General features: G+C 40.9%; 1 protein-coding gene across 1 annotated transcript; it reads left to right on the forward strand.

Moving 5' to 3' along the window:
• Positions 1-31286: 31286 nt before the first annotated feature.
• Positions 31287-100145, forward strand: Sec63 (SEC63 protein translocation regulator). Its single transcript, XM_090338334.1, has 21 exons — positions 31287-31436; positions 56301-56400; positions 61031-61145; positions 63182-63294; positions 66668-66729; positions 67231-67289; positions 69354-69404; positions 71596-71704; positions 72713-72807; positions 72904-73036; positions 74535-74627; positions 76241-76395; positions 79018-79165; positions 80196-80278; positions 83567-83626; positions 83810-83983; positions 84425-84583; positions 86510-86611; positions 89745-89843; positions 94420-94524; positions 96390-100145. The coding sequence occupies exons 1-21, from the start codon at positions 31313-31315 to the stop codon at positions 96531-96533; spliced, it is 2283 nt and encodes a 760-aa protein (XP_090194460.1). The 5' UTR covers positions 31287-31312; the 3' UTR covers positions 96534-100145.
• Positions 100146-144179: the final 44034 nt, after the last annotated feature.

The raw sequence follows: 144179 nt of genomic DNA on the forward strand, positions 1-144179 counted from the left end.
AAGCTCTGGAGACAGAGTGATACTGTTCACCTAGAGCAGAATCTTGCTTTAATTAGAATTCTCAGCAGTCTACATGGGCCAAATCAAAGCTTTTATAAGCAGCTACCATGCCAGATTCTGCTGAGCTATATTCTTAGGAGATCTTCTCTCTCTCTCTCTCTCTCTCTCTCTCTCTCTCTCTCTCTCTCTCTCTCTCTCTCTCTCACACACACACACACACACACACACACACACACACACACTTATATTGTAAATACTAAAGGCACTGAAAATTATACCAGTAAATAACATTTATTGGCATAACTTTTATTTTCTTGTACAAACCTTACTTGGCCCCCGTAAGTTATTTTTTTTTTTAAATTAAAAGCATTCTGCAGGGAATATGGCAGCCTTGAACCAACATTCCTTTATGTACAGGCTAACTATTGTAAAGATATTTGTGGTCACGTTGTTTTGTAATCCCATCCGAGGAGAGATATGATTTCAAGAAAGGACCTATAAGGACCAATTAATCTGAAGACCTGCCTCTACTTACACGACCAGCATCAGGAAGCATGATTCTCGAGATCCTTCTTTTGTTCAGAATCTATCCATCACTTCTCAGAAGTTCCTGAGAAGTTCGTGAGAAGTTTGGATCCTCCTCTGCCACTTTTCTCTAATTTGGCTTCATAATATTGCCTCAGTAGGAACAAAAACTAAAACAGCAAGGCTGATACTCTTCTGATGTTGGCTCTTTTCCTCTGCTTTCGTTCACATTAATCCCTTACATTCTACCTCCACTCCAGAAATAATATGGCCAAATTCAGTTTATCCAAAGCCCTGGAGCTGGACTGTGTCCACTCATTCATTTCTTCAAGATGTATCACTGGTCCCCTAAGATGAAGCAGGCTGTACACCAATCACGGGATCGTAGCAGTAAGCAGAAGGAAGTAAACAAGACTTAAACCTTGGGATCTTAATGCCAATGCCAATGGCTGAATACCAGGGGTTACCAATTATTAATAAAAAGGGAGCTTAAGTGTATGTAGGCCATTTAATTCGAAAATATAAATTTGCATAGCCTTTTAAATACAGTGATCATTGGTTATTTGGTCATTTTAGTGAAGAATTCTAATATTTGGGTCCAGTATATAGAGTACATCTAAAATCTCACTACTGGAGTGGAGACAGGATGATCCTAGTCTGAAAGCCTATATGAAAAACAAACTAAAAGAAGTACTGGGATGGGGCTGGGGGCTGGGCACATGGCTTTGTAGTAGAGTGCTTACCTAGCATGCATGAAGCCCTGGGTTTGGTTCCTCAGCAACACATACACAGAAAAAGGCCAGAAGTGGTGCTGTGACTCAAGTGGTGGAGTGCTAGCCTTGAGCCCAGAGAGGCTCAGGGACAGTGTCCACATCCTCAGTTAAATCCTCACTACGGCTGTACCTCCACCAAGAAACAGAATAGTCCATAAAAAGGCAGGTTGACTATAAAACTGCAATGATTTAACAAATTGTATAAGTAAAATAATCATATCCAAGTTTACTGGGTTCTTTGTGTTGTAATTGCAGTACAAAAGAGGCTAAGATAAGACTTCATTTAGATAGCCAGGTGTGGTAACTCACACCTGTAATCCTGGCTACTCAGGAGGCTGAGATCTGAGGATCAAGGTTCAAAGCCAGCCCGGGCACAAAAGGACCTGAGACTCTTATCTCCAATTAATCTCTAGAAAACCAGAAGTGGGGCTTGGCTCAAGGGTAGGGTGGTAGTCTTCAGCTGAAGAGCTCAGGGACAGAACCCAGGCTGAGTTCAAGTCCCATGACCCCACCCCCCGCCAAAAAAAAACTTCATTAGGCTGTTGTAACTCAAAATCTTTTGTTCAAACTTATGTATCATTTATTTAATAGTATTAGAATTTGAATTCAGGGCCTCTCACTTGTAAGGCAGGCACTCTACCACTTGAACCATATTCTAGATCTTTTATATTTTTCACATAGGGTCTTAGTGTTGCCAAAGGTCAGTTTTGGATAGCAAGTCTCCTATCTATTGTTCCAACATAGGTGGGATTACACATATATGCCATTAATTCCAGTTCCTTGGTTTCAATGGGGCCAAGAATAATGCAAGAGTAGGAACTTGGGCATGGGGTGAAGGAAGAGTGAAAGAGAAAGTGAGGTTGCTCGGGGTACATAGTATGCACATATGGAAATGTCACAGTGAACCCCCCCAACTAATGTATGCTAATAAAATTATCTTAAAAAGCATCTTAACTTATAATGTGATTTGTAGAACAAAGGGATTTCTGGGGAAAATTTTTTTTGTTGTCACGGGACTTGAACTCTGGGCCTGGGCGTTGTCCCTGAGGTCTTCAGCTTAAGACTACCGGCCTAAGCCCTGAGCCACAGCACCATTTCCAATTTTCTGGGGATTACTTGGAGATAAGAGTCTCACAGACTTTGTGCCAGGTTGACTTTGAACCTCCATCTTCAGATCTCAGTCTCCTGAGATTACAGGCATGAGCCACTTTACCCAGCTAAAATTTTATTGTTGTTAATATTGTGTTCTATAGAAGGGATGCCATGTGAAGTAATGAGGGCATTTCTTTTCTTTCTTTTTTTTCCTTTTGGACAGTGCTTTTTTCCAGTTTCCCCTCCCATCCCTATCCACAAGTTATATAGGTCATTTTCCACATAATGTATACTGTGATTGCATCTGCTCACCCTTCCTCCTTCCCTGGAATCTTTTGTTTTACTTGTACAATGGAGTGATAATTTTCCATCACTGGATACTGAGGAGCACATTTCCATCTCTCCCCATCTGACAACCCTTCTGGTATCTTACAGAATGACCAGAGTACACACAAATCAGGAAATGGCGCTGTGGCTCAAAGTGGTAGAGCATTAGCCTTGAGCGAAAGAGTTCAAGGACAGTGCCCCAACCCTGAGTTCAAGCCCCACAACCAGCAAAACAAAGCAAAGAAAAACCTGGTGGCAGAGTGTACACAAATGGAAAGTATCCACAGTGCACAATGGCAGTGCACGCTAAGCACCTTGAGGCCAGCCTGCGCCTCTCCCTCTGTGTAGCCTACATGGCCAAATGAGCTGACCCGGCCTCATTCTCCATGCTCATCCCAATGTGACTTCTGCTGTCTTCAGTCACTATGCTCCAGCCAAGATGTTTTCTTGTCCTCAATTTCTACCTGTTGCTCCCAGCCCCTAGGCTTTTTTTTTTTCTTTTTTGTCAGTCATGGGCTTTCAACTCTGGGCCTGGGTGCTGTCCTTGAGCTCTTCAACTCAAGGCTAGTGCTCTACCACTTTGAGCCATAGTGCCACTTCCACTTTTCTGGTGGTTGATTGGAGATAAGAGTCTCATGGATTTTCCTGCCTGAGCTGGCTTTGAACTGAAATCCTCAGATCTCAGCCTCCTGAGTAGCTAGTATTACATGGGTGAGCTACCAGCATCTGGCTACCCGGGAGATTTTATACCACCTAAGCTGGAGAAATTCCTGTCTCTAAATAATAGATCCCCTGGCAACTTTCAACTATATTGCTGAATTCCTATTTTGATGTTCTCATCCCCGCATGGAGACAATAGGTTTAGGGTGGTTTTACTATCAAAGGAGTTTTGGCTTGGCTGACTGTGTCTTGTGACCTTGCACATTCCTTTCTGGTCAAAGGATTTCTGAATCAGGACTCATGTAATAAAATTGAAATTCAACATCTGGAAGAAAAATGTGTAGATTATCTTTAGAGATTTCTGAATCTGGACTCATCTAATAAAATTGGAGCTCACTTAATATCTGGAAGGAAAGGGTGTGGACTATCTTTAGCATTTATAATGCTGGATGTAGGAAGCAGAAGCAAAAGTCATTCTTCCAAAGACACCTCCTAAGGCAATGACCATTATTATAAACATGACATTTTAATCATATGAAATATTTGAGTCCGGGCGTGGTGGCTCACAACTGTAATCCTAGCTACTCAGGAGGCTGAGATCTGAAGATCAAGGTTCAAATCAGCTTGGGCACAAAAGGACCTGAGACTCTTATCTCCAATTAACCACTAGAAAATGGGAAGTGGGGCTATGGTTCAGGGGTAGGGCGGTAGCCTTGAGCTGAAGAGCTCAGGGACAGCACCCAGGCCAAATTTAAACCCCATGACCCACCAAAAAAAAAAAAAAGCCAGAAATAGTGCTGTGGCTCAAGTGGTAGAATGCTAGCCTTGAGGAAAAACCCAAGGACAGTGTTCAGGCCCTGAGTTCAAGGTACAGGACTGGACAAAAAAAAAAAAAGGGCAAGAGATTCTCAGAAGGATTGAAATATTCTACATCTTTTTTTTTCTTTCTCTAGCAAAAATAGTAGGCCTTCCAAAGATTTCAGATTCATTCGTAGGCATTAGTATGGCCTGAGGCATACGCTAACACTTCTAGAAGAGCTAGGCCACATGAGAGGCAGAAGTCAGAAAGAAAAGCTTTGACTGATATGTGAGCTTCAAGTGATATCAGCAAGAGCTGACCCACCATGAGATCTTAGGACCAAAAAAACCAAAAACCTTACACACACACAAACCAATGAGAAGACCGTTTCTGAGCTTCTAGTGCTCAGTCAGTTCCCTGCTAGGTGCTTGGAAACAGATTGACTAACATAATAGAATGATTTTGTAATCTGTCATAATACCATAAGCCACAGATCCACAGACTTTGACCCCACACAGGTATAATAAGCTCCTTCATTCAGTTCCACATGTTCTCTCTATGGGGAGGAAAAGAGGGGGTATACCTCTAATTACATAACCTAAGCATATGTTTTGCTGGTGGAGCACAAAGCATTATATTCATTAGCAACAATCTCCTAAGCCGGGTTCTTTTTACTAGCCTGTTAACTAATTGACAGTTAAGAATTTGTATTATTAATATACTGCAGCTAGGCATTGCTTAATCTGACAGTTTTATTAAAAATGTAGGCTAGCTCTGCAAGCCAGCATGGCTATCAGTCTTTGTGTGGAAATCCTGCTTATCAAGAGTCTTAACTTGCCTGTAAAACAATATGGCTCTGCAGAAAATTGCTCTCCTAGGTCAAAGTCCAGGAGTCAGTGGAGTTACTTGAGTGGAGGACTTTTGTTGTTGTTCCCCTTGGGGCAATCTGAATCAGGAAGTGATTGCAGCTTGTGTTTTCTGAAAATCTTATTGGCATGGTTCACTTGTTCTGGATAAAATTTCTTCAGTGCTAGATTTTCCTAACTCTTCTGCTTTGCTCTCTCATTCTTTTTTTTTTTTTTTTGCCAGTCCCAGGGCTTGAACTCAGGGCCTGAGCACTCTCCTTGGGCTGTTTCCTCAAGTCTAGCGCTCTACCACTTGAGCCACAGCACTACTTCTGGCTTTTGTATGCCTGTGGTACTGAGGAATCGAACCCAGGCCTTCGTGTATGTTAGGCAAACACTTTACCACTAGGCCAAACTCCCGGCCTTTTCTCTCTCATTCTTAAAAAAAAAAAAAATCCTAAAATATATTTTTATTATGTCTAGTTGTACCAAATACAAATTTTCCTTTTATTTTATTTATTTTTGTGTGCACGTGCCAGTCCTGGAGCTTGAACTCAGGGTCTCAGCACTGTCCTTGGGTTTTTTCCTCAAAGCTAGCAGTCTGCCACTTGAGCCACAGCACCACTTCTGGCTTTTTCTATTTCTGTGGTACAGAGGAATCAAACCCAGGTCTTTGTGCATGCTAGGCAAGCACTCTACCCCTAGGCCAAACTTCTGGCCCCTTCATTTTATTTTATAAGGAGTAGAAAGAACTATTTCTCAAATTATCAGCAACTCTGTCAAGAGATGTTGGCCTTTTGGGGTGGGGCTAGCGGAAAGTCCTAGAAGTACCCCAGCCTTTCTTTCCTATGAAGACACAGCTTGCATATGTGCCCAGAACTAACACTGCCAACTAGTTTACTTTTATCTGCATTTCTAAGACAGCCATATGTAGAGCCCTGTGGGCCAATAGAGAAACTCGGGAGAGGCTGATGGAGGGCTGCGGTAACCATCAGCCTGGAGGTGGCAACATCCCTGTGCCATGATGTAATCCCCTTTCATCTTTGTCACCAGCCAGGTAGGGAGTCTTGGGATTTGGTGTCTCAATCTAATAAAAATTGGAGGAAATGTTAGGGTAAGAAATTGAAAGCTGGCTGGGAGTTTGGCCTAGTGGTAGGGTGCTTGCCTAGCATGCATGAAGACCGGACTTCCATTCCTTGGTATCATATACATAGAAAAAGCTGAAATGGTGTTGTGATAGAGCTCTGAGGAAAGCTAAGGACACTGCTCAGGCACTGAGTTCAAGCCCCAGGACTGGCAAAAAGGAAAAAAAAAATTGCAAGCTTTATTATAGGAGCCCAAGTAGTTGAATGTAAAAGGAACAGACAAAAGAGAAGTTCCATCAGATAGAGAATTATGAGGCAGGAAAAGTGACAGTGGAGGAAAAGTTTACTGGGACTAAAGCTTCCAGGGGAAACTGAGAAAATGCCTTTTAGCTATTGGAGGGTTGGGATGAGCCTACCATTCAGACTCCTGATTGGTAAGGCCACCTTATGCTGTATGAGGCCTTATCCAACTGTTTCTCAAGTAGGGAGGAGGAGAGGAGGAGTTGGGGGAAGGGAAGGAAAGGTTAAGGAAGAGCAAGAAGTGGAACGCAGCCGTGGGAAGGCTTGAGGAGGTTCACTGCCCTCTTTCATAGTCCTTTTGTTCACCTGAGCTACTCGGGCATCTGGTGAGTTGCCATCTACACCACACCCCAGGTAGAACAGTGCCCCCAAAAAACATTTAAAAAATTAAGACAAAAAAGGGGGAGAGAGTGCAATTAAAAAAAATCAATGTCACTTCTGGTTGTCTGGTGGTTAATTGAGATTTTACAGACTTTCCTGTCTTGGCTGCCTTTGAACCTCCATCCTCAGATCTTAGCCTCCTGAGTAGCTAGGGTTACAGACATGAGTCATGGGGTACCCAGCTTAGTCCCACCTCTCAAAGGTCACCTCCCAACAGTGCTACAGGTTGGTCTTGAACACATGAGCCTTGGGTATTCCAGGACCAAGTTGTAGCAGATGAAAAAAAAAGGCATGATGAGAAATGAAAAGATGTTGGCAGTACTGTGGTTGAACGCAGGAGCTCATATTCCCAGGCTGGTGCCCTGCCACTTGAGCCTCATCTCCATCTCTGTTTGGTGTTTTTTGTTGTTGTCATTTTGTTTTTTGCTGGTTACTTTTTTTTTTCTCTTTACGAGTCCTGAGCCTTGAACTCAGAGCCTTGGCACTGTCCTTTAGATTTCTCAAGGCTAGATCTCTACCACTTGAGCCACAGCATCATTTCTGGCCTTTTTTTCTATGTATGTGGTACCGAGGAATCAGTATCACAGGAAACCTGGATTTTCATGTATGCTAGGCAAGCACTCTACCACTAGGCTAAACTCCTGGCCCTGCTTGCTACTTTTGAGACTGGATTTCATGAACATCTCTCACTGGGGTAGTGTCTCTCTCTTTGTCTCTGTCTCTCTGTCTCTCCCTCCCTCCTTCCCTCCCTCCCTCTTTCTCTTCTTCCTCTTCTTCTTCTTCTTCTTCTTCTTCTTCTTCTTCTTCTTCTTCTTCTTCTTCTTCTCCTTCTCCTTCTCCTTCTCCTTCTCCTTCTCCTTCTCCTTCTTCTTCTTCTTCTTCTTCTTCTTCTTCTTCTTCTTCTTCTTCTTCTTCTCCTTCTTCTTCTTCTTCTTCCTCTTCTTCTTCTTCCTCTCTCTCCCTCTCTCTCTCTCTCTCCCTCTCTCCCTCCCTCCCTCTCCCTCTCCCTCTCCCTCTCCCTCTCCCTCTCCCTCTCCCTCTCCCTCTCCCTCTCCCTCTCCCTCTCCCTCTCCCTCTCCCTCTCTCTCTCTCTCTCTCTCTCTCTCTCTCTCTCTCTCTCTCTCTCTCTCTCTCTCTCCCACTCTCCCAACCTGGGGATTGAACGCAGGGCCTGAGCACTGTCCTTAGGCTTTCTCAAAGTGAGAGCTCTACCATTTGAACCCCCAGCACCACTTCTGGCCTTTTCTGTGTACATGATACTGAGGAATCGACCTCTGGTCTTTGTGCATGCTAGGCAAGCATTCTACCACCAGGCCAAACTCCTGGGCCATCTGGGGTAGTCCTAAACCATGATTCTGCTTCCAGTCTTCCAAAGGACTAAGATTATAGGCACAAGATGTAGAAATATGTTTTCTAGTATTGGTACTGCCATATGTTTGGCAGTCTCTGGGCTGACGAAACCTTTCAAACTTTCTCCTCCTTTCCTTCACTCTCTTTCTTGTCCTGTAAATTCTATAACCTAAATATTTTTTGCCTTTGTCTGTAAATATTTTTTAATCCATTCACACGTCTTCATGTCTCCCCTAGACTATGGAGAAGTCTCCCTGATTCCCTTTCTAACCACCACCACCTATAATTAATTTCTTCTACAGCATAGCTGGAGAGATATTTTCTTTTCGATTTTTGCCAGTCCTGGGGCTTGAACTCAGGGCCTGGGCACTCTCCCTGAGCTTCTTTTGCTAGCACTCTATCACTTGAGCCATAGTGTCACTTCTGGTTTTTTCTATGTATGTGGTAGTGAGGAATTGAACTCAGGGTTTCATGCATGCTAGGTGAGTCCTCTACACTAAGACACATTCCTAGCCTGATAGCCTGATATTTTCTTCCTCTCTCTCTCTCTCTCTCTATCTCTCTTTCTCCTTCCTTCCTTCCTTCTTTCCTCCTCCTCCCCCTCCTCCTCCTCCTCCTCCACTTCCTCCTCCTCCTCCTCCTCCTCCTCCTCCTCCTCCTCCTCCTTCAGGTCCTGGTGCTTGAACTCAGAGCCTGGGCACTGTCCTTGGGCTTTCTCAAGGCTAGCACTCTACTATTTGAGCCACAGCACCACTTCTGGCTTTTTCTATGTATGTGGTACTGAGGAATCAAACTCAGGGCTTCATGTATGCTAAGTGAGTCCTCTACACTAAAACACATTCCTAGCCTGATACTTTCTTTTTATAATGAAATCAAAATCATGTGTCTCTTCTGATCTTTCACTGACCTATGATGAAGTCCATATTGCAGGTGAGAGGCCCTTCACGCTCTTTTCCGGAAGAATTCTTTTTCCTCATGACTCCATTCCTGTCCTTCGGTTTTTGAAGCTTCCTGCCTGAAGCTCCTAATGACTTCATTCCAGGATTATCTGTTCCTTCACTAATTTCCCAGCTGAAAACCCATTGTTGGGGGAAACTTCCTTGACTACCTGTGTCCCTTCCCTAACCACAGGGGCACGTCCTGCCAAGCATTCTTAAATTCCTCTGATCTGATAGTCATGGCACTTATCTCACAGTATTAGAGTTGCTTCATTGCCTCTCTGCCCTACTCTGTGCTTGTTCTTGGCATCCTGCTGCCTAACCCAGGGCCTGATTCTGAAAAGCAGGGATGAATGTTATCCTCCATGTCTCCCAGCTATGCTCTTTACACCTCAGAGTCTTGTCCTATGCTCTGCCCCTCTTCCACCTGGGTTCAATTTCTGGGTACCACATATAGAAAAAAAGCTGGAAGTGGTGTTGAGGCTCCAGTGGTAGAGCTCTAGCCTTGAGAAAGTCCAAGGACAGGGCTCAGGCTCTGAGCTCAAGCCCAGGACTGGAAAAAGAAAATCTCTTAATCTAGCCTGGACTATAGTCCAGTCTTGAGTCCGAGCAGGAAGTGAGACTTCATCTCAAAAATTAACTAGGAAGGGCTGGGAGTTTGGCCTGGTGGCAGAGTGCTTGCCTAGCATGCACAAAGACCCAGGTTTGATTCCTCAGTACTACATATACAGAAAAAAGCTGGAAATGGTGCTGTGGCTCAAGTAGTAGTAGCCCTAGCCTTGAGAAAGCCCAAGGACAGTGCTCAGGCACTGAACTCAAGCCCCAGGAGTGGCAATAAAAAAAATTGGGACAGGTGCGGTGGCTCATGCCTGCAATCCTAGCTACTTGGGAGGCTGAGATCTGAGGATTGAGGTTCAAAGCAAGCCTGGGCACAAAAGGACCTGAGACTCTTATCTCCAATTAACCTCTAGGAAATGGGAAGTGGGGCTTAGCTCAAGGGTAGGGCGGTAGCCTTGAGCTGAAGGGCTCAGGGACAACACCCAGTTCAAGCCCCACGACCTACCCCCAAAAAACTCTTAATCTGGTCTTTACTCTTTAATCACAACTGTTTAATATACCTCCAGATTCACTTTCATGATGATTATATATGAAACTGTTTATTCTGTCCCAACTTAAGAGTGTGTGTGTGTGTGTGTGTGTGTGTGTTGGTACCAGGGTTTGAACTTAGTGCCTAGCACGTTTTTTTTCCAGCTTTTTTTGTTCTTGGCTGACAGTACCACTACCTCTAGTTGGGCAAATTTCTGGTTAATTGGAGATGGAGTCTTATGGACTTTTATTGCCTGGCTGGCTTTCAACCACAATCTTCAGCTATTAGTTTCCTAAGTAGCTAAGACATAGGTATGAGCCACCAGTGTCTAATTTACAAGAAAGGTGGCATCTTATTTCAAGCCCATTTTCCTGGGAAATTCTCTTTGTGGCTAAGAAAAAAGAATCTGGTATTTGGGGCAATTTGAGGTTAAAGAGCGACATCTCTTGGAGGGGAAAGGAAGGAGCTGGTCTTAAATGGGGCGGAGACACCACGCACCTAGTGTAAGTGTTCGTCAGCCTTCTAAAGTTGTATAAAAATTGGGGGGCTGATTTTATTTTTAATTTGATATATTTTAATTAAGTAATTAACTTTGTACTGATACTTGGGTCTGAACTCAAGGCCTGAGCACTATCCCTTAGCTTTTCTTGTGCTCAAGGCTAGTGCTCTACCACTTTGAGCCACAGCTCCACCTCAGGCTTTTTGGCAGTTAATTGGAGATAAAGGTCTCATGGACTTTCCTGCTTGAGCTGGCTTCCAACTGAGCTCCTTAGATCTCAGCTTGCTGAGTTGCTAAGATTATGAAGTAGACAAAAGCCCTTCCTGGACTTTCCAGCGTCCAGTTGCCAGAATGTGGCCAGCTGGGCTGGCTGTTGCTGGAATGTGGGGTGGGGGCATACTAAATGGGGCATTTTTTAATAATAATCCAATAGAGGTAGTAACCTGATGTCATAATTTCTGTACAACTGAAAGGAATTGCCCACCTAGTGAGAAGGTGACTTTAGCCCCCTGACCTTTCACATAGTTGATTAATGCCTATTTTTGTGTGTAACCAGCTAGTATAAAACCCAAAGTCTCCCCTACCTTGCCATCCAAACTTCTTTCTGGTACTAGCCTGGTTTAGGATGTTGGCAATAACCCTTTTTATCCTCTCTAAAAAGTTGTCTTGGCCGGGAGTGTGGCCTAGTGGTAGAGTGCTTGTCTAGCATGCACGAAGCCCTGGGTTCCATTCCTTGGTGCCATATAAACAGAAAAAGCCGGAAGTGATGCTGTGGGCTCAAGTGTTAGAGTACTAGTCTTGAGAAGGTTCAAGGACAGTGCCCAGGCCCTGAGTTCAAACTCCAGGAATGGCGAATGAGGGCAAAAAAGTTGTCTTGATCTGTGCTAGTCTGTTGCTGTAACAATTACAGTACAGGTGTAAATCTCTTGTGCCCAAGTTGGGGGTTATAACATATGTTTTGTTGTTGTTGCTGTTGTTTTGTTGTGTTCCCCCCTCCCCGAGAAAGTGGTCTAGACTTTAATTATGTTCTTATGAGAGATTAAAGTCATTGGGTTGGGCTTGCATTTTGTCAATGTAGTTGACATTGATAATGAAACTCAGATTCCTGGACCCTATAGGATATTTCAATCTCTAGAGACATGGAAGGGGCCTCTATATTTTAAACAACTTCTCCCAGATGATTTTGTGAAATTTCTGAATGAGCTAGAAATCTTGCAATGTTTAACATTATTTGTTTAAAAAAATCAGCAATTATACAGTTACCCAATAGACCTGGATGAAAATTCCAGCTCAACTTCTTTCTGCTCAATAGCCTTGACAACTAATGAATCTTACTGATCCACCTCTCATCTGAAAATTTGGGGCTTAATATTTTATCTGATTCCAGAAGTGTTGCACAATACAGAGTGGGAATCCAAGAAAAAATATTATTTACTATTTATAGTGTTTGTTAAGCAGTGACCATTCCCCTGAACGTTTCAGATCCCGTGTGTGTATGTGTGTGTACTGGAATTTGAATTCAAGGCCTTATGCTTGTTAGGTGGTCACTCTGCTTGACACATATCCTCAGCCCCTGAGATTGATTGATATTTTGGTGCCAGTCCTGGGGCTTAAACTCATAGTCTGGGTACTATACTGTCCTTGAGCTTTTTGTTCAAGACCAGTACTCTATCACTGGAGCCACAGCTCCACTTCTAGTATTTTGATGACTATTAGAGACAAGAGTTTCATTGATTTTCCTGCCTGGCCTGACTTTGCACCATGATCTTCAGGTCTCAGCCCCCAGTATAGCTATGATTACAAACATAAGCCACTTGTGCTTGACAAGCTTTATTTTTAAAGCACTGTATAAGATTTTTCGGTAGAAATATCGTCCAAAAATAAAAAGATAGGTTAATTACTTCCTACAATGACTTATCAGAATCTGGGGTCTCTCTCGCCCTCTCTCCCTTTTCCTCTCTCCTTTTTCTTTTTCTTTTTTGACAGTCCTGGGGCTAGAATTCAGGGCCTGGGCACTGTCCTCGAGCTTCTTTTGCTCAAGGCTAGCACTCTAACACTTGAGCCACAGAGCTACTTCTGATTATTTTCTGTTTATGTGGTTCTATGGAATCAAACCCAGGGCTTTATGCATACTGGGCAAGCACTCTACCACTAAGCCACATTCCCAACCTCAAAGAGTTTTTATTATGCCAACAAACATACTTGAACTGTAAACTGTGAACTAAAATTCTCTGCCTCAGGGGGGGAGGGAAATGGGTACCAAGACATGTGAAAGGGTATCAATGTATGTGAATTAATGCACCTTCTATCTGGCAAACACCATGTAACCCTTTTACTAATTACTATAAAAAAAATAAAAAAAATTCTCTGCCTCAACTTCACAAAAATATGAACAAATATTAATTTGGGGCCATGTCTGCCACACTGAAACTCTTTGTGAACACCATAATTCTGGCAAATGGAGGGATTACAGGCAAGAGCCACCAGCACCAGGCTAACTTTTTTTGCCAGTCCTGGAGCTTGAACTCGGGGCCTGAGTGCTGTCCTTGGGCTTTCTCAAGGCTAGAACTCTACCACTTGAGCCACAGCGCCACTTCCAGCGTTTTCTATATATGTGGTATGGAGGAATCAAACCAGGGTCTACTACTAGGCCAAACTCCCAGTCAATTTTTTTTTTTTTTTTTTTTTTGGTCATGGGGCTTGAACTTGGGGCCTGGGAGCATTTCAACTCAAGGCCATCGTCCTACCCCTTCAGCCATAGCCCCACTTCTGGTCTTCTAGTGGTTAATTGGAGATAAGAGTCTCACAGTTTTTAGTACCTGGGCTGGCATTAAATCGCAATCCTCAGATTTCAGCCTCCTGAGTAGCTAGGATTACAGGCATGAGCCACTGCACCTGTCCCAATTTTTTTTCTGCCAGTCCTGGGGCTTGAGCTCAGGGCCTGAGCAGTGTCCTTGGACTTTCTCAAGGCTAGAGCTCTACTACTTGAGTCTCAGCACCACTTCCGGCTTTTTTCTATGTATATGGTACTCAGGAATTGAACCCAGGTCTTTGTGCATGCTAGGCAAGCACTCTACCACTAGTCCAAACTCCCAGCCCCTAATTTTTTTTTTAATAGTACTGGGATTTAAACTTAGGACCTTGTGCTTGGTAGGAAGGAACTTTATCATTGAGCCATGCCTCCTACCTTTTTGTACACTTCCTGATTTATTTTTGAGATAAAGTCTCACTTCCTGCCTGGACTCAAGACTGGACTGTAGTCCTCCTGTTTCTCTCTTTCTGTTGTAGCTGGGATGACAGGACACCATGTCCTCCTTCTTCCATTGAATGGAGTCTCCTGATCTTTTTTTTTACCAGGCTGGTCTACAATCTTGATCTTTCCAGTTTTAGCCTCCCATGTAGCTAGGGTGGCAGGCATGTACCACCACACCCTGCTATGTGTTGAGAAGGGAGGGACAAGCATGCCTAGGTTGGCCTTGAGCCACATCCTTCTGAGCTCAAGCTTCCCAGGATTCCCTGTAACTAGGATTATAGGAATGAGCTGGGTGCAGGTAGAAAAATACATATTTGTCTGTATCATTTTTAAAAATTACAGCTTTGTGTGTGATACAGTGTTTTGTGCATCTTAAACTTATCACTTTAAGTAGGATGAGGTAGCTTACGCCTGTAATCCTAGCTACTCAGGAGGATGAGATCTGAGGATGGCAGTTCAAAGCCAGCCCCCGCACTAAAAAGTCTGTGAGACTCATCTCCAATTAACCACTAGAAAACCGGAAGTGGCACTGTGGCTCAAGGGGTAGGGTGGTAGTCTTGAGCTGAAGCCCTCAGGGACAGCACCTAGGTTCAGAGTTCAAGTCCCACAACCGACCAAAAAAAAAAAAACAAACAAACAAAAAAACTTGGACCGGGAGTTTGGCCTAGTGGTTAAAGTGCTTGCCTAGCATGCATGAAGACCTGGGTTCGATTCCTTGGTACCACATACATAGAAAAAAGCTGGAAGTGGTGCTGAGGCTCAAGTGGTAGAGCTCTAGCCTTGAGAAAGTCCAAGGACAGTGCTCAGGCCCTGAGCTCAAGCCCAGGACTGGCAAAAAAAAAAAAAAAAAAAAAAAAACTTAACCACCTGTCGCTGCCCGCCCCAACGACACGTCACTTTGGAGGCGGACTGGGAATGATCACAGACTCAAATCGCTGCAAGCAGAGGTCTTTTATTTCTCTCTCCTCTCTTCTCTGCCTCTCTCCTTTTTCCTTCTCTTTTCTCCTTTCTCCCTCTTTTCTCCCTTCTCCCTTCTCTCTTCCTTTCTCCTTTCTCCTCCCTTCCCTGGAAATCTCACACTGTTTATATTCTTAAGCAGCCAATCACAGTAAAGGTCATCTGCAAAGCAGCAAACAAACCTGGAAGAAATCTAGCGATCCACTCTATCCACAAGCATGGGAGAAACAAACCAACAAATGCAAGGAAACTTCCTGGTCAGCAAGTACTGACTCATTGGTGAGCTGCCAGGTGCCATCTTATAATTTTACTTTCTCAGGAGGCTGAAAGCAATGGTCTCCAACATCTCCCCCTTTTTTACTTTAGAAAAGAAAAGAAAGGAAAAAAAAGGAGAAGACCTAGGATATGTGGGGCTACCATCATATCAGATCGACTGTGCCTGTCTTAGGTGTCTGCAAGCTCGTTAGTCTTCTTACCTGTCATGGGATCACCAAGTACTCTTGGCTCCTGTCTTAGGTTGATAGGCTAACAACTGGGACTTACCCGTCTCTGACTACCAGCCGTCCATTTAAGCAAGCCAGACCTGAGGGAAGGCACCTGTTTCCATGGCTGCAAACATCTGTCGTATCAGCATTTGCTGTCTACATTGACTTTGCATTATTTTACACAAGCAGTATAGACATATTACAATTATAACACATAAAAAACAAACCCAAGCCAATCAATCCTGTCCACCTTTGACCAAATCCCAAAACAGTCTCAAATAAACATGTCCAATCACCCAAGGTTGGAATATCAACATGTGTCTGATTATTTGTGTACGTAGAGAGGCTGCCAAGTTATCAACCTGAGCATTCCATGTTACGTCCAAGTACTTTAGACAGATTAACCGCTCGACTGAAATTGTTATATGGTACTCCCATCAAGCAGAATCCGGAATAGGCACCTACACAAGAGGTGCTCATTACCTGCTCCAGAATATCCAATTGTTCTTGCAATAAATCAACTTGTTGATTAAGCATAACAATTCCAGTCCTCAGTTGCATTTTGATAAAAGATGACTGAGCCACAAAATTAGCTCTTGAGGATCCTTGACATCCAGTCCAGCAGCGTGGTCCTCAGCGACGTTGATAGGGTCATGCATCATTGCCGCACTCGTGCTAAGTAGAAGAGCCTTCATCTTGACTGACATGCTTCTGAGGAGCCTCCACCGTCTGATGTATCAGTCTCTCCAGCACCCAAATGGGACTATCAGAATCCTGTGAAAAAACACACACACTTCCTCTCCCCCACATGAGGACAGGGTCTGGTCCAGAAAAACTATCTTTCCACAATACTAAAGGTTAAAAGCAACAATTTTAATGTCTGATGTGCACGCTCTACTATCCCTTGTCCTTGAGGATTATAAGGAATACCTGTTTTATGAACAATATCTAAAGTTGCACAAAATTGAACAAAGGAAGCAGATGTATATGCCACACCATTGTCTGTTTTTATAATTTTTGGCATCCCCTAAGAGATGTTGAAAAATCATTTAAAGTAATGTTTATCTTTAGCAATTTGAATTTTTGTGGCTTAATACATGTATCCATAATTTGATATTCCAAATACAGAATGGAAGAACCTGATTGTACATTTTCCTCAGCTATATGAAGTCCATGACTCTTTAACATATCTAACATCAAGCCAAAAAGTTGTAAAAGTAAATTTAAATTGGGGTGTGCTAATAAGACATCATCCATATAATGTATTACCGTTATGTCAGGATAGCTTTCTCTAAGGGGCTTAATGGCTGCATCAACATATCCCTGACAGATTGTGGGGCAGTTAGCCATACCCTGAGGTAGGACTTTTCATTGAACTCTTTGACAAATCTCGCCTGACTTTGATCCTCCAACACTGGAAAACCCCACTCATCCCCCATTTCTATCGCTTCTACTCTTAGCTAACTTGTGGATAGCTAACTTGTCTCTATGCTTCTTTCCACCCGTCGTTTAACTCTTTGGACGAAAGCAAGCACTCCCGGAGAAGTTGCCACATAGGAAATGTTCCTCACGGAGGTCTCCCTGTCTTAATGCTTTTCCAAATCTAACTTATGTAAATCCCACAGTGGTACATTAAGAAGTCCTTCATCCAAAAACCAGGGACTTACTTTTGCTATCATATCCACATAAGCCTTAACCATGGAATCTTTTATTTCAGTACCATTAGCTTTAAGTGAATCTTTTACTCTAAACATGCAGTTCTTCTGAACTCATTATTCACATTTAACAACTGCAAAAACCTTTTCTTTGGCTACAATATCCGGTTTTTGGAATCTCCTGAACCCACTATTCCTGGTTCTTTACCAAACCCACTATTCCCTGTTCTTTCTGAACCCATTAATCTCGGTTCTTTCTGAACCCATTAATCCCGGTTCTTTACCGAACCCATTAACCACCTTAGGCATACATTTATTTACCAAAATCTTGATAAGTATAAGGTCCAATTTTGTATTCCTTGATTGCCATCTGCTGGTAGGCCTCCATACTAGAGGCTCTATTTAAATACTGAGAGCAGTCTTTTTTTTTATTGAGAACTTATAACTTTCATACTTATCAAGAAACAAATCTTTATGAAGTAGGAAAAGGTATTCTCATCTTATAGATGAATTCCCCGGAAGATTGGAAGAACCTGTTTTAAGTACTTCTTGCAACTGTTACTGTTTTCTTTACTTTTCTTCCCTCCCTCCCTCCCTCCCTCCCTTCCTTCCCCTTTCTTCTCTTTTCTATCTCTCTCTCCCTCCCTCTCCTCCCCCTTTTCCCTCATTCTTCTTTTCTTTCTCTCTCTCTTTTCTTTTCTATATCTTTCAAGACAAGGTCTTGCTATGTTACCCAGGCTAGCCCCAAACTCTTGAGTTTGAAGGATCCTCTTACCTCTGCTTCCTGAGTTGCTGAGACTATACATGTGTTTTACCTTGCTGGGGTGAGAATATTTTTAACACCCAAGGTGATGTAGAAGGTCATGTGTGTATGGAACCTTAGATAATGAAGACAACTATTCTAACAGATAGGTGCATTCATTCAACAAATATTTGTAGAGCATTTACTATGGCCTAGGTGCTAGGGATGCAGAGATAACCAGGTCAGACAAATTCTGTCTTCACAAATATTTGATTCTAATGCAGTAGGCAGAAAGCAAATAAGTCAATATGATCTCCAAAAATGGTGATACCCAGCAAAATGAAGCAGGAAGGAAAAGTGATGGCAGAGGGAGCGTGTTATTTTTGAGAGATAACCTTGTATATACATCTGAACAAGTTGAATTTTGCTGACAAAATGTAGGCACTGAGCAAACAACTTTCCTGCAGCATATTGTGCGCAAGCGTTTATACAAGGTTTGAATGCAAGGCTAGTGCTAGGCTGGCATTCTATCCTGAACGACATCCCCAACCCTTTTTCTTTTTTATATTTCATATTTTATTCAATTTTAATATGGTTTTCATTATTAACTCTTAAAACAAAATGATTTCCAGTCTAAAAAACAATGCACTGACTACATAATTCCCCCAACTCTTTTTCTTTTTAGCTGGTGTCTCTGATTTTTGCCTATCAGTTTTCCTTGGGTAGCTTTTTGAGTAGCTGAGATTACAAATATAAATTGTTCTGCTCGGTCTTTATGCAATCTTTTCAACATGTATGAGGTATGTGCTGGAAATGCCCTTCATTTTGCTAGTAAGCATTCAGAAACAGAGAGAAATGGAACTGGTGTCCAAAAGCCACAAGTGGTGTACTTTCATACCACTTTATAACTTTTCAAAGTTCTTTTGTGTAAATGGAATAATATATGCAGAAATGCTTTTGTATGATGCTTTGTGGTTACAAATATGTAATTGGATAAATTATAGCTACTTTAATTTTCTTTTGCCAGTTCTAGGGCTTGAACTCAGGGCCTGGGCACTGTCCCTGGGCTTTCTCAAGGCTAGGCTCTACCACTTAAGCCATATCACCACTTCTGGCTTTTTCTGGGTATGTGGTACCCAGGAATTGAACCCAGGGCTAGGCAAGATTCTACCACTAGGCCACGTTTTTGGCCCCTAGCTACTTTAATTTTAATGTAATTTGATTTGACCTTCATGGCTTCTTTATAAGGAAACAAAGACTATTAATCTCTCTAAACCCTCTTTTTGTCACGTGGAAACTGGATGTGGTTAGAGTTCCTAGTTTTTAAACCTGATTGAGGATGGCATGAGCTGGGCTGCTATATTTACAGTATGACAAGTGTTTGTGTCACTAACAGCATGGTTTTGTTTCAGTAGGAGGTAATGAGCAGCTCTCCATAGAAAGTTTAAGCCAGGCGAGGTAGCTCATGCCTCTAATCCTAGCTACTCAGAAGGCTGAGAGCTGAGGATCTCAGTCGAAAGGACACTGAAGTCCATGAGATTCATATCTCCGATTAACTACCAGAAAACCAGAAATGACTCTGTATTCAAGGGCAGGGAGGTAGCCTTGAGCCAAGAGCTCAGGGACAGCTCCCAGCCCCAGAGTTCAAGCCCCATGACCGACGAGAGAGAGAGAGAGAGAGAGAGAGAGAGAGAGAGAGAGAGAGAGAGAGAGAGAGAGAGAGAGAGAGAGAGAGAGAGAGAAAGTTGACCCTGGGGAGAAAATGCCTATGTGTGTGAGCTGAATATTCTACTACCTGATGATACTCAAGACTTTTGTTCTTTTTTGTGTGTGCTGGGAATGGAGTCAGAACCTTGTGCCAGTTAAGCAAGCATTCTACCACTAAGCTACATTCCTAGCTAAGAATCTTTTCTGTGGATTTTCTTATTTGTTCCTTTGTTCCAACACCTGAGAAGAAGACCCTACTGTCATTACCAACTTCTAAACTAATAACATAGGTAATATTCAAGTATATTGCTGTTGCTATTGAACAAGGACATGCATTTCAGCAATCAAGATGCAAAGGCTCCAGGGCCAGGAGTTTAGCCTAGTGGTAGAGTGCTTGCCAAAGACCTGGGTTCAAGGGTTTGATTCCATATACATAAAAAAAAGCTGGAAGTGGCGCTGTGACTCAAGTGGTAGAGCTCTAGCCTTTAGAAAGTCCAAGGACAGTGTTCAAGCCCTGAGTTCAAGCCCAGGACTGGCAAAAAAATAAAAAGATGCAAAGGCTCCAGCATTTCTATAGTGGCAATAGTGATTACGAGGACACAAGCAATGGTCGCTCCACATACTCCTGAGTGTGATTCTCAGGGTTACAACAGAATCAGCCAGCAATAGTCAACTTTCCGTTACCTTGACAAAATTCCTAAGAAAAACAGCTTAAAAGAGTAAAGATTTATTTTGACTCTTGGCATCATGGCCAGGATACATGTGGTAGAGGAGAGCAGCTCACCATAGGGGGGAGAAAGGGGAAAAGGCAGGGAGAGATGGGAGAGAGCTAAAACAGGGCATACCTTTCAAGGTCATGACTTCAGTGACCTACTTCCTCCAACTAGGTTCACTCCTATAGTTTTCTACCACCTCCCAATAGTCCATTCAATTATGAACCTATCAGTGGACAAATCAAGTGATGAGATCAGAATCATTATGATCTATTCAATTCTTCAAAGTCCTATTCTTCCACACATGGGCCTTTCAGAGACATTCTAGATCCAAACTGTATCACAGCCGTGGCAGAAAGCAATAAGAAAATTCAATAACAACACATAAGTTTGGATGAATAAAAGTACGTTTGGTGGTGCCAGGAGTTTGGCCTAGTGGTAGAGTGCTTTGCGTAGCATGCACGAAGACCCGGGTTCAATTCCTTGGTACCACATACATAGAAAAAAGCCAGAAGTGGTGCTGAGGCTCAAGTGGTAGAGCTCTAGCCCTGAGAAAGTCCAAGCACAGTGCTCAGACCCTGAGCTCAAGCCCAGGACTGGCAAAAAAAAAGTACATTTGGTGAAGCATTATACACTTGGGCTATATTTAAATTAGTAGCAGTCTTTTACTGAGAACCTTCATATGTTAACTCACTTATCAAGGAACAAAACTTTATGAAGTAGGAAAAGGGATTCTCAGCTTACAGCTGAAATTAAATCATTTGGCAAAGGTCACATAAGTAGAAAAAAATCAGGCTTAATTTTTAAAAATATTTTTATTCATTGTCCAAAAAGAGATGTATTCTTTACCTGACTTATGAAACTGTTACCCCTCTGTACAATGTAAACAATAAAAATTTATAATAACAATATAGCAACCCTTTATAATAATAATAAAACATTTTTTGCCAGTCCTGGGTCTTGAACTCAGGGCCTGAGTCACAGCACCACTCCAGTGTTTTTCTGTGTATATGGTACCAAGGAATCGAATCCAGGGCTTCATGCATGATATACAAGCACTCTACAACTAGGCTACACTCACGGCCGAACAATAAAACATTTTAAATGTATTTTATTAACTTTAAGTAGTTGTATAAAGGAGTTGCCATTTGACAAAGCAGTTTGTGAAATCAGTGCATCTTGACCAATATTACCTCTTTCAACATTCTTACCCAACCCAATCCTACCCTTTCCTCACTTTTGAAAATTTTGTAGGGTATATATTGAACTATTTAGCGATTTAGCAAAGCAGTATGTGTGCATAATACATCTTGATTTTTGTTACTCCTTTCAAAATTTTTGTCTCCCTTTCACCCATCCCTTCTCTTTTTTTCCTTAATCTTGTGGTATATACAATAAATTCTTGACTGCATTCTCCTCCCTCTCACCCCTTCATTTTGAAGTTTTAATGTGTGTTGGAAGTCCATTCTCTTTCCTTTGTACCACTCTATTTTTCTTTTATTAGCCTAGTTAGATCTTTCCATATTATCATTACACACTCAAGAGTTTAACCTTTACTATCACAAACCTATTTTATCAATATGATTTCTAATTCTTTCCATTCTTGTTTTTCCAGATAGTATATTTTAGATACAATTTAGAGCATCTAAATAGTATTTAGAACATCCCGATTACATGACAGTCACTGTCTCCCCCTACCCTTTTTATTTTTGTGGGTCATGGGGCTTGAACTCTGGTCCTGGACACTGTTCCTGAGCTCTTCAGCTCAAGGCTACCACCCTACCCTTGAGCCAAGCCCCACTTCCCGTTTTTTAGAGGTTAATTGGAGATAAGAGTCTCCTGGTCTTTAGTGCCCAGGCTGGCTTTGAGCCAGGATCCTCAGATTTCAATCTCCTGAGTAGCTAGGATTACAGGCGTGAGCCACCCCAACCTGCTCATTGTCCCTTTTTATCTTAGCATATTTCCTGGCAGTACATTTGCTGCTTTTATTCATTAACACTCAGTTTTGGGGAGCTAGAGCCCATAGCTTTGCTACACTAAAGGGAGGTCCTGGTTCACCAGCCTCACTATCCCCTGATATTTGTTGGAAATGCAGAAATTACAGAATTCCATTCCAGATCTGAATCAGAACCTATCTTAATAAGCCCTCAGGCGATTCATATATACATATTAAAATTTGAAAAGTGCTGGCTATGGCTTGGAGGAGAATCCCTGAAGCCAACCGACTTCAGGTTATTAGGGGAGAATTCCTGATCTGTTAGTCTTTAAAAGCTGATTAGCTCCTGTTCGAGTAGATTCAGAGCCCTGAGGTGGATTTAATTGAACTTCTATCTCCCCAACACTTAAGCCCTCAACCCTCTCCAGCACTCCCCAAGAAACAGGTTGCCATGGTTATGGGAGTTGGTTGCAAGAGGAAGAAACTGAAATGTGTTTCAACATGAAGAGAAGCTTCCCTTATATAAGTGATTGTACTGGCCCTAAAACTTGGCTACTAAATCACCCTCTACAGCAATCATATCAATTCTGATATAATTGGTATATTGATTCTGAAATAGTATATCAATTCTGACATAATTTGCATAGAGGGTGGCTTCTGAATTTTAAAAAAATCTTTTGAGTTATTTAAGTGATTGAGCGGGCAGGAAAGCAGGTAGTAATATTTGAATTCAAGATATTACACTTGTTAGACAAGAACTCTTCCATTTGAGCCATTCCAATAGAGCTCACCTTTTGCCTGGCTTGGCTTGGACCATGTCTGACTGTAAGTGTGGGGTGTGTGTGTGTGTGTGTGTGTGTGTGTGTGTGTGTGTGTGTGTGGTGCTGGCATTGTTTTCTCAGAAGGGGTCTGAACCCAGAGGGCTTGTACTTGCTAGGCAAGTGCTCTAACCCTAAGCCATGTCTCCAGCTCTGTGTTTTGCTGGTTATTTTTAAGATACAGTCTTGTTTTGTTGCACTGATGACAAGTACACACTACCACATTTATCTTCTGTTGAGAAATCTCTCAGACGTTTCTTCCTTCGGACACAAAAGTAAAAGTTAAATACATATATCTAATGTCTCTAGGAAGTGAGTAGCTATAACCTGGAATTTTGATTTTCCCATTCTCAATCTACCATGAAGCTAGGATGACAAGTATATGCCACTGCACCCACATTTCGACTGAGAATGGGTCTCAAACCCTATTGAGCTGAGCTGGTGTCAAATTGCATCCCATGTAACTAGGATTGTATATAGATGTGCCAGTGGTAGCTGGCACAGCTGGGTTTTAAGGAGTCTCCTAGTTAATTTTCTTTCTCTTCTTTTTTTTTGGTCATAGAGCTTTAACTCTGGGTCTAGACACTGGCTCTGAGTTCTTCAGCTCAAGGCTATCGCTCTACCCCTTGAGCCACAGCACCACTTCCAGTTTTCTGGTGGTTAATTGGACATAAAAGTCTTATGGACTTTAGTGCCGGGACTGGCTTTGAACTGAGATCCTCAGATCTCAGCCTCCTGAGTAGCTAGAATTATAGGTGCGAAGCCACTCTGCCTGGCTTCCCAGTTGATTTTCATTCAACCAGAGCTTGAGAACTGTGTTAGAAGATTCTCACCTTGTAATCCAAAGAATGTTTGATTAAATACTTATTAAGATGCTTTTTTTGAAGGTTAAATATTTTTTAAAATCACACTTTTCAATAATATACTAAACCATAATGTAAAATAAACTTTTTGCTATGAATCATGACAAAAAAGGAAAAAAATTGAGAAGTATTACTTATGAGACAGATTTGGTAGTTATTTCTCACCCATGTGAACAGGGCATGCCATATGAATAGAAATACAAAAGGTTAGTTGTAAGGATCCAGTTAGTAATCTTTGATGGAGAAGAACAGTTTTTAGATCCTGAATTAAAAAAAAAAATCTATAGAGCAGTCTCAGGTTAGTTATGTTTTTATTCCCCTAAATACTTCAGGGTTTTTTTTGGGGGGGGGGCTTGAATTCAATCTGGGTGCTGTCCCTGAGCTCTTCAGCTCAAGGCTACTTCTCTACTTCTCTATCCTGGAGCCAAGCCCCACTTCCTCTTTTCTAGAGGATAACTGGAGATAAGAGTCTCAGGTCCTTTTGTGCCTGGGCTGGCTTTGAACCTTGATCCTCAGATCTCAGGCTCTTGAGTAGCTAGGATTATAGGCATGAGCTACTGCACCTGGCTAATGCTTCAGGTTTTAATGAGATGTAGGCGCTGGCATACCATTTTAACATTCATGTAGATTATATAATAGTCTATAGAGTACTTAGCAATTGTTAAGAGTAATTCATAAGGCCCGATATGTAGTGGTTTATACCTTCAAGCCCAGCCAACACTTGGGAGGTTGAGGCATTATGAGTTAAAGGCTAGCCTGAGCTATATAGCATCTTCTTATGCAAGAAATAAATGATAAACACCCAAATAGGAACAAAGAGATGCTGTTGATTCACAGCTTTCCATACCAAGGGATTCGCTTTGCTTTTCCCAGAGATGCAAAGCCAGGCAAGAAAGTAGAGAAAAGAGGCAAGGCTTTAGGTATGCTCTAAATGTAGGTTGTTGGCATGGAGAAGCTGGAGGCAAGCTAATAAAAAGTGGGGCATGCTCTGTCATTGGTTTAGGGAGCACATGTGGCTGGCGGATCCTGATTTAGAAGTGGGGGTGGGGAGTGGAGGGAGGGCTGATAGTCCTTGACTAAGTCTTGATGTTGCAGGAATGGCAGACCTTTTTACTACCAAAGACTGTTTGGATATAGCATTGTTTGTGGGCCATACAAACATCAATGCAGGCAGATGGCCACAGGCAGTATGTAGAAGGCATACAAGAAACATAGCTCTTTAGGTGAGTGCGGTGGCTCAAGCGCACTCAAGAGGGTGAGATCTGAAGATCACAGTTCAAAGCCTGCTCGGGCACTAAAGTTTCTGAGACTTTTATCTCCAATTAACCACTAGAAAATGGGAAGTTGAGTTGTGGGTCCAGGGGTAGGGCAGTAGCCTTGAGCTGAAAAGCTCAGGGACAGCACCCAGGCCCAGAATTCAAGCTCCATGACTAAATAAATAAATGAAAGAAGCATAACTGTTTCTCTTAGGTATCAAATACCTTATAAGGGTAGGGTCCTGAGGTCTTCCACCTCTGCAGCAAGTTATGGCAGAGGTTTGGCTTCCTGCACTGGTTGCTGGAAGGGTTGTGTGTCTGAGATGTTATTTAGGTGAGGCCATTGTCTACTTATCAAAGTAAGACAATAACTTCACCTGAAGGGCAAATTTATTCACTCCTTTAACACATATGCTATCTTGCCAAATTTTCTACTGAATCAGAAATTGAGAGCTGGACTGAAATGAATCTATCTGTAGGCCTACGTTCTCTTACCTTACCTGTTAGACCATACCAAATGGCTTTTGGTAGACTGGAAATTGCTGCTGATGTTGAAATTTCTTGGCTAGTTTATGAACAGATGTGAGGTAGACATTGAAGCTCTTGCTAATCTGATGTTAGCTGTGGAAGCTAGGAATGGTGTAGTGGCTATAGCTACTCACTTCTTAGAGGCATTAGATGTATGTGTTTAACACTTGCTTTTGTGTGTAGTTGTTTCCATTTTCAGGGATGTTTTCTCTAACCAAGGGACAAACTCAAAAGCTTTGTAATATTGATTTATAATATGAGTACATCTCATGAAGTATTGGTATACTAGAAGAGAAATCTTGTTTGAAGTGTATGGGCCAGAAATTATTCTATGGAAATTTATACTTACTAAATACAAAAATTCTAGGCCTGGCACAGTGGCTCATGCCTGTAATCCTAGCTACTCAGGAGTCTGAGATCTGAGGATCAAGGTTCAAAGCCAGCTCAGGCACAAAAGGACCTGAGATTCTGATCTGCAATTAACTTTTAGAAAATGGGAAGTTGGGCTTGGCTCAAGGGTAGGGCGGTAGCCTTGAGCTGAAGAGCTCAGGGACAGCCCCCAGGCCTAGTTCAAGCCCCATGACCCCCCCACAAAATTCTATAGAAATTTCTACTTATCAAATACAAAAATTATATGTAGAAGATTTTAGATTTCTTTGTTGAATTTTTTTAAGAAGGAAAATCTCCCTTATAGGAACGTATTCGATTTGTGCGCTCTATCTATCTATCTATCTATCTATCTATCTATCTATCTATCTACATACACATATGCCCCGGCCTGCAGGGTAGTCAACTGGAACTCGAGGAGGAGCAAACCTGAATGAGAGACACAAACAGACACGAGAAAGGAGATCAAGACAGTATTCTGATCAAGGTCTCAAACTTTGTTTTTACACAGCTGCTTATATATGCTTTAGTGAGAAGGCAGTTAACGCAAGTGCGCTGCCTAGTAACTCTCATCATGTGCTTGAGTCAGGTTTGGGACGTCAGGGAGGGTCAGGCTGCTCTACCAAACAGGATATTAGTCAAGTTCTTTCTGCTGATACTGGGGCTTGAACTCAGTACCTCATGCTCTTGCTTGGCCTTTTTTTTGCTCAGGGCTGGCATTCTACCACTTGAGCCACACCTCTACATTTAAATATCTCCTTAGCTTCAGACATTAAACCTCTGGAATAGCTAGAATTACAAGCATGAGCCACTGGCACTACCTAGTTTACTTTTTTTTTATTTAAATTTATTTATTTATTTATCTAGTCCTGGACTTGAGTTCAGAGCCTGAGCACTGTCCTTGGACTTTCTCAAGGCTAGAGCTCTACCACTTGAGCCTCAGCATCACCTCTGGCTTTTTTCTATGTATGTGGTACCAAGGAATTGAACCCAAGTCTTCGTGCGTGCTAGGCAAGCACTGTACCCCTAGGCCAAACTCCTGGCCCCTACTTTTTTTATTTTTAATTTTTTTTTTTGCCAGTCCTGGGGCTTGAACTCAGAGCCTGAGTTCAAGATTAGCGCTCTACCACTTGAGCCACACACCACTTCTGGATTTTTCTATGTATGTGGTACTGAGGAATCGAACCTGGGTCTTTGTACATGCTAGGTAAGCACACTCTCTCTAGGCAAAACTTCTGACCCTTATTTACTTTATTTATGTGGGTCTTGGGGTTTGAACTAGGCCTGGGTGCTGTTCCTGAGCTCTTAAGCTCAAGACTACCATCCTACCCTTGAGCCAAGCCCCATTTCCCATTTTCTTGTGGTTAATTGGAGATAAGAGTCTCAAATCCTTTTATGCCTGGGATGACTTTGAACCTTGTTCCTCAGATCTCAGCTTCCCGAGTAGCTAGGATTACAGGCATGAGCCACTGCGCCTGGCTAGCTTATTTATTTTTCAGATAAATCCTTGCTGTAGTCCAGGCTGGTCTCCAATTGGAGATCTTCTTACCTTAGTCTCCAGAGTGCTGAGATTACAGACATGTTCCCTAGGCCCAATTTATAAAGTGCTTCTTTTAAATGAAAAGGTGAAAATTCTCAACTTAATGTGGAAAGGCAAATACAGGAAAAGAAATTCGTATTTGCTTTGCTGCCGAATATTAAACTGCAGAATTTATGGCCACAATGTGTAAGCACTTAGCTAAGATGGAAAAGGCACTACATTTGTGCATGTGAGTATGAGGAAAACACAATATATGCAGGGTTGGTACTCTCTGTGCATCCACTAGGGGGCTTGGAATCACTTGCAGGTGAGGTGAGTACTGTATTTAGGTGTGGGGAAATGGGAAGAGAGTAGAAATAATTGCATATACCTACTTAATATGATTCCTTCTAGTCTATGCAACTAATCCCATTAGACAGAAAACCAAATAATGCTGATTTTTGACTGTACAAAAGTTCTTGGCATGTATAAATGTAAGTCAGAGCCATTACTAGAATGATCTACAATAAAGGAATGATTTACTCTAAGGAAAAAGCAAATATTGAAAGGAACCTAAAATAGGCTTTCTATACATGAGAGGAAACAATCTAAGCAACTATGTAAGTATAGTTCATATATTCCCTGACACATTTAGAAACAATATTAAAATAGATTCTAGTGCTGTTGGTCACAGATGTGCTTGTATCTTTGCTTCTTCTGTGTTCATTTACTATCATTAACTATTTCACTAAAATGAATAGGCGTGAGCTGGGAATGTGGCTTAGTGGTAGTGTGCTTGCATGAAGCCCTGGGTTTGATTCCTCAGTACCACATAAACAGAAAAAGCTGGTAGTGGCTTTGTGGCTCAAGTGGTAGAATGCTAGCCTTGAGCAAATGAAGCTCAGGGACAGTGCCCAGGCCCCTGAGTTAAGCCCAGGGGCCTTGACTGGCAAAAAAAAAAAAAGAAAAGAAATAGATGTGAGTTAAAACATCACTATAAATAAGAAATTGAGTGAAATTAATTGAAAGTATGATTTTATTGTATTCTACAATAAAATGTACTTATACTTTTTTCATGTGTGTATGGCAGGCTTGAACTCAGGGCTTAAGCAATGCACTTGAACTTTTTTTTTTTTGGTGGGTCATGGGGCTTGAACTCAGCCTGGGCGATGTCCCTGAGCTATTCCGTTTAAGGCTACTGCTCTACCCTTGAGCCAAGCCCCAGTTCTCATTTTCTAGACTCTATTGGAGATAAGAGTCTCAGGTCTTTTTGTGCCCAGCCTGGCTTTGAACCTTGATCCTCAGATCTCAGCCTCCTGAGTAGCTAGGATTTCAGACATGAGCCACTGTGCCTGGCAGCCCTTGAACTTGTGTGCTCAAGGTTGTGCTCTATCACTTGAGCCACAGCTCCACTCCTTTGCTCACAGACTTTGAATTGTGATCTTTAGATCTCAGCCTCCTGAGTGGCTAGGATCAAAAGCCACGAATGGCTGGCTTTTCTTTCTTTCCTTCTATCCATCTGGTGTTGATCCTGGGGCTTGAACTCAGGGCCTGGGCATTGTCCCTGAGCTTTTGTGCTCAAGGCTAATGCTGTGTCATTTTGAGCCACAGCTCCAGTTCTGGCTTTTTAGTAGTTAATAGGAGCTATGAGTCTCTTGGACTTTCCTGACTGGGCTAGCTTTGAACCATGATTCTCAGATTTCAGCCTCCTGAATGAGCTAGGATTAAATGTATGAACCACTGGAGCTTGGCTCCTCCTAGTTCTGTGTTACTTGTTTCCCATAATAAACAGTCCTTGGAAATATTATGCAGACAAAAGTGAGGGGGGAAATGAATAGGAAATGATTTTCAGAAATTTTATTTCAAAGTGAATAGATGGGCGATTTGAAAGAGAATACATGTGAACATTATCAGGAAGGAAAGCATAACAAATTATGATAAATACTTGAAGACACAAAGTAAAAGAGGATTTCTTCTTCAACAGTGAAAGCCATTTAGGGCAGAGAATATAAAGTCTAATTGGAATCTTTAAAATATAGTGAAATACAGTTGAAATATTTGCACAATACTTGATGTTTCCTTTGAAAAGTATGTTCATAATTATTTCTTTTAATCTCCACAACCACTCTGGTGAGATTGGTTGGGTGGGCTAAAATTTTGACTCACCGAGGGGTGATTCTGGGACAGACCCAGCAGAGGCTGTCATGGGACTGTGCTCTGATGTAGCCCAGCTGATACCAGTCTCAGGCATAGCATAGTTGGGGGAGTGAGTGAGAAAAGCTTCCCAGAGCCACTGCTCCTCCTTAGGGAAGACTAGCCCAGAGCCTGCAGGGGGATTCCAGCTAGCTGCTCTTTGGGAAACATGATTTAGTATTTAAGGGCACCGGCTTGGTGGCATCAGAGAGATTTGGGTTTGAATCCCTAGGATTTTATTTATTTATTATTATTATTTTGCCAGTCCTGAGCTTAAGCTCAGGGCCCGAACACTGTTGTTGGACTTTTCTCAAGACTAGTGCTCTACCACTTAGGCCACAGTACCACTTCTGGCTTTTTCTGTGTATGTGGCATTGAGGAATTAAACCTGGGTCTTTATGCATGCTAGGCAAGCACTCTACCACTAGGCCAAACTCCCAGCACCCCTAAGACTTCTCTAGTGTACATGACCTTAGGTAAACTTTCTGAGGCTCAATTTCCTTATCTACAAGGAGAACATAGCTTTGTTTTATTTCATTTTTAAAAAAATAACAATTAAGCAACGCACAGGAATTAAGGTCTTAGCCTACTGTGCGGTCGTTTACAACGTTGGCAACTCGACACAGCACCATCTATGTTGGTCTGGGGAGTCTGCAAAATGGGAGCATGTGGATTGGATCGCATCAGTGCTTTTTTTCTTTTTTGGCAGTCCTGGGGCTTGAACTTTCGGCCTGGGCCGTATCCCTGAGCTTCTTTAGCTCAAAGATAGCGCGCTACCACTTGAGCCACAGCACCACTTTTGGCTTTTCCCTCTTAGTTTATGATAAAGAATCTCACACTTTCCTGCCCAGGCTGCTTTGAACCATGATCTTCAGATCTCAGCCTCCCTGCACAGGATTACAGGGCGAGCCACTGGGGCCCAGCTTCTTTTCTTTTGTCGGCGGGGGGCTTGAACTCCGGGCCTGGGCGCTCAGACTGCAGTTTTTAAAGACTTTACACACAAAACTATCCTCTTCCCCCCTCCTCATAAATCGACACTTGTTTCCAAAATGTGGGAGGAGGGGATTCGAACGTGGGGGTAAGTAAGAAGGGTAGAGACGGGAGAGAATCCTCGTTCCATTCCGAATAGCTTGGAGGGCAGCTGCATGTGCAGCTCGTGGCCACTGACAGGCCGGGAAAGCCTTCTCTGGGTGCCTAAGCTCAGCGAACCCGCCCGCCGCCAAGAAGGCTGGTGGGGAAAGGAAGTAGAGGCGGAAGCGGGAGGGGCTCCGGGCCAGGGGGCGTGGCCCGTGCAAGAGCCCACTAGGAATAGGGGGCGGGGCTTCCTCACGGGGCGGGGCTCGGGGGCGGGATCTCACCGAGTTCGGTCGCTGCACGAGCCACGTCTTCCTCAGCCAGCGTGTAGCAACAGACAGAGGCGGGGAGAACTAGGAGGGGGCGGGCACTACCTCCTCTCGCGAGAGCTTGCGACGGCAACGGCGGCGTGTCTGTGAGAGTAGCGTGGGGGCGGGGAGGAGAGGCAGCGGCGGCGTCCGAGCTACGCCACACGGGGCCAGGGCGCTGGGAGCCGGAGCGCGGAGCGGGGTCGTGGTGGCGGCGGCGGCGGCCAGGGGAGCGAGAAGGAGGAGGAGGGGGAGCCATGGCGGGGCAGCAGTTCCAGTACGATGACAGCGGGAACACCTTCTTCTACTTCCTCACCTCCTTCGTGGGGCTCATCGTGATTCCAGCTACTTACTACCTCTGGCCCCGAGACCAGAACGCCGGTGAGTCCGGCCGCCGGCCGCCTGCGGACCGGCACAGGCCCCGGCAGCCTCTCCGGGTCCCTCCGGGCCCCGCCGGGCCCCGCGGCTCCCGGCCGGCCCAGGAGGCAGCGTCCCGGAGACACCGCCCGCGCGGCCCGGCCTCGCGTCCGTCCCGGCGTCCGCCGCCGCCGCCGGCGGGGCCCGGGCCGGGGAGCGGGTTCCCTCCGCGCCGCCGCTTCCCCTCGCCTTGTCCTCCGCGCGAGTTTTGCTTCGTACTCCCCTCATTGTTCTGGACTCCTCTTGCAGCCTCCCGCTGCCCCTTTGTCTGGTCTGCCTCTGCTTTCTGGGGTGTTGTAGATGGAGGGAGCGGGATGGGATGGGTTGCGATGCGGAGGGTGGGAACTGGGACTTGAGGGAAGAGTTGGCAAAGGAAACCGAGCCTAGGAGACCCAACTCAGAACCCCCACGTCCCCCACCATCACATCCCCGCTTTCCCAGTCGGTAGCTGTGGCTACAGATGTTTGGGGGCATCCTGGAGCTGGGTGGCATGGTTAGGACTCTCAAGTGAGCTCACCAGCCGCCCTCCAACTCCCGTCACTTCCTCTCTCTCTCTCTCTCTCTTTTTTTTCTTCTTCATTTGTTCACTCCCGCTGCGGGGGTTGGAAGCTGTGCCGTTATTCCTCTTAGCAAAAATAGGAATTTCTCTGTCTTCTTTCCTTTGGAGTTTCCTGTTTATGGCGGAAAAAGTGCAAGCATCCAAGGGCTCAGCTCTCATTTCATTCATCTTGAAGGTAGTCATGAGGTGGTAGATCCATTTGTATGTAGTTTTGATTATTCTCGCGTTAAACACATCAAATTAGCACACAGATTATTTTCAAGACATTTTATGTTTGGGTGATGTTGGGTTCCCATTTTTTTGTCGTCTGCAAAGACATATGGCAAGTGATGTTCTTGAAGGTGATGGAACTACAAGTTCCTGAAGGATCGTTTCTGCTAGGGTTGTCAATGACTAGTTGGTTTGGAGTAAAACAGCATTCGGGGACAGCTTTCCCTTGCACAAGAGAGATCCTTAGTTGCCTAGCTATCTTAAATTGGGTGTGGTGGTGATGTAGGTTGTTTAAGTTATGCGCCTAACTTTGGAGAAATTGTTAACAGTGAAGCATTGAGTCAATTCAGAACTTGTTATGCTTTGAGGCACTTCAGTGTCTTGTAAAATTATTGCGTTACATAATGACATTAAAATAAATGTAGGATAAAGAGCAACAAAGACTCCCACAGTTTTTGTACACTTCACAATAAATGAATGTAAATGTCTATTTAAATAGGCATTGAATGAAATAATCTACCTAAAGCGATCAGTTTTTGTTTTTGTTTTTCTAGTCTTGGGGCTTAAACTCAGGGTCAGGGCACTGTCCCGGAGCTGCTGTTGCTTGTTTTCCTTTCCTTTTTTGGGGGGGCAGGGAGGGAGAAGCAGTTGTGGGACTTGAAGACTGAGCCTGGGCATTGTCCCTGAGCTCTTCAGCTCAAGGCCACCGTCCTACCCCTTGAGCCACAGCACCACTTCCGATTTTCTGATGGTTAATTGGAGTACTTTAGTGCCCAGACTGGTTTTGAACTGCAATCCTCAGATCTAAGCTTCCTGAGTAGGTAGGATTACAGGCCTGAGCCACTGGCGCCCCTGGGCTTTTTATGTTTATGTGGTATAGAGGAATGGAACACAAGGCTTCATGCATTCTAGACAAGCCCTCTACCACTAAGCCACATTCCTAGTCCAAGCTATTAGTCTTAGTGGCTACTTTATGGATTTGTAATTTTGGACTATATGCTTTTTTTTTTTCCCTAAGTACATTTAAATTTGTGTGGGTTCTTGAGTAGGATAGTAGTTGTGTGTACGTGATAACGTCTTAATTTAGAAATAGTTTCTCTTGTCTACAGATGTAGGCTTTTGGGTAGGTAAAGGGTTCAGTTTTCATTATGGCAGAATGTTTCTCACCCATTTGTGTGTGTATGTGTGTCTGTGTGTCTGTCTGCCTGTCTGTGTGTGTATAGTTACATAGCAAACAAAAAAGAGTATTTGAAGAGTAAATAGAATGAGTAGAATCTGCTTTGGTTTGTGAAGCTTCTTTGATTTTAAAAATTTGTTGTCACATTTACTGGCTTTTTGAAATTTGAAAGTCCTTTTTTTTTTTTGCCAGTCCAAGGCCTTGAACTCAGGGCTTGGGCTCTGCCCCTGACCTCTGTGTTCAAGGCTAGTGCTCTGCCACTTCGGCCACAGTGCCATTTCTGGCTTTTTCTGTTTATGTGGTACTGAGGAATCAATCCAGGGCTTCATGCATGCTAGTCAAGCACTCTACCACTATGCCACATTCCCAGTCCTGAAAGTCATTTTATTTATTTATTCATTTATTCATTTATTTATTTTTGCCAGGCCTGGGCTTGAGCTCAGGGTCGGAGCACTGTCCCTGGGCTTTCTCAAGGCTAGAGCTCTACTACTTGAGCCTCAGCACCACTTCCAGCTTTTTTCTATGTATGTGGTACCGAGGAATCGAACCTGGGTCTTCGTGCATGCTAGGCAAGCACTCTACCACTAGGCCAAATTCCTGGCCCCTGAAAGTCATTTTTCATGGTGTTTTTTTTTTTTTTTTTTGCCAGTCCTGGGGCTTGAATTCAGGGCCTGAGCGCTGTCCTTGGACTTTTCTCAAGGCTAGAGCTCTACTACTTGAGCCACAGGACCACTTCCAGTTTTTTTCTATGTATGTGGTACCTAGGAATCGAACCCGGGTCTTTGTGCATGCTTGGCAAGCACTCTCCTACTAGGCCAAACTCCTGGCCCCCCATGGTGGATTTTGTGTTATAAAAATTTGCTTGAGCCAGGTGCCATGGCTATAATCCTGGCTACTCAGGAGGCTGAGATTTGAGGATCGCAGTAGTAGCCAGCCTGGACACTAAAGACTGGGAGTCTTTCACCTCCAATTAACCACCAGAAAGCCGGAAGTGGCTCTGTGGCTCAAAGTGGTTGAGCGCTGTCCTTGAGCTAAAGAGCTCAGGGATAGCATGCAGGCCCAGAGTTCTGATCCGCCCCCCCCCCCAAAAAAAAATTAATTTGTTTGGTTACATAGGCAAAGAAGTTTCTGCCTCTTTCCTGTATATAGACATGGAGAAATGCTAGTAGTTTAGGTTGAGGAAATTAATATTTACTACTTGCAAGTCATGGACTTCTAATGTTATTTTATTTCATTGTCTTAAAAATGAAGTGATGTGGGTAGTTATTAGCCAGTTTTTCAAGTGAAGGAACTGGAGGTTTGCAGAGTGTAACTTTCCTGTATGGTAGAGTCCTGATTAGAACATTGGTCTACTTAGCATCAAAGCCCTGTGTTTCCATCGTGCTAGAAAGTTAGGTGAGCTGTGGGGTAGATTTTCCTTCCGTGTATCTGGCTCTGTGTTTCACACTTGCCACAAGGAGATACATTTGTTTGATGTTCAAAATTCCATTATGGAAATTCAGGTAGACACTTAAATGTTATTCTTTTCAAATCGTTATGAAAATGGTTGTACACTACTGGTATTTTTCATGGACTTACCACAAGTTACTTCTTTAGAATTACAGTGGTATTAAAAGGATTTTCTTTTCCAATCATGGGTTTGAACTCTGGGCCTGGGCGCTGTCCCTGTGCTCTTCAGCTCAAGGCTACTGGCTTACCCTTTGAGCCATAGCCCCACTTTATATTTTCTAGTGGTTAATTGGAGATAAGAGTCTCCAGGTCTTTAGTGCTCAGGATGGCTTTGAACCTCAATCCTCAGATCTCAGCCTCCTGAGTTGCTAGGATTATAGGTGTGAGCTGCCACACCTGGCTTAAACAGATATTTTTGTAATAGTGAATCTCCCCCATCCAGCCCAGCTTTCTTGCTGGTGATTTTGTTTATGGCTGTTACACTGGCTCTTTAGCAGTTTGATAACAGTCTCACCGAGTTTTCTACCCCTGCCATCTTCAAAGCTGGGGCTTGAATATCAAAAGATAAATCTTCAATCACAAGTTTATCCAAAGGTATGAAAAAGATTTTCACAGGACAGAGAGGTGTCCTAGTGGTAGAATGCTAGTTTAGCGTGCATGAAACCCTGGGTTTGATTCCTTGGTACCACATACCACATTCACAGAAAAAGCCAGAAGTAGTGCTGTGGCTCAAGTGGTAGCCTTGAGAAAGCTCAAGGACAATGACCAGGCCCTGAGTTCAACCAAGTTTTTCATGTGTCTGTAGCAAAATAATTTGCAGACTTATTCTGTCAGGACACTAATGAGTTTTATTTATCTCATTTAGAAAATTGTGACCTGTTTTTGGAATAGTAATTTACTGGTAATTGGTCACATTTTAGACCAATAAACAGCTTATTATCTTTGTGAAATCTAAAAAATTATGAAACACATCTGCCTCAAAGGTTCTAAAAGAATGTGGACCTGTAATAGTTTTTTCAAATAAATCAACAACAAATTTTAATACTTTCTCTTTAAAATCAGTTTTTCTCCAAAACTATTAAGTAGCCAGATATAATAATGTAGTTATGAGTGTGAGTTTCAGATTTTTCTGACAGTCTTCACTTTTCAGGGATATCCTCTGGTGTGAAAGCGTGAAAAGACTTGCTTTGTTAACAATTATACATTCTTCAGCTTGTCTTAAGTAATCTTTATTTAGCTTTAAACATATTTTTTTAATGAAACCTTTGGGACCTTCAGTTGGTTCAGTTTGGTTCTTTTGAAGTTGGACTTGAGTACATTTGTTCCATTTACAGATTGTAAAATCTAGGGCTTACAAAATAGGAGTACCTTGGTCACTGGAATATTTGACATGTTTATTTACTCTGACATGTTCATTTGACATTTATTTATCTAAAATATTGTTCATAGACTTTCTTTACCTTGATTTTTGTCTACTATGTTGGGCTAAGTATACTTACCACAGTTTACACTCGTTTCATTAGTAAAGAGTCTTATTTGTCTTACTCTCAGGATTGCTTACAGATTAACTGAATACCTTTACAATTACGGACAGAAACTCTCTATGAAGAACTTAAAGCACGGGGTTTAAATTTCCTTACTAGAGTGGTTCTCACTTGTGATGAGACATTAAGATGTCTTGGGAAATTAATTAATCAATCAAATAAGCGGACTAGGGAATAAACCCAGGACTTAATACAAGGTAGAGTTCTACCACTGAGCTGTAGCCTCAAACCACTTGGTAGCTTTTAAACATGCTTGCAATCCATCCTCATATTCTGGTCTAATTGGTCTGGTGTGGATGTTGTGAATTAATACATACAGATACACATTTTTGTACTGGTATGGGACTTGAACTCAAGGATTCAATTTTTTTTTTTTTTTTTTTTTTTTGCCAGTCCTGGGCTTGAGCTCAGGACTTGAGCACTGTCCTTGGACTTTCTCAAAGCTAGAGCTCTACCACTTGAGCCTCAGCACCACTTCCAGCTTTTTTCTATGTATGTGGTACCGAGGAATTGAACCCGGGTCTTCATGCATGCTAGGCAAGCACTCTTATCACTAGGCCAAACTCCCGGCCCAAGGATTCAATTTTTTAACTGGGCTTTCTTGCTCATGATTTTCTTGCTTATGGCTGATGCACTGATATTTTAGCTATGCCTCCAATCCAGCATTTTTGTTGGATAATTTGATAACGGATATTTCTGCCTGAGCTGGCTTAAATCATAACTCTAGGTCTCAGCCTTTTTGAGTAGCTAGGATTACAAGTGTGAACCACCTGTATCTATATGTAATGTTGTGTGCATATGTGTGTGTGTTTTTTTTTAAACCAGTCCTTGACCTTCTCTTGCTCAAGGCTAGTGCTCTACCTGCCACTTGAGCCACAGCTCCACTTTCAGCCTTTTTGAGTAGTTTCCTGCCCTGGCTGGCTTTGAACTGTGATCCTCAGATCTCAGCCGCCTCAGGAGCTAGGATTATGGATGTGAGCCACCAGCCCAGGGCTTTGTGATGGTATTTTAAAGGGTGGTTCTAAATTGAGAAATTCTACTTGGAAAGGGAAGAACTTCCTTAACTGGTCTTTTTTGCTGGAATTGTCATTTGGGGCAATACTGTGTTTTGGTATATAGCTTTTGCTAAAGCAAAACCAAACCAAAACACCCAAACTAATTCTTAGCCTTTTTGGTTTACAAATTGCATATGCTTGCAAAACAATTCTGGTAGTTGAAAGTAAAATATGTTCATGAAAGAAAACTTTAAAAATGTATATTTAATCATATTATGATCGTCATATTTACTATTCTGTATATTGTTTACATATTTTGAAATAATTACAATGACCTTAACCACTTCCCACCTTTGTTACTCTCTGCAATATTGCATTGGGACCGTTTGTACGTACTGTTTTGTGTGTACTGCCACTCATTCTTTCTTGCTCACAACTGCCAATATTGGTCTTTTTTTTTTTTTTTTTTTCTGGTCCTGGGGCTTGAACTCAGGGCCTTGGATTCACTGTACCTGAACCTCTTTGTGCTTAAGGCTAGCACTCTACCATGTGAGCAACCGCACCCCTTCTGGATTTTTTTTTTTGTCAGTAATGGGACCTGAACTCTGGGCCTGTGCATTGTCCCTGAGCTCTTTAGCTCAAGGCTACCACCCTACACTTTGAGCCATAGCACCACTTCTGGTTTTCTGGTGTTTTTTGTTTATTGTTTGTGGTTTTAGTTTGTTACTTTGATTTTACAATGGAGGAGTTATTTCAAATTGTTGTCATTGTTTATATTAGGTTTACATTAGTATATTTGGTAAGAAGAATAAATAGCTTATAAAATACATTGTACATAATCAAAAGCATGATTTTCTTTTTTCCCATAGGTTAATGATTATAATCTTTTGAATTAAGGTTAATAAGCCATTTTATTTTTATTTTTGTTGGTCCTGGGGGTTGAACTCTGAGCCTGGGTACTGTCCCTGAGCTCTTTAGCTCAAGGCTAAGTGCTCTACTCTTGAGCCACAGTGCTATTTCCTGTTTTCTGGTGGTTAATTGGAGATGAGAGTCTCATGGGCTTTCAGGCCTGGGCTGGACTTGAACTTTGATCCTCAGATCTCAGCCTCCTGAGTAGCTAGGATTACAGGCATGAGCCACCAGCACCCAGCACCACATTGTTTACTATGTGTTTATGCAAATTATTTTAACATCTTCTTTTCAGTATAGTCCTCTACAAAGTAGACACAGTCTGTTTCAGAGTTAAGAGGTTTAAATATTAACAGTGAGTTGTATTGTGAGGTTTCAAGAGTGAGATAAGTGTGAAGTGTTAGTGCCTACTGTTTTTTTTCTTCCTTTTTTTATTTTTTTTTTTTGTCAGTCCTGGGCCCTACTCAGGGCCTGAGCACTGTCCTTGGGCTTCTCAAGGACAGAGCTCTACCACTTGAGCCATGGCACCATTTCTGGCTTTTTCTATATATATGTGGTACCGAGGAATCAAACTCGGGTCTTCGTGCATGCTAGGCAAGCACTCTACCACTAGGCCAAACTCCCAGCTCAGCACCTACTGTTTTGATCTAATACTTAAATGAGACATTTGATTTTTAGTTGTTTGAAAGAATTATAAAACTTAAATTCTACTTTTTTCTCTTATTTGAGAAATGTAAGTAGGCATTTTTTTTAATTGTACAGAAGGGTTACAGTTACAAAAGTAAGGCAATGAGCATATTTTTTAAAAGAATTTATTAACATTGATTTTTACATCATATTTTAAATGACAGTTTTAACAAATGAGTGTTCAAGAAGGGAATCTCTATTTACAGTCACTGGGACTTAGTATTTAGAACTTAACCAAAATTAGGCTAAGAGTTTGTATGTCATAAAACATTAATTTATGAAATAAAACATGTCTATAGAGTCATAGGTTTTTATATCTGTATAGTTAGGATTATATTTCCATTACCATGTCCATAGCATTGGGTATGCAGTTATTGAGTCCTCGCTCTTGTACTCTGGATTTAATAGCCACATATTAAGGATACCATGCGCCTTTTGTTCCTTAGGTCTTGACTTGTCTCACTCAACATGATTCACTCTAGATTCATCCACTTCCCTGTGAATGCCATTATTTTATCTTGTCTGTTGGCTATGTAGAATTCCATTGTGTGTGTGTGTATATATATACACACACCACATTTTCTGTATCCATTCATCTGCAGTAGGGCATCTGGATTGTTTCCATTTTCAGTTCTTTAAGAAACCTCCACACTGCTTTCCAGAGTGGCTGAACTAGTTTACATTCCCACCAGCAGTGTAGTAGGGTTCCTTTTTCTCCACAACCCCCCCAACAACTGTCATTGTCTGAGTTCAAAATCTTGGCCATTCTTGTTGGGGTAAGGTGGTATCTTAGGGTTGTTTTTATTTGCATTTCCTTTATGACCATAGATGGTGAACATTTTCTCATATGCTTTTCTGCCATTTTAATCTCTTCTTCTGATAAGTCTCTCTTTAGTTCCCTTGCCCATTTAGTGAATGATTTACTGGGTTTGGGGGGGATTAATTTCTTGAATTCCCTGTAGAAACTGGATATTAACCATTTGTCAGATGTATTGTTGGTGAATATCTTTTCCCAGTTGGTTGGCTGTCTCTCTACTTTTGCGACTATGTTTTTATCTGTACAGAAACTTTTTATTTTTAAGTAGTCCCATTTATTGAGTCTCTTTTCTATCTGTTGTGACCCTGGGATTCTGTTCAGGAATCTTTTGCCTGTGCCTATGAGTTCCATTGTCTCTCCTACTTTGCCATGTAGCAGTTTCACAGTTTCTGGTCTGATGTTGAGGTCTTTGATCCACTTTGAGTTAATGCTTGTGCATGGCAAAAGGCTAGGGTCAATTTTTAGTTTTCTGCATGAGACTGCCCAGTTTTGCTAGCACCAATAATTGAATAGACTGTGTTTGTTCCACTGTATATCTTTGGCTCCTTTGTCACATACAAGTTGCCTATAGGTATGTGGTTCTATTTCTGGGTCTTAATATTCTGTTCCACTGATCTTCTGGTCTGTTTTTGTGCCAATACCAAGCAGTTTTTGTTATTATGGCTCTATAGTAGAGTTTGAAGTCTGGTATTGTAATACCTCCAGCGTTGCTCTTCTTGCCTAGAATTGTTTTGGCTATTCTAGGTCTTTTCTTGTTCCATATGAATCTTTGAATTATATCTTCTATTTCAGTAAAGAATGTCTTTGGGATTTTGATGGGGATTCCATTGAATTTGTATATCAATTTTGGCAGTATAGCCATTTTCACTATGTTGGTTCTCCCTAGCCATGAGCATGGGATGTCTTTCCATTTCCTAGTGTCCTCTTTAATTTCTTTTGTTAGGCTTTTATAGTTTTCATTGAATAATTCCTTTACATCTTTGATTAAGTATATTCCTAAGTATTTAATTCTTTTGGGGGCTATTGCGAATGGGATCATTTTCTTGATTTGGCCTTCTGTTTGTATATTATTGGTGTACAAGAAGGCTACTGACTTCTGAAAGTTAATTTTGTATCCTGCCACTTTGCTGAAGTAGTTTATTAATTCTAGAAGTTTGGGAGTGGAGTTTGTTGGGTCATTCAAGTAGAGGATCATGTCATCTGCGAATAGGGATAGTTTAATTTCTTCTTTCCCTATATGGATCCCTTTGATGTCCTTTTCTTGCCTTATTCCTCTGGCTAAGGGTTCCAGCACTATATTGAAGAGAAGTGGAGAGAGTGGGCATCCCTGTCTAGTTCCTAATTTTAAGGTGAATAGTTCCAGTCTTTCACCATTTAGTATAATACTGGCTGTATGTTTTTAATATATGGCTTTAACTATTTTGAGGACTGTACCTCTTATTCCTATTTTTTCTAGTGCTTTCAACATGAATGGATGTTGTATTTTGTCAAATGCCTTCTCCGCGTCCACAGAAATTATCATATGATGTGATGTATTACATTGATTTGCGAATGTTAAACCAGCCTTGCATCTGTGGGATGAAGCCTACTTGATCATAGTGTATGATTTTTAAAATTTGTTTCTGGATTCTGTTGGCTAATATTTTATTGAGGAGTTTTGCGTCTGTGTTCATTAGAGAGATAGGTCTGTAGTTTTTGTTGGGTCTTTCCTTGGTTTGGGGATGAGAGTAATATTAGCTTCATAAAATGAGTTTGGTATTGCTTCTTCTGTTTCTATTTCTCAGAAGAGTTTCAAGAGTGTAGGTGTTACTTCATCTTTAAACGTCTTGTAGAATTCCACAGTGAATCCACCTGGACCTGGGCTCTTTTTGGTTGGCATTTCCCTGATTGCTTCCACAATTTCATTGTAAGAGATTGGTTCGTTCAATTTGTTTACCGCATCGTTGTTCAATGTGGGCAGCCTATATTTATTTAAGAAATCATCCATTTCTACCAGATTTTCTTGTTTCTTTGAATATAGGCCCTGGTAGTACTTATTCATTATGGACTGAATTTCTTGGAAATCAGTTGTGATTGTTCCCGTGGGGTCTCTAATCTTGTTTATTTGAGTCTCCCCTCTCCTTTTTTTGATTAATCTTGCCAGGGGTCTGTTTTGTTGACTCTTTCAAAGAACCAACTTTTTGATTTATCAATTTTTTTGTATAGTAGATCTTATTTCAATCTCTGATATTTCTGATTTTATTTTTTGTTATTTCTGTCCTTCTAGTTGTTTTAGAAGTAACTTTTTCTTGCTCCTCTAGGTGTTTCAGTTTTTTTTTTTTAGGTTATTTACTATTCTTCTGTCTTTTTAATATGCGCTCCTAGTGCGATAAATTTGCCTCTTAGAACTGCCTTTGCTGTGTCCCATAAGTTCCTTTGTGATGTTACTTGATTGTCATTACATTCAAGGAAGTTGTTAATTTCTGATTTGATCTGTTACCCAGGAATTATTCAGAAGTGTGTTGTTCAGTTTCCAAGTAATTGAATATTTTTTGACTGACTGCATTGTTCAGAATTAGTCTGACTCCCCTGTGGTCTGATAGAATGCATGGGATTATATCAGTCCTCTTGTATTTGCTTAAGTTTTCTGTATGAACTATTACATGATCAGTTTTGGAGTGTGTTCCATGTGAGCACATTTCTTTTTGAACAGTATTACCACCTTATTTTCTTTCCTTTCCCTCTCTGTCACTCCCTTTGCTTAGAAGTTGTAGAGTTCATTTCCCACCTAATGTCCAGGGAGAATCCTTTTACCTTAGTTCGCCCTTTGTCCCACCCTTTCCGTGATCCTTTCTTTTTCCTAAATCTGATAAACTTATATACAAGACAAAAAGTACCAAAAATAGTGACTATGGGGAATAAGCTGAGCAGGGGGAGAGGAAAATAGAAATAGCTGCACAAAGTATACTTAAGCCTGGTGTGGTAGCTCAAACCTGTAATCTTAGCTACTCTAGAGGCTGAGATCTGAGGATCACAGTTCAAAGCCAGTCTGAGAAATAAAGTCTGAGACTCATGTCTAATTAACCACCAGAAAACCAAAGTGGCACTGTGGCTCTAGTGGTAGGGCGGTAGCTTTGAGCTGAAGAGCTCAGGGCACAGAGTTCAATTCCGAGGATCACCCCCTCCCCCCCCCAAAAAAAAGTACACTTAAAAAAGGATGTAAGAAAATCCTAACTGAAAATGTTCTAAGTTTTAGCCTTGTCCTTATTTAGTTACTCTGAGCTTTAAGTCTCATTTTCTTCTTTTTTTTTGGTGGGTCATGGGGCTTGAACCCTGGGCCTGGGCCTGGGCCTGGGCCTGGGCCTGGGCGCTGTCCATGACCTCTTCAGCTCCATGCTACTGCCCTACCTCTGGGCACTCTACCACTTGAGCCACAGCTCCACTTCCCATCTTTTTGGAAGTTTATTGGAGATGAGAGTCTCATGGATTTTCCTGCCTAAATTGACTTCAAACTGTAATTCTCATATCTCATCCTCCAGTAGGATTACAGGCGGGAACCATATGTACCTTGCATCAGATATTTAAGTATATGTAACTTTATTTTCTTGCAAAGCTGTATAAGCACAAAGAAAGGAACAAAAGTTTCTGTAATTCCATCACCCGTGTTTCATTTCATTGTGTACATACTCCACTTTTTCCTCTTATAAAGATGTTTGTTTAGTGTATCCATAACTCTGACTTTTCCTCTCAGCAGTTTTGTTTTTTTTTAATTGTGTCCCATAAGTTTTGGTGTAGTGTGTGAGTGTGTGCATTTTTCCTGTCTTGGTGTTTGAACTCAGGGCCTGGGTTCTGTCCCTGAGCCTCTCTGTGCTTAAGGCTAGTGCTCAACCACTTGAGCCACTTTTTTTTGGGGGGGGGGGGTCATGGGGCTTGAACCCTGGGCCTGGCCACTGTCCCTAAGCTCTTCAGCTCAAGGCTACCACCCTAACCTTTGAACCACAGCCCCACTTCTGATTTTCTAGTGGTTAAATGGAGATAAGAATCTCACAGACTTTAGTGTTTGGGCTGGCTTTGAACTGTGATCCTCAGATCTCAGCCTCCTGAATAGCTAGGATTATAGGCATGAGCCACCATGCCCAGCTTGAGCCACTTTTCTCTTTATGTGGTACTGAGAAACCCAGGGCTTAATGCATGCTAAGCACGCATTCTCCCACTAACCTATATTCCCATTCCTATTGTGCTTTTATTTTCCTTAATCTCTTAAAAGCTTTCTAATTCCTCTGTTCATGGTGTTAATATCCACAATTTTGTGAATTTTACTTCCTTTATTGATTCCTAGTGTCCTCACATTGAGGACAGAAAAAGGATACTTTTTTTTTTTTTAATTTCCTAGTGTCATCACATTGAGATCAGAAAAAGATTTTTTTTTTTTTTTGTCAGTACTGGGGCTGGAACTGAGGGCCTGGGCACTGTCCTTGGACACTTTTTGCTTAAGGCTAGTGCTCTGCCACTTGAGTCACAGAGCTACTTCTGGCTTTTCTGTCTATGTGTTTCCAGGGAATTGAACCCAGGGCTTTGTGCATGCTAGGCCACACTCCTGGCCACTTGTGCTACAGCAAACTTCACAGAAAATGTGTTTCATGTGCACTTGAAGGGGAATGTAGATGTTCCTGTAATACAATGTTTCCTTTTCTTTTCCTTCCCTCCCTCCCTCCCTCCCTCCCTCCCTCCTTCCTTCCCTCCTTCCCTCTTTCCCTCTTTCCTTCCTTCCGTCTTTCTTCCTTTCCTTTCCTTTCCTTTCTTTTTCTTTTCCTTCCTTCCTTCCTTCCTTCCTTCCTTCCTTCCTTCCTCCCTTCCTTCCTCCCTCCCTCCCTCCCTCCCTCCCTCCCTCCCTCCCTCCCCTCCCTTCCCTTCCTCCCTCTTTCCCTCTCCCTCCCTCTCTCCCTCTCTCCCTCTCCCCTCTCCCCTCTCAGGCTTAAACTCAGAGCCTGAGAACTGACCTTGGGCTTTCTCAAGGCTAGAGCTCTACCACTTGAGCCACCGCACTTTTTTCCAGCTTTTTCTGTATATGTGGTACCAAGGAATTGAACCTGGGTCTTTGTGCATCCTAGGCGAGCACTCTACCACTAGACCAAACTCCTGGCCCAATACAGTGTTTCAGTAGTCTTTTTAAAGTTTTTATTTTTTTGCCATACTGGGACTTGAACTCAGGGCCTGGGCACTATTTTTTTGGATTTTTCTCAAGGCTAGTGCTCTACCACTTGAGACACAGCACCACGTCTTCTGGCCTTTTTTGTGTATGTGGTACTAAGGAATCAAACCTAGGGCTTTGTGCATGCTTGGTAAGCACTCTACCACTAGGCCATACTTCCCAGGCCCTCCCTTTTTAAATAATAATATATTTCTCTTTGGGTTACTTTATTATTGAGAAGGGAGTATTGATATCTCTTTGTTATAAAGAACTATATTCCTTCAATGATGAGTTTTCATGTCATTTTGATCATCTGTTAAGTGCATAAATATTATAATTATTTGGCTGTATTAAAAGCCTTTTACTAATCCAAAGTATTTTTTTTTTTGTCTTTGTCTTTAACATTTTACTCAAGGCAGGAGACCTATTACTTGAGCTCTGCCTCCAAATCCAGTTTTGTTTTGTTTTTTCTGGATAATTAGAGATAAGAGTCTCACACATTTTTCTGCCTGGGCTGATCTGATGGGATCTCAGGCTCCTGAGTAGCTAGAATTATAGGCCACCTTTGCTCTAGCTTTTTGATAACCTCTTTTGATTTGGAGTCTACTTTGTCTGATGTTAATATAACCATCCCTGCCTTACAGTATCTTTTCCTGTCATTTTACTTTCAGACTTTTGTCTCAGGATCTAAAATGAGTCTCTTTTAACTTGCGTATTGTTGGACTATATTTTATCCTTGATGGAATACTTAATTTATTTCCTGCATTACTGTCTTTTTTTTGTAGTGAAGCGTTTCTGTTTCTTTTTATTTCTCTTTTTAATCTTTTTGTATCTCTTATTTTCCTCGTGGTTACTGTTATGGAGATTATATTAAACATCCTAAAAAAAGTTATAACACTAAATTTGAACATATTCCATTTAAATTTAGGAACATTCAAAAACTTTGCTCCTTTGTAGCTCTATCTTTATACTTTAAGCTGTTGATATGACAAAATTACATCTTTAATCATTATGAATCCTCAAACCTAAACCAATGCTTCTTTTATATTATTTACTTAATTAATTTACTTATTTTTGTGTCAGTAGTGAGGATTAGACTCAGGGCTTCCCCATGCTCTGGGCATGGCTTTTTAGCTCAAGGCTGGTATTCTAGTACTTGAGACAAACCTCTGTTTCCAGGTTTTTGCTAATTAGTTATAGATAAGAATCTCGTTGTCTTTTGCCAGGGCTAGCTTTGGACCTTAGATCTCAGCTTCTTGAGAAGCTAGGATTCTAAGTGTGAGCCAGTGTCCTGCTAAGACTAATTTTAAATGCATTAGACTCATGTAGAAGATGAAGTTACAAAACATTGTTACAGTAGCATTAGCTTTTATAATTGTCCACGCATTTACATTTATTGAGATCTTTATTCATATGATTCTAATTTCCTTTCTAGTGTTCTTCTCTTTTACCTTGCAGTATTCTTTTTTTAAGCCTACCTGCCCCCTTCCCCCTTTCCCTTCTATAAAAATGTTTATTAGGAAAAGAGTGTATTTTAGAGTGTCATTTCTAAGACGTGAAGTCATCATTGTCGGGGTCCTTCTCAGATGTTTGAGGGGGGTGAAGTGGTGATGGAGCCATGATTAATCCTGTGAACACGGATTCTGGAGACCAGACTCAGGGTGCAGATCTAACTTTATTTAAAAAATGTGGTCGATTATATACAGCACATTATCCAACGGCAGCCACCTCACACTACCAGCAGCAAATAGGGCCTTGCTGTTGCAACAGTCAGCCAATGGTGTCCTGAGACACTCGCCCTTACTGGGAGTGAATGACCTTGCTTTTAAGTTGTCAAAACTGTCCTTTTAACTATGAAGCCTCTCCTTCTCTCCCTCTCTCCTTCTCTCCTTCTCCCTCTCCTCCCTCCCCCTCCCCTCTCCCCTCTGTCTCCCTTTTTCTTTTGGGTGCCAGTCTTGAACATGGAGCTTTTTTGCTCAAGGCTACTACTTCTTGAGCTTCAGCTCCTCTTCTAGCATTTTTGATAGTTAATTGGAGAAAAGTCTCATAGACTTTCCTATCCAGGCTATTTTCAAATTGTAATTCTCAGATCTCAGCCTTCTGAGTTGCTAGAATTACCAGCATGAGCCCAGGCATCCAGTTTACAAATCTTAGATTATTTTTTTATTAGCATATGTTAATTGTACAGGGGAGGTTCATCTGACAATATATTCAGCGTACCCCCATTACATTTATCCCCTCCATCAGTCACTCTAATCCAACTTCCCATTCCTTAAAAAAAAATTTCACCAGATTTCCTTGTATTTTCCCTCTTACCTTGTATTTTCCCTCTTTCCTTCCCTTTTTCTTTTGTTGGTGAGAGGGCTTCAACTAAGGGCCTAGACATTGTCCTTCTGATTTTGTGCTCAAGGCTAGTTAGTGTTCTGTCACTTGAGCCACAGTCTACTTCCTTTTCTGGTGGATGATTTGAGAAATAAGAATCTCTCCAATTTTACTGCCCAGACTGCCCAGGCTTGAAACTCCTTATATTGTCTTTTTCTTTTTGTGCTGGTACTCAGGGCTTGAACTAGGGGACTCTTATTTGGCTTTTCCACGCATGGCTGAAATTCTAGCTGTTGAGATATACCTCTGGTTCTGGCTTATGCTGGTTAGTTGGAGAGGAGTGTCTCCAATTTGTGTGCTTGAGCTGGCATTTGAGTTAAGATGTTCAGACACCCAGTTTTCTTGTTCTGTTCCCGTACATGTGTCACTGGAGAATGAGGGGCTCCCTCTGCATCTTAGTTTCCACAGGAAAAAGATGAAAAGTCCTTGAGATCCACACATGAAAAGCATTTTAAAGAGCCAAGAGCGTGACCTAGTGGTAGAGTGCTTGCCTAGCATGCATGAAACCCTGTGTTTGATTACTTGGTACCACATACACAGAAAAAACTCAAGTGGTACTGTGGCTCAAGTGGTGGGTGCTAGCCTTGAGAAAGCCCAAGGACAAAGCCTTTGCCTCTCTCTCCTTCCTTCCTTCCTTCCTTCCTTCCTTCCTTCCTTCCTTCCTTCCTTCCTTCCCTCCCTCCCTCCCTCCCTCCCTCCCTCCCTCCCTCCCTTCCTCCCTTCCTTCCTTCCTCTTTCTGTCAGTCCTGGGGCTTGAACGCAGGGCCTGGGCACTGTCCTCAGACACTTTGCTCAAGGCTAGTGCTCTGCCACTTGAACCACAGCACCACTTCCGATTTTTCCTGTGTATGCGGTACTGAGGAATCGAGCCCAGAGCTTCATGCATGCTAGGTGAGCACTCTAGCACTAGGCCACACTCCCAGCCCCCCTCAGTAACTTTTCACTCAATAACTTTCCTGTGTCTTCCCCCCTTCCCCCCTAATCCCTCAAATGTTTATTGGAGATAAGATTCCTGCCTGGCAGTTCTTTAAAAAAAATTTTCCCCCCTTTTTGGTTGATTGTGGGCTTGAAATCTGGGCCTGGGCACTGTAGCTCTTCAGCTCAAGCTACCATTTTGAGCTTCAGGCCACAGCTCTCCTTCCCAGGTTTCTGGTGATTAATTGGAGATAAGAGCCTCAAGATCAGTCATGCTCAGGCATGATCTCAGTAGCTATGTTACAGGAGTGAGCCATCATGCTGGCAAAAAAAACCTTTTGTTTTTTGTTTGTTTGTTGGTTTTGTGCCAGTCCTGGTGCTTGAACTGAGGCCCTGAGCACTGTCGTTGGGCTTTCTCAAGGCTAGAGGTCTGCCACTTGAGCCACAGCACCATTTCTGGCTTTTTCATGTATATGATACCGAGGAATCGAACTTGGGTCTTCGTGCATGCTAGGCAAGCACTCTACTAGCCAAACTCCCAGTTGCTCATATTCTTCTCCCCCCCCACCACAAGGTGACTCACGCCTGTAATCCCAGCTACTCAGGAGGCTGAGATTTGAGAATTAAGGTTCAAAGCCAGCATGGGCACAAAGGAACCTGGAACTCTTACCTCCATTTAACCTCTAGAAAACAGAAGTGGGGCTTGGCTCAAGGGTAGGGCAATAGCCTTGAGCTGTAGAGCTCTGGGACAATATCCAGACCCAGGGGTAGGGTGGCAGCCTTGAGCTGAAGAGCTCTGGGACAGTGCCAGGGCTAGTTCAAGCCCCGTGACCCACAAAAAATAAAACAAAATACAAACTTTCAGCCACGTGTTAAAAGGTAGCTCACTCAGAAGGCTGAGATTAGATGATTACAGTTTGAAGCCAGCCCAGATAGGTAGGAAAAGCTGTGGGACTCTTATCTCCAATAAACTAGTCAGGAAAAGCTATTAGTGTGCTTCAAAGTGGTGGAGCATTAGCCTTGAGCAAAAGAAGCTCAGGGACAGCACCCAGGCCCTGAGTTCAAGTCTCAGGACTGGCAAAAAAAAAAAAAAACAAAAAAACACCCTTTTTAACATATATTAATTACTCAGAGGGCTTTCATCACTGTATTTTCCATGCATAAATATTTACATATTGATAATTTAGTCACATTAATCTCATCAGTTCTTTTAACCATTTTCCCCTGCAGTTTCTTCCCTCCTGCCCTACCCCTGGGCTTGGTGTTGTCCCAGAGTTCTTCCGCTTAAGGCTATTGCCCTACCCTAGAGCCATTTTCTAGAGGTTAATTGGAGATAAGAATTTCAGGTCCCCCTTAGAAAAACTCATATTAAGTGAAGCCAGCTCAAAGGAACATAGGCTAAATGGTTTCCCTCATTTGTCATAACCAGTAGAAACCTTGGGCTCTCCTAGCAGAGATTTACAATAGAGCAAGGCCATATGGTATGACACTAAATGAAAGGACCTCCAGGATATAGAAACAAAAGCCATATAATGAGTGATTGTTGTCCTTAATGTACTATGTTATCTCTCATCTCTTGCTGTCCCTTGGTTATCTCATATTGTTATAGTATTTTACCTTGTTAGCTGATATATTGTATATATGCTTATTTGGTTATTTGAAATAGATAGGGAAGGGGGGAAAACAACATGAGGGGTGGGGATGGGGGAAGGGAAATGGGGACCAAGACATGAGAAAGGGTATCAATGTTTGTGAAGTAATGCACCTCTATCTGGTGAATATAATGTAACCCTTCTAATAATTACAATAAAAATATATTAAAAAAAGAAAAAACTGAAAGAGAAAAAAAAGAAGGAAAAAAAAGTTCAGGTCCCCTTGTGTCCATGGGTGCTTTGAACCTTGATCCTCAGATTTCAGCATCCTGAGTAGCTAGGATTACAGGTGTGAGCCACCATGAGCCACCTGCCCCCCTTCCCTCCCTATTTTGCAGTAGACTTCACCTTACCCTATCTTCATACATAGATAACTGTGTTTGAACCATCTCTGCTTTTGTATATTTGATAATGTCTCATTTTCTCATTCTGTTTTTGTTTTGTTTTTTGCTGTGTATGTGGTCTTCTTTGTGCATGATAGGCAAGCACCATTAGGCCAAACTCCCGGCCCCTTTTGTATTCACTTTTGAAAGTAACTTTTGTCCATCCATGGTTCTTGGTTGACCATTCCTTTCTTTTAATACTTGGACTATATTGTCTTACTGTTTTTTGTTCTCCAAGATTACGATGAAGTTATTGAAGTTCCCTTATATATAGTATCACTTTTTTTTTTTTGTTTTAAGTTCTTCCTCCCTCCCGTTTTCCCCTCTGATACTGAGAACACTACACTTACTGTAAGGAAAATGGAGGAGAATGGAAAAGGAATAGGCTTGCTTGCGCTGCCAGCCTAGGCAGGAAGTGTATAAGACTGTATCTCCAATTAACCAACAGAAAACATCAAAGTGGCTTGTGGCTCACAAAGAGGTAGAGCACTTGGCTTGATCAAGAACTTGGGGACAACCCAGACCCCAAATTAAAGCTCCACCACCAACAAAAAAAAGTAGAGCTGAAGTTGTGGCTCAAGTGACAGCGCAAGCAAGCTGAGTAAATGAAGGACTGAGTTCTGTCTAGTTCCCCTCATGCTTGGGGCAAGCAGCAGACTCTGCCCTAACCCCCAGGGGATAGTACTCCCCATACCAAAGGTGGAGCATTCCACCAAGAATATTGCCCTGGGCCTCCAAGAGACCACCACCCATCTTTTAATCTTGTTCTCTAATTAAGCCCTATATAAACCTACCCCCAAATCTAGTCCCTAGCACAACCTCCAATCCCGCAAGAAGGCGTGTGCCCCAGCTTTTCCGCAATGAACAGTCCTCGTCTGTTGAGGATCGAGTCTAGCCTATTCCTTTTCTGGTGGTTAACTGGAAATAAGTCTCTCAGACTTTGGTACCCCGGCTGGTTTTGAACTTCGATCCTCAGATCTCAGCCCAGATTATTTCAAATAATCTTTATAAAATTCTTGAGATAGGTTAATTTTCTGTTGTTTTGAACAAATGCTGTATCTGCAAAACTGTATCACTCAACTACTTTTCATGTGAGACAATTTTTTTTTAAGTTAAAAAGACTTGAATCCAAAATGTTTAGTCACAGAATCAATACTTCTAAGAAATTTCTCTACTCTCTTCTACAGAAGAAACAAAAAGTAAGGTTGGACATGTAGTGTAGTAGAAGAGTACCTGCCCAGCAAGATGAGGAGGATCTGAGTTCAAAATCTAATACTGCAAAAAAACAAGAAGGGATAAAATGTTTTGTTAGGGAAGCTAAGGAGAAATGACATTTTCAAACATGGAAATAATTGCTTACCAAAATACTTTCTAATCCATTCTAAGTTTAGAATGGTACCTATTTAAGATGTAAAACTAATAGAATTTGAAGTTTTGACATAAACTCCAAAATCAACTTCCAGTTGAACCAACAGTAGAGAAAAAAAACCAGTCTAATTCCTATGGTATTAGAAAAGTTCTCCAAGGGGCCAGGAGTTTGGCCTAGTGGTTAAAGTGCTTGCCTAGCATGCATGAAGACCCGGGTTCGATTCCTTGGTACCACATATATAGAAAAAAAGCCAGAAGTGGTGCTGAGGCTCAAGTGGTAGAGTTCTAGCCTTGAGAAAGTCCAAGGACAGTGCTCAGGCCTTGAGCTCAAGCCCAGGACTGGCAAAAAAAAAAAAAGAAAGAAAAGAAAAGTTCTCCAAACCCCTAAAAACTTAAGATTATTTTATACAAAAGTTGTGTCTTGGGGCCTGGAATTTGGTCTAGTGGTAGAGTGCTTGCCTAGCATGCATGAAGACCCAGGTTCAAAAGATTCCTCCATACCACAAACATAGAAAAGCCGGAAGTGATGCTGTGGCTCAAGAGGTAGAGCCCTACCCTTGAGAAAGCCCAAGGACAGTGCTCAAGCCCTGAGAATCCAGGACTGGCAAAAAAAAAAAAAGAAAAAGAAAAAGAAAAAAGTGTCTTTTGACTCATGCCTGTAATCTTCATTATTCAGGAGGCTGAGATCTGAGGATGAATATTTGAAGCCAGCCCAGACCAAAAAAAAAAAAAAGTTGCTTGGAGACTCTTATCTCAACCACTCAGAAACTGGAAGTTGAGCTATGGCTCCAAGTGGTAGCCTTGGGCAAAATAACTCAAGGACAACACCCAAGCACTGCAGCAAAAAAAAAAAAAAAAAAAAAGTTATGACAAAATTTTGTTATTTAAGTCACTATGGGGAAAAAATGCAATTCAGTCAAAAGTTAAACCAGTGCTAAAATATATATTACCCTAATAAAACTCATGATTTGAATAATACTCCCAAAATTTAAAAAATAACAAATTTCACTTGGGAAAACAAAGGAATGACATTGTCCAAGAAGAATTGCATTCATTACCTGACTCATGGAATTGAAACCCCTCTGTGGAACTCCTTTTAATAATAAAATACTAAAAAATTGTTTCAACATGAAAATATCTTTTCATAAACCTGGTAGAAAAAGCAGAAGGAAGCCCCTGATCATTCCAAAGCTAAACTCAAAGCAAACCCTTTAAAGGACAGGAAGGCAATACCCAAAGGCATGCAAAACCACTACTACCACCTATACACATCCAAAAGACCCATATAACACCCTTGTTCCAGTAGTCCAATACACTATAGGTTTGAAAACATCTCAGATATCCTCACAAGAGTACCCTCACAAGCAACACATTTGACCATCAAGTTAATCAAATTCCCCTGGCTAATGGGCAAGTCATGAAGATGACAGAGGGCAACTACCCACTTGTGTTCAATATCTATATCTATATATATGTGTGTGTGTGTGTGTGTGTGTGTGTATATATATATCTTAAAATCAAATGAGCTATGAAGAAGGTTGGGATCGTGTGAACTAAGTCTAGCTAACTAGACTGTGAATGTGAATGTGAATTTTCAACATCTTAAAAATTGTGGCTCAAATTGTAATCCTGTTACTGGGGAGGTGGAATCTGGAGACCGCGGTTGAGGCCAGACTAGGCAAAAAAGAAGTCTGAAAGACTTTACCTAAACCTAGATAAGTTCCTGTTATCCCATGTATTTTCAAAAAGCTTAACAGCTGAGGACACTGGCATATGCCTCTCATCCCAGTGAAACACAAGTAGGCTGATAACACTCCAGACCCATCTGGGCATAAAGCCTTTTCCTACCTTAAAAATAATTTAGGGAGCCGAGTCTTGTGGCTCATGCCTATAATTCTAGCTACTAAGGACACTGAGATCTAAGTTATCAACCCAGACAAATCTTCAAACTCTTACATCCAATTAACCAGCAAAGAGCTGAAAGTGAAGATAGGTAAAATACCAGCCATAAGCAAAAACTCTGAGCAAGGGGACCCTGAGTTCAAGCCATAAACTATATAAATAAGAAAAGGGGCTATAGGTGTGATGGCTCACATGGTAGTACTCTTGCCTAACAATCACAATGTTTTGAGTTCAGTCTTCAGTACTATCACCACCACCGCCCAAAAAATATAATAAAACATGCCAGGGAAGAAAAAAAGAAACTGGTACAATAGCAAAGCTTTTGTAAGTATAATAAATTCAGCTATCCTAATACATATCGAGGAAGGCATCCACATGGGCCAGATCCTCCTAGAAGTACCAGAAGTAAAGAAGGATCCACAGGGGAAGAGTTGGAGTCTTGTATATATGAAGAAAAGGAGACATATGCAGGGAAGTTGAGAAATAAGATAATATGTTGAAAAAAAAAAAAACTAAAACTCGGGGCTGGGAGTTTGGCCTAGTGGTTGAGTGCTTGCCTAGCATGCACGAAGACCTGGGTTCAACTCCTCGGTACCACTTACATAGATAAAAAAACCACCAGAAGTGGTGCTGAGGCTCAAGTGGTAGAGCTCTAGCCTTGAGAAAGTCTAAGGACAGTGCTCAGGCCCTGAGCTCAAGCCCAGGACTGGCCAAAACAAAACAAAAACAAACAAAAAAAAACCCTAAAACTCATTTTTCCTGTCAAAATAAGACAGTAAGGCTAGGAGCATGGCCTAGTGGTAGAGTGCTCACCCTAGCACACAGGAAACCCTGGGTTTGATTCCTCAGTACCACATACACAGAAATAGCCAGAAGAGGTATTGTAGCTCAAGTGATGGAGTGCTAGCCTTAAGAAAGCCCAAGGATAGTGCCCAGGCCACATCAGGCACGCATGCGCACGCGCGCGCACACACACGCACACACACACATGCACAACTATATTTCACACACATGCACAACTATATTTTACACACAAAAAAATATAAGTAATTCCTGTTTCACCAGAGGACATTACTTAAAAAAAAAAGATATGAGAGAAAATATTTATACTCAAATCCAGAATACTAAGAATTCCTACAAATTAACAAGAAGTAACTCAGTACCAGAAAAGTATGGGGCAAAATATTTAGATAAACATTTCTCCAAAGACATGCAAATAACATAAAATGATGCACAGAATCATTAGCCATCAAAACTATAATGATACCATTTGAAATCTATTAGGATAATTATCCTTACTTATTTTTTTTTTTTTTACAAAAAAACAAGTATTGGAGAGGATATGCAGAAAAAGGAGCCCCTATACATCACTGATAGAGTCATTATGGGAAAAATTGGATGAGTCTCAAAAAGTTAAATACAGAAAGGGTAGCATATGATCCAGTCATTCTACTCTTTAGGAATATGCTCAAAAGAACTGACAGGAAGGATTCAGAAAGATATACTTGACCGCCCCTGTTCACTAAGCATTATTCACAATAATGTAAGTGTGCAATGTTTTCTCAGCAACATAATATAGAACAAAATACTGAGAGTGGGTATTCCCTACTTAGAAGCTAATAAACAACAGATATACCTGAGAAGATAACAGAAAAGAGTTGTAAGTCTCATAGTGGATGGAGAGTCCTTTCCCAGTAAGAGGGAATATTCAGAAGTCATCCCTACAAGCATTGTGTGTAGCTGAGCATGGTGGCTCACACCTGTAATCCTAGCCACTCTGAAGCCTGACATCTCAGGACTGCAGTGCAAAGCCAGCCTAGGCAATTATTTCCATGTTTGAAAATGTCATTTCTCCTTAGCTTCCCTAACAAAACATTTTATCCCTTCTTGTTTTTTTGCAGTATTAGATTTTGAACTCAGATCCTCCTCATCTTGCTGGGCAGGTACTCTTCTACTACACTACATGTCCAACCTTACTTTTTGTTTCTTCTGTAGAAGAGAGTAGAGAAATTTCTTAGAAGTATTGATTCTGTGACTAAACATTTTGGATTCAAGTCTTTTTAGCTTAAAAAAAATTGTCTCACATGAAAAGTAGTTGAGTGATACAGTTTTCCAGATACAGCATTTGTTCAAAACAACAGAAAATTAACCTATCTCAAGAATTTTATAAAGATTATTTGAAATAATCTGGGCTGAGATCTGAGGATCGAAGATCAAAACCAGCCTGGGTACCAAAGTCTGAGAGACTTATTTCCAGTTAACCACCAGAAAACCAGAAGAACTGGTTTAGTAGGTAGAGTGGTAGCCTTGAGCTGAAGAGCTCAGGGAGAGCACTCTGGCTGAGTTCAAGCTCCATGACCCATTGACCTACCCCGCCCCCCCCAAAAAAAAGATGGATAGAAACTATTTTCATGTCCCCTCAAAATATCAAGGTTCAAAATCAGCCCTGGCAAGAGAGTCCATGAAATTTGTCTCCAATTAAGGAAAAATGGAAAGTGGAGCTGTGGTTCAAGCGGTTGAGTGCTAGCCTTGAGCAAAAAAAAAAGCTCTTAGGCACAGTGCCAAGGCCTGAGTTCAAGCCCAATAACTTGCACCCACATGTGCATGTGTGCATGCTCAAAATAGACTTATTGGGATGATAATGGAAGTTAGTATGCTTTGGCCTTAACTGAAAAATGACTTAATTCATCTTATTTTTTTTCTTAACAGAGCAAATTCGATTAAAGAATATCAGAAAAGTATATGGAAGATGTATGTGGTATCGCTTACGGTTATTAAAACCCCAGCCAAATATTATTCCTACAGTAAAGTAAGTAGTAAATTTAGGTAGTTATAATGCAAAGTAGAGGTCTAGTGGTGATGATGTGTCTGTAAAGAAATTACAACCTGTGTAGAGGTAATTCATGCTTGTTAGTAAGTTCAAGGGCTCTATGAAGAGAGTAGTTTTAGAAGGAAAGAGGAAAGAGAGCTGTCATATTGCAAAGACCTTGTGTACTTTGTGCTCTGATTTGAGTTTTACGTTAAAGACCATAGGGGCATTTTAAAATACAATATTTTTCTCGGTTATGGGGCTTGTACCATGGGGTCTGGGTTCTGTTCCTAGCGTTACACAAGGCTAGTTCTATACCACTTCAAGACATAGCTCCACTTCTGGTTTTTCTCGTAATTAGAGGTAAGAGTCTCACAGACTTCCTATGCCTGTCCTCTGATCTCAGCCTTCTGAGTAGCTAGGATTATAGGTGTGAGCTACTGGTGCTCCTTTTAAAATAGATTTTTTTTTTTTAGTCTGTTGTGGGTCTTGAACTCAGGGCCTGGCTGTTGTCCTTGAGCTCTTTTGCTCAAGGCTAGTGCTTTGAGCCACTGCGCCACTTCCTTAATTTTTAAAAAAAATTATTATAGAGATGAAGTACAAAGTGGTTATAGTTACATAAGTCAGGTAAAAAGTAACTTTCTTTGTGGACATGTCACCCCTTCTTGTACTTTGTTTTTACCTGTCATCCCCATCTACAAGTTCTGTAGTTCTTTCTTTCTTCATATATTTTTTTTATTTTAATTAATAGAAGGGTTACATTATATTCACCACATAGGTGCATTACTTCACAAACATTGATACCCTTTCTCATGTCTTGGTCCCCATTTCCCTTCCCCCACCCCTGCCCCTCATGTTGTTTTACCCCCTTCCCTATCTTATTTCAGTTAACCAAATAAACATGTATACAATATATCAACTAACAAGGTCAAATATTATAACAATATGAGATAACCAAGAGACAGCAAAAGAGATGAGAGATAACATAGTATATTAAGGACAACAGTCATAAGGACAACAATCATTCGTTATAAGGCTTTTGTTTCTATATCCTGGAGGTCCTCTCATTTAGTGTCATACTATGGCCTTATGTATCTAGGTTTTGCTCTATTGTAACTCTCTGCTAGGAGAGCCCAAGGTTTCTACTGATTATGATAAATGAGGGAAAACATTTAGCCTATATTTCTTTGAGTCTGGCTTACTTCACTTAATACGACTTTTTTCTAAGTCTTTCCATTTCTTTACAAATGGGGTGATGTCGTTCTTTGTGACAGCAACATAGAATTTCACTGTGTATAAATACCATATCTTGAGGCGCATCTGGGTTGTTGTTGGTTTTTTTTTTTTTTTTTTGCCAGTCCTGGGCTTGAGCTCAGGGCCTGAGCACTGTCCTTGGACTTTCTCAAGGCTAGCACTCTACCACTTGAGCCTCACCACCACTTCGGGCTTTTTTCTATGTATGTGGTACTGAGGAATCGAACCTGGGTCTTCATGCATGCTAGACAAGCACTCTACCACTAGGCCAAACTCCCAGCCCAAGGGTTGTTTTTTTTTTCTTTTTTTTTTCTTTTTCTTTTTTTTTTGCCAGTCCTGGGCTTGAGCTCAGGGCCTGAGCACTGTCCTTGGACTTTCTCAAGGCTAGAGCTCTACCACTTGAGCCTCAGCACCACTTCCGGCTTTTTCTATGTATGTGGTACCAAGGAATCGAACCCGGGTCTTCATGCATGCTAGGCAAGCACTTTAACCACTAGGCCAAACTCCCGGCCCCGGTTGTTGTTTTTTTAATTAAGGAATTTATTAATATTGATTTTTATATATTTCAAATGACGTGTTTAACAAACAAGTATTCAAGAAGGGAATCTATACAATCACTGGCACTTAGATTTTAGAACCTAATTAAAATTAGGCTGAGGTTTTATATGTCATAGATACATACTAATCTGTATAATAAAGCGTTATGTCTATAGAGTCATAAACTTTTATGTCTGTGTAGTTGTGTTTATATTTCTTGTTTTTCTTTTTGCCAGTCTTGAGACTTGAACTCAGGGCCTGAGCACTGTCCTTGGGCTTTCTCAAGGCTAGAGCTCTGCCACTTGAGCCACAACACTACTTCTGGCTTTTTCTATGTATGTGGTACTGAGGAATGGAACCTGGGTCTTCATACATACTAGGCAAGCACTCTGCCACTAGGCCAAACTCCTGGCCCTCTGTATTTCATTTTCAACAATGTAGTAAGTGCCAATGCTATATTTGTCTCTGTTTCAATGTCCCTTCTTGCCTACCCTTAGACAGATAAACAAGACAAAAGGAAAATAAAAAACAAAACAAAAAAGCCCAGCAATATTGTTTTTATTTCTTGGAGTTCATTTCAATAAATATTATTTTATATGATCAGGTGCACATTGGCATTGTGCTTTTGTGTTCCTCTTGAGTATTCTCCTTTGGTCTCATTGTATGTTAATGCCTAAAGTCCAGCCTCATATTAGTATTTCTTAATGATTAAAGTTGTTGATCACATACTGTATGCTAAGTGCTATGCATTATCTCATTTAAATTTCAAGGTAAAAGTTTTTTGCTTTTATTCAAATAGGCAAAAAAAGGTGAGTTAACTTGGCCAACATCATTCAAGTGAAATAGTGGATAAAACAGGTACCAAGCCATGCTTAATGATTTTCGCAGGCCCAGCTGCTTAAATAAATTACTGGCATGTTTAATTTGAACAGATCTGAGGCTATCAGATATGTTTTACACCTTCTTGTACCTGAAATCACCACCTTAGATGAATAGATGAAACTATGGCAAAAAGTGAAAGAGTTGCTATTGTTGCAGGAGTCCATCTTGTGAATTACCCATACCTATTTAATAGAAAGGAAAAAAAAATACTCTTATCGGAGGAAAGTAGTTATGTCATTCATGGGGCTTTAACTCTGGGCCTGGACCTTGTCCCTAAGCTCTTCAACTCTAGGCTACTGCCCTACCCCTTGAGCCACAGCCCCACTTCCAGTTTTCTCGTGGTTAATTGGAGAAACAGTCTCATGGACTTATCCCAGACTTCTCCCTAACAGGACACAGTGGCTCATGCCTGTAATCATAGCTACTCAGGAGGCTAAGATCTGAGGATCAAGGTTCAAAGCCAGCCCAGGCACTAAAGACGGAGAAACTCTTATCTCCAATTAACTGTCAGAAAACAGAAAGTGGTGTCTGGCACCATTGCTCTAGGGTTAGGGCAATAGCCTTGAACTGAAGAGCTCAGGGACAGTGCCCAGGCACAGAGTTCAAGTGCCATGACTGATTAAAAGAACACAGTCTCATGGACTTCAGTGCCCGGGCTGGTTTTGGATCTTGATCCTCAGATCTCAGCCTCCTGAGTATCTAGGATTACAGGCATGAGCCACGGTGCCCAGAAGTGGCTTTGTGACTCAAGTGGTAGAGCTCTAGCCTTGAGAAAGTTCAAGGACAGTGTTCAGGCCTTGAGCTCAAGCCCCAGGACTGGCAAAAAAAAAAAGAAAAAAAGAAAGAGAGAGAGACAGAGAGAGGGAGGGGAGTTCTGAACATGGCCTTACAAAACAAAACTCCCTCAATTCAACTCCCAAACTCCCAGCTTCATTACTTAACAAAGAAAGCTTGGCAAATGCCATTTACCCCTCACTTTCCAATGTTTTTTTTTTTTTTTCTTTTTGTTGGGGGGGGGAGGATAATGGGTTTGAACTCAGGATGAGCATATTTTCCTTTAGCTTTTTCCACTCAAGACCGGTGCTCTGCCTACTTGAGTCAAAGCTCCATTTTCAGCTTTTTGCTGATTGACTGGAGATAGTCTCTAGGATATTTCTGCCTGAACTGGATTTGAACCATGATCCTCCTAAGTAGCTAGGATTATAGGCAGGAGCCACTTGCGCCCAGCACTTTTCAATATTCAAGGTGATTGAGAATTAAATAAAATGTGGTGTGCAAAGTATTTAGAAGGTACTTGTATATTAGCTAGGGCCTGTTATTAATAACTATTTGTCAAATCTCAGCTTAGATTTCACTCAGGAAAGCATTTCTGTTGGGCCAGAGTTAGGAGCTCTTCTTTTTCTTTATGGTATTGTTTTTTTTTTCTTTCTAAAAAATATACATGTTTACGTTTTAACTACAAAATGTCTTATATGGCTTCATCGTGGTTTATTAGTTCCTTATACATGATTTTTAAAAAATTTATTACAAATGGTCATGAGTTTTTTTCCAAATATTTCTATTTTACAATTTTTGTGCAATTGTTTTTTTAGTTTGAACAATTTTTTACATTAATTGGATTGCTGAATATTTAATGCTTATATGTTTTGACCTATTTAATGAGTCCATTGTTAACTTTTATACTTGAAATTATGCTGAGAATAGCTAAAGAAATTTTACATGGGAGATGCTGCACAGATTGTAGAGAATTCAAAGGTGAAAAAGACCCTTGCTGTATAGGAGTTTTGCAAGTTAGCATGTATGGAAGTTGAATCTGTAGCATAATAATACAGAACTACTTTAGATTCTTTTTATGCCTTGCTTGTTCTACAGGTTAGAGTCTTAAATTCATGTTTATTCATATGAATTTGAATTCATATGTATTCATATTTATTTCATTTATCTTTTTCCTAAACAGGAAAATAGTTCTGCTTGCAGGATGGGCATTGTTCTTATTCCTTGCATACAAAGTTTCCAAAACAGACCGAGAATATCAAGAATACAATCCTTATGAAGTATTAAATTTGGATCCTGTAAGTAATGTTTTTATACAGTGAACATTATCTTAAAGATCTTATGAAAATTTTATAGGTCCACATCTTTAAAAAAAATTGAGTCACTCCCTAAAGAATTCCAACTTTGATCAGTTACATTTTTTGCTTGTTTTGTTCTGTCTTGGACCTGGGTTTGACCTCAGTTCCTAGTCCGTGTTTAAGCTCTCTTTGCTCAAGGCTCATACTCTACCATTTGAGCCACAGCTCTGCTTCTGGCTTTTTGGTGGTCAGGTCTCACAGACTTGCCTTCCCAGGCTGGATTTAAACCATGATCTCTTTCAGAGCTCAGCTTCTAGAGTAGTTAAGCCTTTTTGTTGTTGTTGTTGTTTTTGTCTTTGCCAGTCCTGGGCTTGAGCTTAGAGCCTGAGCACTGTCCTTGGACTTTCTCAAGGCTAGGGCTCTACCACTTGAGCCACAGCACCACTTCCGGCTTTTTTCTATGTATGTGGTACCAAGGAATCAAACCCGGGTCTTCATGCATGCTAGGTAAGCACTGTACCACTAGGCCAAACTCCCACTCCCCTTCCCCCCCCCCCCCTTTTTTTTTGTCAGTCATGGAGCCTGGGCCTGGGCATTGTCCCTGAGCTCTTCAGCTCAAGGTTAGTGCTCTACCACTTGAGCCACAATGCTATTTCTGGGTTTCTGGTGATTTATTGGGAAGGAGAGTCTCATGGACTTTAATGCCCAGGCTGGCTTTGAATCGTGATCCTCAGATCTCAGCCTCCTCAGTAGCTAGGCTTACTGGTGTGAACCACCAGGGCTGGGTTTAAGTTTTTTGTTTCTTTTTTGTGGGTCATAGGGCTTGAACTTGGCCTGGGTGCTGTCTCTGAGCTCTTCAGCTCAACACTGCCATCCTACCCTTGGGCCTGGGCATTGTCCCTGAGCTCTTGTGCTCAAGGCTACCACCCTACCCTTGAACCAAGCCAAACTTCCCTTTTCTAGGGGTTAATTGGAGTTACAGGTCCTTTTGTGCTTGGGTTGGCTTTGACCCTTGATCCTCAGATCTCAGCCTCTGGTGTAGCTAGGATCACAGGCAGCTAAGTCTTTTTTTTAAAGATAAAATATGTAGGTGAGTGTGATGGTATGTATCTATAATTCCAGCTACTTGATGAGCAGAGAGATCCTAAGTTTGAGGCTAAAGTTAGTGAAGTTAGTGAGACTGGGTAAAATTAGTAAAACTTTATCTTAAAAGCAAATATGGAAATATAAAGCCTGGGGCATGGCTCTGGTCTTAGAATACATATATGAGGCTGTGGATGCAATACTTAGTATACTGAAAAATAAAATAAAATCAGGTATCTAGTTTATTATAATTCTAAAGTATCTTTTTTTTTTTAAGCTTTCAGTTTTTGACTGCCATATTATTAAGGATTGGTTTATAATTGCTGATGTGTAAGAATATTTGAAAATGAGAAGGCAGTATGCATGTGTTTAAAAGATCTGTATCTATAAGATTGAACTTCATTAATAAGCTTCTATAGAAAGTCTGTGGGTGTATCATTAGAATGTTAGAATGAAATTTATGGAAGAGGTCATCTAGAGAAAATCATACCATAGTCCTATGCTCAGTAAAATAACTGTATTGGACAATATAAGTTATTTTTTTGTTTAAAAATATATGATGAAATTTATGGAACAAAATATATAGGACGGGTGGGCATTGATGGCTCACTTCTGTGTTCCCACCTGTCCAGGAGACTGAGATCTGAGCATCTCTATTTAAAGTCAACCCAGGCCAACATGTTCATGGGACTCTTATCTCCAGTTAACCAGCAAAAAGCTGGGAGAGGAGCTGTGGCTCAAGTGTTAGAGCCACAAGCCTTGAGTGGAAAAGCTAAGTGAGAGTGCAGGGCCTGGAGTTCAAGCCCCAGTACCAGCACTCTCCCTTTAAAAAATACAGAATGAAAGATTTTCTTTAGTCAGAATACTAAATAGTTTATATTTCAAATTCAAAATAGGATGAATTATTTATTGACAGCATTTTGCTTTTATTTACACAAAGCCTTTCTTTTTAGGGAGCTACTGTAGCAGAAATTAAAAAACAGTATCGATTGCTGTCCCTTAAATATCATCCAGACAAAGGAGGTGATGAAGTCATGTTCATGAGGATAGCAAAGGCTTATGCAGCGTGAGTACCATAGGTCCAAGTGTACATTGCGGAGAAGGGGTAGTTTTCTGTTTTTAATAAATAAGGAAATCTGGTGTCATATACTTTGATTAAATGGTAACCTCATATGTTCAGTATTCTTTGTTGTATACATTAGTTACACAAATTTTTCATGGTTCTGTTTTGATACATGCAAATAAAATACTTTAATTCTCATTCACCAGGACGTTCATGAACACCATTTATAGTGCTGTAGAAAAATGGCAAAGTTGTATTCTTAGGAATGATATTTGGAAGTACTCATAAGTAGAAAAAAGTTGCTTTTGTAAACTGAGTTTTGTTTGTTTGTTTTATTTATTTATTTATTTTGGGGGGTGGCATTCCTGGGGCTTGAACTTAGGGCACTGTCCTTGGGCTTTATCAAGGCTAGTACTCTTCCACTTGAGCCACATGACCACTTCTGGCCTTTTCTGTTTATGTGATACCAGGAAATTGAACCCAGGACTTTGTGCATGCTAGACAAGCATTCTACCACTAGGCCACACTCCTGGCTTAAACTGTTTTTAAAAAGGACTGAAACAGGTACAGTCGCACATGCCAATAATTTTATTACCTGGTACGCTGAAAATGAGTTCAAAGCCAGTATGAGATAAATTGGAAGATTCTTATCTCAATAGAAAAAAATGAATTAGTGATTCTATCAGTTGAATTGAATATCCAAAGGGGTGCCTGCCACAGCAGTTGTAGAATCAGTTTAATGAATTAGCTAGCGTCATAACCAAGTAGACACATACAGGTTATTAAAATCAAGAGCTGTACTTTATTTTGTTAAGCCTGAGGGCATTTTGTAGAGAACAAACAAGTTTCTTACCACTGTCATTAAAAAGGCAAAAGAGGGACCCGGGAGTTTGGCCTAGTAGTAGAGTACTTGCCTAGCATGTCTGGAGACCTGGGTTTGATTTCTCAGTATCACATACATAGAAAAAAGCCGGAAGTGGTACTGAGGCTAGCCTTGAGAAAGTCCAAGGACAGTGCACAAGCCCTGGAGTGACCAAAAAAAAAAAGTCAAAAGAGACAGAAATAATTACTTTGAGGGAAGAGTCTGTTAAAAGATTTAATATAAAGAGAAACAGCAGCTGAAGTTTTTATGTTTGGGAGATAACTGTGCAGGGAAGTCAGGGTAAAATATTTTAAGAAGTATCCCTCAGCAGAAAACAAATTGGAACTAGTAATCTGAAACCAAGTGCTTGCATTGGCTTTTCTGTTAATACTTTGGGTCATATGTATAATAAGTGAAATTATAGTTAAAAAATAGATTTCAAGGCAATTGTTTTTAAAAATTTTATGAGTTTAAAATGACTATTTTTGTTGTTGTTGTTGGTCGTGGGACTTGAACTCTGGACCTGGGCGTTGCCCCTGAGCTATTCAGATCAAGGCTACCGCCCCACCCCTAGAGACACAGTGCCACTTAGGTTTTCTGGTGGTTAATTGGAGATAGGAGTCTGATGGAATTTTTAGTGCCCCGACTGGCTTTGAACTGTGATCCTCAGATCTTAGCCTCCTGAGTAGCCAAGATTGTAGGAGTGAGCCACCATGCCTGGTTTAAAATTATCTTTATATGATTAACTTTTTTTTGTTGGTATTGGTTTTAAACTCAGGGCCTGGGTGCCCTCTCCCACTTTGAGCCACAGGCCTACTTCCAGTTTTCTGATAAATGTCTCAGACTTTCCTGGCACCTGGCTGATTAAGAAGTATACTTTTTTGCCTTTTTATAAAAATTTCTTCATTGCTGGGCTGGGAGTTTGGCTTAGTGGTAGAGTGCTTGCCTAGTATGCACGAAGACCTGCATTTGATTCCTTGGTGCCACATACATAGAAAAAAGCTGGAAGAGGTGCTGTGGCTCAAGTGGTAGAGCTCTAGCCTTGAGAAAGTCCAAGGACAATGTTTAAGCCCTGAGCCCAAGCCCAGGACTCTTTGGAAAAAAAAAAAAAAAGAAAAAGAAAAATTCATTGTTACTTTCAATTGGAGCTCTGGAGAGTTAAAAACTGCATTGCCACTTAATATCTGGGAAAAAGAAATGTGGTTAAAAATAGATTTATATGTGAGTAGAATTTTTACCAGTTGGTTTTCAAGAATATCTTCCTTGTTAGGCTTGTTGTGCACCTCTTTTATCTCAGCCCCTAGGAGGCAGAGGCTAACCTAGGCTACCCTACCAAGATTTTGTCTCAAAAAGAAAACAGAGAGCAAAAAAAAAAAAAAAAAGAGTTTGCCATTTTCCTTGTCTTCCTTAACTACATTGCAAAGGTATTGAAGAGTTTAAAATTTTGCTTTTTATTATTGGCATTGGAATCCAGGGGTGGGGGGGAATCTTTTTTTTTTTTTTTTCTCTCGTGTTAATAATGGGGCATGAAGTCAGGTCTGGGAGCTGTCCTTGAGGTTTTTTTTTCCCTCAAGACTGATGCTTTACAACTTGAATTACAGTTCCACTTCCAGATTTTTGGAGGATAATTGGAAATAAGAGTCTCAGGACTTTTCTGTACAGGCTGGCTTCAAAAGCAAGCCTTGATCTCAGTTTTTTGAGTAGTTAGGATAACTAGGCATGAGTCATTATTGGCCCAATTGAAAATGCCATTTTATTCTGCCTGAAGCAATTGTGCAGGACATGGGTAATACTGTATTTAGGTGCTTAAAAATTGTTTTGTTGCTTTTATCTTGCCTGTCCTGTTTCACAGTATGTTCCTAGTGATTTTGGTACTTGGCTTAGGAAAAAACATCTGCTCTTAGACATATGACCTTTGCCACAGCTATGGTTTTCCAGATGGTGGTCATTTGTTTTCTTTCAGAGTGAAATGTAAATGTATTCATTGAAGAATTTTAAGAAATAGAACATAAGAGGAAAAGTAAAATTTCTTAATCTTCTTACCATGTTAGAAAATTTGATAGCATTTAAGTTTTACTAGCTTGAACTGGTTGAACTTGAAAACTCATGGGTCACCCAGAAGTTTTAATCAAGTTCCAGATATAGGTCTCATGCCACTCTCCCACCTTTCCCTCAGAATTTATGAGATACTTGCTTTTTTTTTTTTTTTGACCTAGATCTTGAACTCAGGGCCTGAGCACTGTCCTTGGGCTTTTTTAAGGTTAGATCTCTACCACTTGAGCCCCAGCATCACGTCTGGCTTTTTTTCTATGTATGTGGTACCAAGGAATCAAACCCAGGTCTTTGCATGCTAGGCAAGCACTCTACCACTAAGCCAAACTCCCATCCCTGAGAGACAGACTTACTCTTGATTCTTTAATTTACATCTTCTAAGAAATGACTTGCTTTGTCTCTAAGATTATTATATTTCAGATTTGGATTTCTAATTTTGCTACCTTGTTATTTTCTTGTCAGTTTAACAGATGAAGAGTCGAGGAAAAATTGGGAAGAATTTGGAAATCCAGATGGGCCACAAGGTATGGTAAATGATGATTATAAGATATTGGTAATATTGTGCATATTATGAAAATGTTAACTATGTTAGGAGAAATATTTTTACTTCCTTAGTTTATGGTTGGGGAAATTCTAATTAGGAATTACACAGTGCTAGTGCTACAATTTTTACTTAGTTTCCTTTTGAAGACTGACTTAAAATATAAAACAGATTGATTTAGAGAGAAGAATAATTACTATCATTATTAATCCTTGGCAGTTAGTTGGTAAAAATTAGGTATATCTGCATTTCTTTACTAACAAAGTAATTTACATTTCCTAGAAAGAAATTTGTGTACTTAGTTTTGTTTTTTTCTCTTTGGAAATGGGAAATTTCAGATAATTTTAGTCCTTAACTTCATGTAATAGGGCTCCATATAATATCATATTAAGGTTTTTAGGGGTAGGAGGAAAAAGCAGAATTTTTAGATATAAATAAAACTAGAAATAGAGACTCTGGAAACTATGATTTTTTTCTATTTTAGCCACAAGCTTTGGAATTGCCTTGCCAGCTTGGATAGTTGATCAAAAAAACTCAATTTTGGTGAGTGCATTTACATAAAACAAATTGTGATGTGTTTGGCATAACTTTTGTTGTGTAGTTTGTGTCTTGCTTGAATAAAAATGAGCTTTTTACAAAGAAAGTATAGGAACCCAGTTTTCCATTTCTTTTGACTCTTGCCTCCAGTCCTGAATCAGCTCTAGCTTCCAGCTGCATCAGCAGAATGCTGTTCAGCCTGGTCCTGACCATCTTTAATGTCCAGTAGCTGAAGAATATGCCACCCCTAACGAAATCAGCTTGCCTGCTGTGAAACTGCACTTATTGTGGTTCTTGCCTTTGTAGACCTTGCCCCATTGGAGGCTGTAGCCCCTCTAAGTTCTTAGACACCAAAGTCTAGGACAAGGCAGTAGCCAACTCACTAATAAAGACTCCTTTGTCACCTTTGATTGCGTATCTGTGGATTTCTTGACTCCGAGGTCATTTCAGAAGTACTGGTTTCTTGTTTTTTATTTTTATTTTTGCCAGTCCTGGTTTTAACTCAGGTCCTGGGCACTGTCCTTGTGCTTTCTCAAGGCTAGTGCTCTACCACTTGAACCACAGCACCACTTCTGGCTTTTTCTGTGTATTTGGTACTGGGGAATCCAACTCAGGGCTTTGTTCATGGTAGGCAAGCACTTTACCACTAAGCTATGCTCCTGGTCACTTCCTGTTTTAAAATAAATGTGTTGTGAAAGTAGTTTTTAATCGAATTGGTGAAAAGAAAATAATTTGTTCCTGTTATTAGACTATTGGTTTGGGGTAGTTTATTTAAATATAGAGTTAAAAATATTTTTTTCTTTTGCCAGTGCTGGGCTTGAACTCTGGGTCTGGGTACTGTCCCTGAGCTTCTTTGGGTTAAGAGCCAAAGTTCTATCACTGGCATTAGCTCTACTACTTGAGCCACAGCACTACTTCCAGCCTTTTCTGACTTTTTAAAAAAAAATTGCCAGTCATGGGGCTTGAACTCAGGGCCTGAGCACTGTCCTTGGGCTTTCTCAAGGCTAGCGTTCTACCATTTGATTCACAATGCCATGCCACTTGTGGCTTTTTCTTTTTCTTTTTTCTTTCTTTTTTTTTTTTTTTTTTTTTTTTTTTTTTGTAGCCAGTCCTGGACTTGAGCTCAGGGCCTGAGCACTGTCCTTGGACTTTCTCAAGGCTAGAGCTCTACCACTTGAGCCTCAGCACCACTTCTGGCTTTTTTCTATGTATGTGGTACCGAGGAATTGAACCTGGGTCTTCGTGCATGCTAGGCAAAGCACTCTACTACTAGGCCAAACTCCCAGTCCACTTCTGGCTTTTTCTGTATATGTGGTACCTATTCATTGGATCCGGGTCTTCGTGCATGTTAGGCAAGCACTGTATCACTAGACCAAACTCCTGGCCCCTAAATTTCATGGTTGTTTTGTTTTGTTTTTTCTGTGGGTCATGGGGCTTGAAGTTGGCCTGGGTGCTGTCCCTGAGCTCTTTAAGGCCTCTTTAGCTCAAGGCTACCCTTGAGCCCAAGCCCCATTTCCTGTTTTCTAGAGGTTAATTGGAGATAAGAGTCTCAGGTCCTTTGTGCCCTGGGTGGCTTTGAACCTTGATCCTCAGATCTCAGCCTCCTGAGTAGCTAGGATTTCAGGCATGAGCCACCATGTCTGGCTCCAGCCCCTAAATTTCTTAAGTATAATTGTCTAGAAGCTTGTTTTGAAGTAGCAGAAGCAAAATTCACATAGACTTGTAATTTTTTTTATTGAAAAGGGCTATTACGTGACAATAAAATTGATTATTTTCAAGTGTCTATAGTAATATTTAGCTGTGTTTTTTTTTTTATTCTTAGGGTTCTCTGTGGGCATGATGAAGGAGGGATTAGATAGCTAATAGTTTTAGGATCAAGAAGTAGGAGGGAAGCATCAATAGCTAGAAATCACTGATAGTGTCTATATAGAGTTTGGTAATAAGGTCTATGCGAAATAATACATGTGGAGAACATTTAATATTACTTCCCCTTTGTAAAACTTTAAAATAGGTACTTGTGTTGTTAAAATTTACTTATGAAGGACATAACATTTTTATTTTCAATTCTAGGTTTTACTTGTGTATGGATTGGCATTTATGGTTATCCTTCCAGTTGTTGTGGTAATTTCTAACTTTTTATTTATTAATTTATTTTATTTGTAGGTATAAGACATGTTTTGGGGTTCCATATAAAATTTTAATTTTGTATTAAGATGCATTCCATTATCTTTGAATTTAAGAGACTTCTAGTCAACTGTACTATAACACTTTTCTTTTTTAATATTAATCTTTTTTTAATTGTAATTAATAGAAGGGTTATATTATATTCACCAGATAGAAGGTGCATTAACAATCATTGCTACCCCATTCTCATGTTTTTGTCCCCATCTCCCCCCCCCCCCAATACTGTAACACTTTTCTAAAGACTTTTAAGCTGGACGCAGTGGCTCACACCTGCAATCCTAGCTACTCAGGGAGCCAAGATCTGAGGATTGGGGTTCAAAGCCAGCTCGGGCACTACAGAGCCAGAGAGACTCTTATCGCCAGTTAATGACCAGAAAACCAGAAGTGGCTCTTTGGCTCAAGGGTAGGGCAATAGCCTTGAGCTGAAGAGCTCAGGACAGTGCCCAGGCCTAGAGTTCAAGCCCCACAACAGCAGCAGCGGCAGGGGAGATGATACCGTTTTGGTAACTAAAAGACACAATCTATTTCAGTTTAAAATTTGCATCCAACTAAGATGACTTAGATAAATTTGAATTTAAAATGGAAACCTTTTATTATCTCATACTCCTTACCTCTCGTAGATAATCACTGCTTTGTTCTTTTCTATAATTTTTTTCTAGGTACTTATGTATACAGACATACTCTTTAAAACTTTTTTTCATTTGGGTGGATCATGGGGCTTGAACTGGATCTGGTCACTGTTCCTGAGCTCTTCAGCTGAAGGCTACCACCCTACCCTTGAACCCCCCACTTCACATTTTCTAGAAATTAGTTGCAGATAAGAGTCTCAGGTCCTTTTGTGGGTAGGCTGATTTTGAACCTTGATCCTCAGAGCTAACTCAGCCTCTTGAGTTAGCTAGGATTACTGGCGTGAACCACCGTGCCCAGCTTTTTAAAAACTTTATGATTTTACTTTGTGTTGTGACTTTTATTAATATATTAGAAGCACAACATTTATAGCAGCCTGAGTTTTCAAAACAGCTGCCTATTGTTGCAGTGTGGAGCTATCATATAGTTTGTGAGTTTAATCACTTGTTACTTCTTATGATGGAGTTTATCTGGATCCTGTAGTGAGAATAGTAATGAGTCTGTCTTAATTTTAATTTTAATTTTTTGCCAGTCCTGGGGCTTGAACTCAGTGCCTGGGCACTGTAATACTATATACATATTGGAGCAAACTCGAGATATGGATACAAAACTTTTTTTAAAAAGTTTTTGGTGATTCTGGGCCGGGAGTTTGGCCTAGTGGTTAAAGTGCTTGCCTAGCATGCATGAAGACCCAGGTTCGATTCCTCGGTACCACATATATAGAAAAAAGCCAGAAGTGGTGCTGAGACTCAAGTGGTAGAGCTCTAGCCTTGAGAAAGTCCAAGAACAGTGCTCAGGCCCTGAGCTCAAGCCCAGGACTGGCAAAAAAAAAAAAAAAGTTTTTGGTGATTCTATCTTCTTTATGTATGAGTTATTCACATGTATATCTTTGGGGGGATGAGGGAAAGGGCACGCATCAAGAGAAAAAGGGTGAAAAGTGAAGCAGGGAGCTCACTGGACATTGATGAAAATGGACTGTACAACTAGTGGGTAGAGATGGGAGGAAGGAACTGGGAGAGAGTAGGGGAACAGAAAACGCTGTAAAAAGGAAAAGTTCTCATTACCTAACTCATGTAATTGTGACTATACTGCATATCACCTCTATAAATAATGAGGAAGTCAATTAATTACAAAAAATGTTTTGTGAGATAGTTACATGAGTGAAATAGTACCTTAATTGTAAAAATCACTCCTATATTTATCACATATTATTGATATGTTTTAGCAACCAGCTAATTGTTTATAGTTTACTCCTATTTTATCTTTAAATAGTTTTAACTTGAAATCTAGAACTATTTAATCATACATGTATAGGAACTTTGGTGTTTAGACGTTAGGCAATTTGCTTATTTATTAAAACAAGCACTTGAAATATGTAACAGTCATTTGTTTAAAGCTTATACTTTTATTGGTTTACAAACATTTGGAAAGTTTGACCTATGTATGTTCTGCATCAAACTTAGTATTTATGCTTTATTTCTTGCTAAATTTTGTGTTTTAGGGCTCCTGGTGGTATCGTTCAATACGCTATAGTGGAGACCAGATTCTAATACGGACAACACAGATTTATACATACTTTGTTTATAAAACCCGAAATATGGATATGAAACGTAAGTAAACTTAAGTAAATTTGGTATTACTCTCCGAGTTATTTTTTTTTTTTTTTTTGCCAGTCCCGGGCTTGAGCTCAGGGCCTGAGCACTGTCCTTGAGCTTTCTCAAGGCTAGCACTCTACCACTTGAGCCTCAGCACCATTTTTTGCTATGTATGTGGGGTACCGAGGAATTGAACCTAGGTCTTCATGCATGCTAGGCAAGCACTCTATCACTAGACCAAACTCCCGGCCCTACTCTCCGAGTTATTTATGTGTGGTTGTTGTATTTTTAACTCCATAGTGGAGAAATTCCATTTTATAGTTTATAATCAGTTGTACAGCCAAAACTTGAAGTAAATGTTGACAAAATGTTATCATTTTTCTTGATTTCCATTTCCACAATGACCACTTATGCAATTACGTGTCTTATCAGAAATTATCTGGGAATGTTTCATATGTGCAAATTCTATAATATTATTAGCTAACACTTAAAATTGTATTATGGTTGATATTGCAAAGTAGTATCTATGAATTTATTTCACCTAATTTATCCTATGCCTGTAAATAAATGTTATTTTAAGCATATCTTCTGTATGAGTCAACCAGAGTGAAGGAAAAAGTATACCTGCCCATGACACAAAGTGTATAACAGAGGTTTGGAAATGTGAGAGAAATTACTACTTGTTTATAGTGGAGTTTAGGTGATGTTTTAGCATTGTACTTGTTTTAAAAAAAGTTTCTAGGGCCAGGAGTTTGGCCTAGTGGTAGAGTGCTTGTCTAGCATGCACAAAGCCCTGGGTTTGATTCCTTGGTTACAACATACACAGAAAAAGCTAAAAGTCTGCTGTGACTTAAGTGGTAGAGCACTAGCCTTGAGAAAGCACAAGGACAGTGCCCAGACCCTGGGTTTAATCCCCAGGACTGGCAAAAAAAAAAGTTTCTCACTTTAGGATTAAGTATCTCAGTAAGAGAAATAGGTAAGCAGATTTATTTATTTACTTTTGTATTCCTTTTGTTTCCATAGGTCTTATTATGGTTTTAGCTGGTGCTTCTGAATTTGATCCTCAATATAATAAAGATGCCACAAGCAGACCAACAGATAATATTCTTATACCACAGGTTAGGATAATCTCCTAATTCTTTGATGAGAAGTTAGTTACTAATAAGAATATTTTTTAAATACATATTTTCAACTAATTATTTTATTTACTTTAGCTAATCAGAGAAATCGGCAGCATTAACTTAAAGAAGAATGAACCTCCACTTACTTGCCCATATAGCCTGAAAGCCAGAGTTCTTTTACTTTGTCATCTTGCTAGAATGAAAATTCCTGAGACCCTTGAAGAAGGTACTTATGATTCTGATATCTATGTAGTTATAATGGAATCAAAGCAACAGTTATAATTAGACCTTGTGATCCAGTTTTGTTGGTGTTCCTTTGTGATTGGTTAATTAATTGCTCAATGACATTTAAAACAACAAGCAAACAAAAAACTAAAGCCAGGCACAGTGGCTTGTGACTAATTCTAGCTTCCCCTGAGTCTGAGATATGAGGATTGTGGTTGGAAGCAAGTCTGTAAGACTCATTTCTCCAGTTAACCATTAAAAAGTTGCAAATAGAGTTGTAGCTCAAGTGGTAGGTAGATTGCTAGTTTTGAGCAGAAAAACTCAGAGTCAGTATGCAGGCCCTGAGTTCAAACTCAGCACTAGGGTGTGTGCACATGTGTGAGTGTACCTCAGACACACACACAACCCCCCACCCCTCTCCTCCACCAATTCTGTCTGTTGCATAAGTATTTCACAAAATAGTTTGATGGTCAGTCAGTTGTTTTGGTAAATGTTAAAAATTTATTAAGATGAAGGAATATGATAATTAGTTACTATGAAATTTATTAAAGAACTTGTAAGCTTTTTGGAGGAACAAAAATGGATTTCATACCAAATATGTCTATTAACCATACTCCTCCCTGTATTGGCCCTTTTTGATAGTAAATATATCTTTATTGAAAGCTTCATAATTTCTGAAGCCATATCTTTGTTTGAAACAGAAACAGTTGATTAGGACAAGTGTTTTCAGGGATGTCATTAATTTGGATGTCCTCTTTATTTCACTTATTTCAGTTGAAGCTTTAAAAGAAAGTGTTACCTTAGAAAACAGGTGTTTTTTCCTGAGTGAAATATTCTCACACTTTTAAGTTCCTTTAAGCTGGTAATGCAGTCAAATGCTTCTGAAAGGTTATTGGTACACCTACTAATTAGTAATAGTAAGGATACTTTTAGTGGAATGAAGATAATTTTCATGTTGTCATTTTTTAAAAGTTTAATACTAGATTCAGTGGATGGTCTTAATAGTTACCATGATTTTTTTTTTTTTTTTTGGCCTGGGAATTGAATTTCAGACTCACACATGCTAAGTGAGTGCTCTACCACTCAGCTATGTCTATAGGCCAGTAGTATTTACAGTGTAAATCTCTCTTTTGCCCTCATTTTTAGTCTTTTTATTTACCTATAATTAAACCTGTAGGAACTAAGTGCCCAAGAAGAAAAACCAGTTTTCAATATGTTAAGATAAGATAAAATTTATGATTAGGACTGTTTTAAAGAAAATAGGGAATTGACTTGCTAAGCTTTAACATTACAGTATTAAGGTTTTGTCTTTGCTACATCTAAGAGAGGAAGAGTTTTCTAATTTTTGATTAGTTGAAGAGGAACTTCCCTTTAAACCCTCATCTTCCGAGGACATTTGAAATATACCTAAGAATCAAATTTAGTATTAGCTTTAGGTGTCAAGTGCTAAAGATGTTGAATAATAAAATTATATTTGTCTCTGGTTTTTGTTTTTGCAGATCAGCAATTTATGCTGAAAAAATGCCCTGCACTACTTCAAGAAATGGTTAATGTAATCTGCCAATTAATAATAATGGCCCGGAGCCGTGAAGGTGAGGAGGGAAAATGTAATTAGTTATGTTTTACTTTTCCTTGCAATCATATGCAGACTATACTTGATAGCTTTAAGATTTGTCAGTGGTTATTATAATTCTACCAGTTCAGAGTTTTTAGATTTACTTATGCCTTTTTTTGTTTTTTTCTCCTTCCTTCCCTTCTCTTCTCTCCCTCCCTCTCTTCCCTCCCTCTCTCCTTCCCTCCCTCCCTCCCTCCTTTCCTTCCTTTCTTTCTTCCTTCCTTCCTTCCTTTTTTTTTTTTTTTTTTTTTTTTTTTGTGGGTCATGGAGCTAAAACTCTAGGCCCTGAGCTCTTCAGCTCAAGGCTACCACCACACCCCTAGAGCCACAGTGCCTCTCGGGTTTTCTAGTGGTTAATTGGAGATGAGTCTCACAACTTTAGTGCCTGGGCTGGCTTTGAATCTTGATCCTCAGATCCCAGTCTCCTGAGTAGGTAGGATTACAGGCGTTAGCCATGGCACCTGGCTTCTCCTACCTTATCATTTTATTTACTTTACAAAGATTTAAAATTTCCTTTTCCTTCTAAATATTTTTGAAGCTTGTTAATTTTGTATTTTAACAGAGTGTGAAATAATCCAACTATTGTAATCTGATACGTTTTTTTTTTTTTTTTTTTTTTTTTTTTGCCAGTCATGGGGCTTGAGCTAAGAGCCTGAACACTGTCCTTGGGTTTTCTCAAGGCTAGAGTTCTAGTGCTTGAGCCACAGCACCACTTTCGGCCTTTACTTTGTATGTGATACTGAGGAGTTAAACCTGGGTCTTTGTGCCTAGACAAGCACTCTACCACTAGACCAAACTTCAGGCCCCTGATATGTAATTTTTTTATGAAAGGAAAATTGGCATTTTTCTCCCCTTTTTTGTCATTGAGGGAAAAAGACCTTACAAAAGGAGACTGTTGGGCTAAAAGAGTGAGTTAGTAGGAGAGTGAGTTAGTAGTAGAGTGCTTGCCTAGCTTGCACAAAGCCCTGGATTTGATTCCTTGGGGTACCACATATACAGAAAAAGCTGGAAGTGTTGCTGAGGCTCAAGTAGTAGAGCGTTAGCCTTGAGAAAGCCCAAGGACCCAGAGTTCAAGCCCTAGGACTGCCAAAAAAAGGAGACTGCCAGTCATTTGTTATTGGTGATTCTAATTTGGGGCATGGTAGCAACATGATACACTGTTACTGGAATTGATACAAAGAATTGTTTTTTGTTTGTTTGGTTTTGTTTTTTTGCCAATGAAACAAAGTAATGGTGGCTCACACCTATAATTCTAGTTACTCAGGAGGCTGAGATCTGAGAATCCAGGTTTGAAGCCAATCAGGAAAGTCTTGAGATTCTTAATCTCCAATTAATCATGAAAAGCCAGAAATGGAGTTGTGGCTCTAGTGGTAGAGCACTAGCCTCAGGATGCACGCACGCACGCGCACACACACACACACAAATAAATTAAGTCAGTAATCATTCCTAGGGTTGTGTGCATTTGATCAAGTTTTAAAAATTTTAATTTTTTCTCTAGTAACTGTACTTTTTGTTTTTATGATGAATTGTACATGCATGAACATGTAATAAGTCCAGCTCTGTTGTTTCTTTTTTGCTCTTCTTTCTAAGAAAGGGAGTTTCGTGCTCCAACTTTGGCATCCTTAGAAAACTGCATGAAGCTTTCCCAGATGGCTGTTCAAGGCCTTCAGCAGTTTAAGTCTCCCCTTCTGCAGCTCCCTCACATCGAAGAAGACAATCTTAGAAGAGTTTCTAATCATAAAAAGGTAACTCTTTGCTGTTTCAAAGAGATTTTTTTTTGGGGGGGGGTAGTCTGTCTTTGAACCATGATCCTCAGATCTCAGCCGCCTGAGTAGCTAGGATTACAGGTGTGAGCCTCCTCACTCATCTGTACATTTGTTTGTTTGTTTGGGAAGGTCATGGGCTTGAACTCTGGGCCAAGTACTGTCTCTGAGCTCTTCAGCTCAAGCCTCCTGTTCTACACTTCTCCTTGTTTAGTAATTAATTGGAGATAAGAGTCTCAGGGCTTTGTAGGACCCAGGCTGGCTTTGAACCATGATTCTCAGTTCTCAGCCTCCTGAGTAGCTAGGATTACAGGTGTGAGCCACGGATCCAAGCCCGAGCTAGAGCTTGGCTATATTTGTTTTTAAACAGTTACTGTATCCCTCATTTTTTCCCCACTTATCACTCCTTATTTCCCTTCCCCCAAGTTGTTAAGTTCATTTCCATCATAGTGTTAAATGAATATATCATTGTTGGTATTTTCTTTGTACATATCTGTCACAAAATTCTGTTAATTTAATTTTATTATTTTGGGGGGAGTGTATATTTTAGCAGTTAATATTTTGCTCTTTGAATTATCAAAAATAGATATTCTAGGTCAAAAATTAATCTTCTACTTTGTAGTCATTTAGTTCTTGGCTTAAAAGCTGGACATGGTGGGCTGGGACTTTGGCTTAGTGATAGAGTGCTTGCCTAGCATGCACAAAGACTCAGGTTCAATTCCTTGGTACCACATACATAGAAAAAGCCAGAAGTGATACTGTGGCTCAAGGGGTAGAGTGCTAGCCTTGAGGAAAGCCCAAGGACAATGCTTAGACCCCGAGTTCAAGCTCTAGGACTGGCAAAAAAAAAAAAAAATACTGAAAAACCAAACAAACAAAAAAACTGGACATGGTTTGTTGGTTGCAAATGAAATACATTAAGATTAAAATAAAAGCTTTCAAAAATAAATAGATCTGGGGCTTGAGCTCAGGGCCTGGGCACTGTCCTTGGGCTTTCTCAAAGCTATCATTTGAGCTACAGCGCCACTTCTGGCTCTTTCTGTGTATGTGATATTGAGGAATAAATAGATCTGGTAATGATAGTTTTATTTAGAATTATAATTTCTAAGTAAAGACATTATCACATCTTTATATTGAATCATAAGGAGTAGCAAAAATACATAAAACAAGGTCTGGTAGTGTGACCTAGTGGTAGAGTGCTTGCTGTAGCATGCATGAAGGCCTGGGTTTGACTCCTTGGTATCCTGTACATGGAAAAGGCTAGAAGTGGCACTGTGATTCAAGCACTCTACCACTAGACCAAACTCCTGGCCCCAATTTTTTAAGGTAGAAGTAATATTAGAAATTAGTATTCAAGTTGCTTTTAGAAATTTCATGAAAGTGTTGAGTCATAATTTAAAAACCTCAAAGCAAAAATTTCTCCTGCTTTATGGTCTAATCTTTAAAAGTAAAACATTAAGTAATAGCACCAAATACTTGGAAATCAAAGTACATTCACCATTTCCATTTGTCTAATGTTGATATTACTGTAATATGGTAAAAATATATTGCAGTATATTAAGATATTATATAGTAAATTCCCGAGGGTACAGCTGTAGTTGGGAACTTATCATATTTATGTATTTATTTATATTTATTTTTCCAGTCTTGCGGCTTGAACTCAGGACCTGAGCACTGTCCTTGGGCTTTCTAAGGCTAGCACTCTACCACAGTACCATTTCTGGCTTTTACTATGTATATGTTGTCGAGTAATTGAACCTGGGTCTTCATGCATGCTAGGAAAGCACTCTACCTCTAGGCCAAACTCCCTGCTCCATCCTCTTCAATTTTTAATACAGTATTTAAGCTGGGCACTAGTGGATTATTCATGTAATCGCAGATAGATACTCAGGAGATTGAGATCTGAATATTGTGGTTCAGAGCTGTTCTGGGCAGAAAAGTCCCCAGGAGACTCTTATCTCCAATTAACTACTAAAAAACTGGAAGTGGAGCTGTAGCTTAAAGTGATAAGAATACTAGTCTTGTGCCACAGAGTTTAGGGACAGCGCCCAAGTCCTGAGTTCAAGTCCCATAACTGACAATAAAAAAAAAAAAAGCCTAGGCCGGGAGTTTGGCCTAGTGGTTAAAGTGCTTGCCTAGCATTCATGAAGACCCGGGTTCGATTCCTTGGTACCACATACATAGAAAAAAGCCAAAAGTGGTGCTGAGGCTCAAGTGGTAGAGCTCTAGCCTTGAGAAAGTCCAAGGACAGTGCTCAGGCCCTGAGCTCAAGCCCAGGACTGGAAAAAAAAAAAAAAAGCCTAGCATTTAGTAGGTTTCACTGTACATATTTCATGCACATACATATTATGTTTTGGTCATATTCACTATCTAGTACCTTCTCTCTACCACAGCTTCCAACCACCAGACAGTGACATTTTTATACTCATGTTCTGTAGTTACTACTAACTAGTACTATTATTTTAGGTCTAGATATGAGCATATGAGCAAAAACATGGGCTACTTAACTTTTTGAGCTTGACTTACCTCACTGTTTTACTGCAGGCGACATAGTCAAGAGTTTTCTTTTTGTGAAAAGTTCTGTTTGTTTTCTTTATTGAATAGTTCAAAATTAAAACTATCCAGGATTTGGTGAGTTTAAAAGAATCAGATCGTCACAGTTTGCTACACTTCCTTGAAGATGAAAAATATGAAGAAGTTATGGCTGTCCTGGGGAGTTTTCCATATGTGACCATGGATATAAAATCCCAGGGTAGGTGAAAGTTCCCCTGTTGATTGCTTCTCATTTGACTTTGGATTCTCAAAACATTTTATTTATTAACAGGTTCGATTCCTTGGTACCACATACATAGAAAACAGCTGGAGGTGATGCTGTGGCTCAAGTGGTAGAGTTCTAGCCTTGAGAAATGTCCAAGGATAGTGTTCAGGCCCTGAGTTCAAGGCCCACAACTGGCAAAAAAAAAAAAAAAAAAAAAAAAAGGTATTTCTTTAAGATGTTTTAGAGTGGGGCCATGAGTTTGGCTTAATGGTATAGTGCATGAAGACCCGAGTTCAATTCCTTGGTACCACATACATAGAAAAAAGCCAGAAGTGATGCTGAGGCTCAAGTGGCCCCCCCAAAAAACGATGTTTTATAGTATTAATTTTCATTATTTTATTCTTGGATTTGGGCATTGAGAAGATGAGAAAAATCCTGTTGAGGTTTTGGGTTTTTTTGCCAGTTCTGGGCCTTGAACTCAGGGCCTAAGCGCCTTCCTTAGGCTTTTCTCAAGGCTAGTGTTCTACCACTTGAGCCATGGCACCATTTCCAGCTTTTTTCTGTGAATGTGGTACTGAGGAATAGAACCCAGGTCTTCGTGCATACTAGGTAAGCAGTCTACCTTTAGGCCAAACTCCCAGCCCCCTTGTGAATGTCTAACCTTTCCTAATTTCATAATAGAGTGACAGCTGTGTTGTTAGTCCTTACATTTACATTAACATTATTTTTAAAGACTTGGGGTTTAAAACTTGGCAGACTATTGTGTGACTGGCCATTTTACTTCATTTTAGGAGGTGAGTTTCTTCTTTAAAAGTGAAGATTATATTTTGTAGAGCTATTGTAAGAATTTAAGGCATCTATTGGAGAGCTTTATAGAATGGCAATAAATGTTTTTCTAGTGAGTTTAATATATAAGATGCTCAAAGTACTGAAGTATCAAATTGATTTGGGTAAGTTTAATGATTACTGTTTATTTTACCTTATAACAATTTTTTAAAGTTTTATTTTATCTCCGATCTTACAGTATTGGATGATGAAGATAGTAACAACATTACAGTAGGATCTCTGGTTACAGTGTTGGTTAAATTGACAAGACAAACAATGGCAGTAAGTAGTTCATTTTTAGTTTTATGCATCAAAATTCTTTGTTAATTGGTTAATTTTGGCAGTACTGGGGATTGAATTCAGGGCTTTGAACTTGCTAGGCACGTAGATGCCCTACCACTTGAGTCATACCTTAGCCCCTGTTTACATTAGTTATTTTCCAGGTGGGATCACTCTTCCATGCCAGGACTGTTCTGGGTTATAATCCTTCTCCTTCTGCTGCTTTTTTTTTTTTTTCCCATAGCAGGCACATGTCACTAGCTTCATCTATTGGTAAAGATGAAATATTGCCCACTTCTTTGTTCCTGGGCTGGCCTCCGACCACCATCCCCTGATCTTATTTCACAAATAGCTGGAATTACAGCCTTGAGCTACTACTATTGGCAAGATTTTTTTTTTTTTTTTTTTTTGCGCCAGTCTGGGGCTTGAATTCAAGATCTGGACACTGTTCCTGAGTTTATTTTGCTCAAGGCTAGCACTCTACCACTTGAGCCACAATTCCATTTCTAGATTGTTCTGTCTATGTGGTATTGAGGAATCGAACCCAGTGCTTGCACTGTACCATTAGGCCACATTCCCATCATCTGGCAAGATTTTTTTTTTGGGGGGGGGGTCATATGGCTTGAACTCTGGGCCTGGGTGCTGTCCCTGAACTCTTCAGCTCAAGGCTACTGCCCTCCTCCTTGAGCCACAGCCCCACTTCCTGTTTTCTAGTGCTTAATTGGAGATAAGAGTCTCTATTCTTTAGTGCCTTAGTGCCTGGGCTGGCTTTGAACTGCAGGCTAGCTTTGAACTATGATCCTCATATTTCAGCCTCTTGAGAAGCTAGGATTACAGGCATGAGCCCCCATGCCCAACTCTGTTAAGATTATTATTATTATTATTATTTCTTCTTCTTCTTCTTCTTTTTCTTCTTCTTCTTCTTCTTCTTCTTCGTCTTCTTCTATTAAAGAGTTTATTAACATTGAATTTTACATCATATTTCAAATGACATGTTTAACAAACAAGTTCTTGCAAGATTTTTATACTTACTTTCCTCACTTTAAGTGTTATCTCCTCTATTAACAGGTTAATTATTTTGGAATTTTATTTTCATGAGGCATAGATTTCTTATACTAGATTATAGATAGATTAATATATACTTTTTAGAATTAAAATTATACAGTGGATTAAATTTCCATATGATGAATTGTTAATTCTCTGTAAAATACTATAATAGCCAAGCTACATAGTGTGGTTCTTCTAATAAAAAGTGCTAACTGTATAGTTAATTATTAGCTGAATATTTCACTCCTACATTTATAGTTTTTTAATTTAAAAATATAAAAAATGAAATATAATAGTGAGGAAATCATGTTATCTGGAAAAAATTCAAGCAATTCAGAGAGGTATAGAATGAATTAAAGTCACCTAATGTCCACTGCTTTGAAATGACATATTTTGAAATTGATTCTTTTACATAAATATCCCAATGTAATGTATACTTGTAGAATCAAATGATCTTTTTATTCTGAATTCTTTCACACTCACCCATTTTCCTGGGGAAAAGCTTTTGTCAATCTCAGATGAATAGAATTCAAACTTGTGTGTACTTTTTTTGGTTGGTCATAGTACTTGAACTCTGGGCCTGGGTATTGTCCCAGAGCTCTTTCAGCTCAAGGCTACCGCCCTCCTCCTTGAGCCACAGCTCTACTTCTGTTTTTTTGGTGGTTAGTTGGAGGTAAGAGTCTCATTGACTTTAGTCCCCAGGCTAGCTTTGAACCTTGTGATCCTCAGAGCTCAGTCTCCTGAGTGGCTAGGAATACAGACTTGAGCCATTAAAAAGTCAGTGAGAAGGCCAGGAATTTGGCCTATTGGTAGAGTGTTTTCCTAGCATGCTTGAAGACCCAGGTGGTCCTCGGTACCACATACATAGGAAGAGCCTGAAGTGGTGCTGAGGCTGAAGTAGTAGAGCTCTAGCCTTGAGAAAGGCGAAGGACAGTGCTCAGGCCCTGAGTTCAAGCCCTAGGACTGGCAAAAAAAAAAAAAAAAAAAAAAAAACACCAAAAAAGTCCGTGAGACTCTTATCTCCAATTAACTACCAGAAAACCAAAAGTTGCACTGTGACTCAAGGGGTAGGGCCTTGAGCTGAAAAGCTTAGAGACAGCACCCAAGCCCAGCACTCAAGCCCCAAGACCAGGAGCCATTCCCCCCCACCCCCCAAAAAAAAAGTTCTAAGCCAAGGCCTCGAGGCATAGCTCAGCAGTAAAATACTAGTTTAATGAATGGCCCTGAATTCGATCCCAGTACTGCTTTAAAAAAAGAAAAAACTACAGAGTTCCGGGTAGCCTGGAGTGCATAGTAAGACTACTCCCAAAAGCAAGCAAGAAAGGCTGGTGGTATTCCATAGTTTAACCTCCGTTTAGACCATCTCTATTGTATAATTGTTTACTAATTAAAATTGCTTTTACTTGTTCATTTATTCCTTGAAATATATTAAACATAACCATATTACTTTTCATCTTCTACAGATTCTTGCCAGGTTTTTAGTTAGATTTAAGTCTTAAATTTACAGTTTTCGTAGTAGTTGTAATTAGATTATATTGTTGGTGGATATGTCTTTCGGATATGTTGGTTTTCTTAATGATATCCTTAGACACAGATCCAGTGATAAGCATATCACTGGCAATAAAAAATAATAGTGATCTCATTAAACTTTTAATGTTAGGAAATTGATGTATTCCAAATTTTTAAATATCCATTTGATTGATATTAAAATAAGGGTGAAATTATAAACTGAAATGTTTTAAATTTTATAATAAATGTATATATTTAAGTTATTGAAGTTAAGTATACTATACTTTTCAAAATATATTCACAATAGTTGTGAGATACTTCAAAACATAGCTACTAGCTAGGCGCTTATAGCGCATCCTGTTATCTTAGATACTCAGGTGGCTGAGATCTGAGGCTTGTGGTTTGAAGCTAGCTTGGTCAGGAAAGTCTGAGAATCTTACTTCAAATAAATTACCAAAATGTTGAAAGTAGAGCTGTGGCTTAAGTGGTAGAGTGTTAGCCTTGAGCAGAATTCAAGCCCCAGGATGTGCACGTGTGTGTATGTACACACACACACACACACACACACACACACACACACACACACACACAATATTTAGTAATTGCTAAGTTTCTTCCCTTCCCCTCATTTATAGCCAGCCTCAGTAGGACTAAACTAATAGGCTTTCTGAAAGATGTGTTTGTTCATCTGGCTAGGCTAATAACACTTTATGTTTTTCCTTTTGTAATGCCTAGGAAGTTTTTGAAAAGGAACAGTCCATCTGTGCTGCTGAGGAACAGCCTGCAGATGAGGGGGTAAAAAAAATCGACTTTTCTTAACCTGTCTTTTCTGGTGAAAGATACTTTATTTCTCTGATTAACTTAGGTTACTGTGAAAGAATAACTTATGGAAACATTTATTTGAGCCAGTCTCATGTAAGAATTACTGTGACTTCCAAATGATCCTATTACTGAACATGGTGTGTTTGTGACTTACAGCAGAATGATGTTAATAAGAACAAAGCAAAAGGAGGATGGCAGCAGAAGAGCAAGGGACCCAAGAAAACTACTAAGTCAAAAAAAAAGAAGCCTTTGAAAAAAAAGCCTGCGTCTGTCCCATTAACACAGTCAAAGCAACAGAGACAAAAGCAGGCAAATGGAGTTGTCGGGAGCGTAAGTTTATTATCAGTGTTGCCATTACAGTATATATTTGCATACACATACACAGCTATATGTCTTATGTATTTAGATCTGTGTGTGTGTGTACCCATTAAACTTGTCCAGATTTAAAATATTCCCAGCACGCTAAAGCTTCCTTGTGTATCTTCTCAGTGACCCATCTTTTATTACATCTTTTCACTTCCTGTTATTTTGATTATATTGAGCATAGTTTAGTTTTACCTGTTTTTAAACTTTATATAAGTTTTAGCCATTGAGGTATAAAATACTTTGCAAATAGAAATAAGATGTTTTCTGCATGTTACAGGAATGTTCATATTTTTAAAAGATTCTCTATGTATGATATACTGAATTTAGTGATTCTAAGAATAATTGTCAAGGATTCAGAATGATAGATTCAATGGATACTCAGAAATTCTTGCTTTTTCCTTTTAGGAAACTACACTAAAGGAAGATGAAGAAGAAGTATCTGACAAAGGTAGTGATTCTGAAGAAGAAGAAACCAATAGAGATTCCCAGAGTGAAAAAGATGATGGTAGTGACAGAGAATCTGATAGAGAGCAAGATGAAAAACAAAACAAAGATGATGAAGCTGTAAGTCTTAATGGTTCTAAAGAATTTGAATTATACTTCTCGGGTTTTGTTATTCCTTATTTACTTGTCTGTTTACTTGTCTAATATATTTTATGATTTTATTACTAGTGTATTTTATTTTTTTAATGCTAAAATTGTTCCAGACAAATAGTGGAAATCCTAGTTTTCCTAAGTTTACTTTAAAAAAAAAAAGAAGTTTGCTGGCCAGGAGTTTGGCTTGGTGGTAGAGTGCTTGCCTGGCATGCATGAAGCCCTGGGTTTCATTCCTTGGCTACTACATACACAGAAAAAAAAAACAGAAGTGGTGCTCTGGCTCAATTGGTAGAGCACTTGCCTTGAGAAAACTCAAGGAAAGCACCAAGGCCCTGAGTTCAAGCCCAGGAATGGCACAAAAAAAAAAAAAAAAGTTTTCTAACTACATTAGTTTGGCTTACAGAAAATTTTATTTGTGGAAATGTCTGCAGAATGAGTAAGCAAAGATGGATAGTGAAATGGTAGCAGTTACTTAGAAGTCTTTTGTCACAGGTTCTAAGAAGCTAAGGGAAAGCTTCATGCACAATGTTTTTCTTGGGCTATATTTATTTTATGAATAAATCAAGATGGTGAGATAAAGATTTTATGGTATTTTGTACCATAAGTTGTAAGGAAACACACACTATAAAGAAAAATGTATATCGTGGACAAGCAATGGAAGCTCATTGCAAGTGAAGTATAACCTGATTTGCTATTCTCTTTGTGTTTGTTAGCATGTTTATGGTTGAGCTATTGATCTAAAAGATCGCCTCATGGTTTAGAAGAGAAAAAGGCATCCTCTGAGTAGCTTCTGAAAAGAAGGAAAGGCTAGATAGAGGAAGAGGTAGAGGTAGAAAACAGAAGGTAAAAGTATAAAGATAGAACTCATCCTTGGGCATGATGGGAAATAAATGTAGGTTATAGTTTGTATTTGTTGTTGGCCTTCACTATTTTTGCACTTTGAGAGTTTTAAAGTGATTATCAGGTAGTCAGAATCTATAAAAGAAGTTAATTTTTCTCTAGCTTCATTTTCTGAATATTCCTTTCTTTATATTTTATTGTTACTAGAAATAAGTCTTAAGGTTTTGACTGATTTCTGCAGAAGACCAAAAATACATTTATTCAACCAATAATTACTCAGGATCTGTCCCTTTGCAAGCAATGTTTGACTGAGAAAGAATGTAATCCAAATGTGGAACATGGATTGGGTCAATAGACTTATAAATAAACATTTGAGCCAATATAAGAGTAATACACATCTTATGCAAGATATAGTAATAGTACAAAGGAAGGAGTGACCAGCTGAGTTGAGTCAGAGGGGCATTTGTGGTAGACTTTCCTCAGGAGTTCATATTTTAGGTTTTAATAGTCCTGAAAGAGGATTGAGTAGGAGTTTTTCTTTTTGGCCAGTTCTGGAGCTTGAACTCAAGGCCTGGGCACTGTCCTTTGGCTTTCTAAAGGCTAGAGCTCTACCACTTGAGCCACAGCAACACTTCTGACTTTTTCTGTATAATTGGTACCAAGGAATCGAACCCATGGCTTCATGCATGCTAGGTAAGCACTCTACCACTAGGCCACATTCCCAGCCCCTTGCATAGGAATTTACAAGGCAAAGGGAAGAACAAAATTCCAGGTCATATTTAAGTGGAGTGAAGTTGTTTGCTAACTTTCAGAGAAGTGTAAATAGTTTTAAAATGGTGAGAATAAAGAATGAGCAGGAAAGCAGTGATGATAGAAGAATGGATTATCTCAGATCTGTAACACCATTGTGTTGTGCATGCTGTAGGGGTTACAGGTGATGATCAGATTTGTACTAACCTTCAGTAATAATGAACACTGTCAGGAAAAATAGCTACAAATTCCTCAAAATGGTCAAAAGGGTGTCATATTTCAAGTATTTCTGTTTTTTTCTAGGAGTGGCAAGAATTACAACAAAGTATTCAGAGAAAGGAGAGAGCTCTACTGGAAACCAAATCAAAAATAACACATCCTGTGTACAGTCTTTACTTTCCTGAAGTGAGTTTCACTCAATTCTAGGGTTTTCTTTATTCGATTCTTTTTTTTTTTTTTTCAAATATTTCTCATTTGACTTTTATTGTTTTGTGTTTAGCATACTAAGTATGATCTTCTCTTGGTAGGTCACCTTTTTAAAGGATTTATTACGATATGAATTGCTTTTAATGAAAATGTTTTTCAAAAGGAGATTGTTAACTTTTTAAGGACTTGCATGATTTCCTGTTCTTTTGTATTTTCTGTGCACATATTACTTAGTATTGTGCTTTAAGATTTATTTTTCATTGGTAGTACAAAATGTCAGACAAATGTATACTTTGCTTTTTACCACTTGACTGTTACAAGTCCTTTACCCCTCCCAAGTATTCCATAGGATGAAGAAAATTCTTAAATTCTTCCTTTTTAGGGTTTTTTACTGGCCACTTGGAGTCACCAGGCTTTCTGTGATCCCAGTAACTATTGTAGCTTATGGAAACTAATGAGCCTACGATTGTGGGGCTATTTGTGATTTGTTCAGTAAGAGCTGAGCATGAACAAGTCCCAAGGTTAGGTCATAGCATTGCAGTGTCATTTGCTCCATTTTCTTCGTTAACTTTTGTCTTTGTGCCTCGATTTTTTTTTTTTTTTTTTTTTTTTTGCCAGTTCTGGGGCTTGAACTCAGTGCTTGAGCATTGTCCTTGAACTTTCTCAAGGCTAGAGCTCTACCCCTTGAGCCACAGCCCCACTTTTGGTTTTCTAGTGATTAATTGGAGATGAGTCTCTAGAACTTTAATGCCCAGGCTGGCTTTGAACTGTGATCCTCAGATCTCAGCCTCTTGAGTAGCTAAGGATTACAGATGTGAGCCACTGCGCCCAGCTACCTGTTTTACTCTTTTAAAAAAGCATGCACATTAGTAAGTCAGTCGCAGGTGCAGTATTATGGGTTAATATGTATTAGCATACCTATCTATAGCATTTCTTTATTCAATAGTGAAATTTAACTGACTTTTTTTTTTTTTTTTTTTTTTTTGCCAGTCCTGGGCTTGAGCTCAGGGCCTGAGCACTGTCCTTGGACTTTCTCAAGGCTAGAGCTCTACCACTTGAGCCTCAGCACCACTTCCGGCTTTTTTCTATGTATGTGGTACCAAGGAATGGAACCCAGGTCTTCGTGCATGCTAGGCAAGCACTCTACTACTAGGCCAAACTCCTGGCCTTAACTGACATTTTTGTCTTGCTTTTCAAGCAGTATTTCCTTCTAATCCATTTTGTTTTCTTTCTCTGAGACACTAGCATTTTTTGTTGTTGTTTTTGTTCTTTGGTGCCAGTACTGGTGCTTGGACTGGAGGCCTCATGCTCTCACTTGGCTTTTCTGCTCAAGGTTAGTGTCCTATCACTTGAACCACGCCTCCACGTCTGACTTTTTTTGCTGATTAATTGGAAAAAAGTGTCACAGACTTTTCTGTTAGAGCTGGCTGAATTGTCATCCTCAGATGTTTAGGCTCCTGGGTAGTTTCAGGTTACCTTTTCAGATTACTAGTTTTTAAGAATTAATTTTTAAAAATATTTTTTCTTACAATTTTTAAACTCAAGGAAGAAAGAACACATTGAGGTTTTTTTAGTTGTACTTCGTGAGTTGAATTATAATTAATACTTATCTCAGATTGTTTATTTTAAGCAGAAACAGGCTTTAAAAAATGCAAAATATTGTCTTCACTGTAATACCATAACTTCTATGACCTATTATTAGATAAAAATAGCACTAGAACACCATTGTAAGTGGGATCCATTTAAAACATGTATTTTTATGCAATTATCATGTCTAGCAATCTCATTTTTAAAATTACACACTAATTTGAAGCAAATGCTTTTATTTTTAGTTAAGTTATAACTTGAGTATCATAAAATGTTAAGGTCTAGATCAATCAAAAATGTCTATGAGGAGACAGGCGTTTGGCCTAGTGGTAGAGTGTTTGCTTAGCTTGCACAAAGACCAGTGTTAGATTGCTCGGTACCACCTACATAGAAATAGCTAGAAGTGGTGCTGTGGCTCAAGTGGTAAAGCTTTATCCTTGACAAAGCTCACAGTGTTCAGACCCTGAATTCAAGCCCCAGGACTGTTTTTTGTTTTGTTTTATTTTTTCAATATCTATGAATAAAAATATTCTCAAATGAATGTCATTTTAATTAAACAGCAGGAAAGTGGAGAGAAAAAGAGTTTTCAGGTTGGGAGGTAAATCAAGAAGGGATGCATGTTCTAGAACTTTTCTTCACACATATATAAATTGTGCTAATATTAGAAACATCAGAACCATATACTTAAAAGGGGTATATGTTACTTTTGTAGTTAATTTCATTAGTAATTATGGTTGTCAGTATAACATTCTAACTAGTATTTGACTTGTGTGATCTTCATCTTCTCAGCACAGTCTATGGTAGACATTTAAAAGAAGGGAAAGCTTGTTCCTTCTTTCTTTCCTCCTCTCCTTCCCCCTCCCTCTCCCTCCCTCCCTCCTTTCCTCCCTCCTTCCTTCCTTTCCTCCCTCCCTTCCTTCTTGCCAGTCCTGGAGCTTGAACTCAGGGCTTGAGCATGTTTTAGGGCTTTTTCCTTGAGGCTAGCACTCTACCACTTGAGCTACCACACCACGTCTGGCCTTTTCTATGTATGTGGTACTAAGGAACCAAACCCAGGTTTTTGTGCATGCTAGGCAAGCACTCTTCTACTACTAGGCCAAACTCCTGGCTCCAGAAAGCACATATATTGGCAAAATAGAGCCTGTAGGCCAAATATAGCTCCCTAGGCCTTATTGTAAACAATTTTGTGTGTGTGTGTGTGTGTGTGTGTGTGTGTGTGTGTGTGTGTGTGTCAGGGATGTCATGGGGCTGAACTCTCGGCCTGAGCTCTTTTTCCATTTAAGGTAAATTGGGAATTTTTTTTTTTTTTTTTAACATGGGGACCCAGAAACATGGGGCTTCAAAAAAACCCTCAGAATTGCATACAGAATTATTTAGGAGAACAATAAGTGGATCTATTAATGGTTAAGGATTGTTTATTAGTTCAGTAGATATGTATTGAACCAGGCACCGTGTCAGTGCTAAGAATGTGACAATGAACTAAATACATGTAGTATTTCTATTTGTACTATTTTTGTCTTTCCAGGAAAAACAAGAATGGTGGTGGCTTTATATTGCAGATAGGAAAGAACAGACATTAATATCGATGCCATACCATGTGTGTACATTAAAAGATACAGAAGAGGTAATTATGCAATAATATTTCCATTTTAGCATCATAACATTTCTCCTTCATAGTGCTTTATATTTTTTTTCATATTTGGCTTATTGCATTCTGTTATATAACACATTTTGTAACCATTCTGTAGTGTTTTGGGAGATAAGCTTATTGGAAATGAGTTAAAGTATTATTAAAAGAAGGCAGTTTGGCTAGTCTTTAGAAAGCAACGTATTTTTATTAGTTGTTGTTGGTTTGTTTTTTTTGTTTGTTTTTTTTTTTTTGCCAGTCCTGGGCTTGAGCTCAGGGCCTGAGCACTGTCCTTGGACTTTCTCAAGGCTAGAGCTCTACCACTTGAGCCTCAGCACCACTTCCAACTTTTTTGTATGTATGTGGTACCAAGGAATTGAACCCGGGTCTTTGCACATGCTAGGCAAGCACTTTAACCACTAGGCCAAACTCCCCACCCTGTTTTTTTGTTTTTTGTTTTTTGTTTTTTTTTACCATTACTGTCTACAAACTTACAGCTTTTTCTTTCTTCCCCAGAATTTGTTTTATAAAAATGTATGAATTTTTATTCTTGTTGGGTTACTGCTATTATATGCTTAAGACTAAAAAGAAACCTTGGGGAAAGAACATGGCTTAAGTGGTTGAGTACCTCTTTAGCAAGCACAAGATCCTGATTTCAAAACCCAAATGCTGCCAAAACAAAAAATGTCTAAGGAACTAAAAGTTTAGGTTTTAGAGTTAAGTTTTGATTGTAGGGCTAACACACTGTTGTCTGTGTTAGTGTATATTTTTTGTTGCTTTTTGTTTTTGTTTTGTTTTTTTGCATTGTCATCTGAGAGAAACAAAAGGAGGAAAGATACTTTGACCTCTTGTTTCAGAAATTTGGTCAGTTGGCTGTATTGCTTTTGGGTTCAAGAAATATCACAGAGGAAGGATATGGCAGAAGAAAACTTGTCTCATGGTAGCCAGGAAGTCAGGAAAACATGAAACTACCAGAGATTTGCCTTTCAAAGCCACATCCCAGCTACTTATTCCTTCTAGGCTCCACCTCTGAGAATCCATCATCCCCAATAATGACATCAGATTATGACTTTATCAAAGGATGAACCATTGATTAGGTCAAAGCCCTTATGATATAGTATTTCTGGATATACATTACAGACACATCCAGAAATACATTTTTCACTAACGTAGTCATTTCTCATTCACCTTGATTGAGAAATGATTAAAATTAAAATCAAGATTGATGGCACACAAAAGGAGCATTATGATCATATTTACCCTTGGGGTACTAAGTTCTATGTTCTTGATTTTGGGGAGTGAGGTGGTGGAGGATACCACTTGAACTCACTCAGCACCTCTCATTCTTGCTTGGCTATTTTGCTCATAGCTCTACCACTTGAGCCATCATCCAGTCTGTGATTTTGCTGGTTAACTGAAAATGCCTTAACAAATTTTCTGCATGGTCTTAGAACCATAATCTTCATTTTTCATCCTTCTGAGTAGCTAGGGTTACAAGTATGAGCCTCTAAGACTATTTGTCCCAGGATATTGTAATAACTTATTTTTATGTGTTATCTCAGCCTTGATTTGGTGGCCTTGAGGGACACAGACAAGGTTTTGAATTTCAAGATAGTTCCCAATGTTGACTTTCAGTATAAACATTTTTTGTGTTGGGTGCCTATATTGGGATTTAGATACTACCCCTTGGCTTTTAGGCATTTTTTTTTCCTGCCCCTTAGCTTTTAGAAAGCTTAAGGCTGACACTATACCACTTGAGCCACAATTCCACTTTAGCTTTTGCTAGTTAACTGGAGATAACAGTCACATTTGTCTACCTAGACTGGCTTTAAGCCTTGATTCTCCGATCTCAGCCTCTCTGGTAGCTAGATTACATAAATAAGCCACTGGCATCCTCCAAACATGTTTGTCCTTTTTTAATTTTCTTAACAAGTGGTCAATATGAAGAATCAATTAGCATTGCTCATTTGGTATTAGCTAGAGCCAACTTACTTATTTTTGTATGTCATGGACCTGGGCACTGGCCCTGAGCTCTTTTTTTTTTTTCCAATACATTTTTTATTGTAATTAATAAAAGGGTTATATTATATTCATCAGATAGAAGGTGCATTACTTCACATACATGGATACCCTTTCTCATGTTATGGTCCCCATTTCCCTCCCACCCTCCCCCTGCTCATCTTGATTCCCCCCCTTCCCTATTCAATTTCAAATAACCAATTAAAAACATATAAGATATATCAGATAACAGGGTAAAATACTATAACAATATGAGATAACCAAGGGACAGCAAAAGAGATGAGAGATAACATAGTACATTAAGGATAACGATCACTCATTATATTGGCTCTGAGCTCCAGCTCAAGCCTACTGCCCTACCCTTAGAGCCACAGTGCCACTTCTGGTTTTCTCGTGGTTAATTAGTCCTCTGGCTTTGAACCATGATCCTCAGATCTCAGCCTCAGTAGCTAGGATTACTGGCATGAGTCACTATGCCTATGCCCCCCCCTTTATTTTACTTATTTTTTTAAGTACGTGATGAATTTACCTAAATATTTCAGAAGATACAAAATGAAACAACCTTGCCTTCTGCATTTCATTCTTTCCTTTTAAAAAATCATGAATGTTACCAAAATGTTTATATGTCTTCCATGCTATGTTGTTTGAAAATAATAACCCTGATAGCACTCTCTCCCAATCAAATTTTACAAAAAATGACATACACTCTTTTTTACATCTATCTCTGTTGGACACATATAACTTAGATATCATATAATGATATACTTGGATATATATAACTTGGATATGCTGCTTTCTTTTTTTATAAACATTGATTTTTACATCATATTTCAAATGATGTGTTTGACAAACAAGTATTAAAGAAGGGAATCTCTATATACAGGATGTTTCTTAAGAATGGACCTTTTCCTTCCATGAGCATAATATTATATTGAAGGACTCTTAACATATATCATCTAAAACATGTTAATAAACATGTTACTTTTTTTTTTTGCCAGTCCTGGGTACTGAACTCAGGGCCTGAGCACTATCTTTGGGCTTTCTCAAGGCTAGAGCCTCACCACTTCAGCCACATTACCACTTCTGGCTTTTTCTATGTATGTGGTACCTAGGAATTGAACCGGGGTCTTCATGCATGCTAGGCAAGCACTCTACCACTAAGCCAAACTCCCTTAACATGTTACATTTTATGTATTATTTTAAGTTCAGAATCTGAAGATTGAATGTTGCATTTAGTTTCCATATCTGTCTGCAACCCCCCCCCCCTTTTTTTTTTTGGTGGGTCATAGGGCTTGGACTTGGCCTGGCCGCTGTCCCTGAGCTCCTTAGCTTAAGGCTACTGCTCTACCCTTGAGCCAAAGCCCACTTCTCGTTTTCTAGGTATTAATTGGAGATAAAAGTCTCAGGTCCTTTTGTGCGTGGACTGGCTTTGAACCTTGTTCCTCAGATCCCAGCCTCCTGAGTAGCTAGAATTACAGGCATGAGTCACCGCATCCAGCTTGGAACACTTTTTTACCTAATTTTGAGGGTGTGGGAGTATGCTAGGGCCTGATTTTCTTGTGCAAGTTAAACAGTATTCTAGCAGAAGTCTGTTCTAAACTCCTCCTGTTTTTCTCATACTATTGACACATTCAAGAAAAGTATTTTGTAGGATATCACTGTATATTTGTATCATTGGTTACTCATTGTACTTTTCTTTTGACAAACATGCTGTATTGATGATGTTAATATATCATATAAATATAATATTGCTTTGTCCCAGATTGGTGATACTAAGGTCACTTATTTAAATTTTTCTCTATTGTAAAATTTCCTCTTATCTGTGGGGTGATATTTTTGGTCTTATATGACTGTCCTGTTCTCATACAGCTTTTTACCTGGTTTACTCTACTGATTGTGTTTAGTATAATTGCATCTCCCTCCCTCCTTCTCCCCCTCTCTCACAGTTTCTCCCTTCCATTTTACCCACTAGTTGTATGGTTTATTCTAGTGCATACCATTGTTGCATTAGTTTATCCTTTCTCCTTCCATTTCTGTGTCCACCGCGCCCAGCCCTTCCAGCAACAGATGATGGGCAAATAAGACATAAAACAAAAACAACAAAGAAAAAAAACCTCATGTTTCCACATTTTGGAGTTTATTTCGATAAATATTATTTTATATGATCAGATGCACATGGGCATTGGGCCTTTGTGTTCCTTTCCTAAGAATATCCCCTTTAGTCTCACTATGTGTGAATGCCTAGAATCTTGTATAATTTATCATGTCCTGGTGTATTTTACATCTACTTTTTGTATATGAAAGAGAACATGAGAGGCTGGGAGTTTGGCCTAGTGGTTGAGTTCTTGCCTTGCATGCACAAAGACCCAGGTTTGATTCCTTGATACCACATACATAGAAAAAAGCCAGAAGTGGTGCTGAGGCTCAAAGTGATAGAGCTCTAGCCTTGAGAAAGCCCAAGGACAGTGCTCAGGCCCTGAGCTCAAGCTCCAGGACTGGCAAAAAAAAAAAAAAAAAAAAAGAAACAGGCTTTTAAATGCTGTTTATTTTCCAGGTAGAACTGAAGTTTCCTGCACCAGGCAAGCCTGGAAATTATCAGTATACAGTGTTTCTGAGATCTGACTCCTACATGGGTTTGGATCAGATCAAACCATTGAAGGTAAGAATAATGATGAAGTGAGTTTATTAGCCTGTATGAGTAACTAAATCTAAGAGATGTGTTTCTAGCTTTAAAATGTAGAATAACACAAGGAAAAAGCATCTCATACTCTTTCAATAATAAATTGTTAGATTTTTTTTTAAAGGAATGTAATGTTTTAGGACCTGACTATAAATTACTTTAGTGATACTTTTTTTTTTTTTTGTCTGTCCTGGGGCATGAACTCAGGGCCTGGGCACCGTCTCTGAGCTTCTTTTCTCAAGGCTACCACTGTAATACTTGAGCCACAGCTCCACTTCTGGCCTTTTCTGGCACTGAAGAATTAAACTCAAGGCTTCTTACATGTTAGGCAAGCACTCTCCCCAAGCCACATTCCCAGACCTGATACATTTTAATAGTCTGCAAAAGTTGGAATTTTCCGGGCCAGATGTTGGGATGTTTTTATTTTTATTTTTAAAAAGTTTTAGGGCTGGGAATGTGGCATAGTGGTAGAATGTTTGCCTTGCACGGATGGAGCCCTGAGTTCAATTCTTTACTTCCACATAAACAGAAAAAAACCGGCATTGGCACTGTGGCACCATCTTTGAAAGTCATACTTGCAGTTTTTCTTTGTTTAGCAGAAAACATCTGTTAAGATACCAGTAGGTATCATTGATTAAGAATCACTGTTCTCGGCCGGGAGTTTGGCCTAGTGGTTAAAGTGCTTGCCTAGCATGCATGAAGACCCAGGTTCGATTCCTCGGTACCACATACATAGAAAAATGCCGGAAGTGGTGCTGAGGCTCAAGTGATAGAGCTCTAGCCTTGAGAAAGTCCAAGGACAGTGCTCAGGCCCTGAGCCGAAGCCCAGGACTGGCAAAAAAAAAAGAATCACTGTTCTTGGCTGGGAGTTTGGCCTAGTAGCAGTGTTTGCCTAGCATGCACTAAGACCTGGGTTTGATTCCTTGATACCACATACATAGAAAAAGCAGGGATTGGTGCTGTGGCTCAAGTGGTAGAGACCTAGCCTTGAGAAAGCCCAGGGACAGTGCTGGGACCCTGAGTTCAAGCCCCACGACTGGCAAAAAAAAAAAAAAAAAAAAAAAAAAATCACCATTCTTGATGGAGTTGGTGGCTCACTCCTATAAGCCTCGCTACTCAGGAGGCTGAGATTGCAATTCAGAGCCAGGTAGGAAGGACTGAGATTCTTCCAGTGTACTAACAGCAAGTCCACTTTAGTGGAGCTGTGTCTCAGTTGGTAGAGCACTCTCCTTATACACAAAAGCTCAGGGACAGTGCCTAGGCTCTGAGTTCAAGCCCCAGGACTGGAGTGTGTGCGTGCATGTGTTCGCGTATGCTTGTGCACCCACACACATCATCATCATCATCATCATCATCATTAAATGGTCTTTTGTGGTATAACGTATGTTCATAAATACTATAATGTCTATAAAGCCGAAATATCAGACTATTAGAAATTTAGTTTCATTTACATGTTACTTTTAGTTTTTGTTTTGTCCTGGGGCTTGAACTCAGGGCCGGGGCCCTCTGTCCTTGAGCTTTCTCAAGGCTATAGCACTTGAGCCACAGCACCAGTTTTGGCCTTTTCTGTATACGTGGTACTAAGGAATCCGATCCAGGACTTTATGCATGCTAGGGAAGTACTCTACCACTAGGCCACGCTCCTGGCCCCACTAGATTTTAAAAAGTTTCTAGCATAAGGTATTTATTTTTAATGAATGTGAATTTTCAGATGTATTTATAGAAGTCTATTTCTTTATAAAAGTCTATTTCTTTATAATTACTCTGCTCATGGAAAATCTTTATCAGACATTCCATTGTTCCTTTCAATTTTTCTGATTCTTACACTTAATTTCTCACTGTAGTTGGAGGTTCATGAGGCTAAACCTGTGCCCGAAAATCATCCACAATGGGATACAGCAATAGAGGGAGACGAAGACCAGGAAGACAGCGAGGGTTTTGAAGATAGCTTTGAGGAAGAAGAGGAAGAAGATGAAGATGATGACTAATCGGTGCAATGGGTGGACCACAGCCTTTGCACATATGTGCAAACTTTTGCTGTTTTTGTACATGTATAATAAACCAGAAGCAGTGCAGAACTAATGTTGAGGGAACTGTTGGTTTCTTTATTAGAAATGGATGCATAAGATAACTAGGTAGTTGGCAGTGCCTTGATACAATCTGAAAAAGTCTGATGCAAAGCCTTTCAAGTAGGGGTTGGTGCATTTATCTCATCTACAATTGATAAAGCCTTTGTTATTCTAACTGTCCAGCAATGTGGGCTATGGATTATCTGATCAATTTAAGGTCTCAGTCAAAGCAATCTATAAATGAACAACTTTCCTTTGTTCACTTTTAGTTTTAGTAAACACTGCTATGATAACCATCACAAATACGATTTAAATAACATCTGTTCAAGTGTCCAATCTCTTGATAAGCTGTTATTCATTGATGGGTATTTTGTAGGTGATGAGACTTTATAACAGTTCCATATGTGAGTTAATTTTTACCTGTCTTGGTCATGAGTTGGCATTCTCTCACATTCCACATATTGTAGAGGGCTACATTTTGGGATTTTCTTTCTTAATTGCCCTAGTTATCTGAATATGAATGGTTTTTAATGGCATACAAAATCTTTAATCCTCTTTCTTAGTAGATCACTGCAGAATTTATTTTTTTTTATAAGCTCTAGGTCTAAAAGTAATTATGGGACCATACATTCTCTGATATTGGTAGTTGATGTTATCAAACCTTTTTAAAAAGATTCAATAGAAAAACTGAACTACATTCTTGGCTTTTAATCTACCTAATTTATCAGAAGCCTTTTAAGGAAAACAACATGCAAAGGAGTCATTTTTTTTTTGTATTCATTTTGGACTCTAGTCAATAAAATCAAAATTTGACTTATTTTATGTTTGTAATTGTGTTTGTCTTTTTACTCTCAAAGTACATAAACAGGGCAATTTATTTTATGTTTTCAACTAAAATTTTAGTAATACTGTATGTCATTGCTGCTGTCTTTGTAAACTGTAGGAAAATCCATAAACGAAGATTTTCCTCTCTAGAGTACAGCCAGAGTAGTCTTTTCTTTTTCTTTTTTTCCCCTCCTTGTGCTGGCCTGGGGTTTGCACTCAGGGTCTGAGTGCTTCTCCCTGAGCTTTTTTTTTTTTTTTTTTTTTTTTTGCTAAAGGTTAGTGCTCAACCACTTGGGCCACGGCTCTACTTCTGGCTTTTTTTCTGGCTAATTGGAGCTAAGAGTCTCATAGATCTCATGGACTTCCCTGCTAGGGCTAGTTTCAAACCATGATCCTCAGATCTCAGTCTCCTGTGTAGCTAGAATTATAGGTGTGAGCCACCAGCACTTGGCTTCTACAGCAGTCCTTTAAAAAATGTAGAGTAGCAATGTTCATATGATGAATCACTGAAGGATATTTTATTGCTAGATGTGGAGGAAACCCACATATATAATATTGAAAAGTGACTGTAATAGTCCTCTCAAAATCTCCATAGGCCAAAGCACTGTTGCACTACTAACTTGTGACCTTGCTTATTTAAGGTCGCGACTCTTCATGCAGAATTACTACTGGTATTTTGTTACTATAATAGTTGGAAATAAAATTTGAAGATTACCAAAACCACAAATGGTTTTTTTGTTGTTGTTGTTTGTTTTCACATTATGGGGATTTGAACTCAGGGCCTGGTGTTTGGTAGGCAAGACCTCTACCACTTGAGCCACATGCTTAAGCCCTCAAAGCAGCTTTTTAATTGGAACATTGATCGCCAATTTAGTAAGTCCCTTCCTTGGCAAAAATCTGTTTGTACATTGAGAGTTTGTTCCAGTTGGTTCTGTTATTACAGGGTAGGTTTACTTTTTAAATTAAGTTTTGCTGTGAGCTCTTGATGATAGTCATGTAAGGGAATGTCCAATTTGCATCCAATGGAATGAGAGGTCAGAAAACATGTGGCAGAAGACCAAGGAAAGTAAACAAACAAGAAAATATTTGTAATTCCTAGTTTCCTTGAAGCTTACCTCAAGAAAAATGTTACTTTTCTCTGGGCCTTTTCCTTTAAAGAGGCTGTGCAAAGTTCATTCACACAAGTGGCTTCTCTGGTTTTGGAACTGTGGAAATGATTTCTCAACAATAACTCACCACAGTGCTTTGAAAATCAGCATTCTTCCACATGAGGAAATTCCACTCGTCTATTTTCTTTCCGAACCAAAGCAATTGGTATTCCTCTAATATGTACCATAGGCAGCCTCTTGCCAAATTATAGAAGGGGGAGAACAGGCTTCAGTTCTCCAATAAGTTGCCAGACTCCACATCTTTCTTTGTCCAGAACGGGATTGATACCTCATCTTGGTTTTTATTTCATCTCTTCCCTATCAGAAACAGTGACATTTTGTCAGAAGGTAAATGAACATTAAGATGAAAACATACAATATGTTTATACAAAGTGAAATTTGCTCTTTATGAAATTAATGCTAAATTTGTATTTTTCATTCTTTAAATCCCTTATAATGCAGCCATCCATCACTGAAAGGATGGCAGTTTCTTGTGAGACAGGTTCCTGAGGTCTCAATGTTCTTGTAAAGATCTCCGTCTCCCAGTCAACTGTGTCCTCTTTTACACCTTTGTGAATATTTGTAAGGAACTGAGAACACTGAGGTTATGCACATAGTAGGACCTTGTGCTCTGCTCTACTCCCAGCTTACACTGAGCCATGGAGGAGTCTTCTGCGTGGAAGCATAAGGGTTTGGGTGCTAACACCCAGTGTGAAGAGTATCCGGATATTGAGGAATGGGACCAGGCTCTGAGTGTATTGCTTTTGACTACAATGCCTGTTCACTTACTCCTTAGTAAATAAGGTGGTTTTAAGGAATTGTTGATTGTCATGTTACTGAGTTTCTATGTCCTCATGTGATTGGATACAATTTTGGTTTAATGCACTGATTTCAGTCAGACATGTGGATGTATGGCTCTCTTTGGAATCTATTTGCCTTGGCTAGTGGCTGTTCGCTCAGACTCCCCTACCCCCTTTTGTCCTTCCACTGAGTGGAGGAATTTTCTTAGGACTAGCTAAATTGACCTTTTCCTTTGGGATAGGCAAGCCTCAACTGTTTTTAAATTAAATGCTTCTATAAAGTCCTCCCCCTTTCACCCCATTCTGACCACATCCATGAAATCCTCCATTTAGTCTGCCTTAAAGTAAAAACTGGACGACTGTAATATGGCATTTTACCAGTTAGGTAGTGACTAGACCAAATATAGCTCAAGAACTTAGCAACAAACATCTTCACACATTTAAACTTGATGATAGGGCTACTTTGCAAAACTTGAAAATCAGAACAGATGTGATCTTGTACATTTTCCTATAACTGAGCTAGGAATCCCAAGTAACAGCATCTTTGGCTGGCTCTAGGGCCGTGGTTTCAGATGGGCGGGGAGTATGTATACATCCCAGTGGTATGCAGGTGGTCAATTCATCAAGAATTGTTCAAATAGTTATTTGTATTTAATCTCGCCCTCTTAAATTTCTATTTTCTGTGTTTTATAATGTATATAGTATATTGTACAATTGTACACTTCTATGATTTATAAATAAATAACATTGGTGCAATATATTTTTTTTCTGATTTGAGTGCATGACCAAAATGTTTGCACACCAATACTTTGTGGTATTGATCAGGAGACATTTAAGCTGAAGTTTGAACCTTTTGTCACTCAGCCATTTGAGTGGCATCGTATGATAGAGATGAAGTTGCTGTGTCCAATTCTGCTGTTTCCTTTTCCCATGGAGCTGAGTAGCTTGGCAGTGGGAATCATAGGTCAGGGGAGGAGTTTGTGTGGCTATTGTGTGTGGAATGGACTTTGGGTAGGTGAAAAAAACAAAAGGAGAGGCTCTGAGTGAAGGTTATAGCTGTTAGTGGGTGGGATGGCCAGGCAGTCAGTAGCTCTGCTGATAAAAAGTGAGTGCTGGAAAGGCTGTCTGCTCTTTCCACGCTGCATTGTTCAGCTTGAAACTGAGCTGAAAAAAGAGCTGAAAGCCTGGATAGCGGCAGTGAGAGCTGTGTGCGGTAACTTCAATTAATTGCCCCACCATTTCCAGCATTGTTCCAGTAGAGGGCGGTATGGCTATAATTTTCTTTAGCAAAGGGTGGTGGGACTAAACTTTTTTTTTTTTTTCCCCCAGTTCAATTCAGACAGTGTCTATTAAGGTCTGCATAGGCTGGCTTCAAACTCCTGGACTCACATCTTCCTACCCCAACCTTCCAAGTAGCTGGGACAATAGCCATGTACTGTACCCAGCTGAGAAAATTTTTATATGCATCTTATAGAATTACCTTCTTCCTCTTTAATCTTCTATATTTTCCTCTAATCTTTGTCTTTTTTATTACATGTTCTTTAATTCACTAAGTTTACGTCTAGTTCGGAGCTAAGTCCCTTTGCAACTTCTGCAGGCATTCTGTATGTACCCATTGTGCTAGAATGGATAGTAGGTCACGTACTGGTGGCTCACATCAGTAATTCTAGCTACTCAGGAGGCTGACATCTGAAGATTGAGGTTCAAAAACAGCCTGAATAGAAACATTTGTGAGAGTTTAACTACCAAAAAAAAAAAAAGAAAAGAAAAGCTGGAAGTGGACTTTAAGTGGTAGAACACTAACCTTGAGCAAAAGAAGCTCGAGGACAGCACTCAGGCCTGAAGCTCAAAACCCAGGACTGGCACCGCCCCCCTTGCAAAAAAAAAAAAAGTATGTTGTTGAAGAGAAGTGAGCAGTCTAGACATAAATTCCTTTACAAAATTTAAATTTTTGCATGGTTGATGTTTATGAAGAGTATTTTTTCCGCTGGGCAAAGTAGCCTGTTAGTGTGTTGGATAGAAAATCAGAGACACAGAAAACTGTGTGGCTCCCTGTCCCTGCCTGCTCATCATGTTTTTCCAAGTTCTACATGGGTGGAGGTGGTGGTGGTAGGTAGGTGCTGTGCAGGCAGAGAGTTCATACAGCTTAGAAACATAACCTAAAGGCCCGTTAGCTGGCCTGCTTGTCTCATCCTCACTGTGAAGAAACCTGTCATCTGCCTGCCAAGGTTGTTTGCTATACAAGCATCTCTGAGAAGATAGGGTGGAACAAAAGCCCCTGGGTGTTTGCTCACAAAATTCAGAAAGGTGAAAAGCCCATGAAAGGTGGTCTTTATTTACAAAGAGAAATAGGAGTAAGTTCTACTTAGTGAAAGTTAGGACCAGTGGAACTGTATGACAAAATGCATTGAAGCCTCTTGAAAATGTCTTATTGTCAAAAGGTAATTTTATGAGCTGGACCTGGTGGTTTATGCCTGCAATCCTAGCTACTCAGGAGGCTGAGATCTGAGGATCACGGTTCAAAGCCAGCCCGGCACTAAATACTCAGATTCTTATCTCCAATTAACCACTAGAAAACTGGCACATCTGGAGGCAGTTACCTCCCCTTCTCTGAGGTCCCTTCCTGGATGGCCCGGGTCGCGCCTTCTAGGTCCTGGCAGGCTTTGAGATCTGCATCCAGCCTGGCAATCCCTTTTCCCCGCCGGCCACGCCTTCTCCCCATCCCTTCCTTACCCACCCCAGCCCGCCAGGTACTCATTCCCATTTCCTCCAACCTGCGCTGGGGGCCGTGCGTCCGAATAAACTCTCTCCTACTATCAGACCACGTCGTAGTCTCTCCTCGGTTAACCTAATTAAAATCATCAGTTTAGTGTATGTTGTAACCACAAAAGATTTTGCTGATTGCTCTTGTACCCGTCCCTTCCTGATCCAACTGCGACCTCCCTCCATCTCCCAGCGCAAGAAACCCACACCTGTCCCTGCCAGACAAACGGAAGGCTCGCCTCCAATGAACCGGCTCCTACTAGAGCAGCTGAGATTCTTCCAGGGATGCCCCTTTCCACATCTACTGCCCAAGAAAGCATAGGGAGACATTCGACCTTCTTGGTGGAAATAATTGAGAACTTGAGATGTTCTAATGATCTGCGGTCGCCCATCTACTCTAGAAGGCAAGATTTTGTTTTTAGATACAGAAAGGTCCATGGAGATGAGTAAGCATGGTGATTAAATTTGCTGACAGGCAATTTGTTTTTTAAAAATAATATAACGATGGGCCGGAGGTTTGGCCTAGTGGTAGAGTGCTTGTCTAGCATGCATGAAGACCAGGGTTCAATTCCTCGGTACCACATACATAGAAAAAAGCCAGAAGTGGTGCTGAGGCTCAAGTGGTAGAGCTCTAGTCTTGAGAAAGTCCAAGGACAGTGCTCAGGCCCTGAGCTCAAGCCCAGGACTGGCAAAATAATAATAATAATAATATAAAGATGACAGTAAAGTGTTTTGATTCATCTAAAACTCAATGAGAGACTATATAAAGTTTATTATCTTTGAATCCAGTCTGAAGATTCTTGAGGAGACATCCAGTCAAGTACTGGGGTAACACAGTGTACCTCACTTATGTGTGCAAGTCTGTGCCCCAGGCTTTGCCAAAACATTCTTGATAATTACATCCAAACTACCTCCAGCTTCTTGATGTCCTGACACTCTGCTACGCCCTTCTCCAGTCACTAGCTGTGCTCTGTCCTTCTGAAAGCTTATTATTCCTCTTGACATGACAACACATGTTAAACAGAGAAGAAGAGGGTGAACCAGGAGAGAAGCCTCCATATTGAAAGGAGCAAGGCCCTGACATCAGCCTGCTTCAGAACTTGCTGTTAGTTTTCCCACAATCCTTGGGAGAGCCTGCCCCACCTACTCACCCCTCCTCACCCCCCACCTCCCCCACCCCCGCTACTTGCCAGTCTGGGTCTATTGTCATGGAGATGAAAAGGGTTAATGAGATTATCAGTGAAGTGCTTTTGAGAATGGGGGGAAGGGGATGAATTGTGGTGTTATGATCACTGCATTGTTTTCATACACTGGGGCCCCCACATCTTTCAAGTCTGCTGACTTAATGACAGAGTAGCTCACTAAATGTCACCAGTGACACCTCCGGTGTAACACATTTCACATAGTTTTAAGTTTGAGCTTTGAGTAGAATTTTTAATGTTTTAGCTTGTTAGAAGGAATAACTTTTAGTGGAAATAAAATGTCTTTTTAAAAAAGCTTCTTCCTCTACAGTTTTCTTTCCTTTCTGGACCCCTTTACAGGGTTAGAACTCAAGGCCTGAGCACTGTCCTTGGGCTTTCTCAAAGCTAGTGCTTTACCACTTGAGCCACAGCACCACTTCTGAGTATGTGGTACTGAGAAATCGAACACAGGTCTTCGTGCATGCTAGCAAGCACTCTACCACTAGGCCACACTCCCCCCGCCTGCAGCTTTCTTTGCCTGTAGGACAAAGAGACTTAAAATTTGAGTGCGCTGTCCTTCCCCTAAGTGTCTCTGCTACCTAACGGGAGCAGAGCTGGAACGGAGAGAGGCAAACAAAGTCGCTGGGCGCGTAGACCTGGAGCTGACTCCATGGGGAGCCATAGTGGTGAAATTACTGACCGCGCGCGCGCTCTCGTGTGTGTGTGTGTGTGTGTGTGTGTGTGTGTGTGTGTGTGTGTGTGTAAGAGCAGAGTGCTTGGAAGGCCTCTGTGATGCTCTGCTTTGTAGTCAATTACACTCCCTGTTGAACAGAGGTCACACATTGATGGGAGGAGCATTATGGAAACAAAGAGCCAGAGAAGGGAACGGACTTGTCATAGCTAGCCACATGTAGCTGGGACTGAGGCATCCCAGATCAATTCCTCTACACGCGCACACACACACACACACACACACACACACACACACACACACACACACACACACACACAGAGCATTAACTGAAATGGGAGCTGACAAGGTCAGGTTCTAACATTGTCAACTGTACCCTACCACAGCCAAGAATTTATGTTTTGGGATGCCAGGCTGGGTTGATATTTGAGTCTGTCTCAGAGCTCCCATGCTGTGTTGAGATGAGATCCCATTTTTACCCAGATGCGTGAGATTCCCTGGTGGGTGCATGCTAAAGCATGAAGGTTTTTGGATTTTGTATCTCTCAATTTGGAGATGCAAGTGTTGCCAATGTGGACAACTATCTGGAGAGATGCAACCAATTCTCCCCCAGCCTGGAATGTGATTACCTTGATCTTATCAGCCCAAGATGTGGCACAGACAGGGCAGCTGATGGTCCAGGCAGGCCTCCCTGAAAGGGCCAGTAGCCTTCATTCTCCCTTCTTAACCTGGAGTCTTCTAAAGGATCTGCTGCAAGTTCTGTTACTAAACTTTAGCATCTGCCTTACCAGACCAAGTATTTGTTTCTTGGACAATTTCTTTGCACTTAAGTAATACTTTCTATAGGTGGGAAAAGTAGTGTTTAAGAAACAATGATTGGGCTTCAATTCAACCACAGTAAAATTCTTCTTTTAGGTCCACTTCACTGTTGTCCACTTAGTCAAATGTACCTCAGCACTATGTCCAACCAAATAAGATGCAAACATTTGGATCTCTCTGGAACATTGGTCACCAGCTACTTGGGTTTTATGGAACTGAAATTTGAGTAGGGGGTTCTGAACTGGCAGAATAAAAAAAAAATATCTGAAAGCTAGATTCCTCCCTTGCTGCCAAGAAACCTTTCCCATTCAGTCTGAGCAGCTCACATTTATTAACATGCATCATTGTGGAAGAACTGGTGGAGAAAGAGCTCATCACAGCTACTGGATTTCACCTCTAGAGAGAGGAGCTTACGAGGAGCAGGGATGGCCTCACTGGGAGGCAGCACCGTGTCCGGTGTCAGGAGGGCAGCCTATTCCTGGCTGTCCAGGCAAAGCTGTGTAGCCATGTGACCACTGGATTCCTGGGAACTCTCCAGCCTGCTGTGATCAAGTCACCCAGCACCTCAGAGACTGAGCCCTGCACTGGGATCCAGCTTGGTGCTGCTACAAGGAGCACTGAGGTGAAGCAAGGGTGCAGATGGCAGAGCATGTGGTGCTGGTAAATTCAGAGTCCTACAAAAAGCAGTTGCAGGTTGGGAAAGATGGGGAGGGGGATGGAAGTGGTGCCACTGAGTGAGTTGCATTGTACTCAGAAACTGTCTTGTTGAACTGAAACATTTCTGCACAGGATAGCAGTAAAAATAAGGAAATACATAACTAATTTTAAAAAATCAGTTGTAACCAGGTACTGGTGGCTCATGCTTGCGATCCTACCTACTCAGGAGGCTGAGATATAAGGATCATAGTTTGAAGCCAGTCAGGGCAGGAAAATCTGTGAGACTCTTATCTCCAACTAATCACCAAAACATTGAAAGTGAAGCACCTTGAGCAAATAAGCTCAAGGACAGCATCCAGGTCAAGAGTTCAAGCCTCATAACCAGCATGTGCACACACACACACACACACACACACACACACACACACACTCTTAGTTGCAGTTACATATAGTAGTAACAATAAACAAGAAATTACACAAACACCCAAAGGAACATAGGCCCAATGATTTCCCACATCTAGGACTCTCCTCGCAGAGGATTACAATAGTGTAAAACCTAGGTACATAAGGTCATATAGGATGAGGCTAAATGAAAGGATCTCCAGGATATGGAAACAAGAGCTTTATCTTGTATGAGTTGTTCTTAATATACTTTGTTATTTCTCTTTTCTTTTGTTGCCCTTTGGTTAATCTCACATTGTTACAGTATCTGACTTTGTTACCTGGTATATTGTGTATATGTTTATTTGAAACAGGAAAGGGAAGGGAGGAAAACAAGATGATTGGGAGGGGGTGGGGGAGGGAAACAAGGACAAAAACATGAGAAGGGGTATCAATGTGTGAGAAGTAATGTGCCTACTACCTGGCCAATGTAACTGTGACCCCTGTATACATTAAAATAAAAATAAATACAAAAGAAATTATAAAAAGAATTCCATTTATAAAAATATCAGAAAAGAATGGAAATAGTGATTAACCAAGGAGATAAAAGACTTATACTATGAAGACTACAAAACATTACTAAAAGAAATGTGAAGTTGAGGCTGGTAGTGTGTCCTAGTGGTTGCCTAGCATTCACAAAGTCCTGGGTTCGATTCCTTGGTACCACATACATGGAAAAAGCCGGCTGTGGTGCTTTGGCTCAAGTGGTCGAGCACTAGCCTTGAGAAAGCTCAAGTGCAGTGTCTATGCTCTGAGTTCAAGCCCCAGGACTGGGGGAAAAAAGAAGATGTAAAGTTCATAGGATGTCAGAACTACTCCGCGTGATTTATAATTTAATGCTATCCCTTCAACAATCTTCAAAACAAGAATCGCAACTTTTTTTTTGCAGAAATAAAAAATAACCTTAAAATTCACATGAAATTTCAAAGGATTCCCCTAACAGCCAAAACAGTCTTGAAAAGGAACAAAGTTTAAGGTTCCACATGTTGCAGTCTCAAAACTTACTACAAAACCAGAGTAATCAAAACAGTGTGGTACTGACATATGAACTGATATATGAATTAATGAAACAGAATGGAGAGCCCAGAAATAAATCCTCACGCATATATGGGCAAATGATTTTTTTTAGGGCTGGGAATGTGGCTTAGTGGTAGGTAGAGTGCTTGCCTAGCATGCATGAAGGCCTGGGTTTGATTCTTCAGTACCACATAAACAGAAAAAGCTGGAGGTAGTGCTGTGGCTCAAGTGATAGAATGTTAGCTTTGAGCACACAGGGGCGCTGGGACAGTGCCAGCCCCTGAGTTCAAATCCCAAGACCTTCGAGAGAGAGAGAGTGGGGGAGCTAATCAGGACATATAAAGAGATTATAAGAAGACCCATAAAAATAATTTATTTTCATTTTTAATGGGTATAAAGTTTCTGTTTTATAGGGTGAAAAGAAGTTCTGGAGATGGATGATAGGGTACTATTAGTGCATTGCATTATGCATTATTTCATTTCGAACAGAAGTGGACCGAAATAGTTAAGATGGAAAGTTTACTGCAGTAAGAAAATTAGGGGATAAGAATGAGGATTGGTGTGACATTGGGACAAGAGCTGAGAAACAGGCCAAGTATACCGAAGGGGAATGCTGAACCAGCCATGTCTGTGGACAGACTCGCCTTTCGTGCATGCACTGACTTGATGCTGTCAGACCAGGAGAGAAAGGTAATTTCTAAATACAGTGTAAGGATAGCAGCATGGCCATATGGAGGAAAGAAGGCTACATAGCTCTTCTGACATGCTTTCTACAATTCATTCCAGGTGGCTTCTAAATTTCACTTTTAAAGGCAAAACAATAAAAATTTCTAGAATATAATAAAGAATACAATATAGGAAAATATATTTATGACCTTAGGCTGGAAAAGATTTTTAAAATGGAATTACAAAGAGCTTTTCCCAAAAGGAAAAAAAAATGACAAATTGAATTATATCCAAATGAATGCCTTCTGTTCTGTTCTGTGCAGTAAAGAAATATGAGGCCAGCTGCACAGTGGGAGAAGATTTCCACCCAAATAATTGACAAAGAACTTGCCTGCACATTAAATAGGAATCCTACAAACTGGGAAGGAAGGAAAGAAAATGATCACTCATGCCTATAATGCTAGTTACTCAAGAAGCTGAGATCTGAGGATCACAGTTTAAACAAAGCCAGCCTGAGCAGAAAAGTTGAAGACTCTTATCTCCAATTCATCGGCAGAAAGCCACAAGTAGAGGTGTGATTCAAGTGACAGAGCTCTGGTCTGGAGCCAAAAGGCCACGTCAGAGTATGAGGCCCTGAGTTCAAGCCCCAGAGCTGGCACAACATAGAAAGAGGAGGAGGGGGGGAGAGAGAGAGAGAGAGGAGAAAAGAAGGAGGAGGAGGAAGAGGAGGAGGAGAGAGAATGAGGAGGAAGGAGGAGGAAGAGGAAGAAGGGGAGGAAGCGGGGGAGGAAGAGGAGCATCAACAGGAAATGGTCATAGATGTGGACCGGGCTTCAGGGATTGTTTGTTCACTTCATGTTGCACCCTGTGTCCTCCCAAAGCCGAGCCTGAGGAACGTGCAGTGAGGATGCTTATAATGAATGGAAATACTTGCTATGAAGCAGAGGAGAGAAAGCTCTTGGGCCTGAGCCCGGGCTCCTCCACAGCCTGCTGAAGCAGGAGCATGGTCAGCGTATACCACGGCAGGATCTGCCTGTGACTTTACCTTTGTTACACAGACAAAGCTGGGCCTGCAGGAAGAGAGGATCTTGGACAAAATAGTTGTGTGCAATGGGGTAGACTGTAGGTGACGCCGGCCACCTCTTACTACCCCGTTCCCTATACTGAGACCTTTCTTGAAGGAGGATCTGAGTGTCTTCCTATGCTTAGGAATGGCCAACAGATACCTGAAAAGCTCATCAAGCTCCCTATCAGGGAAGAGTAGGAAGACATCACTATGGTCACAGAACTGTCTCACCAGGGACTGAAGGTGAAGACACTGGCCTGGGAGAGAGGCCAGGCCATGAAGCAAGCAGAAATCTGTTTTATTTTCCTGGTGGGAGTGAAAACAGGTAGGTTGCTATGTAAAGCTTGTCAGTGACCTCAGTTACTAGGTCTTCACTTAACAGACCTGCTGTGTGCACACAGGCCCCACAGATATGCATAAGAAGGTTCACAGATGTAAACAGAAGCAACCCAGATGTCCACCAACAATGGAAAGGAAAGCAGGTATGATGGAGCAGGATTGTAAGCTAGCACTTTGGAAGTAGAGGTAGGAGCAGAGCAGGATAGATCAGGAAAAATGAGGCATGGAAAATAGAAGCCAAGAGTTCAGCCATTATTTTAATAAACAGCTTGAACACAAGCACACAGGCACTCTTTTCTAAGTTGTACACTCCTCATATGCTGTTACATTTGGTTATATGAAAAATAAAGGGAAATGGAACAGCTCTTTCCCTTCTGACCTTGTCTTGGTGCCCAAATAATTTTAATTGGTGTGCTTTGGGAACTAAGCGAGAGTTTCTTAAAGAAAAACACTTATTCTGGAGAGTAGGATGGAGACTCTTGGGAGAAACGATTCTTCTGGACAAAGAAAAATGCTTATCTGGAGGATGGAGAGCTTTCCTGAAAGGAGTACATGCAGATCCCATGCTTTGTTTGCAGGAACATTGGTATGTCTAGGTCATAATGACCCAAAGTTAATGAGCAGACCAACTTTGAAATCTCTGGGCCCAATTGATAAGACAGGGTAACAACAAGAATGATTAAACATGCCAGGTGTAGGATCAAAAGGGAAACACTTACCTAAAGGTGAATTTGAGCCAAACCCCAGCCTACCTTTGAACCATAAATGCTTGTAACGCTAAAACTCATTGCACCTGTTATCAGATAGGCCACCCCCAGGCCTGGGTTATACACTATCTCTTTTTGCTTTGTTAATACATTTTTCTTGGTCCTTACCTTAATGTGCCCTAAAATTGTAACGATAGCATGGACTCTCTACCTAAGGGCCAGTGGAAGTCTCTTCCCTTTTGGTAACATGACAAGGTTGAGAGTGTGAGGCCAGCCTGGGCTATAAAATAAGTCCCTATCTCAAACAAACCAACCCTGTAACAACCCTTCTCCCCCAGCAAACTAAACAGAATGCGTCAATACAATGCTCTGTGTTTGCAGAAAGGTTGTGGCAGGCAGGCTGTGAGCCAGTCCCCTGAGCTCTGGGCCGGTACTCACATGCTTGAGCACCCTCTTCCCCCCACCAAGAGCCAAGGCTGAACTGGGTGATAGGTGCCACATTCAAGATTAGGCTGAAAGTGACACTGCCACTTCCACCTCTGAGCCTCGGTCTCCCATAGGCTGCCTCTCAGCTTAGTAGGGGAGGGGGGTTCGCCACAAGCAGTCCTCTGGGGAGGCACATGGGAGCAATTAAAGTCTCTGGAGACCAGCCATGGGCTGAACTTGCAAGTGGTGCTCCAGCCCTAGTTAAATCTTCAGAGACCACAGCGCTGGGGACGCTTTGATTCTACAACCCTAGGGACCCAAAACCATATGTGTAGCTAAGCCACTCCAGATTCGAGACTCAAAACATGTGGGTGTGCTAGGGTTTTTGTTTTGTCAGTGCTGGGGTTTGAACTCTGGGCCTGGGTACTGCTCTGAGTTCTTTTGTTCAAAGCTACTGCTCAATCACTTTGAGCTGCAGTGCCAGTCCAGAATACTGGACTGGTTAATTGCTCAGATCTCAGTCTTCTGAGCAGCTAGGAGGCTAGCAGCGCCAAGCTTGTAAGTGCTTTTAAGCAGCTCTGTTTTGGGGGCAATTTATTACATAGCAATAGATGGTAAGTGATGCAGGAAACTCCATAAATAAAAATAGTAAATGCAATGAGGTTGTAACTGTCAACATGAGTGAATTTTACCAACAATATTTGTGCAAGAAACCAACCACACAATGAATCATCCTACTAGGTAAAGGTAAAACAAAAACAAAAAAACAGGTCAAGCTAAGATTCAGTGTGTGGGAAGCACAGGTGGAGGGTAAATTTAGAAGTCTGGGAGGTGATCACCATAAAAGTTAGGTTGTCAGCTGGGGAAGGTGGCTCATGCCTGTAATCCTCGCTACTCAAGAGGCTGAGATCTGAGGATTGAGGCTCAAAGCCAGCCTGGGCACTAAAAAGTCCATGAGACTCTTACCTCCAATTAATCACCAGAAAACCAGAAGTGGTGCTGTGGCTTGAGGGGCAGGGCAGTAACTTTGAGTTGAGCTCAGGGACAATGCCCAGGCTCAGCATTCAAGTTCCACAACCGATCCCACCCCCCCTCAAAAAAAAGTCAGGTTATCATTTACCTTGGAGGTGAATGTGGGAGAAGGTGGGGCTTGGAGAAGGCTCTGAATTGGCCAATGGGCAATTTCCTGCTAAGGTTGCTGAGAGCAAGAGTATTTGTTTTAGAGGAATCTCATTAAGCTATAGATTTTTAGCTGGACCCCTTTCCATACATAGGCAAGAAGAGAATGAGAGCAGATCACTTCTTAGAGGAAGTGTACTGCAAAAAGGCACAGAATTCTACATTAGACGCTGGAAAGCAATGGAGTCAGGTATTTTGTGTTGTGTTTACTTCTTTGACTTAGGGTGAGAAAAACACAAGTGTGTTTCATAGAGAAGAAAATTATTCACTGGAGAGAGGAAAAAAAGAAAGGAAGGAAGAAAAAGCAAGAAAGCAAGAAAGCTCACAAGACAGAAGAAGGGATTTGCTGGAGAGAGGGGAAGATACCAGGCCCTAGTCCTTTACTAAGGACTCTCCAAAGTCAGAACCATGATAATACATGCCTATGATATTAGCACTCAGGAGATATACACTTACAGATTTGACACCTGTTTGAGTTACGTAGTAGTACTCTTATTTACTTTGTTTTATCTATCTGCCCATCTATCTATAGACATACACAAGAGAATACAGGTGTGGGTGTGTGTGGATATATATATGTGTGTGTGTGTATGTGTATATGTATCCTATCAAACATATTTTTCTCTCTCCTTTTACATAGAATATGAATACATTCTCCTTCTATAAAAATGTGTCTGTGTGTCCATGTTCAGGCATGTCTTTATAAAAACCCATCCATCTATCTATTTCCATGTATCCGAATATACATGGACGGTATTGTAAGACACTGGCTTATCAGACTGTGGAATCTTGGCCAGCCCGAGTCTCTGGGAAAAGCTGGCAGGCTGGAGCCCAGGGAAGAAGTGACCTGCAGTCTGAGGCCTCCAGAGGCAGGATTTCTGCTTCCTTAGGAGGGGTCAATCTTTTTTTCATTCTAGCTCTTCATCAGATTGGAGGAGACCTATATTATGGAGGATAATGTGCGTTATACCCCTTTCAGTAACACTTATATCAGTATTTGATCAACAATCTAAGACCTTAGCTTAGTTGACAAATCACTGTGAACACAAAGCTGGCTTGATGGTCTCTGCCCTAACATATCCAGGGTGGAGGAGGAGGCAGGGGCTCCTGAACTGTTAGACTGACTCTTGTCCTTGGTTTGCATTCAGAGCGCACCCCTGTGGGTTGTCTTGCGAACACCTGCCTGTGCTGTGGGTTGGGAGAAGAGGCAGAGGTGAACTTGCCATGGGAATGATGTAGACTGCGGGCCTCCATCTTCTCACCCCAGCATGCACAGCCCAAGAGTAGGAATTTCCTAGAATGAGGAAGAGGTCTGCTTTACTGCAGCAATTTACATGCATCCTTCTTACAAATTTTATATTTGAAAAGATGAACTCTCCACATCACAAAGGAGCTAGGTCTAGGCTACCCTAATTCTCATTCCCCACAGGAGTTGGTGGACAAAAGTGCTCTACTGGCTAGTCCTATCAGTTCTGGGGCTTGAACTCGGGGAATGGGCACTGAGGCCCAATTAGCTGGGGCACGAGGAGATTTTCCCCTCCATATTGGGCCTTCCTTTCCTGAAGGTGTGCGCCTTGGAGGACCTTATCTTCCCAAAGCAGAGGCCCACTTCTCTTCGCCTATTGGTGATGGCGACAGATCTTCAGTGGAACACTCACCCCCAGATTCGCCCAACACACATGAATGGCCCTTGAGTGCAATGAGGAGCAGGGCAGACTGCCTATTTCTATGGAAGAGAGTGACCGAAGAGATTCAGGTTCACCGCATTAGCCACATATTTTAATATTCTGATAGTAGCAGAGCATTATGTAAATAAGAAAGGGAACCCTTGTTCTTCTGTGGGTTTCACAGAGACTAAGTAAGGCAATCACGAGGCAATCTCTAGTGAATCTCTAACTTTCTATTAGCAACCAGGGCCATGGCCAGTGGAACCAGCCATCTCCTCACAATGCCGGTCCCTGGGGCATCTCCAACCTCTAGTGTTGTAGCATCGGGACAGACCCTTGGAGCCCTAGGTTTAATTTCACATGACCCTCTTTATTTTGCCATGGGGAGATCCTTTGTGCCATTATGTTGGTAATATAATTTTTCAGTCTACGTAAATTATATAATGAGAGCTAGAAGTATAAAAGTTGCCATGTGGGCAGGGTATGGTGGCTCCCGCCTGTAATCGTCAGGAGGCTGAGATCTGAGGATTGTGGATCGAAGCCAGCCTGGACACTAAAGTCCATGAGACTTACCTTCAATTAACCACCAGAAATCTAGAAGTGGTGCTGTGGCTTAAGGGGTAGGGCGGCAGCCTTGAGCTGAAGAGCCCAGAGTACAAGTCCCACAATGGTGAAAAAAAAAAAGTTGCCATGTGGACAAATAAGATGAGATGGAGAACTGACTGCAGTAAAAGACTGCACACACACCCATGGAACTGAGACTTGGGGCTCCAGAGATGAATGCTTGGGAAAGGAATTCAATCCTGCCCTTCAAATTAAAGTCACTTGGCCAAGTAAGGAAGTGTTAATCCAGCTGGGGTTGGGGGTCGTTACAAGAGCAGCTGAGGCTCAACACCCTTCTGCCAGTTGCCCCTTTTAAGGCCCTGGCTGCTAATGGTCTTTGCAAACTACTGACCAGCTCCTCCATCAGTTGGGAGCTCATAGCACATTAGCAGTTTCTCCTTGTGTTTAAGGTAAAAGGATTTGGGATACATTGTTTCATCAGGAGTCAGTACCTGACCTTCCCTCCTCCCTCCCCTCCCTCCCTCCCTTCTTCCCTCCCTCCCTCCCTCCCTTCCTTCCTTTCTCTTTCATTCCTTCCTTCCTTCCTCTCTCCCTCCCTCCTTTCTGGGACTTCTCTCCTAAGTCATGCATCCCTTATCTCCATCCCACTTCCTTTCTGTTTGTCCATGTTTCTTTTCCTCTCCCAAACACTCATTCATGTCTGTTTCCCAACATGTCATTTATTTGTATTGTGGTTTTCATTTTTAAATGTTTTTTCTACTTACTATTTTATTCATTTTTTACTATTTATGTATCTTTCTATTGTGATTTGTTTATTTCTATTTATTATTTATTACTATTTATTTTATATTTACTATCTTACATTTAGCTTTTTGTAAAAAAAAAAAATAGACATATACTTGCTCCACTCTGTGAAAACTAAATGCCATGCCATACATGTTTTAAGAATGGGCCTGGCAGAGTGTGCCCTGCCCCTGTGCCCCTCCCCCCAGCTCCATTGCCCCCCCCCCCAACGCAGATCTCTTCAGATTGAAGCCCAGCAGCACCCCTTGGATGGCGTCATTGGCTCAAGGATGGAGCGTGGTTGAATTCCAACCGATGAGATGGAAGAGATGTCAACGGGTGGTCCAGGAGCAAGATTTCCTGGATAGTCTGTGCCCAGAAGCTTCCACATATCCCTTGTCTGGATGGGAATGGGAGAGCAGCTGGCAACCATATTGTGACCATCAGGCAAACCAAGCTTACAGATATTTAGACCAGAGCTTGGCTGACATCAGTGTTGCCCCACACTCTCTAGACTCTCTAGAACAGTGCCTGTCCCTTACTTGGAAGGCAAGTTGGATGTTTTTGTTGTTTTCCTATCATCTTCTTTCCCAAGACCTCGTCTCTGAGGTCAGCTACCACCCAGGGGCTTATTAAAGACAGGGACCACATTTAAATTGGTTGTCTGTGAGAGGAATTTATGAGCCAGTTGCTTTTCATTCACCTCACAGCTGCTTTTTATTAAAGAGAGCGAAAATTTCCAGACTGCACCATCTGCATTCAGATTCTAGTTTTACTCCCAAGATAAGGGTAGCAGGCTTGCTCTTGGCAACTAAGGGATGTGGTCTAGGGGATGTTTCCTCAAAGGGATGTGAAACCTCTGGTGCTCAATGTCTTTAGTCTAGAAATGGAAGCAACCACTCAGACTATTTGTTAAAATGAGATTTAAAAAAAAAACGTGGAGTCTCTCTTAGTGTCCATTGTTTTTCTCTCCTTTATTTCCTCCTCCTCCTCCTTCCCTTTGTCCCTCCCTCCCCCCCCCTCACACACACACACACACACACACACACACACACACACACACACACACGGCTTTCTATAGCAGTCAAGAGCAATACTTTCATTGTTGGTTGTGGAGTTTGACTTCAAAGCTTGGGCTCTGTCCCTGAACGCTTTTGCTGAAAGCTAGCATTCTACCACTTTGAGTCATAGCGACCCTTCTGGTTTCCTGGTGGTTCATTTGAGTTATGAGTCTCACAGACTTTCTTGGGCTGGCCTCTGAACCACAATCCTCAGATTTCAGCCTCCTGAGCAGCTAGGATTATAGCTATTGGGGCCCAGTGCCCCAGCATAGTGGTTTTTTTTTTTTTAATTAGCTGAAATTGCATTCACTTTATTTGATATCTTTCTCTTTGGCTCTTGAGACCTCTCACAGAGGTTAGACAGAATCTTAGCATTTTCCAGTTCTAGAAGTGTCTCAGCACTTCAAGGTTTGTTTCTCATATCTAACATGGGGAAACATCTTAGGAGAAAAAGGGAAAGCAGCAAATAACCCAAAGTTCTTGAAGATTATCAGTGTGTCTCTTTAGAGAAACACAACTCAAAGCAGAGGGGATGCCAGGAAAGTAATGTGTTAGCAAGAAAAGAAAGAGAGCAATAGTAAAGAAAAACTTCCTTTCCACTGTTACAATAGTATTGGCTGGGTGTGGTGGTACTCACCTCTAATAACCATGGAGGCTCAGGCAGAAAGATACCAAGTTGCAGGTCTGCCTTGGTTAAATAACAAGCCTCTGTTTCAACAAACCAACTCCCAGACTTTTCTTTCTTTTTCGTTTTTTCTGATAGCTGTGTAATTTTCAATGTCTAATTTTTTCTTTTAGTGTGTATTTGGGGGTGGATGAAATGAAGTCTAAAAGTCTTGGCTGACATTGGTTAAGATCGGCATACCAGCCAGTCACTGGTGGCTCACGCCTGTAATCCTAGCTACTCAGGAGGCTGGGATCTGAGAATCAAGGTTCAAAGCCAGCCCAGGAAAGAAAGTCAGTGATACTCATGTCCAATTTACTACCAGAAAACTGGAAGTGAGGATGTGGCTGGAAGTGGTAGAGTGCTAGCCTTGAATGGAAATGTTCAGGGACAGTTCACAGTTCAAGCCCCACAACAGACACCAAACCAAACCAAAACCAAAAGAACCAAAATGCTGTAAAGTCTGTTTTTTTTTTATTATACATATATACTTTTTTTTTTTTTTTTTGCCAGTCCTGGGGCTTGAACTCAGGGCTTGCGCACTCTCCTTGGACATTTTTTGCTCAAGGCTAGTGATCTGCCACTTGAGTCACAGTACCATTTGTAGCTTTTTCTGTATATGTGGTACCGAGAAATCAAACCTAGGGCTTCATGCATGCTAGGGGAACATTCTACCACTAGGCCACACTCCCAGCCCTAAACTCTGTTTTTCTTCTAAAAATTTATTTGGTAATAAATTATTCATTGATTTTTTTTCTTTTTTCTTTTTCTTTTTTTTTTTTTTTTTGCCAGTTCTGTGGTTTGAACTCAGGGCCTGAGCACTAACCTTGGGTTTTCTCAAAGCTAGAGCTCAACTACTTGAGCCACAGCACCACTTCTGGCCTTTTTCTATGTATGTGTATTCCATCACTAACTTCCTATATCTTCTAATAGATAGCTTGACAGGAAGACTGGAGTTTATCATTCCTGAGTTGTGGAACCTGTTGTCCTGGATGGGGCAGGGCAGGAAAGCAGTCCCTGAGTGTGTGATTGCTCTCTGTACCCTGCATGGGCTCCAAAATACACCTGATGCTAGAACGACAAGTGGAGAACCATGGATGACACAAGTGAGTGGCAGACAGCCTTCAAACTGGAAGTCTGGCAAACACAGTTAAGATGTGAGCTACCCCTACTGGACTGGCAAATGTTTTATTTTAATTTCAGGGGTAAAATGTGAGATTTCAGGTTTATAAGTAGAACTGGCAATTTTTTTTTTTTTTTGGTCTCTTGTGGGGCTTGAATTTTGGGCCTGGGTATTGTCCCTGAGCTCTTTAGCTCAAGGCTATTAACCCACCCCTGGAGCCACAGCCCTACTTCCTGTTTTCTAGTGATTAATTGGAGATAAGAGTCTCAAGGTCTTTAGTGCCTGGGCTGGCTTTGAACCACAATCCTCAGATCTCAACCTCCTGAGTAGCTAGGATTACAGGCGTGAGCACCCTTGCCTGGCTAGACTCAGTGATTTTTGTTGTTGTTGATACAACAAGGAAAAATTCTCGTATTAATTATACCAGCAAAGGAATCGTTGCTATTAATGTAGTTAGTTCCCATGTGTTACAAACCATTGTCATCTTCAAAATAAGATCCTATTCTGTACATTATTTTGTAACCTGAAAAATGTTAGCAACCATCTTGACTGTGACTTTGCAGCTTCCAGAACTGTGAGAAGAAGCATTTCTGTGATTTTAAGTATATCTTTTTTCCTCCTTCATGCTTCCTCCCCCTGCTGCAATGAAATCAACTTTTTTTTTTGCACTGGAATAATATTTTTTTTTTTTTCCTTGGCAAAAAATCGCTACATTTTTAAAAACAGAAAATCTCAAACAATCAAATGCATTACCCATCATAGAAGAGGGTCTGGCAACAGTACAAAATATCCTAAAGATTTTTTTGTTTGTTTGTTTTAAATATACAAGTCAGTTTAAAACGATAGAAGTTCTGTGAGAACTAAGAAATCTACAGGCTGTAGTTTAATAATAGAAAAAAATTAAGACAAAAAGATTTATAGCAACCAGCATTTTGCTTAATTCCCTGTTTATAGCACCTATTTTTCTAGGTTAGAAGATGAGAATTCCAGAACCTGTGGTATTTGCTGTGTGCCATTAAGTGAGGACAGGCTGCTTTCGCTCCCCAGCAGGTACCACCCCACCCATTCAGAAGAGGTATGTATAACTGAGAGAGCAACTAAGATCTAGGGTGCAGGACTGACTGCATTTCCCCAGAACAGGATACTGACAGAAGCATTGTATGTACCTAGAGGAAGACTGTGGAAAGAGCTGTTATCTTCAACATGATGCATAAAAAGCAGGGAACAACAGTCAGTGTCCTGCAAGTTTAAAAACCTCAGACTAAACAGACGGCTCAAGGGAGGAACAGGCAAATCACTAATCTGTTACATGCACAACTATGCTACAGGCCACTCCATCACCATCTCAGGCTGGGCCAACAAAGCAGGAGAGGTGGCTTCAACCCTAAGTCCCACTGCATTGAGAAAACAAATACTCCACACATGAAGCACTTACTACACACAGTTAAATCCCCTGCTCACCCCCACCCTCCTGGACTGAACCCAACTTAGCAAACAACAGCAAAACCCATGGGGAGATCAAGAGAATGGTAAAGGAAAAGTCTTTCCTCCAAGCCAAGGGACTGTGCTTGGGAACCTTAGCAGACTTGAGGCCCTCCCAGCCCCAGGATTTAACAATGACAAACCAGGTCTTGCTTGAGGGGAGAGAAATATTAGGAAGAGGATTCTCCTTACCAAATCCTGTGAAGTTTCTGCAGTCTACAGAACTGCCTGCACCTATGTTATAGAAGAGTATAGCCAACTGGCGAGGCAGATGGGAGCTTGGGAAGTGGAAGGAACACACCCACTAAATTCTCACATGGGGAACACCCTGAAGGGATGACAGGAGGGCTGGACTGGAGTCCTGGCATGGAAGGCCCCAGGTAGGTAGCCTGTGAGCTAACTCCAAGGTGTTACCAGTGATTTATTTGTTTCTCTTCCCGATTTTACTTTCTACAATCATGTTGTTTAAACTAAAAAACAAAACAAAACAAAAAAAACCCCGAGATACAGGCCAAACCCAAAGCTGGACTCTGTGAATAAGTTGTTCCTTTTATAAATATTTTAATTACAAGTAATCCTCACTCCAAGTAATTTCAGTGACACACAGTACCAACAGGTGCACAGGTTCACACGCAGACATGCGCATACTCACATGGCTCCCAAACTTTCACAGAAAGTCTGACAGATACCACATAACTATAAAGAAGTCCTACTTCTCAAGAATGAAGTAAGGATGAGAATGACTATGTTATTTCAGCCTCAAGAAGCCAAGGGAGTATGTGTCTGAAATCAACTTTTGAGTGACCAAATTATAACCAAGTTTAAAAACCCTCAAGTAGCTAGATAGCCGTCTTCATTCTCAGTAACTGGCCGGGCTGTGGCCACCATCTTGAGTTACCCTAGCTGACGCTTAGTTCTGTCGCAAGACGCTTGCTGCCCACCCCCTAGAGTCTGCCTGGAAGGGGTGTGTTTCTAGAGGAGATGTTTCATATAAATACTAAGAAACACCCTAATTCCTGGGAGTCCATGAAATGGGCACTCTGCTTTACAAGACAGGAGTGAAAGGTCCCTTACCAGTGGGAACTGATTGCCATGAGAGCAGATGGTTGTCATTTTCCTGCTTGAGGACCATCCCAAACCCACACATCCCAAACCCATTCAGGGGGGTACAAACTCTTACACGCTACACACGGACCAGAACCGAAGGCAGGAAGCAGTGTTAAAGATCTGTACCTGTGGGTGTAGGCAGCTGCACTTAATAGATACAACCACGGGTGCTTGTTTACATAGGCACAGCCAGAAACCTGAACAAAGATGCTGCAGGAGCATTGCCTCTGTCCGTTCATCTGTCTGTCGTCTGTCTGCCTGTCTCTTTCCTTTTTTTGTTCGGAGTGAACCATTTGCTTTGTCAGATCACCACTGTCTTCTCAGTCTGGTGTTGGCCCTCACTGCTGCAGGACTGGGACAAAGAGATGATGTTACAGTCTGGTTTCTATGGCAACAGAGGAGGAGTAATGCAAACTGAAATGTTGGAAACACCCATCTGACAATTGTGACATAATTCAGGTTATTACAAGGGCTAACTACCAAAGGAGCACAAGTGTCATTACCTTGCAGGTCATGTCGATGAAAAGCTACACTGTACATTTTGATTAGTCGGTCAGCTAAGAGGAAGGAAACACACACACACACACACACACACACACACACACACACACACACACACACACACACATACACGGGCCTTGTTTTCTGCATGTAAAATGTGTGTGTTCTTTAAAAGCCAGTGGTTGGCTGGTTTTCCGGACATGATGTGGTTGAGGCTGTCATCGTAATGGAAATTCATTGCTGTAGCTATGGTAAATGGAGTGTTCTGCCTGTGCTGAATGCATTAGTCTAATGAGATGTTTTCAGCCAGAGACCAGGGCTGCCGGAGACTAACTGTGAGCTACTAGCACACGGGTGGAAGACAGCTTTTGCAATCCTCGGCTTGCATGTGCTGAAAAGTCATCTGTCTTCAACCCTCTCCTGGTCTGGCCAACACCCTGATCAGGGCTGTGTGAACAAGCTGTAGGTAAGGGAGATACACAGCTGGAGGGTGTGTGTGAGGTGGGTCATTCTCTTCTGGCTGTCAGATCACCTGCTTTAGTTTTTCTGGTTTGCATGCCTCCCACCTTGGCAATGTACCAGTGTCCTGAATTAAAATCCCTGAACCCATCAGGGAAACTTCAGTTCCTCTATAATGCAAAATGCAATCTTTGATCTCTTAGCTAGACCTGAAAGGGAGGTATAGAATTGAACAGTACAGTTCATACATTTTGCATGTATATACGTTTATTCCTCTTAAATTTAAAAACCCTGTCAAATGTGCATAATATGTTAAAATATGTAAAAAGAGTTTCTTTTTAAATCCAAATATTAGGTTAAATAACTAGCAACTTTTATTTACCGCCTTTTCTTTGTTTTATTTTCTTAATTTAAAAATATTGTACATCTTTGTATAAAATATTGACTTAAAAGTTGATTACTAAAATAAGTGTGTCCTGAATGTCAGTGTTGTTTTTTTAAAGTTGAGTTTTGAATGCTCTAGGTATTATATTTTATATTTGTTTGTGTTGGTTTTTCCTAATTCATATGCTTTAGATAAGGATACTATGGCTAGTTACTGGTATTTGTTTGTTTGGGGAGGCAGGTGAATGAAACACTGTGTGACTATGGAGTATTTGGAGCAGTTTTTCCCAAGTTCAAATTCAAAGTCACCTCTTCTTAGATAAAGCACCATGTGATCTGAACTAGTGCCTGCATGTTCTTCTGAAGCCTGCAGCAGTCTCTAGATTGCTTGTTGCTGGATCAGGACAGGTTGGTGAGGGCGCATAGGCTGCAGAGCTAAGTCCTTTCCCCCCTCCTTGATGAGCTAGGGGCGACGTTTGTTCCACTGTCTGTGACAGGAGATGAGAGGTGGCTTGTAATGTTGTTTTTCTCATAGTCATTGATCAGTGGCTTTCGGAGAATGTGACTTGTTACCTGATCTCACACTGGAATCTGAGATGGTTGTTGTAGGCTGTTTTTTCATCCTTTCCCACTTGAGGAACAAAATTTTTGATATATATATATATATTTTTTTTTTTTTTTTGCTAGCCCTGGAGCTTGAACTCGGGACCTCAGCACTATCCTTGGGCTTTCTCAAGGGTAGAGCTCTACCACTTGAGCCATGATACAACTTCTGACTTTTTCTATGTATGTGGTACCAAGGAATTGAACCCAGGTCTTCGAGCATGCTAGGCAAGCACTCTACCACTAGGCCAAACTCGCAGCCCTTTGATTGTTTTATAAAGGTGATGTACAGAGGGGTTATAGTTACATAAGTCAGGGAATGAGTACATTTCTTTTTGGATAATGTCATTCTTTCCCTCGCTCTCTCCCAGATTTTCCCTCTCATCCCCACCCACAAGTTGTATACTACATTTTCAACACAGTCTAGTGAATACTGCATTTGTTTACCTTTAGTCCCTCCATTCTGTGCCTCCCTGTACATTCTCAAAGACATAAATAAGCAAACAAGACAAAAAGGAAGAAAACAAAAACAGCAACAAAGAAAAACCGCTTGCTTTCATTTCCTGGAGTACATTTTGATAAATTTTATTTTGTATGATTAGATGGACATAGGCATTACACCTTTGTGTTTTCAGTAACAAGTTTTGAAGAGTGAAGGACCTAGTTGCTTTTTTCTCAGTACTATAAGAAATAAAAAATAATAAATCTAGAGTAAAGCATGAAATATAGAAATAAATGTAAAGGAATTTGTAGTATGATAAAGTAATTTATCTAGAAGGTACGGTATTGTGTGGAGCACTTTTATTTTGGCGTGGTTTTATTAAAAAAATCCTTTGAAAATACCAGGGAACATTTGCATAACAGCAGCTGGGTGACTAGAAAAGCAGTCTTGGAAATCAGTACGTAGAAAAACAGTCCTGAGTGATGTCAAAATTTAAATCAATGTCAACATAGGATCTTCATTTACGGTAGTTGTTCAGCAGCTTCCAAGTGTGTTTTTAAGCCTGTTTTGGACATACTTTTTAAAACATGAATATTTTCTTTAGCTCTTCAAATCACGCAGAGAAAGACCCCTGAGATGGTTTGATAAATACATACATCAGTCAGGCTGATGTGTACAATTAGAAAAGAAAATACAGGTCCCACAAGAACCCACTTCCTTTATGTTTCAAATGTTCAAATGTTGCCCCCTGTGTCACCTAAATCACGTTTACTTCAAAAGAAAAAAGAAAAGAAGTCAAGGAGTGGTAGGTGATAGAACAAAACCAATAGAGGAAAAAGTTGGGCTTTCTGGCAGGTGGGCAGCTCTGCAGGTTTCCAGTGGTGTGTTCTCAGCAAGCGAAACGATCCACGCTTTCACTTTCTGATTCTGGGTGACCCCGGAGAATGAGCAGGTCCCACAGTTGTAGGCAGAACAGCCGCTGGCAATCACACCAAATCCACATAGATCACTCCATCACCAGAACTGTCATCGTCAACATGCAAACACGAATAGCGTCTTTCAAATTGCTCGTCAGCTTTGCTTTTGCAAACAAGTCAAGTGCTGCTCTCAGAGATAGAGACAGAAATTCATTAAAAAAAATCTAAATGAAGTACAACTCATGACAAGAATGTTTTGAATTTTTCATAGTATCTTGACATTTGTTTATTTATTTACTTAATCTAATTGTAATCTGAAGTATTGGGTCTCCAAAACCTAACTTTAACAAGGTCTGGGCAACACAAGAAGGAATACTCAGAGAGGAATGACCTTTATATCTTTATGGTGCGAAGGTTCCCATTTTTTTTAAATTACTGGATTGTTCTGCAGGTCTGTTTATAACTGTGCATACACATACACACACACACACACACACACACACACACACATACACACGCATCCTTATGAATCGTGGTTGAGCACATTTGGACTGGCCCGTGCTCAAGGCTTGCTCTTGGGGTTGCCTTGTTACTGCTCCTTAGGACATTTTCTTTTTCCTTCCCCAAGTCAGGGCCCCGGGAAGCCTTGGCTTCACAAGGTACTGCAGCAATAGCAGAGCTCTGCTCTCCTGGCATTCTACACATTCTACAGGTCTGGTTGGGGTACTAAAATTCTAAGCATCTCCTGCTTCATTCTTCCACCTGCCTCAATATTCTATTTGGGGATAGGGCTGGGAAGAAGATGAGGAGAAAGACCTCTTCCAGTTTAATCTTCAGGGATTGTAAAGTCTGGTGTAATGTTTCAGCGATGCCATTTGGGAAAGCTGTCCCCTCTGGAGTTAGCCCACAAAGCTTCATGCTACTGGTGAGAAAATTCTACTTTTCTAAGAGTGCTTTTAAAACATTTTTTGGGTGTCTTATTTCTTAATCCTGCCATCTCTCCAAAGGCTAATTTCAGATTTACCTACCTTTTATGTGTTGATGCTTTCAGAGACAGACAAGTGAGAAGAAAGCAAGGGGATTAAAAGCAGCCCTGGGAGAAAAATCCAATGATTTGTTACAAATATAAAGTTGCAGAGCCACCAGGCTATCTGGCAAGTTACTCTAAATTTTAACGAATGAGTCACAAATGTCGTCCCACAAGCCCTAAATATCGCTCCTTTATTAATAAGATGTTAATTAACTTTCTTTGGAGTTAGCAATTTTGAGTCCTGGGCGGTTTGCAGCCATGTAGGTTCTCTGGAATGCTGCTCATTTTTAACATTTCCTTTTTTTTTATCCAGTCTAGCAGGTTCAAATTGTATTATTATTGTGGCATTTTCTAGTGTGGGCCAATGACCAGAAAGATCCCCCTATGAGGGTAAAATATTTCTGAGGTCAAAAAAGTAGCTTCAAATTGCCTTTGAATCTATCACTTTCTCTTTCTTCTGTTTCCCTTTCTACCTTTCCACCTCAAAACCCCTGCATTTGCCAAAGCTCAGGACTTTAGTCTCCATTGTTATATGTCTTCCAGACATGGCTGGCAATCGCTGTGGCAAATCCTGTCTTTGTCAGCGAGGCTAGCCCGGCCCCCAGCACTTTTTCATTGTTCACTGAGCAAATCTTGCTTTCAGTTCTGGAGAGGGTGTTTCCCTCTCTGTTTGTCACATGCAGAGGTTTAGGCTGAGATTTGAAGTAGAACTGGGGCTGGAGAACCATTTTGAACATCCTCAGGAGGTTTAGAATTTATTTATTTTGGTCAGGCGTGGCCTTTGAACTCTGGGCCAGAGTGCTGTCCCTGAGCTCTTCAGCTCAAGGCTAGCACTCTACCACTTGAGCTGCAGTGCCACTTAAGTTTAGAATTAGTTTACTGTAATTTACACAGATAATTTCTGTAGAAGCAGAGGAGTGCTTGGCATCTCAGGGCAGTAGCTTATATCTCAACACACACACACAAACACATACATACACACACACACACACACACACACACACACACACACACACACACACACTTCCCAGCACGTCAGCCCAAGCCAACCACCCTTCAGAAGTTATTGGGCTCTTCCAGTATTAGCATTGCTGGATGCCTGCATTCCAGTCAATACCCTTTGCAGGAGAGGACCAAGGAACAAGGGCTTCTTGCTGGGCAAAGTGGCTGTGGTGGGTCCTATGATAGAACCAAGAACATCTCTGCCTCAGGTGGGTCAAATGGAGATTAGAAGCATGCAACCTTCCTACATTCTAGAATAAATCAGCTCAGAACCAAGAGAGGTCCTTTCCACCCGTTTAAACAGAAAACGCCCGTCTCTTGGGATTCCTGCTACTTTAGGGCAAGAAGGAATTTATCACTCAGAGGGAGTCTTCACTCAGAATTGAGCTTGGGAGTATATTCTGAAGCTGGGGAGTATATTCTCAGACACGCCCTGCAGGCCAGGCTAAGGCCTGCACCTGCTGCCTCCAGTCTCCATGGTTTTACAGACAGAGCATCTGGGCCAGTGACACCGCAGGAATGCCTATCCTACTGAGATGGGCACACCCCACTGAAAGTTTTGTTCCTGGGGGAGTAGATGGAGAGCAGGTGTGAATTTCTTCTTTTGGCTGCCTTTTTGTGTGTGTGCTGGAACTGAGCACTGTTTCTGAGCTTTTTTTGTGCTCAAGGCATGGGCTCTACAATTTGAGCCACTTTTGACTTTTTTTCTTTTTCCAGTTGTGGGGGTTGAACTTTGGGCCAGGGCGCTGTTCCTGAGCTCTTCAACTCAAGGCTTGAGCTCTACCATTTAGGCCACAGTGCCACTTCCAGTTTTCTGGTGGTTAATTGGAGACAAGAGTCTCACAGACTTGGATGCCTGGACTGGCTTTGAACCATGATCCTCAGATCTCAGCCTCCTGAATAGCTAGGATTGCTAGCATGAACCACCAGCGCCCAGCCCCACTTCTGACTTTTTAGTGGCTAATAGTTTCATGGACTTTTCTGCCCAGGCTGATTTCAAACTGTGATCCTCAGACCTCAGCCTCCTGAGTAGCTAGAATTACAGGAATAAGCCACCAGTTCCTAGCCCCCAGGAATTTTCTTTCTCTTCCCTGACAATGCCGATACAGGAAATTTATATGGGGACTACAGAGCCACACAAATTCCAGGCAGTTGCCCATCCAGCTTGTTCCTCCATGGAAGCTGGAAGGTTAAAATACTAACAAAAATAATGAAAAGTTAAAAAACCCTATGCTCTGAACAGTGGTTCTTTTTTTTTAATTTAAACATTTTAAAATTAATTTAATTAATTTTTGGCACTGGAGATGGAACCCAGGAGTTTGCTTATGCTAAGGGAAGTGTTTTATTTTGTTTTTGTAATAGGGTTTCACTATCTTTGCCCAGCTGGCCTCATACTTACAATCCTCCATGCTCCTGCCTCCTGGGTAGCTGGGGTCATAAATGTGCACTGCCACACCTAGCACTTGAATTATGTCTCTAGACAAACCCCATATCACCAGACAGAGAAATGGTATAAAGGCCTCCCTCCAAAACCAAGGCTCACCTCATTCCTTGGTATGTATGTATGTATGTATGTATGTATGTATGTATGTATGTATGTACGTACGTATGTATGTACGTATGTATGTATGTATGTATGTATTTTGCCAGTCCTGGGGCAAAACTCAGGGCCTGAGCACCTGAACCACAGCATCACTTCTGGTTTTTTTCTTTGTATGTGGAACTCGCATGCTTCGCGCATGCTAGGCTAGTACTCTATCACTGGACTGTACTCCTGGCCCTCCTTGGTGTTTAAAGTACATAGCCAGCTCAGCCTCTGCGTTTCCACCTGGAATGGCCCAGTTGTCTTCCAGCACTTCCCCAGCTTCCTTCTCAAGTGACTTTCCAGCCTCTAAGGATCTCTTTTGCCCTCAGAACTGCACAGAGTAGATCAAAATGGAGTCACATAGTCTCCAATTCCAAAAGATAGTTAACAGGAGACCAGTGTGACCCACAGCCAGTCCTGGCCCACACCTGGCCTCCAGAAGCCTCTCGCTGTTGCTAGGCATGGTAAGCCTATCAGTTCCCACTGCTAAGTGCTTACGAGAAAACAGAGTATTAAAATGGGCTTAGTAAAGCCTTGGTACAAAAGAGAATAAATCCATATTTATGTTTATTGAGCATCATATACTGGAGGAAGGTAGGAGAAGCACCAAATTCACAGGTCTCACTTATCGTGTTCAGTTCACATGGGAAGCTAATAAGGAAAGAATTATGTTTATCTCCATCACCCAGATAGAAAACCAAGGCGTCTACTAAACAGCTGTCCATGTGACTACATGAACATTTGCCCAGTTGTTTATTCCTTAGGTAGTGTGGAAGGCTGGGGGTGGGTGTGTCTCACCTGTGAGGGCTGAGGAGAAAGAGCTCTTTCATGCATTGGAGCCAGCTGCTCCTGTTCAGCTAGTCTGGGCAGTTCCAAGTCCAGAAAGTTTCAGAAAGGAAATGATTCCAAGGTGTTTCCACTTGGAAAGACAGGTTTTTGATCCCCCACAAACTTCCTTTAAAGAAAGAGCACTCAATCCAGACAGCTTTAACCTTCCTTTTTATTACAAATATTTTCACACCCTGTTTATGATCTTGAAGTGTGATGCATAAATAATATGACTCATCTATACCTGTACTTGAAGAAAAGTTACTATGTTTTTCTAATGACACTATAAAACATGGATGAAGGCTGAGCGATTTGTAATTCCTAGTGCAGACACGGACTCTGGAGAGCACACCAGCTGACAGCTGCCCCAGAGGCTCCAGGGAAGTGTAAAGCAGATGTAACATGATCTGGAACTTGTGCTAATGACAAGATTTTCCAAAATGACACAGAACCCTTGGAAGCTTGGCCCCAGGTGGTAGTGTTGACGTGGTAGAACCTGAGAGAGGTAGGTGCTGGGTGAGGCCATTGATGACACCGTCTCTGAAAGGGATTAATGTAGGGCTTTTTTTTTTTTTTTTTTTTTTTCCAGTTCTGGACTTTCTCAAGGCTAGAGCTCTACCACTTGAGCCTCAGCACCACTTCCAGCTTTTTTCTATGTATGCGGTACCGAGGAATCAAACCTGGGTCTTCATGCATGCTAGGCAAGCACTCTACCACTAGGCCAAACTTCCAGCCCCTTGTTTTTTATTTTTGTTTTTGTTTTGTGGTCAAGGGGCTTGAACTCAAGGCCAGGCTGCTCTCCCTGAGCGTTTTTTGCTGTAGGCTAGAGGTCTACCACGTTGAGCCACAGCTCCATTTCCAGTTTTCTGGTGGTTAGTTGGAGATAAGAGTCTCTAATTAAGAATCTGCCTGGCTTTGAACTGTAATCCTCAGATCTCAGCCTCTTGAGTAGCTAGGATTAAAGGTGTGGGCCTCTAGCACCCAGGTAATGTGGGTTTTTTTTTTTTGTCCCTCATTAGTCCAAAAAAAAGTAAATGATTATAAAACAAGTCTGGATTTCTGAATCTTTCAGGCTTCATGGTCCTACCCCAATGCCAGTATCTATGATGTGACATTAGTCAGTGGGCCCATATCAGAGGCTCTATGTGGACAGGTAGGACTCACCAATGTTCGATTTTCAGGCTTCAAAACAGAGAACTAAATAAACTATTTTCCTTTATCAAGTACTCAGCAATAAGTATTTATTAGTATGATAAAGTTTCATTAAAGAATAAAGTTAGGAGGATTCCTTGAACCTAGGGGTTCAAGACCAGTCTAGGCAGCATAATGAGACCTATCTTACGACCTACTTAAATAGGACATGAATGATTTGGTAAATATTAAAAATATGATACAGGGGGTCTAGTAGGTAGGGTTCTCCAAAGAGAAGATTGTAAATAGATCTGCTTTGACCAGGCTCAAGACCCAACAAGAGCAGATGTTTTATTATGAGTCTCCGAAAGTCTTGATGTTCTTGTTAATGGGGTTCGCTGTACCTTTTTGTCGTTTTCAGGTCTTTGGTGGGTTTGATGATGCCCATCCACATTGGAAAAACTGTGTTAATCAATCCACCAATTCAAATGCTATTTCCATTCATAAACACTCCCTCAGATATACCAGAATAATGTTTGTTCAAATATCTGGGTACCCTGTGACCCAGGCAAGCTGATGGAAAATTAACCATTGTAAGAGGTATTTAGAATGGAACATTTTGCAGAGGCTATATCTAAAAGTCTGAAATTCGGCAAGCATTCCTTTGGGTCAAATGAGTCCTAGATTATCCCTGCCCTGGATGCTAAAAGACTGGATGTAAAACAGCAGATGGTACATCTCACTCCACCGAGGCTAGTCTCCTCTGCATCCTCCCCAAAATGTATGTGGGAAAGTTAACCTTCATCTTCAGAATAGCTTTTGGGGACTGTCCCTGTCGGTGAATAATTCTGGGGACATTTGATCCACCCTTCAGATTGCTGCTGCTCTCTTGGGAGTAGGAGTTTCCCACAATGCACAGCTGGCCATTTGGTTATTGCAGCCCACACCTCCACAGCGGCAAGTCAGGTTCCCACATAGGCTCAAGGCCACAACACACCTGGTCTTCCAGGGACTGAATGAATGTCTGTGCTGCAATTCTCAAGTCCAGAAAACCCTGCATCGTCAGTTAATGTTAAGTCTGGCTCAGTGGCGACACTGATAAAACTGCCAAGCTACTAAGATGTGATGTATATTATATGATGTCACAGGAGCTGTGACAGTCCCACCCTCATGGCTGTGAAGGAAGCAGGACATTTTCATACCTGGGACCCCACTGGGAAGACTGGATCATAGCCTACCTCACACTTCTGGTCCCTCCTGTCTTTGGCTTACTTGATGATGTACAATGTTATTTTTGAAAGACACATCTCTGGTTATCATAGTCTATTTGTGCACCTTTGACAAGGGAGACTGGGTAATTGATAAACACAAAAACTTTACTTTTCTCAGTTCTGGAAACTGGGAAGTCCAAGATGAAAGCATCGTTTTTTCCTGTGTCCTCTAAAGGAGACAAACGTATTTCCTCACAGTCAGAGGGGATGGAAGGGCAAGGGAGGGCTTCCTTCAATTTCTACTACTTTTTTGTTAGGGATCTGAGGATTGTTTGAAGCCAGCCCGGGCAGGAAAGTCCATGAGACGCTTATCATCAGTTAACCACCAGAAAACGAGAAGTAAAACTGTATAGCTCCAGTGGGGACAACAGTAGCCTTGAGTTACTTGCTCAGGAACAGTGCTCAGGTGCGCCCCCCCCCCCTCTCTCTCTCTCTCTCTCTGTCTCCATCACTTGTATTTTGTTGCTACATGTTTTAACCATGTTCTCCAATATATATATATAGATACATATATATAGCATTAGATTGTGTGATACTGTTTTATTATGCACTTTATAAAACATGCAAAAACCAGAAATGACCAAGGCCACTTGAGCCTTTTGTTCTTCCCTATGTATTCTCAAAACCTATGTATATTTTTACCTGCTTCCCTAGTCCTGCAATTCTCTTCTTTCACTTTTCCCTGTAATAAATGTGTGTGTGTCATTCAGGGCACCGGTCCACCTTCGTTCTGCAGGACTCTGGTTATCCACACATACTTTCTGGGTGCTGGCTTCATAGACGGTAGTTGGGCTCATAGCTCCTTGCAGGGTGACTTGAGAGCATCTTTCTGGAGGGCAGGGAGGAAGGTGCTGTGGCTAGCAACAAATCATAATAATAATGTGACTTTCCTTCCTTATCAATATTGCAAGGGGGACCCCGGTTCCCCGTTATCCTGTAACTTGGATGAAACATGCCTCCTCAGATGAGAAGCACACAGCCAGACCTCCAGGAGGGTGGGGAGTAATTGAGCAAAATGTGCAAAAGCAAACTTAATTCCAAATATCACACAATTAGGCTAATGCAATTTAGAACAACGTGATGGGTGAAGTTTGTGTTTATTTTCCCCTTAGACTGTAATTAATTCATGAAAGTGCTGGAAGCTGTTAAATTTCTTTAGTAAATGGGTAATAGAAGTGTTCTTTAGATAAAAGCAAAGACAGCAGCCTCATCATTTTATACAGAGTCACAAAGAGAAGAGAAGATAATTACAGCTCCAGAGCACTAGTCCCCATCTGGGACCAGGAGCCTGCAATGCCTTCAGCCAGGAGGGGCTGTGGAAACAGGGTTCTCCAGTGCCTCAGGCATCCTGGTGAAGTCTTTTCCTGATATAGCAGGGGAGATTGCTTCCACTCATATTCCAGCCAGTGTCCAGCGAGGAAGTGCTACTAAATATGACAATAAGATTGTAATAGGCCAAGGGAGGCTGATTTGGCATTTTGTTAATTTGTGTGCAGCATCAGCAGGAGCTTTGTAAGCCTTGGGCAATAAGATAGGCGCGTGCTGCTTTGACTGAAGGCATTTTAATTAGCAGTCCTGGGAATATCTCTGGGCTGGGGCATCTAAGTGTGACCTAGCCCCACAAAGTAGACCCAAGGCAAATCTCCCTCCAACTCTTCCCCTCAGTGGTCATTTAGAGGTCTTGCCAGAAGCAAAGGTCCAAGGAAGGGAGTTTTTGAGAGGTGATGGAGGTAGAGGCTCCATTGGTTGGGGTCCATTGACAATTAGCTGCTCAGCTTCCACAGCCCTTGACTGACAAAGAGGGAAAGAAACGGCTTGATTCCAAAGCATTGGGTGGGGGGTGGGTACTGAAGCTTGAACTCAGGGCCTTATGCTTTCTCTCAGCTTTTTTTGTTTTTTTTGCTCAACACTGGCATTCTGTCATTGGAGACCTGATTTCACTTCTGGCTTTCTGCTAATTAATTGGAGAGAAGAGTCAGTCTCACAGACTCTCCCGTCCAAATCTGGCTTTGAACTTCAGTCCTCTAATCTAGCCTCCTGAGTAGCTAGGATTTCAGGTGTGAGCAAGTGGAGTCTGCATCTCCAAAAGATTTGTTTTTAAAGTTCACTACTTTTCTGTTCACCTTTCAAAATTTGGTTTAAATACCATGCAAGAATAAATCATAAATCAATATCATAAACCAAAAATTATGTTAGCAGACCCAGCCCTTGAAATGTATGGGTATCAAGCAAACAAAAATATACACACATTTCATCAGATAATTCTCCTGTGCTCTAAGTGCTATTTCAGTCCCCCTCCAGTGCACTACCTACTCTGGCTCCTGCTACCTCAAACACAGAGGACTCCTGAGCCTGGAGAGGGAACCAAGATCTACAATGGGTAGGCAGCTTGGGTCCCAGGGGTACAGGCCACAAACTCTCCCCAGCTACAGGCACCAAGGGACATACACTGACAAATAGATAAGCTGCCCGTGTGTCTATGGTGCATAAAAGGCCAAATCCAGCAGTGGAGGGCCTCAATCTTCATCTTCTTTTTCTCTCGTGGGGCTTGAACTCGCAGCCTGGGTGCTGCCCCAGAGCTCTCCAGCTCAAGGCTGGAGCCACAGTGTCACTTCCAGTTTTCTGGTGGTTACTTGGAAATAAGAGTTTCAAGACTTCTGTGCCCGGCTGGCTTTGAACTGTGATTCGGCTCAGGGAAGAGACAGGAGATCTGCTCTGGTTCGGCTGTTGGAGCTCCCCAGGTCCTTGCAGAAGAAGGGGATCCATGGCCCGAGGTAGATTTGCTAGTTCATTCATGGACTTGACAAATGATTATTGAGCACTAATGACAGGCAAGATCCATCAAATACCTCTGTCCATATAGAGAGACAAGGGAAGGGGAGAGCCAACCAGGCCAAGAGGTTGGGTCTTCCGTCCTTGAAGGACCTCCCGTGCCTCCTGCATCCAAGTGCTCACTCTCTGTGTGCACTCAGGCTTGCCTAGGTTGGGATTTGTTTGCTGTGTGTGTGTGTGTGTGTGTGTGTGTGTGTGTGTGTGTGTGTGTGTTCTCTCCATTTACAGTTCAGCTACTGCTTCCCCTCCCAGCGGAGATAAAGCCCTGTGGTATAGCCTTGAGGCTGGGCAGCCTGCTCTGCCTAGAAGGAAAGTTACTACAGTTCTCTCACTAGGAAAGCAAAGATAAGAATACCTCTCTGTGGTTTTATCATGAGGAGTAAATGAGCCAGCACGTGCTGAACCCTATCACCCTATTTGGCTTGGCACCTGTCCATTGTGGAGATGCCTCTATTTTGCTTGTCTGGATCCTCACTGGGTAGAGGAAGTTGAGAAGACGCCAGACACAGGCCCCTCCATGGTGTCACCTGCTTTTGTGACAAATCCTATTCTATTCAATGAGGAAAGAAAGGAAAAGGGAAGACCTCTAGAGAAAAGGAAAGGAGAGTCTCCTTAGATATTCTTCTAAAACAAATGGGAACACGCAGATCAAGCACTCATGCACAGGGCTTTCTTCTCTGTGTCTGTGGCTCACCCTCCCTTGCCTCTGATCCCTCCTTAGTCCTGCTTTTCCCCAGAGAGAGTGTCTGTCCAATTCTAGGGCCATTGTCCTGTGATCATTAGGTATGGGGTATTTCAGAACCAGGCTGATTTCTTGTCAAGTCTCACTGTGACTGTGAGAACTCATAAAATCATTCGTTGCATATCTGAAACTTGACATCATTCTTTGCTGAAGTCACTTGAGAAATTTATAGTTTAGAATGAAGAGTTAAGTTGAAAATGTAGCTTTGGCTGGGTGTGAACATAATCAGAGTTTTGAGCTGCAGTTGACAGCTTTCATGGGATAGAAATTCCAGGGACCATAAAATCAGCCCAGTGGCAGAATTTAGGATGGTACATTAAGCAGTCTTGCATCCCTCATTTAGAGGGCTATGTTAAAATGGCAGAGCATGCAGCCTTCAAAGGCCATAGTCTCAGTCCTCACTGCTAATGCTATTAAGCAAAGTGCTGAGTGGATCTGATTGTGTTCGTGTATTTTCATTTCGGGGGTGGGGGTGGTCATGGGGCTTGAACTCTGGCCTGGGCACTGTCCCTGAGCTCTTCAGCTCAAGGCTACCACCCTACCCTTGAGCCAAGCCCGTTTTCTAGAGGTTAATTGGAGATAAGAATCTCAGGTCCTTTTGTGCCCAGGCTGGCTTTGAACCTTGATCCTCAGATCTCAGCCTCCTGAGTAGCTAGGATTACAAGCATGAGCCACTGCGCCCAGCTTGTTTGTGTATTTTTTAACATCTCCTGACATCCTGTGTTTTTGATATTGTCCTGGAACAAAAGATAAGTCAGATGGTCCAGGATAGGCTGGCAAACACTTTTGTAAAACTCCAGATTGCAAAGTTTTATGGAAAAAGATCTCTAGACTGTCCCTATTGAAAAGACACTGTGTGTGTGTGTGTGTGTGTGTGTGTGTGTGTGTGTGTGTGTGTGTGTGTGTGTGTTTTGGTACTGGGGCTTGAATTCAAGGCCTCATGCTCTTGCTTAGAGTTTTTGCTGAATGCTGGCCCTCTACCACTTGAGCCATACTCTCCCTGGAGCTTTCTTGTTGATTAATTGAGAGAGGGATCTCTCAGATTTGTATGTGTGTTGTGGCTGGCTTTGACCCATCTTTTGTGCCTCAACTCCCATTTCTTCTCCAGGACTTGCTCTTTATCTCTTTCCCCTTTGTCTTGTTATACTTTTCCCGTAGTAGATACTAGATAAATATTCGTTGAAGGGATGAATGCATGAGTGAATGGGTAAAGGTTACAGTAAAAAATTTCCCTCTCCATCCTCCCACGTGCCAATCTCTACCAGCCCATATTTTTCCAGTTATGAACCCTGCTAACAGTGTGCTCTTTTAGAAATGCTCTTCCCATATGCAAGAGTACCTGGACGCTTCTGTTCTAGCTTGGAATGATCAGACAACAACTATTTCTTTGTGTATTCAGGCATGAGTGCTTGAACTCAGACACTTATGCTTTGCTAAGCTTTCTTGCTCCTGGTGAGTGGTTTGTGATTTGAACCGTATCTCCAGCCCTTAAAGCAAAAGTCCATGGGCTTTTCTGCCTGGACTAACTTCAAACCACAGTCCTCAAATCTCAGTCTCTTAAGTGGCTAGGAGCCACCAGCACCTGGCTAAAACTTTTATTTTTTATTGTCTCTTTTTTATTGTAATTAATAAAAGGGTTACATGATATTTGCCAGATAGAAGGTGCATTAATTCACATATATTGATACCCTTTCACATGTCTTGGCCTGGCTAAAACTTTTAAAAGATAAATCTTGCAAGAGAAAAATGAAAACTCTAAAAACATAAACAAGCCATGTGGTCCTGCATCACACTTGTAATACTTTCCTGTAACAAGTTTGAAGCCAGCCTGGGCAGAAAAGTCCTTGAAACACTATTTCCAACTAACTGCAAAATATCAGGCTGGAGGTGTGGCTCAAAGGGTAGGCATCAGCCTAGCTAGTACAAGGCCCTGAATTCAAAACCTGGCACCACCAGAAAAATAGAAATAAAAACAAATAGAAATAATTGTGATCAAAATGAAAAATATAAGGCTTGGAAATCCCTGGGTGGAGCAGGAGCAGCGGTATATGCCTATAATCCTGGCTACTCCAGAGTAGTCTTGAGGAAGGAGAATGAAAAGTTTAAGGTCAACCTCAGCTATAAATAAAGACCCTATCTCAAAAGAAACCAACTAGAAATTTAAAAAACATAGGAAAGATAATTAAAAAAATTTGTGCTAATAAACAAAACCTTTGCCAAATAAGACTAAGTCACGGTGACACAAGATAAAAGAGAAAACCAGAATATTCTTTCAGCACTAAAATAAATTGAATTCATAATTAAAAATGATTCCACAAATAAAACTTCATGCTCAGATGACTTCACTGGTAAATTCTATTTGAGGGGTAAATGATATTTGAGGGAGAAATATTACTAGTCATACAAAAACTCCTTAAGAAAATAGAAGAGGAAGGAACAACACTTGTAATTTTTTTTGACACTGCCATAATTCTACCCTTGGCAGGGATACTATAAGAAAAGAAAATTATAAATCAATATCACAGAAATGCAAGAATACTTAATAGATTGTTAACAAACAAAATGCATCTTGATCAAGTGAAGTTTATGTCAGGAATTAAGGTTACTTAGTATCCTAAATTTGCCAGTGTAATTCTCTACAAAATAGAATAACAGAAATTATATGATCAATTCATAAGACACCAACAAAGCACACACACAATTCAGTGTTTCTTTACATTCTGGAAAAAGTCCTTAATATATATCCTGCAATGTCTTATTCCCTGTGTCCATCTATGCCTTACCAATTCACTCAACAATGTGGGGTGTGTGTGTGTGTGTGTGTGTGTGTGTGTGTGTACTAGGGCTACTAGGACTTGGACTCGGCATGGACGCTGTCTCTTAGCTCTTTCACTCAAGGCTAACACTCTTATTTGATCTACATGTTTCCTTCTGCTTAATTGGAGAAAAGAGTCTTATGAACTTTTCTGCCCGGACTGTCTTTGAACCATGGCTCTCAGACCTTGAGCAACTAGATTACTGGCCTGAGCCACTGGTGCCCAGCTCTTCAAGACATTTAAACAAACAACAAAACAAAAACCCCACCTTCAGCAGGGCATGGTGACACACACCTGAGACTCCCGCACTTGGAAGGCAGAGGTACAGAGGTACATGGATCTCTAGACTGAGGCCAGTCTGGTTAGAGAATAACCATATCTCACAAAAACAGTGTTTTGGGTAGCTTGCTCCGGGGTAGCATGCACCAGCTCCTTAAATCAACAACCGAAACCCAAACTAAAACTCTTAAAAATATGAAGAACAGAAAAAGAATTCTTACGCTGATATAGGGAATTTATAAAAACTCAAGTCCAGCACTATACTTAAAGCTGAAATATCAAGACATTTCTGCCAAGGCAAAGGAACAAATGAGAATGTCCTTCCTTGCCTCTTTTCTCAACATGGTCCCAGAACGTTTAGACACTCAAGGAAGGCAAATAAGATATTTATTATTTAATTAAAAGCTCCAAAGATTGTAAAAATACAATTTTTAGAAGAAATGCATTTTTAAAGTTCACAGATAAAGGAATACCAAAAAAAATCTCAGTATATCTGATCACTTAGAAGTAGCTTACAGGTAAATGCAAAGTTCATGCTCAAAAATCAATTGTTTTTGAATAAAAGAAATAATGGGGGGGGGGCAGGAGTTTGGCCTAGAGGTAGAGTGCTTGCCTAGCATCCACCAGGACCAGGTTCGATTCTTTGGCACCACATATATAGAAAAAGCTGGAAATGGTGCTGTGGCTCAAGTGGTAGAGCTCTAGCCTTAAAGTGCTCAGGCCCTGAGTTCAAGCCCCAGGACTGTCAAAAAAAAGAATTATAAAAATGAAGTGAAAGAATTACTCACAATAATATAAAAAAGGCATACCTAGTAGTAAATTTAACAAAGTATCTGCAAGATACTTGCATCAAAAACTGCAAAACTGTTTCTGAGACAAACAAATTCTTAAAAAATGGAGAGACAGGGCTGGGAGTTTAGCCTAGTGGTAGAGTGCTTGCCTAGCAGGCACGAAGACCCGGCTCGATTCCTCAGTACCACATACACAGAAAAAAATCCGAAAGTGGTGCTGAGGCTCAAGTGGTAGAGCTCTAGCCTTGAGAAAGTCAAAGGACAGTTCTCAGGCCCTGAGCTCAAGCCCAGGACTTGCAAAAAAAAAAAAATGGAGAGACATACTATATTTTCAGATTATAAAACTCAATAAACATTTTCTGTTTTTTTCCAAAACTGCTTAGATTCAATGCATCCCTAATTAAAATAACAGATAAAAGTGAAATGCAAATTGGAAAATAATTTTTTGTGTAATGCTAGGGATTGAACCAAGAAGATTCTTGTCCATGCTAAATAAACACTCCACCCATTCTCATAAAAAGGAAATAAATCTGGAGAACTTAATAATAAAGCTGAGGACTTATTATAAAATATAATAACCTATAGAATTTGATATCAGTATGAAGACAGACATATGTCAACAGAATATAATAGAGATTCTATAAATAGACTCTAATTCATAAGGCCTAATTGGTTCTGACAGAGGCCAAAGCAAAGCAATGGGAGAAAAAAAGTCTTTTTGAAAAAAATCCTGTTGAGATGACTGCATATCTGTATGAGACAATACAAATGCTGTTCTGCTCATACCATGCACAGTAATTAACCTAATTATAACAAATTAGCCTAATTCTAACAAATTATAAACAATCTATACCAGCTAAAGCCACCCAGCCTCAAAATTAGAAGTAAACAGGAATATATTCACAATCTTAGAGTGTGAAAAGTTTCTTAGGAATTAGAAATCACTAGTTATTGGACTTCAATAAAAATTCAACATGTCTACTCTCTAAAAAATGTTATTAATTGAATGAAGAGGTAAGATAGACCAGGAGTGAGCCAGCGCTGGTGGCTCACACCTATAATCCTAGCTACTCAGGAGTCCGAGATCTGAGGATCAAGGTTCAAAGCCAGCTTCTGTAGATAAGTTCCGATGAGAAGCTTATCTCTAGTTACCACCAGAAAACTGGAAGTGTGCTGTGGCTCAACATAGTAGAGCACTAGCCTTGAGCTAAAGTGCTCAGGTACAGTGCCCAGGCCCAGAGTTCAAGTCCCATGACCACCACCACCACCAGCAAAGATCAGGAGTGAATTTTTGCAAGACATATATTTGGCAAAGGATGTGATTCCAGAAAATAGCCTCATAGCTGAAAGATAAAATATGTATACACATATACAAAACTTGAGCTGGGACTAGTGGTAGAGTGCTTGCCTAGTATGCATGAAGACCCAGGCTCAATTCCTCAGTACCACATACATAGAAAAAGTCAGAAGTGGTGCTCTGGCTCCAGTGATAGAGCGCTATCCTTGTGAAAGCTCAAGGACAGTGCTCAGAGCCTGAGTTTAAGCCCTAAGACTGGCAAAGCAAGCAAGCAAACAAACAAAATATACAAAACTGTTTGGTTGTGACTACAATAGGCACTTTGTTATTTTAACATTTTTTTAAAATTGTTACAACAAAGATGATGTACATAAAGGTGATATACAGAGAGATTACGGTTACATAAGCCAGGTAATGAGTATATTTCTTTTTTTAACAATGTCACCTCTTCCCATGCTTGCTCCCTCCCATCCCCACACACAAGTTGTATAGTTCACTTTCTTTTTTATTTTCTTTTATTTTGCCAATCCTGGGGCTTGAACTCAAGGCCTGGGCTTTCTCCCCTTAGTTTCTGTGCTCAAGGCTGTTGCTTTACCACTTGAGCCACAATGCCACTTCTGGCTTTTTCTGTTTATGTGGTAGTGTGGAATCGAACCCAGGGCTTCATGCACTCTGGACAAGCACTCTACCACTAAGCCATATTACCAGCATATAGTTCATTTTCAACATAGTCTCCAAAGAATACCATTGCTGTCCCTTTATTTATGAACCTTTCCTTACCCTCTTAAGCACAGATACGAACAAATAAGACAAAAAGAAAAACAAAACAAAAACAACAAGGAGAAAAAAAAATCTCTTATTTCCATTTCCTGGAGTTTGATAAGTATTATTTTATATGACAAAGGCTCATAGATACATAGGATATTCTTCGTTCTCACTGTGTGTAAACACCTAGAGTCCTAGATAATTTATCATCTCCCCATGTATTTTAGGTCTTACTTCCACATATGAGAAAAAACATGCATAGAATGGGCACTTTCAACACATAAAAAAGTGACTGATATCTTTACTTACCAAGAATGATTAACAGCAAAGGCATGATGCCCCCTGTGGAGAGGATCTGAGCGTCTGCCCTCATATTGCTGTGGGAGTGAATAGGGACAGTCACTGGAAATTGCTTGGCAATTCTTTACTAAGTTAGACATCAGTCTAGTCTGTGACCCAACAATTTTACTTCAAATATCCTAGAAAATAAAACATATGTCCACAAAAGACTTGAACAGGAATATTACTGGCAGAAGTTTCCAAACAGTTAAAAACTGGGAACAACCCAAATGTGTGGAGGAACAGATTGTGATACAGGCCTACAACAGTCTGCTACCGAGCAACGAAAGGAACTGAGCTACCAGTACACTCAGAATATGGTCATAGTCTAACACAGCCAGGCACCAGACTATGTAGTATATAATTGTACATAGATGAAGTTCAAACACAGGCAATAACTAATCTACAGTGCTGAAAGTAGAATAGTGGACTGGAGGGCTTGCCTAGCAAGTGAGTCCCTGAGTTCAAACCCCAGTACTGTTCCTCCCCCACTCCTACCTTCCCAAATGAAGAAAGAAAGGAAGGAAGGAAGGAAGGAAGGAAGGAAGGAAGGAAGGAAGGAAGGAAGGAAGGAAGGAAGGAAGAAAGAAAGAAAGAAAGAAAGAGAAAAAGAAAGAAATATAGAAAGAAGGAAAGGTTGAGTAGGGACTGCTCAGAGGAATCAAGTTGACTTGAAGCTGCATAGAGCAATTTGCTAAGGTGATGAAAACATTCATCATTTGGATTGCTATGTGAATTACATTAGTGTAAACATTTGTCAAAACTTGGGAGTGTAGCTTTAAAGACATGTGAATGTCTCTGTATGTAAATCATACCTCAATTCATATGAATGTTTTTTGCTTGGAAAATTGTAAATCATATCTCAATTCATATGAATGTTTTTTGCTCGGAAAATCTAAACTTAAAAGGGAACATTTTATTTGCACAAATTCACTGAGAGGTAAAAATATGGCCCTATTACAAGAAAGATCATCAGATCTTCTTTTCTCAGGAGACTTGGCAAGGATCATGCATTTAGAAGATAGCAAAAGACTTTAATAGAAATTTATACCAAGGTAATTGACATAGCCCTATACCTGATTAAATTACAGACAAATATCTCCCCAACTCCCCATTTGACAAATCGACACTTCTATTTGTACTGGGTGACATAGTATCTCCCTTAACATTCATATCTACATGGGACTGCAGAATGTGATGTATTTGGAAAGAGGGCCTTTGAAGATGCAATTAGCTAAGATGAGGTCGTACTGGGTTAGGGTAGGCCATAAATTCCAATGACTAGAGTGGTTAGAAGACCTTATGGAGAGACAGATACCCACAGAGGAAAAAGGGCCAGTGGCACTGCAGGAAGGCTGGAGCAAACCAGCTGTTGCCCAAATGATGCTAGCAACCCCAAGAATAAGCAAAGCAGCCTGGAACAGACTCACGTTCTCCTTTGGCCTCTAAGACTGAACCAACTGCCGACTCCTTACGTTCCCACTTCTGATCTCTTGTGTGAGAAGTCATTCCTGCGGTTCTCAGCTAGTAAATGTGAAGTCATTCCTCAGGACAGCATTAGGAAAGGACTATCAAAGAATAGTCGAAGAATTCAAGCATCTGCTCGGTGCTTTCAGGTAGATTTGCATCAAAAACAAATAAAAATATATATTTAAAATGACATATAGTTTTAAATTTCACATGCATAGTTATATACCTCCAAGTATCTACTACCTTGTATATGCACAAGTTGGAAACACGAAAATGAGATTAATTGAATATCTTGTTGGCTAACTCCTATTGTGGTTTTCAAATACCTTCATACATTCTGTCTGTACCCAGGGTACTTCTGTGCCCCTCTGGGCGGCTGTGGGACAGGGAAGATTATTTCTCAAAGAACCACTGTGTTCCAGCGTATGGAGTTCCCGTGATTTATTTTGCTAGTCTGGCTCAATTAGATGAAGGTTTATTAAATGCCCCAACCCGAACATTTCCATTTCAATCAGTTCAATTCAATCCAATCCAGTGAGAACTAAATTCAATAAGCATCTATTGTGCACTGTCTCTGGAACCGTCTTTCTGCTGTGATCACAGCTCTGATTCATCTTCATTGACTGCCTCTGCCCCTCGGGTCTCATAGCAAAGCTACTGTTTGGAAACCTATTATGAAATATATCAAGCGACTGGTAACAAGACCATCATAAAAGAGATGGATGGCTGGGATGGACATGTTATTTTCCCTTTGCTCTACTGACCTTTTTATTTTAATAGACTCTAATGTCCACAACTAAATTGAAGTTCTTATACTTTGGGGTTTGCGGCCAGGTAGAAAGGTGTAACTGTCCTGCTATTAAAAAAAAGAAAGGTGACAGAAAGGATGAAACATGAAAAGAACATTCCATCAGAGTCTGGGAAGATGAGTGCGTTTGTACCATCCTATAGTTCTTCAGTATGCCCTAGGCAGGCGCCTGGTTTGTTTTCTAGGACATGTCCCATGGGTGTGTGGAGGAATGAAGGCCCACTGATTGCAATACATGCTTCCTGTCCACTTTTGTTGTTGTTGATGGTCGTTGGACTTGAACTCTGGGCCAGGGCATTGTCCTGAGCTCTTGAGGTCAAGGCACATGGAGACAGTGGCAATAGCTACCAAGACAGAGTCTATAGGGCACAGATACCCCCAAGGGCATGCCCTACCCCTTGAGTCACAGTGCCATTTCTGGTTTTCTGGTGATTAATTTAGGGTAGGAGTCTCACAGACTGGCTGGCTTTGAACCTCGATCCTCAGATCTCAGCCTCCTGAGTAGCTAAGATTACAGGTGTGAGCCACCATACCTGGCTCTTGTATACTTGTTGCTGAGGAGGGAAGTCCACTACTGCTTATCCTTCTTGAGTCAGACTAGGCTTCTGATAGTGAGAATTCTGAGCCATTATCTTTTCAATCATTTAATTTAAATTCTAAAGTCTCTTCTTCTTCTCCTTCCTCCTCCTCCTCCTCCTTCCTCCTCCTCCCTCCTCCTCCTCCTCCTCCTCCTCCTTCCTCCTCTTCCCTCCTCCTCCTCCTCCTCCTCCTTCTTCTTCTTCTTTTTCTTCTTCTTCTTCAGCTAGTGTCTTGCCATGTAGTGCATGCTGGTTTTGCATCTGCTCTGTAGCCTAACTGGCATCAAACTCACAATCTTTCTGCCTTAGCCTCCCTCCTGCTGTGATTACAGGTATGTATCACCATGCCCAGTCAATATTTATTTTCATTTTCAATCTCAGAAACAGGTGTAAGAATGCAACTGTTCTGTGGACCATAGGGTTACTGCTTTTTGCTTTTGGTTTGAGCTGGCCACTAGACAGTCTATTACCATTTCTATGTATGGCCAGTATCGTAATCTAAATAATGTGTGCCATTAACTAAAACTCCTAAATTACTTTCACACAAGAAGTCTTTCCTATCAAGAAAATGTGGTGAATAATGTTGTTTTTTTAATCTTTTTAAGATTTAATCTACTTGATAGTCTTCATGACTAAAATTCTTTGCCTCTCTTTTCTGTAGCAATGATTGTCTCTCTGAGACTGGAGTCATCTGCTTATTTAATAGGCCTGCCTTTCAAATCTCTATGTCACCAGGGAGACTATAACTAAAACCAGAGACCTGCAGCACATCACCAGAGACAGGCTGCAGACCCACACCGTTGTCAACCATGCAACATGGAGCCTGAGTGCTGTCTCATGACTTGATTCTACTCGCAAGCACGAGGCTGTCAGATGCATGAAAGAATCTTGGGGAACATGTGAAACACTGCGCAGGAATCAAGATAGCCCAGGGGTCAAAGCATCCTTCTGATTTCCAACCTCAGTATTTTCCCACCCGCCTTCATCCCAATACATGTAGTTAGGTTAAGTGTAGAACTCGAAGAGAATTTGTCGTTGGCAGTCAACTTCATATTTTATGTACTTACTGACTTATTTGATCACCAGTTCTACAACTCATGATAATGGTTATTCACATCCAAGCTCCAACCTGTTTTGAAATCTGAGATAAAATATGTCTCTTCTGTTCTTTTAATAGTTGTCTGTTCCCGTGATTCCCCACAAGTTTTCCAGAAGAAGCTTGGGGATCCTATTTCACAGATCCCAGCTGCCCCTGGGGTATTCTTTATGGATCCTGGAGTGATCTGAACTCTTTAAACCATGTGCTGGGGCCCTGTCTGCCTAGGTCAGTCCTGACTTATTATAGCTCTTGTAACAGCCACCTCTAATTTGAAATCCTTTCGTCCTTCTGTACTAAACAGAACTAAAACAGTTCTGAAGTGGCGTTGGCTTCTCCCTGTCACCTGCTAACTACCTAGTCAGTTCCAGCAGTGGTTTCATTCCATCCTGGATCTGCTTGCTCTCACAACTGGGACTGCAT

Source organism: Megascapheus bottae, chromosome 8, assembly GCF_031878675.1.
Source record: "Megascapheus bottae isolate mThoBot1 chromosome 8, mThoBot2.hap1, whole genome shotgun sequence".
In the NCBI taxonomy this organism is placed as follows: domain Eukaryota; kingdom Metazoa; phylum Chordata; class Mammalia; order Rodentia; family Geomyidae; genus Megascapheus; species Megascapheus bottae.

Coding starts and splice junctions, on each gene's coding strand:
- Sec63 (XM_090338334.1), top strand. CDS start 31,313: ATGGCGGGGCAGCAGTTCCAGTACGATGACAGCGGGAACACCTTCTTC. Junction 74,628..76,240: donor AATGGCCCGGAGCCGTGAAG/GTGAGGAGGGAA, acceptor CTTCTTTCTAAG/AAAGGGAGTTTCGTGCTCCA. Junction 86,612..89,744: donor ACAGTCTTTACTTTCCTGAA/GTGAGTTTCACT, acceptor TTGTCTTTCCAG/GAAAAACAAGAATGGTGGTG.